This window comes from Ambystoma mexicanum, chromosome 10 (assembly GCF_040938575.1).
Source record: "Ambystoma mexicanum isolate Mex_15411 chromosome 10, UKY_AmexF1_1, whole genome shotgun sequence".
In the NCBI taxonomy this organism is placed as follows: domain Eukaryota; kingdom Metazoa; phylum Chordata; class Amphibia; order Caudata; family Ambystomatidae; genus Ambystoma; species Ambystoma mexicanum.
The window spans coordinates 1,083,592,346-1,083,736,524 of NC_090932.1; positions in this window are offsets into that span (position 1 = coordinate 1,083,592,346).

The following is a 144,179-nucleotide window of genomic DNA, read 5'->3' on the forward strand; positions in this document are numbered from 1 at the left end:
TAAGGTAAGGTCCAGCTGGGGTTACATTGCCGGACGTATCACGCCAAATAGGATGGGTAGAGCATGTACATTAGAGGCAGTAATATACATATTTACATTCAATGAGTTGGGGGTGGGGGCATTCTTGTGCAGCCTGCAAGGCAATGTTTTTGTTTACTGTAGCATGATATTTTTTACTGTTGTCAGGGAGCAAATACAACATGATAAGAGGTCTTAAATGGGGAGTGGGGGATTTGTGTAGCCAGGAAGGGTATGTTTTCTTATTGTGGCATGGCTTTTTTTCACTGGCATTAAGGCAAAGGCAACATGAGTATGTTCTTACATGGGGATACTAGCATGTATTGGTAGAGCCAACATAACATGCTTTGTTATAGTATCGTTACTGGCATTATGGACAAAGCAAACATACGTTTTGTGCTATGCGGGAATAGTGGCACATATAGGTGCACCAGAATGGACATGTGTGAAGACAAGCAATATGAAAATGCTTTTTTTTATTTACACTTGCAGAGTCCTGGAATATAGTGGGCAAAGGCATTGCAAACATGCCTTGGAAAATGCTCCTGTGCGTTGTTGCTGGCTAAAATACTTTTTATGTCTTACCCTTCAAAACCGATTGTAAACTGTGTGGCTTTTTACCGAAGTTATCATAGAAAGTGTACTGTAAATTGACCTAGTATTTAAAAACTTTACTCAAGGGGACAACACCCCCTTCATTGGTTCGCCCTCCCTTACTACTCTCTGTCACTATTGTGCATTTGGCCGGGGGCAGAACAAGTGCCCTTCCTTCTGCGAACTTGTCATAGTGTGGGCCCTACTACAATAGCTCCAGGCCCTACCTGTTACAGAATCATGGAGTGAAAGATGGATCTAATGGGCCAAAGGAAAGCGCAACATCTACTCAACCTCCTGGGCTTGGGGAGGGGGCAGTAAGATGGGGGGGGGAATCAGTAGCACAATAGGTTTAATGTCCCGTCTCACTAACAGTTTTCAAAACTGCCATCCAGCCCCCCAAAATGTTGAGGCTGGCTCCGCCCGTGTTCCTATGGTGACATCATATACAGTAATTTGTCCTCCTTTTGGACGGAAACACGCAAGCGAATCTTGCGAAAAGAGTGCCTCAAGCGCAGCATTAATGAAACCATTTTATTTCTGTCAGGCTCCATACAAAAAAAGTCTCTTACAGTGTAGGCTAGGTGCTGGCCTTGACTTACTCCGGATTCAGCTCTCGCTGCCCGCCATTATGGGTCTCTGAAATGAGGAATGGACTTCTATGTTTATTAGAAAATCTCTGTGGGTGCGAGGCAAGCCAGCTGGGCGATCGGAGCACTGTGTAAAGCCATTGGGCTTTGTTGAGAATTCTGAGACATGCAATAACTTGCCATCAGCTAATCTGGCACAGTGCTGCAGTGCCTGCCCTGCAAACCTTGTGATCGTGGTTCGAGTCCTATGGACGGCACAAATTCATACGTTTAAAAGGAACAGTCGATATTACTCATTTTCCCAGTCGGGGCCCGTTGTTGCAGCTTGTTCTTGGATTGCAATTTCTACTGAAATAACTGCTTCCCAATTAATTTGTAGTTCTTTAAACAACCCACGGCTTCTCAAGTATTGCTACGCTGGCAGGTTGTTACACTCTCTGCCGCTCTGGAGCACATTGGATTGTCTGGGTTCCAAGACCTTACTTCAATAAGGGCCATGATAGGAGTACCAAGTGGGCAATGAGAACAAGCTTTTAGGATGTGACTTTGTTGATGGCCGGGGTGGAACAGCGTTTGGTTGAGTTATTTATTTATGGATATTTATTATGCGCCTATACAGTAACTAGTCTACCATTTAAGCTCCAGTGGTAAATGTAGTGCCTGCACTGGTAAAAAGTGGTTGAGAGCTGCAGAGTATTGGGGGGCAGGTAATGGGAGGAAGGCAGCAATGTATTTGACCTTGAGGAAGAAGTAGAATCAAGTTGGTATTGCATTATGCAGAAATGATTTCCTCAATGCTGTCCTCCCAGGGTGGTTGCTATGCATCATGCCCCCAGGGATAGCTTCCATGGGGGCACGTGAGGGCTGATAGCTGGAAAGGTGTTACATAGCCCGTTAAAATTGGGGCTGACTTAATTGCTGTGTTTCGTTGGTGAGGGAAGCGAATAGACATTGAATGCCCAGTTAATCCCTGGAACAGTGTGACGTGGGTGTCAATAGCATTTAGTAGTGAGGCTGGTCTGGGTGCAGGGTAAAAGGTTGGCCACTGGGCCTTCATGTGTTCGCATCCAGCTCGCGGGCGCATGAGCTGCCACACGAGACCAAAAGGATAAATGAAGGAACAGAGAAAGGTGAAAAGGGGGTGCCAAGGAAGGCATAAACATAAAGGTGCTGCCCATCGTCTGGGGTTTAATAATGCGATTGTGTGAAATGTGTATAAATACACTGTGGCCTTGTTATGCCACAAATGAGGACAACTGGTCTGGCCTCAATTATTTAGCCGAGGGGGGGGGGGCTACAACGTGATGTTATGTGCCTTAACAGGAGGGGGCGAGCAGTACCCGACTGCCCATGTTAATTATCTTTAACTGGGCATTGTACCAAATTTAGGCATTGATACTCCTTTTGGCCCATTGAAAGGGGCTTTGCCAGCAGGGTGGTGCAGCAAGCAGTCGAGCTTTGGTTATGGAGGGCGAACGCTGACCAGTTGCACGGGCACACACAAGGCGTTTTTTTCTTTTTACCTCAGCCTGACCAGAGGATAGTAAACATGGGCCCTCCCGGATGGGAGGCCCGAGCACATAAGCTGGGAGGTGGAGGGTGGGGCGTATGTGATAAGTCCGGCATGTGGGTGTTAGGGCGGGCAGCTGAGTCCCCACAACAATAGGGACTCAGACTGCCTGGCACCCTCCAGGAAAGTGAGGTGCCAGGGGCAGGCGACAACAGGTAGTCCCTGCCCCGGCCCTGTCACCTTGCATCAAAAGTCCCCCCTCCCATCCGGACGGACGTGGAGGGGGGGCCTTTGATGATCAAATATGCCTATATCCATGGAGGGCAGGGTAGCCCCTCTCATTCATTGCCTCTCCCCCTGACAGGCTCCAGCAGGATCACGGACCTGCCTTGCGAGAAAGTACACCGCACGACCCATTAAAGCAGAAAGGGGCTGTGCTGGAATGAAGCAAGATCAGCGGGGGCAAAGACGGTCACTTGCCCAGCCCCTCCGGCCTCATCGCAGCTCCCGGAACGACTGACAGAGCGAGCACGTAGGAAGGCAGCTGTCAGCGAGGCTCCCCCTCGAGGATCAAAAAAACCGCAAACAGCTGTTAAGGGCTGCATGCATCGGTTACATATTGAAATGGCAGAAATATGCGAGCACCTCACCTTCCAGATGCCCCAGCTAATCCTGCGGGACCAACTCCACTGGCCCTGCCAGCTGCAAGAAAGAAGAACGATCGGTGAAAAAAGGGACGGGGTGGAAAGACATCTCTAGGGCTGATTTGCACCCATGCCCACGCGTGAAACACGCACATCAACGGCTAAATAGAAAGCCTAAAATGGTTCTTTGCTCCAGAGATCATGCATGTACTTGGTGCGTCCGTTTTCTGCACGGCTGGGATAGAGTCGGCTGTTTTAGGCTGAGTAGTGTGGGTTCACCTTGCTGCTCTTACCAGAACCCTACCTAATAATAAGTTACAGACAACTTTGTGTGTATGGAAAATTTGTAGGCCGTAGGCATTTTATTTTTCTTACAGAAAATCCATTATAACAAAACATTACATATGCTTTTGGGCACATTGTGTCCAGTTCCGAAGCAGCTCAAGGCTCCTTCTGAGTCTTTGTTATCCCTGAGCCTTCGTTCCTGGGCACATGCCGCCTACGACGTTTCTTGAACCGTGTACCGAAAGAGTACTCAGCGTTCTTTCCTCTTGCTTATTCCTTCTTCTCTTGGACCGTGTACCGAAAGAGTACTCGGCGTTCTTTCTTCCACTTTTCCACCATCTTGTACCGTATACCGAAGGAGTACTCGGCGTCCTGGCTCCTGCCTGCACACCCCCACCTCTTCCGTTTCTTTTTGCAGGGTGGGTTGGGTGGCAACGTTTTTCCTTTCCCTTCTCCAGGTACCAAGAGCCTACCTGAGAGAGGTGAGCTCTTACCTGGTTTGTGCCGCCTCTCCTTTTCCAGGCTTACTTATACCCCCCCGGCCTTTTGTTTCTTCCTGGGGGCGGCCGGGTTACCCCCTGACCTCCTGTTGTTATATTTCGCACCTACCCAGGTGCTGCTTCCTGCCCTTCCTGGGCCTTTGTTTCTTGTGGCGCCATTCGGACGCCCCTCCCTACGCTTCGCGCCGTTTTCCCCCCACCCCGCGCCTAAACTCCCAGACCCTCTATCGTTCCGCATTTCATGCGGCCCGGGGCCTGGGTCATACTCACAAGAACAACAAACAATGTTATGCAGCATTTTATTTTCCAAGCAGAAGGTCCGAGCACATCGCCCACCTGTTTCCATCAAGGCTACGACCAGGCCGCAGACACTGTCCAAGTCGTACACGTTCTGCAGTAAAATACAGAGCATTACACGAACAAGTTCGCAAAGCCCAGCAGACCGGATCCCACGAAAGCAGAGACGGCAGGGCCAGCAGTGCAGGCGCACAACTGCACAAGGAATACCAGTAATTTCTGACGGATACAGGGCAGCTGAGGGACTGACACCGTCACAGCCCCTCCAACACATCGGGATGACCTATGCCAAACCAACGCAATGCAGTTGACCCACCAAAACATTAGGATGGGGAAGGCTAAACAAGGTGAACCAAAGCACCGTGAGAGGTGCGGTCAGGGAAGCACTCACCACCCCAGCCCTCCCAGTGCATCCGCAGGACACCAGAGCTTCCTGCAGTAAAGGAATAGAGTAGCAGGAGAAGAGAACAAACACTGCTACATCGTGGGGCAAAGCATCGTGAGAGGTGTGGCGAAGGAGGCCATCAGTACCCCAGCCTCCCAGCACAGAAGCAAGGCAGCTGAGCTTCCAGCAGCAAAGGAAGCGAGAAGCAGGCGAGGAGAAGTAAATACCGCCCCACCATTAGGCAAAGCATGGGGAGAGGGGCTGTCAGGGAGGCCATCATTAACCCAGCCCTCCCAGCACACCCGCAGGGCAGCGGTGCTTCCCGCAGCCAAGGATGCAAGAAGCGGGAGAAGAGAAGAAAAAACACTGCTTCTCGTGGGCATAGCACCAGGAGAGGTGCTGACAGGTGGGGCCACTAACACCCCAGCTCTCCCAGCACACCCGCAGGGCAGCGGAACTCCTCACAGCGAAAAGAAGCGGCAGCAGCGGGGGCTCTTTTGTCCCAAAAGCGGCACGGGCGAAACAAGGAAAAAGTTGAACGAAAATATCACAGCCCCTGCAGGCAACTGGAGCAGGGCACGCAACTCCAGCAAGCCACACGGCATTCCCTCGGCCCTTCCAGCACATCGGAGGACGGCGGGACTTACCTCAGCTGTTCGCAGGCGCAGGGCACAACGAGAAGGCTCTCATTGGAAGCAGGACAACGTAGAGCAGCTTCTATGACCCATCCCCGGGCCGCATGAAATGCGGGACGATAGAGGGTCTGGGAGTTTAGGCGCGGGGTGGGGGAAAACGGCATGAAAGCGTAGGGAGGGGCGTCCAAACGGCGCCTCAAGAAACAAAAGCCCAGGAAGGGCAGGAAACAGAACCTGGGAAGGTGCGAAATGTAACAGCAGGGGGTCAGGGGGGTAACCTGGCCGCCCCCAAGAAGGAACAAAAGGCCAGGGGTATAAGTAAGCCTGGAAAAGGAGAGGCGGCACAAACCAGGTAAGAGCTCACCTCTCTCGGGTAGGCTCTTAGTGCCTGGATAAGGGGAAGGAAAAACGTTTGCCCCCCAACCCACCCTACAATAATAACGGAAGAAGAAGGGTGCAGGCAGGAGCAGGTACGCCGAGCACTCTCTCGGTACACGGTCCAAGAAAGAAGAAGCAAGCGGAAGTAAGCACGCCGAGTACTCATTCGGTACACGGTCCAAGAAACGAAGGAGCAGGCAGAAGAAGGAACGCCGAGTACTCTTTCGGTACACGGTCCAAGACAAGTCGTAGGCGGCATGTGCCCAGGAACGAAGGCCCAGGGATAACATGGACTCAGGAGGAGCCTTGGGCAACGTCGGGACTGGATACAAGGTGCTCAAAAGCATATGGCAGTGTAATTATTTTGTTGTGTTGTATTTTCTGTAAGAAAATAAAATGCCTACGGCCTACAACTTTTCCATACACATAAGTCGTCTGTGATTTATTGCTTAGGTAGGGATCTGGTAAGAGAAGCAAAGTGAACCCACACTACTCAGCCTAAGAACATTGGGAACATTGCCATTGGCGCTCTCCGGTCGCTTTTTCTACACCCAGCCGGTTCGCCACATGGCAAAACAGCATTGCCATCCACAAGAGAGGGTGCCGTTTGAAGGCACGCATGAACGGCGAGGGACCAAGGAAAAAGAGGTATAACAGGCATATGATCCCGGAAGGGCCAAAGGCCAGACCAAGAAGGGCATGGTCCAAACGAATGAAAGCGGAGCAAAAGCCTCTGAGCAGCAGAAGCAATTAAGATACAATTAGGAGCCAACAAACCACTCCGCCTGTCATCCAGCCAAAGTCGATAAAGGGGAACCACACACAGTGAGTAATAATGACAAGTGCTAAGATGCCTGAGGGTTAGTAGCTCTACATAATTATTAATTAGGCTCGGCCCTAGAATAGGTTAATCATTAACCGTAGAATGGTCATCTCGTGTCTCATCTACCAGCTCATGCGAAGTACGATATCCCAAAAAGAGCAGACATACAGTAGCCAGTATGGTATCGCAATATTAACGATAACTAATACTGTAGTTTGAAAACAAACAGGATAAGTAACGGGACATGGGTTACATATGAACCCGTACAATTTGATAAAGCCATTTAAGCTTCCTGATACATGTATTGCTGTCATCACAGTCTGAAAATCACACAGTAAGATAGCGCATGGCAACAGTCCACCAGCGGGATATCAGCAGAGCGCAGGGTCGAGTCTCCTATGGGGGAGAAAATAAAAACTAAAAGCATTTTTATATAAACAGCACATCTCAGTGTGTATGCGACCCAGGCACCCACACTTTTTAGCTTTCCATTTCATAAAGTTATTGCGCTTATTTAACCACTCCGCTAGAGAAGGGGGATGGCTACTATCCCAGCGTATGGTCAGACCGACTCACACCGCCGGAAGACCAAGTGAGGACCCTATGTAGCCCCCAGTCCTCCCTAGGTTGACGAAGTAGTACGTAACACTGTGGGATTACAATGAAGAGCACACAGGTGCCTGAGGGCTCATAATGCTATACAAATACATATCCATGCATTTCTAGCCCCCTTAGAAGGCCCAGACTGACAAGGTATTTTGGAATAGTCAAACGTCAGAGGTAAAAAGTTTAAACCGGCAGGTTGGCTCAGACACCCAATTTTGTTGAAAGCTGAAGCCCAGTAAATACCTCACTGCAGTTAATTAAATAACCATATCACATGGGCAGATTGCCAAACTTGAGGTACATCATTAAAATTAAAATGGGGGCTTCACCACTGAATGTAGATAAACAATTGATAATGTTGCTAGATTAGCTCGACATAGCAGCAGAAATTGGACCAGAAGAGTCTCCACTGTGTTACCCCGCTTTAAAAAATTTAGTGAATATCATGCATGTACCGGGGGCCTCACTTGCAGTGCTCCCACCCCCCCCGGGCCTCGTGCCCAAAAAAGAATAGGGGGAGTTCAGGATGACCCACGACCTATCCCACCCGCTTGGGAGCTCCTTCAATGAGGGCATCCCTGCCACAGAGGCAGCTGTTTCCTACAGCTGTGTGCAAGATGCAGTTGTTTTTGTCTGTCAGGTAGCCACGCCCCCATGGCAAAAGCCGACATTAAGTCAGCATTTAGGCTGCTGCCCGCACATGAGAGCTCCTACCAGTGGCTGTGTTTTAATTATTGAGAACAAATTCTATTTTGGCAAATGCCTCCCCATGGGCTGCGCCATTGCGGGTGCCCACTTCGAGCAGTTCAGTTCATTTTTACAATGGACACTCCAGCAAGCCATGCCCAGAGCAAGAATGGTGCATTATCTGCACAATTTCTTCTTCACGGGCCCAGCAGGGTCACCTTTATGCAGCTCATCCATCCACAAATTTAGCAAAACCATGCAGGTTTAGGGGGTCCTATTGGCGCCAGAGAAAATGGTATGGCCTACCACCACCCCTTCATTCCTGGGAATAGGGATTGTCTCTTCCAAGGGTGAATGCCGCTTACCCAAAGAAAAATAGAGGGCCTATTGAAAGCAATAAAGTTGATGATAGGCAGGGACAAGGCAACGTTGCGGGAAATGCATCTCTCGCTGGGAAGCTCAATTTGGCTACCCGAATCATGCCCCAGGGCTGGGTCTTTCACAGAAGCCTGGAGCTGAAAAGGGGGGGGGGTAACCAAGCCACACCACCACAGCAGATTGGGCTAAGAGATAGCACAAGACCCAGCCATATCGGAGTCATGCCTTAGCATTTCAATGGCAAGGTGATGCGGCGCAAGAACATAAATGATGCTGGGAAAAGGGCACTGTTCACAAATGCGGCTGCTAGCATAGGCTTTGGGATATCCTTGGGATATGTTTTGATATCAAGTGGTGCGCCGGCCACTGGCCTCCCTGCAGGCACGGATGGGGTTGGACCAGAAACACCGTCCTGTTAGAGATATTCCCCATATGGTTGCCACTCTACTTGTGGGGGGACCTGCTGAGTAATACAGAGCTGGTCACACAACATGGCAGTTGTACAAATATTGAACTGGGGCGCTGCATCTTGCTCTCTGGTTCTGAAAGTGTTAAGAGAAATTACAAAAGTTAGTTTGAAACAAAACATTGTAATATTTGGACAGCACATTGCAGGCAAAGACAACAAAGCTGCTGATGCTATGTCCCGTTTTCAGTTCTCCACTTCAAGGACAGCAGATGCAGGGGGAGGTTGGGCCATCCTGGAACAAAACATGACAGACCCCTTCATCCCTCCAGACAAGACTCCCCCCATGAGAACCCCCCTGCTCTCACCCATCCCCAGGGCAAAATCAAGGGGAGAGGGTTCATATCAAACACAAGGGCCATGAATGGCTTGTAAACCCGTTAAGGGAAAGATAATTCAGTTAATAAAAACCCAGGCTCATAGAACCCACCCCGAGGAGAAAGTAGAGGTCAGTTCTCAAAAAGATCATAATTGCAATAGGATGGAACCCCTCTGAATTTGGGTCCCACTCCTTTAGGATAGGAGCAGCCATTTCAGCCTGGATGGAGGGGTTGCAAGAAAAAACCATAAAGGAGATAGGGGGCTGGAAATCGGCGACTTTTAAGAGATATATTAGGAAAGACTTGATCTAACAGTCTTCTCCCTCCCCTCTTCCCTCCTCCCCCCGGGTGTTCATAGGCAACCTCCCTTCCAAAACGGCATGGATCATCAGCCACTCATTTTTATCACCAGCAGATGGCTGGAGAAAACCCAGGATGGCATGCATTTTAAGGACACCATCACGTACTGGTGGAGCAAAACAGGCATGCGCTGGTGGGACCTCCACTACAAATTGGCAGGCCTACTGGGGGGCATGCTCCCCCCGATTTCCTCATCTCCCACCTCGCGGGCAATGATTTGCCTCGCCTGTGCAGGAAGCTCCTCCTGGCAGAGATCTGCACTTCTCTCAGATACCTGGCTTACATGTTGAGGCTACGAACAGAAGTGATGATGTCCGAGATCATCCCGCGCCAGCATTGGCATAGCGCAGAGTCCAATAAAGACATGTTAATATCCAGGCGCAAACTGAATAAGGCAGTGGCCAATTTTTTGCCTATTTTCAGGCCTCAAATTCACAAAGCATGGGATCTCGGCACACAACTGGGCCATGTTCTGCTGTGAGGGGGTCCACTTGTCCATTAAAGGCATGGACATATACACCAGAAATATCTTCTGGCCCCCTGGCTGCCAGGGGCTGTGTCTAAGTTATGTCACCTATTTTGGGGGGAGCTGGGAGACTCCGGTCAGCACCCCCTCAGGGTGGCGGAGGGGATCAGCCTCAAGCAGGCCCTACATAGGAGTAGGGCCCCCCGCTCACCTGATCCCTCTGTCCCCAAAATATATTCTTGTTATTCTTCATATGATGTTGTTATGGTCGGCTTTCTTTTGCACCATGGCTTGTACTAAAATAAAGCTTGTGGCCAAAGTTTTTCCACCTCACATCCGGTTTGGCCTCCTTATTCCTGACACTGGGCCTCATTACGAGGTTGGAGGTAAGGGGTTAATGGTGCCGGTAAAGGTGCCGGTGCCGTTGACCCTTTACATCCGCATTACGAGGTCCTTTAGCGGATCCCGCTAAGGGCGCCTGGTTTTACCAGGCGCCCTTAGCGGGACCCGCTAAAGGACCAGCATGCTAATAACGGGCCCGTTATTAACAGGCACGTTATTAGCACGCTCCCCATTCCCATTGAGCCCTATGGGGGCTCGAACGGGAATGGGGATGGGTTCCCTGAATGGGGAAATGTCGGGTTCCAAGGTTGGAATGGCCCTGTAATTCCCCATTCAGGGAACCCGGACCCGGTATGCGGTAAGGGGTAGCCATGGTGCTAATAGCTAATAGCACCATGGCTACCGCCAACCTCGTAATGAGGCCCACTGTCATTACTGTCATTACTGTCATTACTGGCTTGTCATACTTGTCACTTGTCACTCATGACACCTGTCACCTGCATGCACCTCCCACACAAAAACACTTCCAGGCTTATAAACATGGGCTCTCCCAGATGGGAGGTCCGAGGACATAAACTGGGAGGTGGGGGCGTGGGGGGTTTGTGATATGTCGGGTAGGGCAGCACCTTCTAGGTTGCATGTGGGTGTTAGGGTGGGCAGCTGAGTCCCCACAACAATGGGGGCTCAGACTGCCTGGCACCCTCCAGAAAAGCGAGGTGCCAGGGGCAGGCGGCAACAGGTAGTACCTGCCCCCTGTCACCTCGCATCAAAAGTCCTCCCTCCCTTCCGGACGGACGTGGAGTGGGGGGCATTTGATGATAAAAGAGGGGCTGCCTTGCAAGGTAGCCCCTCTCATTCATTGCCTCTCCCCCTGACAGGCTCCAGCAGGATCACAGATCTGCTTTCTAAGAAAAATACCTCCCGCCCACCCTGCAAACAGCTTCTACGAATCCCACAAACAGGGACCAGATAGAATCAGCGATGACAACAAAAGCAAAACAATTTTTAATAATTTGAAACACAAAGTAGTATGAGAAAGCCTAAACCGCATGCAGAAATCAAACACAGAAAAAACACAAGTGGATCGGGAGCAGGGAAATATCCTAGTAAGGCTCCAAGAACCCACCACAGCTGGAATATAAGTAAACGAAGGAATAGAGGGAGTCCCATAACACAAGTGGATCAGGAGCAGGGTGAAATCCTAGTAAGGCTCTAGAACCCACCCCCGTTCTTAAGCAATCCAACAAGAGGGCTCTAGGGGGTCAAAACGCAAGTGGATCATGAGCAGGGTAAGTTCCTAGTAAGGCTCTAGAACCCACCCCCGTAGATTAAGGGGGTATCATAACCAAGTGGATCGGTAGCAGGGCAAAATCCTAGTAAGGCTCCAGAACCCATCCCTGTGCATAAGCAATCCAATAGGTGCACCCAAGGGGGTCAAATGCAAGTGGATCACGAGCTGAGTAAGTTCCTAGTAAGGCTCTAGAACCCACACCCGTAGAAAGAATAGTGCAACAAAAGCACTCAAGGGGTGTCATACCCAAGTGGACCGGGAGCAGGGCAAAATCCTAGTAAGCCTCCAGAACCCACCTCCGTGCATAAACAATCCAACAAGAGCGCTCAAAGGGGGTCAAAACACAAGTGGATCAGGAATAGGGTAAGTTCCTAGTAAGGCTCTAGAACCCACCATCACCGTCGAAAAATTAGTTCAACAAAAGCACTTTAGGGGGTATCATAACCAAGTGGATCAGGAGCAGGGGAAGATCCTAGTAAGGCTCCTAGAACCCACAGCGAAGAAACAGCAAGACAACAAAAGAGCTTGGAGGATCATGAAATTAGAAAATGCCAAATTTTGACGCTAAAGTGCTACACACCAAGGCTAAAACAACTACAAAAAACGGCAATCCACAGGTTCACACAACACATTGGCTCAAAGAACTCACCCAGAGGAGTATCAGATGCATGTTTTCGCAGAAGGGGTTTTCAGAGAAAAAGAGGATCATGAGCCAAGAAAACAGTGGATCAGGTTGGATACAAGTGGAAGGCCCAAAAACCACCTCTGAGGTGGGAAAACAATGACACGTCATTAAGCACCTCTCCACCTCACACGGAAAAGACAAGTGAAAGCGGGGAAGACCTACTGTAAAGCCAAGCATGTTAAAAAACAAGACACAGCTCACAAGCTGGGTCCACCAAATGTCACAAGCATGAGTATGAAGGGCGGAGGGGATCAGCCAAGAGAGGGCCCTACATGGGAGTAGATCCCCCCGCTCACCTGATCCCTCTGTCCCCAAAATATATTCTTGTTATTCTTCATATGATGTTGTTATGGTCGGCTTTCTATTGCACCATGGCTTGTACTAAAATAAAGCTTGTGGCCAAAGTTTTTCCACCTCACATCCTGTTTGGCCTCCTTATTCCTGACACTGTCATTACTGTCATTACTGGCATGTCATACTTGTCACTTATCACTCATGACACATGTCACCTGCATGCACCACCTGCACAAAAACACTTCCAGGCTTATAATTACGGTTCAGGGGGAATTATAGCTGACGATAAGTGGCAAATAGTAGCCAGGGAAGCATAGCTTTAGGGCAACGCGTTGTTATTGGAAGCAAGACAACACGGCGTAACAGAGGCATAAATCCATATACCGCGCTTACAAAACAAATGCTGGTTGTAAGCGTGTTATTATTGAACACTTATACAGAGAACACTCATGCAGCTTCGCGCGAGGTATTATTATGTTTTACAACAAGAAATTAAATCTAATACATCCCCCGAAAAGCTCTCAAATCCCAGCATGGGCAATCAGAACGACAAATGGATGGAAGCTAAAGATAAGACCCAAGCAACATTTGAGTCTTGGGCAGGTAGGCTGTAAGGCGCTAAGCAAAGTGCAGTGTGGTCGGGCCAGGCATCCTTTTATTGAGACACAGGCAGCCTGCTACCTAACAACAATGAAAGAAGGGCTTAGGATGGCGCGAGCTGCTTAAAAACAGCCCATGCGGGCGACATTGTGCACACTATAATGTCAGGCTCCGTAGTACGAGCAGTACAATGCTTGTAGTTAGTACCAGGAAACATGGCGGTCTCAGGCCCATGAACGAATGTCACAATTGGAAAATGATTATAATGTATGTTAGCAAGAGTCAGGTCAGTGCTCCTAGCACGCATAGGCTCAGTGAAACACGTCTGAAATACAGTTGGGAACAACGCTTGGGCTACATTAATAATACAGAACCACACTTGGGTAACATTTAACGTTACTTTCTAGGCTAAATTGTGACAAAGATGTGACATTAACATATTACACACAACCTTCCTACCGAGGGACAGTCGAGAGGCCCGTGCTATAAAGCGCTACATGTCAAATTGACAAGTCCAGGCACGAAGATGCGCACACCCTCCAAACCCTCCTTTCATATGCGGGTGAGCACTTTCGTCACCCAGCATCAACATCCAAACTTCACGAGCAATAGGAATACAGTTAAGGTGGTTTCCCCACAAGGCTATTTCTAAATAACATTGAGAAATCAGAGTTTTTAGGTAGGGTTATGTGCCGCGTGCCGACACAACTTGTCACATAGACAGGTTGGCATGTGGACACCCTTCTCCCCAGGCCCCTGCAAGGAAGCAGGAGAGCCCCAGTAGACGGCCGCCGAATAAACACTACTAGCCACATTTCACCCATCATTTTGATTTATGGGGGTGGGGGGTCAATGCCAGTTGCACTAGTTCAAGAATGGGGACGTGAGGGAGTGGGTGGGTCATGCCACCTCAAACTTTAATGTCAGAAGCTTGCATAACACAAGGGAGGACGGAGGTTAATACAACCTAAAGGTATTGGCCAACTCCAGCATCATACCTTCCTTCATAATAGAAATAGACACCAAACCTGGGGAATAGAGGAATCCTAAGGATAAAACCGAAGACCCCAGGGATGCAGTCAGGTCATTAAAACAGAAGGATAAGGGACAGTCGGAGTACAATCGTTCCCAGTAAGATAGCTCAACAGGTTGAGCACCCGTTGCTGTGATCTTTGAGTGACCTGGAGGTCACAGTTTCATAGCCTGGCATCTGCTGATATTCATGTGATCTTCCTTCTCGCTTTACAACTCCATCGAAATTCATTAAAAAACACATTTGTACTAAAAACTCGTCATCACTGACGTGTAACCCTTAAAAGTTGGCATGCAATTGTATTGGTTCAGGAAAGGTAACTTTTCTATCGGTACTATATCTGTATATGGTAACGGGGTAAGGGCATTGGGTAGACACTGTCAGGTGGGGCATCTAAGCCCTACCTTCAAACTGGCTACTGTAGATGTCACTAAAATTACGACGTCCCATTGGTTACTTGGTCCATTGTGATTGGGTTGGCAACAACCCCACTCATACTTTTTCATTTTGCTTAGCAGCACGCAGAATGGTCGGCCAGGTGCAGGGTGCCCTCAGTTCCCCCGGCCTTCCTCCAATTATTGTTACAATCAATCATTACTTTAGGGGCCATGTGTCAATTATTTCACTGTGGTTGGCCTCGAGACTGCATCTCCTGTCTGGAAAAGTTCTGATATCTTCTCCTGGCCTGTTTCTATGCGTAGGTGTGAAGGTCTTACTTCTGCTCGCTCGGCTGGTCACGTGATTCAGACACCATGAATTTGCCTCTTCTTCATCAATTTGTGTATTTGATTTTCGTTTCACCCACCACCTGCCTTCGTCTTCTTATCTTGACCTTTCAGAGGCAGGATGTTCTGTTTTCAGCTTCAACTAATAGTAGCTACTGTTTGTCTATTCCACTGACACAACTTTAGTTGTCCTGGCACGGGTTGCATTTGCTGAGTTTCATTTCTGCCGTTTTATTCTCGATTTTGCTAAATATGAAGCTTTCCTCGTGTGGCCTTTAGTAACCTTTTGGTTGATTCTGCTTCTTGTGCAAAGTGGAACTATACTTATATAACGTGCTTCGTTTGAGGTAGATTGTGTATATTGGCGCTTGCCGCACTATCTTTCTACTAAGCATAGCAAGTTGCACGATTTTCTTAGCTTTCTTGCAGTTCCAAGCATATGCACATGCGTAAACTGGTCGAATATCTTCATCATGCTCATGGCTTAAGCTTCTTACATTTGACATCATCCTTTCACTTTAGGTTCATGATATTCTTTATTCATGGCATTTCGTCTCTTTTTGTCATTCTCAGGTCGTTATATCTTCTATATGTGAGTCTGTCCAGGTTCTTGTGATGTCACCATTCGTCTTCCAGTAAGACCTTTTGGTTTCTTTAGGGACTGTACACAGATGATCCTCATTTCATTTTATTTGTTGATGTGGCTTTCTCAATGGATACTTTACTGTCCATGGTTTCCTTGGTATCGGTACCTCAATGAGTGCTGTTCTTCTGATAGGTACTGGACATAGCCCCACTGTGGCTCTCTGCTGGTTTATTTGCTCCTCGTAAGTCACATATTTCGGCGCGAACGTTCCTGGTACTTCAAAATGGACGGTTCTAGTGTGTGCCGCATTTAGGACCTCCTCTACAGGGTCAGTCATCGCACCAAGTTATGCAAATACACGTATGCTATACCTTGAAATTTAACACGTTTTTACATCAGAGAGATGGAGTAAACATCTGAAGCTCTGCACCCGTTACATAGATGATGTGTTTGGGATATGGCAGGGCTCACAAAGCGAGCTTGAAGAATTCTTTGAAATGATGAATCTCATGCATCCGCAATTTAAATTCGCCACTGAATCTAGTCAAACGAAGGTGAACTTTTTGGATGTAGAGGTATACACTGAAGGTGATTCACTAAAGACCAGGATCTTTACTAAGCAAATGAACAGGAACAGCCTGCTAAATGCAACAAGTTTTTATCCTCAATGGACACTAGATAGAGGACGGTTGAGCCACTTTTTGAGATATCAGAGAAATATCTAATCAGAAACCGAGTATGAGGTCCAAGCAACCAAATTGAAGGGCACATTTTTAGAAAGAAATTATGACATCAAGCTCATTGATGAGGTGGCAAGAAAAGTTGAACAGATTCCCAGAGGTCACCTGCTAAAGTCGAAATCTGACAAAACAAATCCTCCATTAGTGTATGTTACAACCTATTCCACGCAAAGTTGGAATATTAAGCGGATTGCGCAAAAGAACTGGGAAATTCTGAAACTAGATCCTATGGTAAAGAAGCTCTTTCCGGCTCCACCTGTTTTTGATATATAAAGAGCTCAGTTCGTTTGTGAACAAACATGGACAAAATTGTTTAGTTACAGAATGGGCAACATACATGGAGAGTGAACAAGACAATATGTGCTCTGATCTTTATGGCTTGAATATGTTGTTAGAAATTGTAATGGGAACATACATTACAGATTTTGTTTTAATGTCTGTTTGAGAAAAGGACAACGGGTCATAACTTGGGATGTGATGAAAATTGCCGATTGAATTGATGGTTGATTTCACAAAGGAGTTTATAAAATCAGAATTGTTTTTAAAAAACGGTTGTGAGTGAGAGTTTAATTAGTGAAGTGACCATTTTTGATTTTGCTAAAACACCTTTAGGAAGAGGTTATTCTTCCTCGGTTAGATTGCACCAGGGTACCTACCTGTTGGCAACAACAGGCATTTTTATCAGATTGTCTACATTGCTCCTAGGCCGGGGCATTACCCTGGCGAACCAGAAATAGAATTTCATGCTCAACAATGTTAAAATAATTGTTAGGTGAAAAAGGATGAGGAACTAGTTGTGGCCCACCCCCTTTGTGTCATTCTCAGTGTTGACGTGATATAGCTTGAATGTTTAAACCCAAAGACGAGGACAGAAAAGAATTATGGGGCTCTCTGAAAGTTGGTGATGGCCTTTGCTTGGAGACTTATACAAAGGCCCATGCTGTTGGCAATGTTTGAGCGAGTTGCTGCTTTTTACAGACAATACGCTATCAAAGAGTTAGGTAGAGGAAAGGGACTCCTATAGGTGTAGGCTGGAAGTGCTTTTGATTGTGTTGTTAATTTGCACAATAAAATAGAGCTGATTGTTGAAGGTGAGCCAATAGTTTGGTAAATTGTGAGCCGGTCTGGGTGGTCAGCCCATAGATCTTGGCCCATCAAAAAGTAATAGTGTGAGGTTGGTAAGTCCTGTTACCATGAACTTTATCTTTTCACCTTTGAGGCAAAGATATTTCTGTTGCATCCAGTTTTGAATGTGGGTGACGCATTCTCTGATTTGATTGCATTTTTTACAATGGCCTCATAATGTGATCGGCGGGCTCACTTGCATGCATATGATGGCTGCAAGTGTACTATTCAAGAACATTCAACAGCCGTACAAAGTTTAGATTGAAAAGTTGAAAAAGAGGATAGCCTTTGAAGGACTCCATCGGTGGTCTGTGAGAACAAAGGTCAGAGTTAAACATGATCAGTGCCATTTCCTACAAAGCACTGGACCATGTCAAGTAGTTGATGAGTTTTGTGATGTGTGATGTATATGTTTTCACAGAGATTTTGTTTATTTTCCATTTCAAAGGTCTGTATTTGGCAAAGAGCTTTTGAGACATTAGTTTAGATTAGGTTTTTCCTTTCTTGATGGTGAAAAAACATGTTGAGGAGAGCATTGGACTCCTTGATGGCTGGGGTGATGCGTGGAAAGGGGATTCAGCATGGCAACATAGATTCATGGGGCCATGGACCCATCTCAGTTGAGGATGGATTCACCAAATACATTCTAGCCAACTGGGGCATGCTGAGCCCTCTGCATGCCAAATACTGGGCCCTCAAAAGTATGGTCTACTTTCTGTAACCAGTGTTTTTTCCAAACAGAGGCTGGAAGAACATTGAGGTGTGGCCACAATAAGGAGTTAGGAGAGGATTGGGCTGGGGTTAGCGAGGGGTTATTAGCCATGAGGCAGATTGCATGAGAGGGAAGAGGAATGGGGCAGGGCCCACCTTTAGGATGAAAGAGGACATTCGAGAAGGGGAAGCATTGGATTGGGCTAGAGATAGAGAGCAGTGTTGCATATTGAGGCGGGGCGAGTGGAGAAGAGGGTAGGGGGTTTCACCACCCCCATCATTCAGGAGCAGCAGCATTAAGGGACAATAGGTGGATTCAGGGGGAGGGATTTGGCAGGGAATTCCGTGGTAGTTGGTTTCATTGGGTCGGATTCTGTGCTGGGGATTCGACAGGACGTAGATTCAGGGAGATAGGAATCATCATGGCAACATAGATCTGACTGAGTTTGGAGTGTTTTGTAGTTCAGGAAGAAAACATTATTCCAGTGCACAGACATGGCAGTGGGATGATGAACGTTGTCTTTAGATACAGCATTAAACAGTTCCTGGTTTCTTTAATCAGTTTCCAGTTTCCTTGGTCAGAGAGTGCAAGTAGCCCTTTTGCACCTCATGGTAGCTTTTTTCTTGCTTTCTAGGCAAGAAGAAAGTATTCATGGGATTGGCAGAGGAATTATCTTGCAAAGCTGATCTGGGATTTTAACTGACCAGTGCCTAGCCTCTGGGTTTTAAGAGGGCGATGCTGATGACCAATCCGATGCAGAGATCCTACCCATGTCCTAGTTTATGTGTTGGAGCAGAGATTAGCTGAATTGAGCCACGAGACAGCATATCCTCTATCAGCCCTTCTGTGTAGGAGCCATATGGATCTTCTTTTCAAATACTGAAGACTCCTTGGGGTATCACTCGTAACAATATTTATCAATATGATGTTGTGTAAATTCCAGTATTACAGATGGAACCAACATTCTGCCTTTTGTAGGTGGATAATAGATAATAGATATTGGCTCTTTGAAGGAAGAAGTTATGTGTGAAATGATTTGATGAGCAGGTAGTCAAAGGGGTTCATTACGAGGTTGCGGTAAACCACTGGAAGTACCTCGGATGGTGCAGATTTTACCCTGTATTGATGCTACTGCTTGATCTAGGCATGCCTTATGGAGAACTGATTGGATGGGACAAATCCTGGTTCGTGTTAGGGATAACTAAGTGATTGAGCACTGGACTCATCATGACCTTGGAAGGAGTGTCTTAGCAACCCAGAAATCAAGGAACAGCCCTGGCCCATAGTTCCCACCTCAAACAGCTTGCGGGCTACACAGACATCACCTGCCTGCATTAAGCTTGTTCATGTCACATACCATTGCTACTTGGACCACACTGTGGACACCGTTGACCAGCTTGCTAATCTGATGCTGAATCACTGCTTCAGAAAGCTCATAGAAGTCTGACTCAATGCTGTTGATCCTGCAGAACAAGAACTTATGGTATTTGAAGTGATTGTGCCCCCTGTCCTGCCCAAAGGGAACAAGTCCCGGGAGGATGCTCAGCGGCAACGTGCTCACCTTGGAAACAAGATGACACGATAGAACCTCTGGGTATTAAGCGCATTATAAATACGCAACTAAGAGAAACATGTTCCTGTAACAGCGTCTCGATGCCCGCGGGCTGTGTAAGCGCTTTAAAAATGCAAATAAATAAATGACTTGTAAGACTCCACTCTCCACCTTATTAAAGACATTTTCTTTGAACCCGAATATTTGCTGCTCAAATCCTTGCCTTTTAGCTCTTGGTTTCAAACCCAGAATTCCCTTTTCTCCCCAAAGTCATTATTAATCTCTATAACCCTCCACAGCAGTTGTTAGTTTGTCACAGGGGTGCATCTGAATTCCATTATAATTGTCTTAAAAAATTACGTTGATGACAAATCAAAGAGGCTAACCTTTTGCATTCGTTGTGTGCTCCTTACCTACACACCAACAGAACATGATCAATGAAGTACAGCACCTGCTTTGAACATGACTGATTAAACGCAAATTCAAATAAAGTGCTGAATCACACATAAAGGTGCATAGCACCAGGCACCCTTTGTCTTTACTCAGTCTACGGAGAGCTATATGCCTTCGAAACTGAATTCCCAGCCAATACAAATCACCTGCATGCAATAAGCAAACTGCAAATGTTATGTCACATTTCAGCATTTCCGACTCTTTCTCACAATTCCTTACACAACTCCATTACTGTATGCATGCTTGAATATGTAAATGAGCACTCGTCTTGTTAAATGTAATCATTCACTGGCTCTCCTTTCCGGTCAAAACAATTTACATAGCAAGTGGAATTTCTTGGGTACTATACCGAGAAAAGAAATCCTGTCATGCAGGGACACTTCTGAAAATGGACGTGCCATCCAGCCTTTGCCTTTTTCTGTACGTTTCTGGCCACCGTACCCCATGTTCCCACCAGTGGCTTAACACAAACATTGGGGGCCCCTCTGCGAGCCATGCTGCCCCCCCCCCAAACTCGGCAACAAATCACGGGTCACTGGGCCGGCCTAGATTAACACACTTGTGCAATACGCAGGAAGGTGCTGCTGCAGGGTTATGCCACACACTGCGCAAGGAGAAAGATAGAAATATGTGTTTTTAATGCATTGTGCAGCACACTTTCTGAGAAAAATTTGCTAAAACACCAGAGCATTTGCAATTGTTTTATATGGTCACACCAATCCAAAAATCCAATACATGCAAGTCACCAACAGTGCACAGGAACATTAATGCTTTAATTAATATAATGCTTTGCTATTATATATGCCATGCCACAATGAAAACATGTCCAACTTGCTGAACAATGTAGACCAGTCCAGACACGTAATAAAATATTATAGTAAAGCATGCCAGGCCATGTTTAGAGATGCCTAGACTATTGCACCAAAATGCCAGTCTAGTAAGGTAATTACACTTAGCAGGACTGCTTTATCAGAGATGCCCAGTTAAATAAAAGTCAAGGCAAACTAAGAAATGACTAGACTAGCTGCACCAAAATGCCTCTCTAGCCACTAATACCACATATCATGCCTGCCTAGCATGGACATGGATGACCATTGTGATGTATCGCACAACACCCGTCGTACCCCACCCCACCCCCCACAAATCACCTCTCCCTCCCACCCTTCTCACCCCAGAATTATCCACAACATCCCTTTTCCTTGTCCCAGTGCTTACATATGAGGCTCCTTGTCTCACTGGTAAGTACTGAGATGAGGAAGAGTGGCACTAGGATTAATGAAGATTACAGGTAACTAAGCCAAGCATTACCTCCATTTGCTCTAGCTCATCCCAGTACTTTTGTATGAGGCAATACACAAGTACTGGGACGAGGAAGAACAAAACTAACCAAGGGATTAAACACAAGTAGTGGTGCAACACCATTGAGCTGACTAGGCTTTAGCCCGCCCTCCCTGCCCTCCAAACCTGCCTAAAATGTTGGACTATGTTGACTCGACCTGGCTGCCCTACAGAGCCATTGCCGGACAGAACAGGGCACAGATGTTAAATGGCACCTGGGTTTCGCTGTTAACAAAGGTACAGCAATTACTAAAGTAAAGCATTTCACTGGTAGTGCCTGCGTTCAAATGCATAATTCTTTAGGCAATTGAAATCTTGATGTGGGTTTAGTACTTGCATGCCAGGGAAGTGATTGGAAGGGTAGAGAGGGATTAGGAGACCACTTATTCTCGCAGTACTTCATAAGTGGGTGCTTCCAGACTTAAAGGAGAGTTACTGCTTGTAACATTCACGCTGCAATAGAATAGTCTCATTAGATTGCATAAAGAAGGTAGATGCCCCCACACAAATAGGTTTGCCATTCCTCCACACCACCCGTGAAGCTAGCACCTCTCCCAACATTTGAAGGGTTAGCACCCCCCAAAATGTAGGTTTTGTTGCACCCCTGAACACAAGCTCACACACCATTCACCATACAGAAACAAGCACACCCAGCCACCCATACATTTAAGTGTGCGCCTTTTCACCATACAGGCACACCCAGTCAGCCACTTATACATTTAAGTATGCACCCTTCCAACCTACACATAAACAGGCAGCCACCTATACATTTAAGGGTGCACCATTTCACCATACAGGCACACCCAGGCAGCCACCTATACATTTAAGTGTGCACCCTTTCACCATGCAGGCACACCCAGGCAGCCACCCACACATTTAAGTGTGCACCCTTTCACCATACAGGCACACCCAGGCAGCCACATAGACATTTAAGTGTGCACCCTTTCACCATACACTCACACAGACAGCCACCTATACATATAAGTGTTCCCCTTTTATCATTCAGGCACAACCAGGCAGCCACTCATACATTTAAAAAAAAGTGTGTGCCCTTTCCCATACACTTGACATGCACACCCAGCCACCCATACATTTAATTGTGCACCCTTTCACCATACACTCACACAGGCAGCCACCTATACATTTAAGTGGGCACCCTTTCAACATACACTCACACAGGCAGCCACCTATACATTTAAGTGTGCACTATTTCACCATACCCTCACACAGGCAGACACCTACACATTTAAGTGTGCACCCTTTCACCATACAGTCACACACAGGCAGCCACCCATACATGTAAGTGTGCATTCTTTAACCATACATTCGACACAGACACCCATCCATCCATACATTTAATTGTTCACCCTTTCACCATACACTCACACACGTCATGGAGTTGAGGAGAGCCCTACTACTTAAAAACATTTTTTTTTAAGTCACTCTGACTTTTTAAAGAAATGATTTCTGTTAAGGACCGAACCATAATGGAAATAATTTCTTTATGAAGGCACAGTAACTTCAAAAAGAAACGATTTCTTTTTTAAGGCATAGAGCTCCCTCCACTCCATGACACGGAGGCCTCCAGCCCAGATGCGTCAATGTCATGGGATGGGGAGCCCTCGGACTTCAAAAAGAAATAGTTTATTTTTGTAGTCAGTCTGCCTTCATAAAGAACTGATTTCTGTTACGCTGTAACAGAAATCATTTCTTTATGAAGGCAGAATGACTAAATCAAAAAATAAAACTTTTGTTTTTTTAAGTTTAAGGGGCCCCATCTCCTAGGATATGTGGTGGTGGGGCCTCCTGCACCGCCACAGGAACTGAGCTCGCTTTCATCCAGCCTTACCATCAAACTTTGCACTCAAAGTGCCTGCCAGTGTTTTTCATAGCAGTCTTCTGAGAGTTAATGACTTCATTTGAGCTCTAAACCAGCTAATGGTGTAATACAATTGCCTTAACCAGGTCTGCCTTCAGCCACTCAATTTATAAACACTTTGCATGCCCTTGACTGAAATCCTGTTAATTAAGCATTGGCAAAACCAAGAGTGTTGGCTTGTGTACACGAATTAAGCATTTGCCAGGTACTGCTATTAGATATGCAGGCACTCACACCATTTTGCACCAGCCATCATAAATGGGCAGTTAATATATGGCAGTGCCAGGCAAGTGCCTTTCCCAAGCCTACATACAAGCCCAAACTGTTGGCATTGCCAATGCTGGTTTAACTTGTATATGTCCTCTTTGTGTCCGGGCAATGGTTCAACAACACTCCCAGCCTAGCAAACATACTGGGAGTATGCCCTTTTCCCAGTAGATCTTTGATGGCCCCTCCAGTAGCAGGTCCTATGTTACAGCATAGGGGTTCCCCCTTGCTTTGAGTGAGAGATATACGTTTGAGATTGACATTCTTACGTACGCTTAGAAAATGCATCTAAATGTACATCTCTCAAAGTAACAGGCAGCACAGTCCACTTAGGTGCTTTATTTGCACTGGGGTCTGTGATGCCTGCCTCTGAGCAACCGCGTGTCCCTCGCTACATATTTTCTGTTTTATTTTGTAATGCGCTCCTCACAACAATTAGAGCTCAATAATGAGAGGCTGCCGGGGTGTAGGAAGTCTGGCCCTGCCACCTCCCAGTATTGCGTTAACAGCATACTCAGGCTGACTAACAGGAGAGGGTTCCTTTCCTGTCAGTCAGCGTGTGCTGAATAGAAGAGAGGCTGGCCATCCGGCTGGCCATCCGGTCATGTGTGGTGACAGCAGTATACAGAGGGTGCAAGCAGGTAAGTGAAGTATTAATATGTATGTGAGCATTCAATGTGAGTTGTCTGTGTGTGCATGTATAAATGTGTGTATGTGTTTGGGTTTGTTTTTATTCAAGGAGTTGTATGAATGTTGTATGAATGCACAGGGTGAATGAAAGACTATGTTTTATGCATGCATGTGAACGAGAGTGTGTGTGATCCTTCATGTGTGAAGGCAGAGTAGGCCTCCAAATATAGGGTGGTGGCTGCTGGACAAGGTCGACATCAAAGGTAAAGCAAACATAAGTGTTTCTACGTGGAGAGAGCGACTTATATTAGTGGCGCCAGTCTGGCCATATACTTTCTTAATGTAGCATTTTTATTGTAAGGAAAAAGGGTACGCAGGCTGCTAAGCAGCTCAGGAGAGTAAAAAGGGTGTAAAGACTACAATTCCCATGAGCCTTTGCTTCAGTTGGGCCGGAGGAGAGCAGGTGTGTCGGCTCATTCACAATACTTCAGACCCGCCCCGGCCACTGCTGCCTATTGATGATTGTTGGCATGGTAGGCATGGGCTAGGAGAAGCAGGGGTGAGAATGATCGTTGGTAGACTAACAAAGGACCCGGGCCAGGTGGTGAGGCTCGCAAAGGACCCGGGTCAGGTGGTGATTGTACAAGTGCCGGCAGTGCTCTATCCCTCATAAGGGCACAGAGCAAGAAACACACGGCAGGTGTCTGTTTCAGCGCGGGAGAATGCACCGGCAAGGGTCGTGGCGGTGAGACCCCCCAGCCCCCCAGGCCTCAGTTAGTGTTTCTAAGAGTTTGAATGTGATTCTAAGGTACATTTCCTCATTTTCGTGAGTGTGGTTTGCGCCGCATGTAATTCCCGGAAAATTTTCCTTCGCAAACAATCAGAGTTGAAACGTGCCTCAAAGGACTGCACTAGTGTTTCTGTGCAAGGTCTCACAAACTCATGTGGGGCATGCCGCGACAAGCGGAACCAAGAGCGCTCAGAACAATAGAATGTGCGGAAGCATTATTTCATGAGACACAGAGTAACGCTATGCTTGTTTTGTGACTGCTTGCTATTTGTTAGCTTCATGTCTGTAACAAGTAATTTATGTTCAATGCAATATTCTAATTTGGCCTACACTGGCTGATGCGGCAGGAGGGGTGTGAGTTATTTCTAATGGGGATATCACACAGTGCAAGATCCATATTTGTTGCTTGTGCTCATTTTCATATGTTTATATCGCTGCAGTTATCCGTGGCCATCAATAACGATTTATGTGCTTATGTTTGTTGCTGATTAGATGGTGAATAGGAATTACAGGAGCAGGAGGATAGATCCTAATCAAGAAGGGTACTGGCAAGGCAGAGTTAGGTTCTTAGAGGTATTGGCTGCTGAAGTATATGTTGCATATGTTATGTTTTTTTACCCTATGTTCCCTATCCCTATCCAAATACAAGATTCCTAAACCTCTTTCTGATGACCCTAAGACCACTTACCTATCCAAAACCTCGCCCTAACCCTCTTCCCCCAGGAACCCGTACCAACCACGGTGGGAGGGGTCAACTGCATTTGGCTTCCACATTTATACAGGGCATCAAGGGTACATCAAACATGATCAGCGCTATTTCTTGTATAGACTGGCCTACATTGGTGGTGCCAGTCTGGCTATCTTTTCTTACTGTGGCGTGGCATTTTTTACTCTGGATCAAGGGTGAAGCAAACAGGAAACATGTTAATACATGTCTAGAATGGCCTAGTTTTGATATACTTTATTACTGTGGCATGGCATTTATTTAATAGGCATCAAGAATAAAGCAAAAATTATGTGTTCATACATGGCTAGAATGGCCTGCAAATGGCCATTCAGAAAGGCTGGAAGCTGAATGGCAATGTATTTATTTATTATAATACTAATCACCCGTTATCAGGGCTTCACTGGTTGGCAACGGCCTGGGGCCCGAATTATTGCCATGATCAAACCAAGGGCCTCAATGATGGGCCCCCGCACTTTTACCACTTGGTGACACTGCCAGAACGGGTGCTTATTGTTATTAGCACCCCAAAGCTTACCTTCAGGGCGGGAACAGCAACACATTTGTGTGAATCAATAGGTCGCAGCGATCCCACGACCCATTAATTCACACAAAGGCATCCTTACCTACCATGGCCACCCTAAAAAATGAGGGTTGGGGCTCTGAGTGGAGGGTGAGTGGGGACAAGGTGGGGGCTGTGTGCGGGAGAATGGGGAGAGCTGGGAGAGGGAGAAAAGATGATTGGTTTTGGAGCAATCTGATTGGTGGATGTATCCTCACAGGGAGCTAATTCATTTTTTAATTTGTATAGTGCCTACTCTCAAAAGAAGAACCGGTAGTACATTCTAGCAATGTAGCTATTCCTATTTAAGAACAAACATCTTTGATAATTAGAAAACACTAATAAAAAATTGAGGTATTGGGGGTTCCTGTCAGAGGTTATCTCATGCCAAGTCAAGGGCAAGTCGCGGTATTACGCCATGCATTGTGATGTATTACTTAGTGTCCCCACCAGCCGATGGCAGGTGGGGAATACAAGCCTTACAATGATCTTTTGTTCGTTAGCACAAAAGGACCATAGAGATGGGGGTGCTCACAGAAAAGTGCGGGAATGTCAATGGAAGGCATAAGTGTATATGTGGGCAGCAAAGGGCAACGTGGGTGGTAATGGCATGCCTCTATTTTTTGCTTAAAAAAGCATTCAGGTTTAGTAGTTAATAGCCTAGGCAATTATTTTGTTTTGAAGGGAATTGTTTGAGGAGGCGGGTATACGTCAAGGCTCTTTGTGTGTTGTAAGAGTTTGGCTGACCTAAATCTACATCCCTAAGACTGTCAGAATTCAAAGATTTCGCAGGTGCTTTCTGTGTGCAAGGGCTGCCACGCTCCTTGCCTGACAAGAAAGGGTTTTTGGTAAAATGTTGACATGTAGTGTAGTTTAAAGCATATTTGTCAGTAATGTAATGTCAAAGCTGCCAGCTGCTAAGTGGTGTAACTGACCACGCTGGCTCACTTTTACCAAAACACGTTCCCCTTAAAAAAAAAAAAAATCATAAAAAATGGGGCCACAGTTGGGCTGGTCGTTTGGGCATTGCACTTTTGCCATAATTGTCAGTGTTCGACTGGCTTTGCCAAGCGGTGGGGATGCCAGTGTTGAGTTTTTCCATGGGGCATAGGAGAGGGGATAGGGGCGGAGAAGGGCCAGAGTAGGTAAGGGGAGTGGGTGATGGGGCAGCTAGCGGGGCATGCTAGGGTGGGCGCAAACCTGAGAGGTACCACAGGGGTAGTGGGCAGTATGTTGTCAGAGGGCTCAGTACGGCCCCAAGTCTGCCAGTGGGGGGCAGCTAGCGGGGATTCAGGGACAGGTGGGCTAGTTAAGGTATCGGGAATGGGCGTAGGGAGCAGTGTGGGGGGCATGCTAGGCTGTACACCACCCAAGGAGAACCACAGGGTCCCCTTTGGGGGCTATGTCAGAGGGCTCAGTACAGCCCCAGGTTTGTCGACAAGATTGAAGGGAACTGGCGGGACGCCATCATCCCAGTGAGCTGCAGCATGGTGAGAGGCTGAGGTGGTCCCCTCCTACAGCATGAGCAGAAGGGGACAGGACGTTCCGTGGGCTGAATATCATGGTGTGGGGAGATGGCCGGTAGTAGTCGGGAGAGAGTTTGGATGGCTCCCCTGGCAGTGGAGCAGCGGCGATGGGGAGATAGCTTTGATTTGATTTGATTAATTTCTTATAAAGTGCTACATACCCATAGGCCTCAGAGTGCTACACAAAACATAAACTTACAAACAACATAAATATAATAAATACAACAAAATAAATGCAAAGGACCAATCCAAATGAAGCATCACGGTGAATGGATATAAAAGGAAAAACATTTACAAACAGTTAAATATCACACTAAAATCCTAGAGATTTGAGGATCCCATTGGTACAAAACAATTCTGGCACGGCATCCTCCACAGAGTAGTGGGGAGAGAGTTTGGATGCCCCTTTCCCGCATCGGTGCAGCAGTGATGGGGTGTGTGCCCCAGGCTACAACTGAGTGGCGAGCAGGTTCTTCCTTATTTTGTAGCAGTAAGGTGGGACAGAGAAAGATACAGTGACATGGAGCGTCACAGAGGGAATGGTCGGAATGGTGACCCAGTGGGCTATGAGGTGAGCAAAGATTGAACTGAAGGTGCATTGGTGTTTGGGAAAGGAGAATGTTAAGTCTGGTGGCATGAAGGTGATGTTGGAGGGTATTTTGTGTTTAAAGGTTGCAACAAAAAAAAAGAAAATAAGTAAATAATAAATAAATCAAATAAAAAAAGATAATAGGAAAGGGCCGCCGGGGGCGCATGGAGAGGAGTTATGCTCCGAGCCCAACAGAAATAAAGGGGACCTGAGCCCCCTGCCGGAGGGTGAAACGACCAGTTTCCCCAGAGAAAGGAGCATCTTCAGCTCATTCGCTCTAAGGTTGGGGGAAATCCGCCCTCAGACAGCGGAGATAGCCGCAGCTGCAGTGGAGCCTGGAAAGACAGAGGAGCCCGGGCTGTGACAGTGACGGCGAGAGTGGTAATGCGAAGCCTGGAACCTGCAGGCAAGAGGCAGGAGGGACCTCAGGTACCCCCAACAACAACAGCAAAACCTGCCTGCCAGGAACCACAGACATTGTGAGAACGAGCATGCACATTGAGGGCACCATACGAGAGGTGAGTCAGGAGAAGATCCACAAGCTCTGACCCAGCACCAAGGGCAGGCCCAAGCTCGCAGGCCTAAAGCGAAATTGGGGGCCCGAAGACGGAGGCACAGCTAGTGAACTGGTGAGTAGCCTGGCAGAGCGGACAGGCGGTGTAGGCCAGTGTGGGCACCTGATGTGGAGCAAAACAGCAGAGGACTGGGGGCCCCGCAGTAGGGCGAACCAGAGCGGGAGGAAGGAGCCCTGCCACATTGGCTTGAGGAAGAGGCCTTGGGTGAGACGCCACTCCATGTAGTGGTCACCCAGCTCCCAAGGAAGAACGGCCGGCCACACTCCATAAAGGGGCCACAGTTGAGAAGCAGAGATCACTCCTAACCTGAGTTGGAGAGACGGGGGCCTGGATGACCGCCCTCCCCCCTAAGCCATTAGCTTGAGCCAGGCCTGAGGGTCATGCAGCCCCTAGCCAGATTGGAGGAGGAGATTGGAGTCAAACAGCAGGCGAGTTGGTAGGACCTGTGATCCCCCAGAGCCTCAGGTGGTTTAGATCAGAAGCCCAGATTTAGACAAAGGCACCAGATACTCGGGTATGAGAGTCGAACAAACCCAAACCTACTGATCTTACCTAGAGGACTTGGTGGTACACCCGCTGAAGGTGAGGGTCTTCCTATGGGCAGTGAGAGATTACCCCATGCTAGGGGTCCTGTGGGAGCTGTGGGACCTGTTGAAAACAACAGTACAAATAGATCCCATTCCACTTGGCTCTCACCTATAGCGTCGGTGTGGGCCCCCCCTTGACCCGACGAAACAAGGGATGAGTTATGCCAAGCAATGTTCGGATGATGGCCTGGAAAGGGTGGGACAGTTCTTTGGGGAGGCCTGCTTTCGGGACAATGGGGAGGTGCAGGAGGCTTTGGGCCGGGACAGGATCTAAATTTTTGAATACTGGAGGTTGAAACGGTTGCTTACTGATCCGAAGTGGGACAGGAAGCTCAACCAGTTTGAGAGGTAGCTCGATGGGACCACTACCCGGAAGGTGGCTCGCTCTAGTATATACAAGATGCTGGTCCCAACCCCAGAGGTGGGGAGGTATACCTTTAAGAGATATTGGGCAGAATTACAGGGGGTGAAATTACGGATGAGGACTGGGCCAGAATCTTTCGGGTGATGTTCCACTGTGAAATATTCACCTCCATCATTGAACACAATTTCAAGGTGCTTCAAGGGTGGCATAGGGACCCGCTGAAGTTTTCAAAAATGTTTGTGGTGGTGTCCCCCCTGTGCCCTAGAGGTTGTGGGATGGTGGGGTCCCTTGCACACATGTGATGGAATTGCTCCAAGATCCACTTTTTTAGCAGGAGATATTTAGTTGGATTAAGGACCTCGTGGGGATTCAACTGAGCCTCGACCCACTTCAGATACTGCTGGGAATCCCGGCCAAGGACCTGGATGAGTACCGATTTCCCAGGGTCTGTCAGGCGATGCTGCGTGTGGGTCGACTGGCGGTGGCTCAACATTGGAAGACGGGAAGGGTGCCCTCAAGACGGGAGTGGGAATGTTAACTGTGTAATATTATCGTGATGGAGAGATTGACCGCCATTGTAAATGATTATATGGAGTCATGTTTAGAGGAATTGGGCCATTGATGTCCAAGTTGGAGGGCGCAGGGGACTGACGTAGAGACTGAGAGTGTGTGGAAGGGGATCGCAACCATGTCCTGGTCGAGGGCAGCCAATCCAAGACTTTCCGATTTATTTTTCCAGGCTGAGAGAATTGAGCACCCATCCCTGAGTGGTGTTACTGTTGACCAAACTGTTGACCCCTGAATGCACTGATCAAGAATTGGGGGGGTGGGAGGTAGTGGGGGGGTTGGGAGCTAATGTTGTTGAATAAGACTGTAAGAAAGACTTTGTTGTTATTGAGTGTTCAAAATGCAAATAAAAAAATATTAAAATGAAGAGAGGATATACCAGGTAAGAACAGGAGTCGACGGTTAATAATAATAAAAGAAATTACTTTGGGGGGGTCGAGGGCCATGAAGGTGGATGAAAGGAATGATGATGAAGACAAAGAGAGTGAGATGTGCGGGTTTGGAGGGGGGCATATAGTTTTAGGTTCTATTTTAAAGTGAATGCGGGGAGTTGGTGCAAGGGTGATGGGTATGGGAGAGCAGCGTGCAGTAGTTAAGGTAAAACAGGCAGTGGCCTGCTCTAGGGTTCGGGGGAAGGAGGTATTGGGCCCAGGATCAGCATAGAGCAAACAGCAGGGGGGATGTTTTGGTGGTATGGCTTCTTTGGGCCTTGTGGTTTAAGAGCTTGTCAATACGGCAAGCCCGGTTCATGCCTTTTCTGTCCCAGTTAGTGGTCGCCCCACCTGGGACAGGGCAGGGAGGGGGCAGGAGGCAGAGGGCAGCCAGCAATTTTCAGGGGAGTGGTGGCAGCAGGAGGGGTAGTGGTGATCTCTTGGAAGGGGCACCAACAAAGAAAGATAATTGGGGATAGGGACATATCGGGTCAGAGAGTAAGTGCGAGGTATGGACAGCTGAGATCACGCCAAACTGCATTGATGTTCAAAAAGAGAGTCACTTGTTTTGTAGTAAAGAGTAATTTTAAAGTTTATTTAAATATATTTCAAATGCCTTTCAACTTTGGACAGATTTAGGTTCTTTGTTCCCTGGTCCACTTGTTTCACCAGTAGGTAGAGAACTGGCTCATAAGGAGAAAATGGATGGATTATTTAGGATCTCATAGGATCTCTTAGTGCAAATGCAATTCCAAATTTATGAGCATTTTCCAAAGGATCTCAAAAGGTGAACAATTATTTCCTTTCTTCGCATGAATGCGCTTTTGGGTTTTAATTTTAGCCGGTGATAAACCACATGTAAGGACACAATTTATGTTTCTCGTGCGTGTCCTGCTTGTCAGTCTGGACAACCTTAAGAAGGATTTGTATTTGTAGGCAAAATTGCTTCCTAAATCCTCCCATAAGAGGTTAATCAAATCAGAAATGCTTACGGCGTGTTCGCGTGGCATATCGGGTCAGGAAGTTGTTGGGTTTGGATACAGCAACAAATAATACGTTTTGTCGTCTCTATTGCGAGGTTTGTTTGGCTTAAGTGAAAGATTTGGTGGGTGACAGTTAAGGTGGGTGACAGTTAAGTTGGGTGAATACAGGACAACAAAGCATTTTAGATTAATAGGGAATGCGGACGTTGAGGGATGCACAGAATGTCATTTAATTGGGAAAGGATTAATAGGGAGAAGGCAAGGTGAAAGGGAGGGGCTGGGCATTGTAGAGCAGTACCAAAGGGAGGGCATGGTTGAGACAACGAATGAGGGGCGCAGAAGAGCACTCAGTGTTGCAATGAGGGTAGGGGAGTTTCGGTATGGTTGGAGAAGGGGAATAAATAAATGAATGTTTTTAAAACAACTAAAAAACAACAACTAAAAAAACATAGTGAAAGGGTGTCCAATAGGGCACCTTGTGGAGGAGGTTTTGCTAGCACATGGCATGGCGCAGAAGTCATGCTGCAAGGAAAGGTTTGGTAAGGGTGTAGGGATGACACCCAAGAAGGCGGAAGTAAGTGGGGGTCTGGCGTGGGATGTAAAAGAGCATGCAAGTACAGCTAATGAGGGAAAATAGAGCAGGGTTGTGGCAGCGTGGCTGCGTAATAATGAGTTACTTGCGAGTATGAAGGGAAGTGCATGGACAACGGGCATAGGATGGCCCCTGATGCACTGGTGGTGGGGGCAGGGGGTGCAGCGTTTGGTTGGGGTCCGGTGTTGTACATGATGGGGATTAAGGGCAGAATTTGGTGGGGGTCCCTGCACTCACACCTGTCAAAGACGCAGGTATGCATGGAGTTATACATTCTTGACATAGGGAAGAAGATGCTGGCTTAGAAAAAGAGGGGAAAAGGTAAAAGGAAAGGAAAGTGTTTAAGGATCTTTAGTGGGGGATAAGTGGTGGTGTGCAGACAGGGCTATATCAGAGGGTGTGCGCTTTGCTGAAGGGGCGGAAACAGAGTGGCACACCGGATGGATGAGGGGGGCAGTAGTGCTATGTGAAGTAGCAGTGTGTGTGGATTGAACTGCCTGGCCAGAGGGTGCACAGACGGCCACTCGTGCGGAGGGGGAACAGTGATCGCATGGAGCATTTGCAAGGGTGAGCATGGGGGTGAATTGGCTTAGGAGGGGGAATGCTGTGTTACTGTGTGCAGTGTGGAGATAGAAGTAAACTGCAGGGACAGAGGGTGCAGGAATGGCCACTGGTGCAATGGGGGCAGCAGGCTGAGGTGCATGGCAAAGAGCGGGGGAGCACGCATTTACAAGGGTGAACACAGGAGCACATTGGCAAAGGAGGAGGGTGGTGGAGTTACTGCGTGGTGGTGTGGAGAGGGATTAAACTACATGGAAGCTGGGTGCAGGTACAACCACTGGTGCAGTGGGGGAGCAATAACGAGTGGTGTTGCAAGGAGCAGGGGAGCAATTGGTATTGTTGGGGTGAGTACAGGGGAGCACCCATGCAGGAGTACATTGGTTGGTAGACGGCCATGAGATGCTGTTGAATATGCTGGCCCCCAAGCAAATGTGTCTGGGAAGGCCTGGCGTTACAAGGGAATACAGTGATTGGCAATGGAGAGCAGTGGAGGCATGTTATGGTTGGAGTGATGAATATGGGAAAGTACAGAGGATGGTTGCGACAACATTTGTGGGTCATTGAGGGGAGAGCACACCGTCAGTAGAGTAGACCTGGGGATGATATCTTCTATTGTGCTTATTACCTTGACACGACATTACGTTCCAGGGCTCTTAGTTTGTCTAGGTGAAAATTAGTAAGGGAAGCATCGGTGGGGCTTGGGATCATAAGAAGTTTCTTTGGCGACAGCAGAGGGCTGGTGGGCAGGCTGTATAGGGGAAACAGAAGTAAATGAGCGTGTGGAATAAGGACAGGAGGATGCAGCACTAAAACTAAAAAAAATAAAAAGGTAAAGGTTCCAAGGGTTGGCAAGGGCCTGTTACAGCTCAGAGCAAGAGTTTATGCGCGGGAGCGAGTGGGTTAGATGTTGAAAGGAGGGGAGGGGGGTGGAAAAAGGGGGGATTAGCAGGGAAAGGGGAGATGTCATGACGAGGTGGGCTGAATGAGGTCTAGGGTGTAGAGTGCAGGGGCGTTGTGCATCATAAGGGTGCTGGTGCAGGTTTATAATGGTTTAATTCTGGGATGTTTGGGATGGTGAAGGGTGTTAAAAAAACAAAGCAAAACAAAAGGGGAAAAAGAAGGCATTGGTTTTGTAAAGGGGGAAAGGGAGGGGCAGTGTTGTGCCCTGCTATGAAGAAACGCAATGGGCAGACACATAAGACTAGGTGGCGGTTTATCAGGTCAGGGGTGGGGGAAATGAACAACAATGAAATATGGTGGGGGTGGGGTTTATGAGAGCATGAGCGGCACAGGAGCATTTTGTGGGGTTACATTATGGGGGGTTGGGATTGCCAAATAGGGACTTGAGCAGAGAGGAGGAGCAGGGATTGAATTACAGGGAAGGAATGGGGCGAAAGGGAGTGAGAGAATTATGGTGACGAGCGTTAGGTATGGAAGTGGAGGAGCAGCAGAGTGCAGTAAGGTGGGTCTGGCTCATTTCTGTGTGGTGCTTAATTTGTCTTTTCTTTCACAGATGCATCAGGAGGTGGTGTTCAGAAAAAGAGAATAAGGGACCGGTTGCTCTATGGAGGGTGTCTATTGATGTAGTTGTATGAAGGATTTAGTGCAGTTTGGGTACAGTGTTTTCCCAGGTGAATTTTGTTGGTGGGGACGGAAGGGGGTAAGGTCTATTATGATTGTGTATATAGGTAGGGTGGCCATGGCGGTTGGAGGTCAATTGTTAGATATGAAGTTACAGAGGGTTTTTTGTGACGTTAGGGGGGTTGGCCTTCAAGGTTGGGGTTGGGTAGAGACGCTATTAGTGGGTAGAGGTAAGGGCATAAGAACGTTTATACTGGCATTGTGAGTGATTTGAAGGGGTGGGTTGGATTTAAGGGAAGGAGGGGAAAATAACGAGGGATTGGGGAGTAAAAGTACTGCTCTTTCAGTTCAGGCATTTTATGTCAGGGTGTCCGGAAATTTGGTGGAGGAGTGTTTTTAAAAAAACAACAAAAAAGTAGTGAGTGAATAATTAAACAAAGGAGTAAATAGGAAGATAAAAGGGGGGGGGGTGAGCCAGAAAGAACACCTCTGGGGAGGGTTTTTATGAGTGCCAGGGACACGGTTGGTTAAATGATGTGGTTGTTTGAAGCCGAAGGATTATTATCGCAGTAAGGAGGGTAGTCAGTGCTGTTTGGATGGAAAGGCTAGCCCGGGGTTGCAAGAGAGGGGAAGAGGTAGGGAAGGAAGACTCGCAGTGGCTCAGGGAGAGGACATGGATAAAGTTTGGAAAGATGTGGGGGAGATAAAGGGGGAAGGAATAGTTCAAGGGAGGTGATGGGGCAGAGGTGGGTTTGCCCACATGTTTAGCATTTTGTTTAGTCTGTAAGGCTGAGGGGCCAGGTTAGCGTAGTTTGTAAGCCGTGACCTGTCACATTAAAGCAACCGTTTTCACTAATGGCGAGTCTGGGTATTTTGTGCCCTTTAGCCCAAAGGGGTGCCCTGGGGAGAATGTGGTACGTGGTGCTCCCCGGGGAGGTATTGGGTGCTGCATCCCGGCCAGTAAGCCGCGCAGGGGTAAAGTGCCTCCATAATCTATTTATAGGGATGCCAGCGAAGGTTCAGGAACATTTGGCAGTTAACGCTTTTCTGTGTTGTCTGCCCACCCACCCTGATAACTTTGGCTTTAAGGTACTTTTTCCTTTAGGTGGTGTGTGGGGCATGGGAGGTGAATAATAAGGAGAGACAGTCGTTTATTGGTGACAGGTCAGGGCAGCAGGGTGCAAGAAAGCTTTGTATTGTGGTGTTTCTTTGTTGCTGATGTTGCAGGTCAGCCTGGCTTTCATTGAAGAGGAGAGTGGTGGTGAGTTGGGAGTCTGAGGATATTGGAGAGAGTGGGGGTGTTGGAGCGGTAGCCGGGGACACAGTTGGTAAATGATGGTTGGTTGAAGCCAAAGGATTATTATCGCAGTAAGGAGGTTCGTTAGTGCTGTTTGGAGGGACAGGCTAGCACGGGGTTACACGAGAGGGAAAAGGTAGGAAAGAAAGATGTGCAGGTGCTCAGGGAGTGGACATGGATAAAGTTTGGAAAGATGTGGGGGAGTTGAAGGGGGAAGGAATAATTGAAGGGAGGGAATGGGTGGGACAGATGTGGGTTTAACTGCATGTTTAACATTTTGTCTTGTCTGTAAGGCCGAAGGGACCAGGTTAGCATATTTTGTAAGCCGTGGCCTGTCACATTAAAGCAACCTTTTCCAGTAATTGCAAGTCTGGGTATTTTGTGCAGTTTAGCCTAAAAGATTGCTTGGCGGTGTTGACCTTCTAAAACATATATGCTTTTATTGTGCATATGTTCATTAGATTGTAAGCCTTAATGACAGGAAACAAGCTATTAATATGCGACTTCAGTGCAGCACACCCATCATTAGGTGCCATACAGTAAGAGACAATGGGCCTCATTACAAGCTTGGCAGTAAACCGGCTGTAAATCTGCCGATTTGTTGGCAGCACTATTTACCATTAGCTCCACTCTGTCCTGTGGTATGTGAGTGTAAATCTTTTTTTGGGCTTTATAGGATTTATCCTGAGCGGTAGATAATTCTATGAGGTAACTCTGCTGATTTTGGGCCTTAAAGTGGAGGATGTGACTGTATCCTCATGCTGGAGGCAAATCCTCAATTTCTGGGTCAAGCTCGGTTAAGGTTGGAGAATTATGTTACCGCCAAAAAATTGGATTCCCTGACACTTTTTTACTGCACCACCGAACCCAGAATTAGGCCCAATAACTTTACAGACAGCATGATCAAGTTCAGTTGCATTGAAATGGCAGGCATTCTGATTAGTTTAACCCAATTTAATAGACATTAAAAACATACTATTTCCCGTGTTAAGGTGACGTCAAATTTGACGGTAATCGACTGATTGGAAGGAGAACGAGTCTGAACTCGATGTGCCGGCTCTCATTTTATGGATGCCATTTCCGGCAGTTGCCCAACGCATTAGGTCCCTTCTCCACGCCTCGCACGTTGGTGCGGCCGAGCATATAATGAGACGTTTCACCAGGGACGTCATTTCACCAAAATGCCAGGGGTAGCAGAAGTGACATCACGCGGCCCTTGACCCCCTGATGATATCACAAGAAGTGATGTCATTTGACCCCACCCGAAGTGATATCGCGAGAAGCTATGGAACACGACCTTTCACCCGTTGACGATTTTGCATCATTGTACACTCCAAAAAATATAGTTACGATATCAGTATAATGTGATGTACATTTCATACAAGAATGGATCACCATATGTATTGTTAAGATCAGTGTGTATAGGCCCATATTACCAAATTACTGTGAATGCAAGCAGACGTCCATGACCAAATGATAATGTGGCAATAAGCCACGAGGTGGCGGGCCAATACCGCCCCAGGTAATTCCCCCGGGGCGAGTTATAGGCCCGAGCGTAGCGAGGGCCTTAACGGTGCCCTGGGGGCATTACCCCGGGCGGTATTGGCCCACCACCGAGTGGCTTATTGCCATTAGTACCCTGGCCCGTTAGACCGGGGTACTAATTGCTTTTTTTTCTGTTCCAAAACACGTTTCAAAAAAAAAAAAAAAAAGGCAAAAAAATGGCCGCCGCCATGGAAAGGAAAAACGTAGTCTGTTTTCCCTTTCCATGGCAGCCATCGGGAGCAGACGCGCTGGGAACAGAAATGTTCCCAGCACGTTCGCTTCCAAGACCAGAAGAAAAAAGAAGGTAGGTGGGGTCGGGAGGGGATGGGGAGGAAGAAAAAAAAAACGTACCGCTGTCTCCGGCGGGGGACGATGGAAGCCTCCAGCCGTGTGGAGGCTTGGAGCGAGTCTCCACACGGCTGGAGGTTTCCATCGTCCCCGCCGGAGACCGCGGGATAGAAGGTAAGTGGGGTGGGGAGGGAGGAGGGAGGAGGGAAGAGGGAGGGAAGGCTGGGGAAAAAAAAAATCTTACCTGAGTCCCCGGCAGGGGACGAAGGAAGCCTCCAGCCATGGGGAGGCTCGGAGTGGGGATGGCCCCGCTTCGAGCCTCCTCATTGGCTGAGGGGCTGCCACGCCTCCCGCCGAGGACAAGGCGGCTGGAATCCCGGCCGAGAATCCAAGGATTCTCGGCCGGATAATGACCCGGCGAGCCAATCAGAATGCTTGTTGCATTCTGATTGTCTCTCGCCGGGTACCAATGATGTGTTATTATATAGCACTTAGGCTTAAGCACTTTATATAGAAAAAATATACACCCAATATCACCCAAACTGTGTTGGTACTCATTTATCGACCTCAGAAGGATGAAAGGCTGAGTTGAGGTGTTTAAGAACAGACTAAATCAGTGACTCACCCCCTGAAGTACGCCTGAAATAAACATTTAAATGAGTCTAGCAATTATTGTATAGAATTCCAGAAAGACACATTGTTTGGTATTCCTATCCTTTCTTATTTAGGGTCAGTGCTGAAAGTTTTAGACTTGTGGCACTCCTGTTCTTATTTTTCTTCTTATTTTTAAGGGACCTGAACAAGAAAGCTAGCCACTCCAGAAGTAAAGAGCCACATGGTGCTGGCGACAGCCCAGGAGCATGTATTATTATTTTTTTTTTTTTAGAGGTCTCAAGGCAGACCCCAGACGTCACAAGGGAGACCTCAGAGGTCGCAGTTGCGACCTCTGCCGACCCCTAAATGACGTCCCTGCGTTTCACAGGCACCAAGCCCAGAGCAATACATCTAGTAATGAATTTACCGTTTTACTTGAGGGGACACTACCAAGTACACAAAGACTTTGCCGATGCAACCATGGCCCACACTCTTATTTCAGAAATATATTGAGCTACTTGACCCCACAGTGATTGTATGCTCTTGCGCCTCCAAACCATGTGCATGAAATGGGCGCACATCTCGGGCAGGAAGGAGGATGATCTGGATCAAATGTATGAATTAATACAGGCGTTAAATATGCTCCGTGAATACATTTGTACTGAACACGCTTCAATGGAGCATTAGAAGACACTTATTTAATGTGTCGGCAAACACTTTCTTTTTCATGGATTGGTGTGATAATGTCCCTTTCCCAGATACTCCTGATATTAAAATGTGCCGCTGTGTAATCCAGCATATTGGCTCTATATAGAGGAGGGATGTTCCTTCCCTTCCTCTGATAAGGATTTAACTGCCGTCGCAATTTTGTGATAATTTGGTATTTTAGGGAAGATGGGCCAGGTTTTGAGAAAAAAGGCTCTAGTAGCCAAATGAGTTAAAAACAAGCATTGGCAATTTCAACAATTTTGTGTAGGCATAGGAAAAGCACTTGCCTGGCACTGGCGTATTGGTATTAACTGGCCATTGATGGTAGAAGGTGCAAAATGGTGCACATACCTTGTCATCTACTAGCAGTGCCTGGGGAAATGCATAATAGTTATAAACAAGCCATGCCAATCATTGTTTTTAACAGTACTTCTTTGAAGGACATGCAGAGTAGTTATAAATTGAGTGACTGAAGGCAGACCTGGTTAAAACATTTGTATCACACCAGCAAAAAGACTGCTTTGAAAACACACTGGCAGGCTATTGAGTTTGATGGTAAGGCTTGAGTAAAGCAAGCTCAAAGAGTTCCCATGAGGACGTGATTTGAGCTGAAATGGGAAGGAACTGGGTGGGAATGGCCAAAAGGATTAGCAGGCCATGGCAGTCAATGGGTAGGCAGATAACCAAACAGAACCTACAAGCTGTGTGCCTCTCCTCATATCACATTTCTGCTCACCTAATGAAGTCGTTTCAGCTTGTAGGTTTACTTGTTCCAGTTGATGTCTAAACTGCAGTGAAAACTACATATACAAGCGCATGTGTAATGGAACATCCGTACATGACAATATACATTTGCACATGCAAAACGTAAACTACAGTTCATGTGCTTTACAAGCACAGGCGCACTTTACGTACAAAGCACTATGTGTACGTGCATATCATAAGTAAAGTACACCTAATTTGCTATACACACCATGTGCGCATGTATACCGTAATGACGCTCGATCAATACTCATATGTACGCATACGTATTGCAAAGTACACCTATGCTGTGGATCCACACAAATATTTACTTTAAAACTTTCAAAAACATAATGTAAATTAAGCAATAAACTACAAAAATACATGCACACGACATTTGCTTGTCCACTTATCTAATGTTCCATTTTCCAAATAATCATCAACTTCTTTCAAAAACAAATGACTATCTGGAACTTTTTCATTGACATACTCACATACTAACAATTACTAACAGCACATGCGTAATGTAAATTACTTCTATGTTGCTATCGTAATCACGAATTACCCTCCAGAAGCAGTGCTGCAAACTTATCTCACAACACACGCATGTGCCGTTTATACTTTTAACCATGCTCAAAGGCAGAACCTTTCCAACAATGCCTATTAACAGTATTAAACACTTCAATGAAAGAGAGTGACCAGTGTGGATGATATGATATGAGAGTTTATTTACATAGTGCCTATACCCAATGTGTATAGTGTGCAAATAATTACCCTTTACAAGCTTTTCGGATATTTTAATAAAAATCACCACTGGTGTTATAAATAATATTAAACTTGTACAATTTTTAATTTCCTATTTTAAAATAATTAATGTATGCTTATTTTATTTCAGCAAAATTGAAAATGTCATCCCGTCTTTTGGATACTTCTACAGAGCCAGGATTGTAAAATAGTCTTTATAAGATCTACATTTACAAGTTAATGGAACAATTACTTATGTGTCCACATTGTTAAACAATAAAAACCTACTTATTAATGCTATATCGCAATACATATTAACTACAAATACAACTGTATGCAGTAGCGTACTGTGTAGTTAGTCAACAACTTCATACGTTTCATAGGCTTTATAGCTTCAACAGGTGTGCATTGGATGCTGGTGAATCTTTGTTTTGAATGGGAGTAACCATTTCCCATAAAAGTGCGCAAGCGACTGAGTGTCGGACGAGCCCCAATCAATCAAGTTGGTTTCAGGGGTTATTGAGGGGGTGTTCCCCTGTGAAAATAATTAAAATAACAGATTAATATGGCACACTTTCTGTGAAAAATTTGGGTAAAAAGCCACACAGTTTGAAATCTATTTTTTAGGGTAACATGAATAAATCCCACAGATGCCAGGTTATCAACAGCTCACAGGAGCATTTTGCAACATATTTTCATTATATCTTTGCCCCCTTTATATGCCATCGTAAAAGAAAATACTGCACTCAATGCACTAGGAGTGAACTTTAAAAAACTGCAGAATCGACGTCAGACATATTTGCTGTTATGTACTCTGTTAATTGTATTATAGGCACTTACACTGCCTGTGCAGACTTGTATCGTTCAGAAATTCAAGGGCTCTGAATGACTGTTGTTTTTTCCCCTGGTTCCCTTCTCCTTGAGCACTTTGAAACATTTGCCTTGTGTATAGGCACTTTACAAATAAGCATTACCATTACCATATATATGTATGCTTTGCCCATAAGCCCACTAATGGTACTATAAGAAGCCATGTCCATGCTAGCTGTGCCAATATATGCTAATATACCATGTAACAACACACTCCTGGTCAAACAATTCCACTGTGGTTCCTTTTTTAGGCCAGCGTGGAAGAGGACAGAGGAAATCATGATGGCAGAACCAGCAACAATCACAGGTGGTCACTCGCTGCAGGGGACTAGGCTCGATCCCTCCCATCCTTGCTCCCTAATTGTTAACCAGTCCAAACATACTCTCCGCGAGCGGAAGAAGAAATATTACAAAAAGGGCTATCTTTTATCCCCACTACAAGATATGACCCTTTTCAAACTTGGGTAGAGTGTACACAATTGATGCGAAAGATTCGCCTGAGACAATTCTTTGCAGACAAAACCTATGAACAGCAGGATGTGACAGGCCTTCGCCCCGACTCAATTTCTTCCTCTGCTGTGCTCCAACTTGGTTGAATCAAGCACTTTTGAGCAAGCCTTGCTCAAAAAGATAGCTGAATTAGAAAAAAACATTCAATTAATTCATAATAATTGCACTAAAAATCAGTTGACAGCACTCACTGATCTGGCCAGCTACACTGAGGTCACCATAAAACCCGTTGATAAAGTTGGGGCTATTGTGATCCAAGATACCACAGTGTAAGAGGATTCAATTCAACACTACAGCTAAGTCGACGCCTAGTCTATAATACTGAATGAAAACCCTTATTGATATATCTTTATGTCCAGTTCATGCGTTCTGGATGACTACCCCTATATAACACCCCTCTGTTGGAATCCTCCTGACCCCACTGAGCCAAGAAGTAGTTCTGTTTTGCAAGTTAAAAGGTTTATTTGATAACTTAAACAATATATATTATATCACGCTTTGTAATAAATCAATAATTAAATAGCACACTTAATCTGATATGATAAAGATTAACAACGGAGAATCTGGCACTAACACGCTTCTCTATAATCAATAAGGAGTTGACATGAAATGGATAAGGTAGCACACAGGTGAATAGGAACAAAAGAAGAAGGTGGTACAAAATGCTTTATAGAGTTCAATTGGATGCAAGGTTGAATGAATGAAATGCAGTATAGAAATACTCAATATGATTTCAACAAAACAATGTAATCACTTTTCTCTGGCAATCCCCTCCCCCCCTTGATGCAAGGTAAGGAAATGGAATGAAAACCCACAGTTCTCAGAAATGCAATCAAATGTGATTCAGTTCACCCCAGCAAGCTTAGACTACAGAAGTTTGAAAACACAGGCCCAAATTGCTTTGATATGTGCTGGCAATGAATTAAAAAATATGCTAAAATGCTTTTAATTCCCTTTCAGAGGTTCAGGGTGAGTGGTATCTAGTTAATATTAGTCCCGGCTCACACTAGCAATGATGCAGGGATAGTTAGCAGGTTAAACGAATTTCTGGCAAATGGAAGGCAAGCAGCTGATTTTACATGTGGAGGAATTTGCAAATCGCGGTAAAATTCGCGGATGCGTGTTCCGCGATTGCGGTAAAACTATAAAGGAATGTGGTTCTTGATGCGATTCAAAGCTCAGATTCTAAACTTTCAAATGAAAGTTACTGCAAGTCTCTAGCACAAACGGTCGCGGAGATATGAGCGATTAAATAAAGGTCGTTTTTCAGATTTGAAATTTTAAAAGCTCAAAATGACAAGTGCAGCTTGCAACTAGAAAATGACAAGTGACAGCTTTACAAATGACAGGTGACAGTTAGGAGACAGTTCTACTTAGATTAAGCTAGATTGAATTATATTATTTTAACTAGGAGATTGGTTCTGCACAGTTTTCTAGGTACTCACACTATATTCTTGAGTGAAATGGGCCTCGCCATGGATCTGGTCAGGTTTTTAGACTCGCCTCTGGTCTCTGCACTTCACAGTGATCTGGGTCTCTCTCTTTCTGGATCTCTGGTCTGGGTCTCTAGTTCTGGATAGATTGAAGTCTCTAGTTTGGCTCTCTGGAGGTTTGATGGAGGTAAAGTATGGATTTTTCCGGCAGAGCTTCCAGCGGCAGATGGATTTGAAGGTCCCTATCTGTCCTGTCTGTCTGCTTTTATGTGTTTAGAATGTGGGTGTGTTCTAGCATCACTGACCCTACCTCTCTCTCAGCTTCTAATTGGTCAAACTTCCATTTATCATTTGATTGGGGAATGAACTGTGAGTCAGAGGGATGTCATTTTATGGCTTGCAGATAGGACACTCCTCTGTCAGATTGCACACATTCTATATTTGATAATAAAAGACATATTTCACAGTTACACAGTTGCTTGAAATTACATATACATGGTGTGGCTGAATTTAGCCATGTCTCTGTCCAAATCTGCTGTTTCTAAGAGCTTGCATTCAGAAATGGCACATAATTGACTTTTTAACTGATTTTTCAATTTCTGACATTGACCCAACTTTACATACATGTGCGCGGAAAGTATGGACATTAACTGATGAAGTTTCAGATTTTTAACATGCATACATTTAGAGTAATATCCACTTTTCCGCTAAAACCCCCCTGAACATGCCACCGGGTCGAAAAACCTCTTAAAATGTGGGCAGAAAAATCACAAGAATTATGGTATCATTTATAAAATTTTCACATGTCCGTACTATGAGTTATTCATCTTTTTCTAAACAATATTCTGGCTACAAAGGGGTGTGGTTTCCTCTCAGCACAAGGTAGAAATACTGGTTTATCCAGTTCTGCCAAGCCAGCTTGCTCTCACAGGCAGTGCTCCTCCCAGCTTCTGCCAAGAGGAAGCTACATTTTACGACCGCTGTAATAAAACCTTTGCATGAGTCAAGACATGCTTTGTTCAGAGCTCCTGTAGAGCACAGGTAATTCAATTATCAGATAGATGGCATATCCTTAGTGTGAGCAGCAAAAGGGCAGCTAGGCCTGGGAACACAGCTGTGACTCAAGTTTCACTCCTGATGGGGGTAGAGGCCAGGCAGAATTCAGTTCCTTAAGCCAGGTTTCAGATAAAATGTCACTTTTTGTTCCCCAGTTTCTGCATTCAAATAAAACTAAACATTTTCACATATGCAGCTAGAAGGCTGATTCTAAGTGCAAAACTATGGCATTTCAACAGTTACAAAGGCATGTGACACCAAACATAGGTCACTCATTTAATCTAAACATTTTCGATTTTAGTGTCTTTAAATCCAGTGCAACTTAAACTGCTGACTCCATAGCAGTTTTGTTATAAGCATTGTTTTGGGCTCTTCATTTCCCAGATTTTGTAGGCACACAACACTCCATTCTACCAAATGTCTGCTGGTGTCCAGTGAGTTTTTAGATGTGTTGCAATGTTTAAAATAGACAGTTTGAGCCTGCCTTCAGAGAAACACAGGGTGGTTTTAAACTGCCGGCTTTTGGATAGTGGTGAGTACTGGTACTGCACCCATTTTTGGGATTTAAGAAATGAATTCCCCACAATTCTAGGTTGCATTTGGCAATCAGCATTGCCATTCCCAATGGTTTCAGACTACTGTGCGGGTAGTCCAATGGTGGTTTTAGGCAGTGCCCTTCTGTGCCCATAACATCGGCAAAAATGGGTGGCAGCCTATTCTTCATGCACTTCCCTGGGCATTTCCTGGGAAGCTCTGGCCATCATGATGTTTTCAATACTGCACAGTTTTGAGGTACGGCTCGCATGCATGGGTAAATACATCCCACAAGCCCCCCTCTTGCGATGGCCATTCGGTTTCACTGATGGGACTCGCAAGATCTGGGATGTTTCCTCATCTTCTTCCAATAGATGGCACAGTTCAGCATCTTTTCCTCCATCCGGTACTGATCGATCGGTTCTCCTCGCCGGTCCTGATGGGAATATTGGGCGGTACCCCGGGCCCATTGGATCTTCGTTCCCGGTCCCTGGGTCATCCTCCTTGGCCAGTCTCAAGGTCTTCTTTCTCCTAGGACGACAAAGGAAGAGCGGCAATACCTATCCATAGACATTTTTCCACCACTGTTGAGATAGTGGGGCAGCATATGCATTTCATCATGACGAAACATTACATTCTTATTTTGATAAAAAACAGTATAACTAAGAGACAGTTTTATGCAAATCACAATATTTTAGAGACTAGATGTGGTATGTTTTATGATTGGAACAGAATTAGTCTGAGACAGTACCCGCTAGGATTCCAGAGGATTCCTCCAGTTGTTGCAGAGTGTGCCTGGGATGGCAACATTTCAACTGGTTTATGTGGACCCACTTGTCTTCCCCCGCTGCCAAAGGACCTTTGGGGATGTGGATTTTGTAGGCCACAGGAGAGATCTTGTCGATGATCTCAAAGGGTCCCTTCCATGTAGGCAAAAATTTGCGCTGCTTGGCCTGGTTCCTTTGGAAGTTGTATAGATAGACCCGGTCTCCCACCTGATATTCCTTCCTGGAAGTTTTCAGGTCATAATGGGTCTTCATGCTATCAGCCGATCTTTCTAGATTCCGCTGAGCATAAGCAAAAGCATGTTGGAGGTGTTTCCTTAAATTCTCTACATACTCATGAGTAGTGGAGGCATTTATCAGTGTCTGCTCTTGGGTCCTGTAGAGCAAATGCTGAGGAAGCACCATCTTGCGCCCAGTCATCAACTCAAATGGTGACATTTTGGTTGCAGATGAAGGGGTAGATCTGATAGCCATTAGGACCAGAGGTAATCGGATATCCCAACTTGGCCCAGAATCTGCCACAAACTTCTTTAATATGCTCACAATTGTCCGGTTATATCTCTCTACTGCCCCAGAAGAAGCTGGTCTATAAGCAATATGCAGCTTTCTCTTGACCCCCAGTATCTCCCACATCTTTGTCATTACTTCACTGGTGAAGTGGCTACCTCTGTCTGACTCAATCCTTTGAGGTAGACCAAAACGGGAAAAGATGTGGTTAATCATCAAGGCAGCTGCAGTTTCTGCCTTGCAATTTGGGGCTGGGAGACATTCCACCCACTTGGTAAACAAGCATGTCACAGTCAACATGTACTTATTCCCCCTAGCCGAGCGAATCACAGGGCCTACAAAGTCGATTTGTAAATCTGACCATGGGAGTGTCATTCCCCTCTTTTGTAAAGGTGCCCGTGCGTGAGGGAGGATGGCTGAAATTGTGCACACACAAGACACCCCTTCAAGTATTGGTCGAGGTCCTGCCCCATGTGTGGCCAGTATGCAACCTCTCTTAAGATTTCCAATGTTGTGTGAAACCCCCTATGACCGGCAGTGGCCGCATCATGGGCGTGACTTAACATCAGGCTTCGGAATGAGGTAGGAACCACCCACTGATCGTGGCCAGCTTTGGATTTCCTTACCAACAAACCGTCTTGGATCCGGAACATTTTTGGACATTTCATCAACACTCTTAGGTCCTCTTTCCCAATGTAATCGGTATCCGTCAGGGGAAAGTTCTCAGGGTCCTCAAGGTGCTGGTAAAATTTACCAATTATTGGATCCCCCTTCTGAGCTGTAATCAAATCAGCATCAGGGGTCTCCTTACTCCATTGTGCAATTGAAAGGTCGTTGTGAGCATTTGTCTGGGACCTAGTGATAGCAGTGACCTGGATTTCCCCCAACAGGGACTCAATCTCAATTAGATCCCCTTGGATGGCCCCGGTTTTGGCCAGCTGATCAGCTAAGTCATTTCCAGTTTTGTCTGGTCCCTCTACTTTGGAATGACCCTTGATCTTTTTCCAGTAGATGGTCATCCCATTCGATGTGACCAGATCATCAATGTTTTGGATCAACTTCCCATGTTTCAAGGGTTTGTTGTTAGCACATAACATGCCTCTGGTTTTCCAATTAACCAGGTGCTCCACGAACCAGTTCCGTACATAATCCGAATCTGTGATTATGACCAGTTCGTGGAGTTGATGCTGGACAGCAGTGAGGATGGCCTGATGCACAGCCATCAATTCTGCCACCTGACTACTTCGGGGACCAATTTTGTATCCAGCGGAGGGTTCTGGGGACTCATTCACCCATGCATTCCCTACGCCGGCCACCAGTTCTTTCTCCCCGTTGTTGTCAACATGGTAAGAGCATCCATCCACATACACAGTGGGCATTCCCTCACACTTGTCTTCTTCAAAGACTTTGTGTGGGGAATTAAGGTATGCCTCCATGTTGTCCTTGATTTTCAGACTTTCGTCCTCGAGACAGTTTTCTCTGGCACAATCATGCAAGTCAGCCAGACCTTGCGCGAGGGGACTCTTCTTGTTTTGGCCATATCGGACCTCCACAGGAAAGCCTTGCATTGACAGAATCCAGGAAGTAATTCGGGAATTACTCACATTTCCGGCCCGGATTCTGTCACTTTGGAGATATTGCAGAGGCTGGTGTGGAGTCTCCACTATGATGTGTTCCCCCTGGACAAACGGGCGGTAATTCTTCAATGCCCACACCGTTGCCAGGAGTGCCTTCTCACAATCGTTGAATTTTTCCTCCACAGAGGATAAAGTTTTGCTCGCATAGGAGATTACTTTATTGACCTTGTCATGCTTTTGATATAATACTGCCGTCAAGCACGTATTAGAGAACCCTGTCTCCAGGAATAACTCCTTGTTTCTGACCGGGTAAGCTAGGCAAGGCGCTTGTGAGAGGCTTCTTTTGAGTTGTTTTACTGCCTCGGCTTGTTCTGGACCCCATTCCCACTTGACCCCCCCCTTCAGGAGATGAATCAGGGGTCTGGTGATCTCTGCGTAGCCCTCAATGAACTTTCTGCTGTAATTAGTCAGTCCAAGGAGGCTCCTTAGTTCCCGCAGAGTTGTGGGGTCTTTCAGTTTCTGAAGTGCTTCCACTTTCTTTTCCTGGGGACAGAGACCCTGAGGAGTAATCTCATGCCCCAAGAAATTAACACGGGTTCTACACCACTGTGCTTTCTGAAAGGAAAGTTTTGCTCCGGCGGCCCTCAACTGCGTCAGAACATAACGGATCTCCGCTATGTGTTCCTCCACAGATGAACTTTTGATGAGGACATCATCTACATAAGCCAGGTTACCCCTCGCACCCAGGTCGGGCATGGCCTTATGTAGGAAAATTTTGAATTCATTGCCGGAGTTGAGGTATCCGAAGGGAGTCCGGGTCCATGTGTATTGCTGGCCCCCAAAGGTAAAAGCCAGTTTGTATTGGTCCTCCCTGCTGACAGGCACGGTCCAGTATCCATTGGTCAGGTCTATTGCTGTGAATACCTGTGACCCCTGGATCTGGGCCAGCCCTTGGTCAATGTAGGGCAGAGGCCATCGGGAAGTATGGACCCGTTTGTTGAGCTCCCTAAGGTCGGCGCAGAGTCTCCACTGGCCGTTTGGCTTCAATATTCCCAGCACCGGATTATTGAAGGTGCTGTGGATTGGACGGATTATTCCCCGGGACTCAAGGTTCTTAATTATTTCAGTAAGGGACTCCATGGATGCGAGAGGCAAACGATATTGCTTCACAAACACAGGAGTCATGCCAGGGTCCGTGGGGGTTGTTGTTGTGTGGATGTCAGTGCGACCACAGTCATACGAGTCTACCGCAAAGAGATCTTGGAAATCCAAGAAAACTTGTTTCAACTTTTGCTTTTGTTCCAGAGTCACACAGGCATCAGCTAGGTTGACTCTCTCTTCCACCATCTGCCTGAAGCCTGGAAAGACTTCTGGTTTGGCTATTTCAGCGGCCTCCTCCAGCTGGGTGGAGAAGTCCCTGGTCAGAGTGCTGATTTGGACCGGAGGCTTCAGGTGGGCAAGGCAGCCTTCATGAACCTGGAAAATCACCTCATCCCTCCTGAATTCACAAGTCACATCTTCCTTACCATAAGGGCAGGAAGTGTACACCAGGAAGTTCCCCCCATGCCGGGTAAAAATCCTGTCTGGTGTTGTATTGTCCTCACTGTCACTGTCAAAACAGTCCTTGGGGATTGGTCCTAACAGTTCATTTCTAAGATCAATGGAGAAATGTCGGTCATCAACCGCCATTCCAATAATGGTGCCTGCGGCTAGAGTAATACTCTTTAAGTCGCTGTTATCCACCTCTATTGGAATGGTGTCATGTTCTATGTTGACTAATGGTGTTGGGTTTACCCCCAACCCTTGCTGTTGGAGAGAAGCATTTAGATGTATGTAAGCATCAGGGTTTTTCAAATGTTGTCCTCTTTTAACTTTCACTTCCAGAGAGAATTGTCGGGTCCTTTCTGGGATGGTGACTTCCTCTTTAATCTGAATTTCCACTGCATAAGGTAGCAATTGAGCTGACCTAAATGCTTTTTCTGGATCATCAAAGCCCATGGGATTATCCGCTAATCGGGACCAAGCTTTGAAGTTTATTAGGTCCAAACTAATGGCAAAGCGATTGAGAATGTCACTGCCTAAGTAAAAGGCGGCAGGGACGTCTCGCACGACCCAACAATTATGGACAATGCTCTTGTTGCCAATGGAGATTTTGAGCATACACCTGCTTGGCAGGAGATGTTTGGAATTAGGTGCTTCCAGGTCCATTTCCCATTTGTCTATCAGTTTGAAGGTGGGAATGGCTGGATCTTTTGGGAGTTGGCGGAACATGGCTTCGCTGATGAAGCTCTTACCGTTGTCCACACACACTTGAGCGAGAACAGAGTCCTTCCCCTCATTTAACTGAACAGGGATGAACAACTGCTCTCCAATTTGCTGAATCTCAGCCAGGCTCTGAGCTGATTTCACATCTTTCTGGACTATAGGAGTGGGAGTTTCTGATTGTGGATTAGTATAGAATTTCAGAGTGTTTCCTTCCAGCGTGGAATACCACCTTAAACTGGAAGGAAGGTTGATTTTCAGAAACAGAGAGGACCCCCCATCACCAGTCTGTTGTCCTACTGCTATTACTGTCACGTCTGGAATCTGGTTGTTCTGGAAGTGAAATTCTACTTGGTCAGATTTTTGTTCAACCATGTGGCAGGTGCCGTTTAAGCTAACATGGTTGACACTCTGTTTTAATTTTATTGGTCGGCTAGTCTGGGTCCAGAGGACCTTGTTTACGCAATCTATTAGGGGTGACAACCTTCTCAGGAGGTCATTCCCTAGTAAACAAGGGGTGCCCTCTGGGGTCACAACTATGACCGGGTGTTTCAACTTATGTCGCCCAATTTTAATGTCCAAGTCTGCAGTCCCCTCAATGGGAATTTCCTTCCCGTCAAAGTTCTGTAGTTGTCCCGGAAGAGAGGTGAGAGGAATTTGGTGATTCTCTCCCCTTCCTGCATTCAGTTCGTCAAAGGCCCTTCTGGACAGAAGGGTAGCTTGAGATCCAGTGTCCACCAGTGCCGAGATTGTACCCTGCCCCTGTACTTGTACCGGGGCATAATATCTTCCCTCCTTCTCCTCAAGGGGGCACAGGTAATGTACATTTTTGGACAACTGGTGGACTAACTTTCTGGTTTTGGACATCGCAAGAGAAGAAATTTGGGCAGACTTCTGTGGAGAGCCTTGGGAATCTGAAAGAAAAAGTTGGCAACTGGAGATCAGAGCCATTGTGGGTTCCCCTGGCTCCGGTTCCGGGCCGCCCCCCCCTTTTTGGAGGCAGTCACCAGGATGGGTTTGAACCAGGGGATTTTCTTGCTGTTGGTTCTGGGATGAGATGGTGGGCGGCGGTAGCTCAGTCTCCACATCTCCCCAGTCTGGATTTGCATCCCTAGGGACCCATTTTTCTTTGGGAGGAGTTCCCCCCTCTCTGAAGGAGAAGATCCTTTTCCCAGGATCCTCTGAGGATCCCTCTCCCTCAAATTGGAAGATCTGTACCTCCTCCTCAAACTGAGTCTGTTTGGGTCTTTTGTTTCTCCTACCCCCCCTCTGCTCCTTAGGAGGCAGACTTTCAGGGGCAAGAGATTTTGTTTCCGGTTCCTGGGTTTCCAGGGGCTGTTTACAAGTGAGGAAGGGAGCTTCCTCCAAGGCTTTACACCCCCCTTCCCTTTGTGCCTCCTCCCTGGGAACCGGTGAGTTATCGGGGTGCTGCCCCCGTCATTGTTCTGGGGCACCAGGTCCAGAGTTGGGTGCGTTCTGCGCCGGCATGCCGATCTGAGGGTTCTGCTGAGCCCTCAGTATTTGACCCAGATCCCGTGCCATATTTTGGACCTGGCGCTCTAACTGGGAAACCCGCTCAGGCTGATACGGGGCCCTGTTTTCTCCCCTGGGCTGATCCCGGGAAGGGTAGCTGTCCCTCCTCTGGTAATACCCCGGGTTGGGAAGATTTGGGTACCCCTCCACCCTTGGCCTCCCCTCTCCCGGATTCAGTGGTCTGGGCTCAGGGAATTGGGGAAAGAAGGATGGATGATTTTGGGGCTGAAAGTCGGGTGGATATCTGGGGAAAAAGTTCTGCCCAGGGTTTGGTAAATTTCTGCCCTCCTGTGGAAAGTTTGGAGGGAAGTTCCCTGGGTTCGGTGCTCGGTTGGATCCCCCCCTTGGGCTGGGGGAGTCCACACATAACCCAGGATGGGTCGATTTCCCTTGTAACGGGGACTTGCATAATCAGGAGAGCGAGGGACCCCATTTGTGGGGCTGCCTCCTTGGCTCCCGGTCTGTGACTGACCCGAGGACCTCCTGGGCCTAGCATTATTAGGTGCAGGTAGGTTTTTAGGCCCCCCCATCTCCAAATCCAAAACGGGGGTGACCTTTACCTCTGCCACCTTGGCAGCAGCAGGGGTGCTGTTGGCTTTGGGGTTTTTCTGGGCATTACTTTTGCTATCTATCGGTTTCTGCACCTCATAGATCCGGGTAGCCTGTTCAATGACCCAGTCTAAAGATCTTTTCTCGTGAAAATCCCTCACGAGCTGGGTCATGATATATTTGGGCAAGGCATGGAAAAACGTATTAATAAATTCCCTGCTATCCGTGCGCACCCTTCTTGTGGTCTGTGCAAAAGCACGCTTTAACTCCTGCACAAATTCTTGTGGGGCCTGATCCTCCCCACATTGCAAATTGTAGGCTGCCTTGCGAGCCTCTTGAGGATTTCTGTGAACAGAAAAATGTTTCAAGATGGCTGCCTTATAGGTGGACCATCTTAAATGATTTTGGTCCTCCAGCCCCGCAAAGAAACTGGAGTATTCCGGGGAGAAGGTCCACTTTACATATTGAATACAGCTTTGGCTGTCCTTCAAATGGAAAGTCTCCATCATTTGTTCAAACAACTCTAAGTGCTCCCAAACAGAATACTTAGCGTTCTTATGGTAAGGCGTGATGACGCTCCTGATCGCCTTAATCTGCTTTAAGGGGTCCTTAAGCAAGGCCCTTTTTGCCTTATTGGCCTTTTTGGTTCGGGTAACCCTTGTCCATTCATCCTCGGACTCAGAGGCACTGCTCCCAGAGGTTCCCGTCTGTTCTTCCAGGTTTTCCCGGATTCTGCGAGCCTGGGAATGGCTGGCAGAATGTGGGGACCTGGTCTCCTGTGTCCTGCGCAGTTCAGAGGAGTCTTCAGATTCCTCCTTGCTGCCAGGATTTGATGGGTACCCCCTCCACTGACCTAACTGGGCAGAGGTTTTCAGGATGCCCTTAATGGGCCTACTCTCCTGGGGTTCCCCATTGAACTGTACTGTACTTGGGTGCCCATACCCGGATGCCCACCCCTCCATTCCTGAGTGGTACTGGCCTATGAGCCCCATACTCTTAGCTGGATAGTAATCTGCCATCCATGTGGCCCTGTGCTCATGTGCGCCAGGGGACATGGGGGTGGTAGAGTCCAGGGACTGGGGGAGATGAAGGCCCCTGGTGTTAGGGCTCCTGCGGTTATGGTCAGGAATCTCTCTTTCCCAGCGGACCTCATCTCTATCCGCCCCTGCTCCCTGTTGCAATGCAAGAGCCTGCATTTGTGCTTTCAGTTCCTCTGTTAAGGCCTTACTCGACTCTATCAGTTTCTCCTGCATCGCTACCTGTTGCTGGAGCCTCTCATTGTGCTGGCAGAGAGCCTCATTTTCCCTCTGTACTTCCTGGTTGGTCCTGGAGAACTGGGCCAGTCTTTGCTGCAGGAGGGTTACCTCCTGAGCTGTGTCCCTATTGGCCTGCTCCTTTCTTGCTAGAGCATCCTCCACCCTCCTGGTGTGCTCTTGCAAGTTCTGGTGTTCTTTTTGGAGGTCACCCAGTCCCTGTTGGCCAGGTGATTTTCTTCCATTTTTCTTTTTAAATGGCAGACTTCCTGGCCTAAGGTATCCCTTTCCTGACTAAGAGCCTGCATCTGTGCCGCCAGGTCGTCCCTTTGCCTTTGGAAGGCACCAGCATTCTGGCGCTCCTGATCAAACTCTGCCTGGGTATCCAGGTCTTTCAGAATTAGTTTGTTGCTCTCTGCCTTCACTCTATCTAGGTGGCCTTGCAGGGTGACTACCTGCTCAGCACATACCCTGTTGAAGTCCAGTTGTTGCTCCAGCTTTTTCTGGTTTTGCAGTAGGGAGTCCAAACCTTCTTGGTATTCCTTCTGCAAGGCCAGAAATCTGGTATCCTGTTCTACCTTTTCCTGTTGCAGCACATCCATATCCTTCTTTATTTTAATGATGTGCTGCCTACTATCATCTTCTGACTCCTGGCTCCTCTGCAGCCTCTGCTCAGAAGAGACCAGGTCAGATTGGACCTTCTCTAACGCCATCTGTTGCCTATTTGCCAGATTTTGGCTTTCAGCACATCTATCCTGCATGTCTCCCATATATAGGTACAGGTATGCCGCTATCCTGGCAATCTTATTGTGTTCCTCTTTGGCTTTAGGAGCCATATATAGTTCACTCAGGGCCACATGTAAGGGACCCTGATCTCTATATATATCTGACCCTGTTTCAGTGACCTGTTGTGTGATGGCCTGCAACCACACATCCTGGCCCTGTTCGGTCCATTCACCTCTCACAAATAGCTTATGCAAGAGGTGCTCTCTGGCTATTTTCATGTCTACTAAGGTCGTCATTCTAGAGATTGGTCTCTGTCCTGACTTACAGAAGTTTGTATTTTATTTTTGCAGAACAGAACTTTTCTTGGAGTGTCCCTTTTGAGGAATGCTTCACAGCGTAATGCAGCGTGGTGATCCGACCGGATGTATGTATCCCGTCAGTTAGCACACTGTATTAAGCTGCACAAGTGGTAAATCTAACCCAACGTCTCGGCTCGAGCCCCCAATTTGTAAGAGGATTCAATTCAACACTACAGCTAAGTCAACGCCTAGTCTATAATACTGAATGAAAACCCTTATTGATATATCTTTATGTCCAGTTCATGCGTTCTGGATGACTACCCCTATATAACACCCCTCTGTTGGAATCCTCCTGACCCCACTGAGCCAAGAAGTAGTTCTGTTTTGCAAGTTAAAAGGTTTATTTGATAACTTAAACAATATATATTATATCACGCTTTATAATAAATCAATAATTGAATAGCACACTTAATCTGATATGATAAAGATTAACAACGGAGAATCTGGCACTAACACGCTTCTCTATATAATCAATAAGGAGTTGACATGAAATGGATAAGGTAGCACACAGGTGAATAGGAACAAAAGAAGAAGGTGGTACAAAATGCTTTATAGAGTTCAATTGGATGCAAGGTTGAATGAATGAAATGCAGTATAGAAATACTCAATATGATTTCAACAAAACAATGTAATCACTTTTCTCTGGCAATCCCCTCCCCCCCTTGATGCAAGGTAAGGAAATGGAATGAAAACCCACAGTTCTCAGAAATGCAATCAAATGTGATTCAGTTCACCCCAGCAAGCTTAGACTACAGAAGTTTGAAAACACAGGCCCAAATTGCTTTGATATGTGCTGGCAATGAATTAAAAAATATGCTAAATGCTTTTAATTCCCTTTCAGAGGTTCAGGGTGAGTGGTATCTAGTTAATATTAGTCCCGGCTCACACTAGCAATGATGCAGGGATAGTTAGCAGGTTAAACGAATTTCTGGCAAATGGAAGGCAAGCAGCAGCTGATTTTACATGTGGAGAAATTTGCAAATCGCGGTAAAATTCGCGGATGCGTGTTCCGCGATTGCGGTAAAACTATAAGGGGTAGGAATGTGGTTCTTGATGCGATTCAAAGCTCAGATTCTAAGCTTTCAAATGAAAGTTACTGCAAGTCTCTAGCACAAACGGTCGCGGAGATATGAGCGATTAAATAAAGGTCGTTTTTCAGATTTGAAATTTTAAAAGCTCAAAATGACAAGTGCAGCTTGCAACTAGAAAATGACAAGTGACAGCTTTACAAATGACAGGTGACAGTTAGGAGACAGTTCTACTTAGATTAAGCTAGATTGAATTATATTATTTTAACTAGGAGATTGGTTCTGCACAGTTTTCTAGGTACTCACACTATATTCTTGAGTGAAATGGGCCTCGCCATGGATCTGGTCAGGTTTTTAGACTCGCCTCTGGTCTCTGCACTTCACAGTGATCTGGGTCTCTCTCTTTCTGGATCTCTGGTCTGGGTCTCTAGTTCTGGATAGATTGAAGTCTCTAGTTTGGCTCTCTGGAGGTTTGATGGAGGTAAAGTATGGATTTTTCCGGCAGAGCTTCCAGCGGCAGATGGATTTGAAGGTCCCTATCTGTCCTGTCTGTCTGCTTTTATGTGTTTAGAATGTGGGTGTGTTCTAGCATCACTGACCCTACCTCTCTCTCAGCTTCTAATTGGTCAAACTTCCATTTATCATTTGATTGGGGAATGAACTGTGAGTCAGAGGGATGTCATTTTATGGCTTGCAGATAGGACACTCCTCTGTCAGATTGCACACATTCTATATTTGATAATAAAAGACATATTTCACAGTTACACAGTTGCTTGAAATTACATATACATGGTGTGGCTGAATTTAGCCATGTCTCTGTCCAAATCTGCTGTTTCTAAGAGCTTGCATTCAGAAATGGCACATAATTGACTTTTTAACTGATTTTTCAATTTCTGACATTGACCCAACTTTACATACATGTGCGCGGGGAGTATGGACATTAACTGATGAAGTTTCAGATTTCTAACATGCATACATTTAGAGTAATATCCACTTTTCCGCTAAAACCCCCCTGAACATGCCACCGGGTCGAAAAACCTCTTAAAATGTGGGCAGAAAAATCACAAGAATTATGGTATCATTTATAAAATTTTCACATGTCCGTACTATGAGTTATTCATCTTTTTCTAAACAATATTCTGGCTACAAAGGGGTGTGGTTTCCTCTCAGCACAAGGTAGAAATACTGGTTTATCCAGTTCTGCCAAGCCAGCTTGCTCTCACAGGCAGTGCTCCTCCCAGCTTCTGCCAAGAGGAAGCTACATTTTACGACCGCTGTAATAAAACCTTTGCATGAGTCAAGACAGGCTTTGTTCAGAGCTCCTGTAGAGCACAGGTAATTCAATTATCAGATAGATGGCATATCCTTAGTGTGAGCAGCAAAAGGGCAACTAGGCCTGGGAACACAGCTGTGACTCAAGTTTCACTCCTGATGGGGGTAGTTGCCAGGCAGAATTCAGTTCCTTAAGCCAGGTTTCAGATAAAATGTCACTTTTTGTTCCCCAGTTTCTGCATTCAAATAAAACTAAACATTTTCACATATGCAGCTAGAAGGCTGATTCTAAGTGCAAAACTATGGCATTTCTACAGTTACAAAGGCATGTGACACCAAACATAGGTCACTCATTTAATCTAAACATTTTCGATTTTAGTGTCTTTAAATCCAGTGCAACTTAAACTGCTGACTCCATAGCAGTTTTGTTATAAGCATTGTTTTGGGCTCTTCATTTCCCAGATTTTGTAGGCACACAACACTCCATTCTACCAAATGTCTGCTGGTGTCCAGTGAGTTTTTAGATGTGTTGCAATGTTTAAAATAGACAGTTTGAGCCTGCCTTCAGAGAAACACAGGGTGGTTTTAAACTGCCGGCTTTTGGATAGTGGTGAGTACTGGTACTGCACCCATTTTTGGGATTTAAGAAATGAATTCCCCACAATTCTAGGTTGCATTTGGCAATCAGCATTGCCATTCCCAATGGTTTCAGACTACTGTGCGGGTAGTCCAATGGTGGTTTTAGGCAGTGCCCTTCTGTGCCCATAACATCGGCAAAAATGGGTGGCAGCCTATTCTTCATGCACTTCCCTGGGCATTTCCTGGGAAGCTCTGGCCATCATGATGTTTTCAATACTGCACAGTTTTGAGGTAGGGCTTGCATGCATGGGTAAATACATCCCACAACAGAATACAACAAGATGGTAGAAACTTTATTTAGCGACTGCACTAGATATCAAGTCCTCTCCACCGATCCTACACTTGCCTTACAGCTACTCAACGTGTCCATCATTGAGGAAGCAGAGTCCGAAGGGTATATCAGTTCCAGACAAGCTGCTTTTCTAACACCTACACATCCACAGACACCTGTGATGTATGCTTTACCTAAAATACATAAGGGCATTTCGCCTCCCCCGGGCCGCCCTATCGTCTCTGGTATAAGTTCTATTCTTGAACCACTTTCACAATATGTAGACTTTTTTTTATTAAACATGAAATTCCCAAGATGAAGTCCTTTGTCAAAGACTCTACTGTCATGCTTATTCTTTTGAATGGCCTGGCTTTTGATCCTGAAAAAGATTGGCTGGTAACAATAGACATAGAATCTCTCTATACTAAAATTCTGCAGCAAGACACTCTGTGCATGCTGCGTAATTTGTTAGAGTCTGGTATAGACCTCTATGGAGTAGCATCTTCCTTTATAGCCTATTTGGCCGAAATAGCCTTGACCAAGAACTTTTTCTTGTTTATCCAGTCTTTTTATCAACAGGTTTCAGGCACGGCGATGGGTGTGACATTCACACCCAGCCTAGCCAATCTATATGTTGATTTATTTGAGCATACTTTCCTTTACCCACACACCAATCCCTTCCATGGACAACTGCTGACTTGGTGTCGGTATATTGACAACATTTTTGTGATTTTCAGAGGCACAAAAGACGATCTGCTTGCTTTCCATTCATGGCTCAACAACCAGAACCTTAATCTCAAATTTACAATAGAGATGGACAAAAAACACAAACATTTTCTGGATTTAGCCATCTCAGCATCAAATGGCGGACTAATATCCAAGGTCTATAAAAAATAACAGACAGAAACTCACTATTGAGCAACTCAAATTAACACCTGCATGCGTTGAATGACAACCTTCCTTTTGGCTAGTTCCTCAGTTACCAGCGGTTGTGTACCAACACCACTGATCATCGCAGGCCAAAGTACTAAAGGAACAGCTAACGGCATGAGGTTACTCACTCAGGATCGTGAAACAAACATATAAAAGGGCCAGGAACATCCCTAGATCAGTCACTCTTGAGCAGCATAGCAAATCAGAGGATGAGACAGGCTTCACGGCCGTTTTTAGCTACTCACCTTTACTGAACAAAATCAAAAGAGAAATACAAAAACTGTGGCCTATCCTGAACACTGGGAAATGCAGCCTACCAGTACACCGTTTTGCTCTAAAAAGGCAACAAAATGTGAGGGACAAACTGGTCAAAAGCCTTCTTTTAGTGAATCCACCAATTCCAACACAGTCCACACTATGGAATACAAATACACTGACAGGCCATTCACCCTGTGGCCAATGCTCAATGTGCGCCCAAACTATAAGAACTACATCCATCGACATAGGCTGGTATACCACTTGGGTACAGAGGTAGTTCACCAACTGCAACAGCAAAGGTGTCATATATATAATCACTTGTCCGTGTGGATAAAAATATATAGGAATGACAGTTTGACCAGTCAAAACAAGGATGATTGAACATCGGTCCTGTATTAGAACATGGAAAGTAACTGCACCACTGGTTCCACATTTTGTAATGGAGGGACATACAGCAGACACCTTTAAAATGACAATTCTGGAAAAAGTAAGACCCCCTACACGTGGTGGTAATTTCCATGATATCCTGTTCAGGTTAGAACAGAAGTGGAATTTCAAATTGAACACCTGCCGCAAAGGTCTCAATGAATGCATTCAGTGGCAAGAGTTGGCAGTTATGCGATACTGAACCCCTCTGAGGCAGTGGTACAGGATGATCTCCACTCTGGTCCGTTGGCACCACATAACACCTCCACGGTCCCCCCCATCTTCCCCTTCTTTTTTGAACCTACACAGGATCAGCAATACACCGCCAGTAGATCCCTCAGTGCACCTTGCAAGCTGTTTCCCTTTGGTTTGGCACTGGGCGCACCCCCCTTGAGCCTTGCGTGGGGGGTGCGCCCAGGGACACCCGTGGCTGATCTGATAAACAGCTGCATTAGGGGCCACACCCATTTCAGTACACCTTGTTAGTTGCCCCTCCTCCTATCCGGCACCAGATCTTTCATGAGATATGCGACAAACCGTGTTGCCTACTTCTTTTTACCCCCACTTTTTTGGATTTTTTGGGGATTGTTTTGACACTTCACATTCATCTCTCATTTAGCACTGTTTGACCATTCTCATTTACATACACTTGTGTATAGTATTCATACTGTTCTTTATTCCGTTCATTAATGGCACAATTTGCCTCTGCCTCTGCCCCCCTTTCACCAACCCCCCACCCCACCTCCCCCCCACCACACCAATCTCCCCCACACCACGTGCCCTCCGCTTGCACTCTTGAAAATGCGCGGCTACCCTTAGCAGCCCGTTGCATGACGCGACTTTGCTCTTCCGCATTGGTTACTGCATACAGCTCCGCCTACTACGTCACACAACCAGGAAGTGCTTTGCATTTGGTTGACATGCTTGCAGCGGACACTCGCGTTTCTCTTTCCCAACAGATGACTGTGCTTCTGGCTCCTCCAACCCACTTAGAGGTAAGCCTTACCAACAGGAGCAGAGTCATGTGCGCATTTCGTGTTGCCATGCACACCATGCCTCCGGTGCTGGCATCTTCTCGTTTGCTCACTGGGTCCTCTTGCTTTACAGTTGAAGAGACTAACAAGCAAGCTGTCTTCACTTGCTCTCGTGTAAACAACCTCTGATCCTGCATACCATATCGATACAGGTTGGTCCTTTTTGTCACCTTTGGACCCACCATGTTTCAGCATGCATCACTAACAAGGTTTGGAATGCATGCCAGATATTAGAAATATGGGACACTTTCTTTTAAAACGGAGATGCACACAGATCTGTCGACCTGGTTTCACTCCCTTTCTGCCTTTGGAGTGGTAGAACCCGTGCACCACCACACAATCAGTGGCCACTGATATTCGCTACCCCCCTTAATGATTTACTCGATGCACAATAAATGTGTTCCCCCCTCATTTCTCATCTGACTGAGCCTCTTTGCCTGTTGGATTTGAGTGAGTAGCTGGTTTATTGACATCCTGCTTTTGCATTTGTTTCTGTCTCCTCCACAGGAGACGGAGCAGCCAGTCCATCGTTTGCCTCCACATCTAGGCAAGGTTGGAAGATAGACTCACCGCGCTACAGACTAGATGGTGCTGAAGAAGATGGTCTGAATCTCCCTATACCATCGAAACCGGTCGACCCAACTGGTCATGGGTGTTCCCATGACCATAGTTTGATATCCCCAATAATGAGGGGCGATATCCTATAAGAAATGAGATATTTGTTAGATTACTCATATTACGTGGGCCTTTTATAGTGTTCTACCGAAATGGGCATACTTCTTGCCATTTTTAAATTGAAAGACAAAACCACAACTCCAACATGAGGTGGAATTAGATTGCCTTAGTGCAAACAAAATACAGATAGAAAGTCCCATGGTTATTTATAAACCCATGTAAGCTATCTATTCAGCTGTGTTTGACAGTGATCTAATAACCAGTCCTGCTACACCCAAAAGCATAGGAGTTGTGTGTTATTTTGCTGGTTGCTCTCATTGTAAGTTCTCACACTATACGAACAAATAGTACCAATGCAGTTTGGGTTTCCCACATATCTGGTCAGATGAGGGACAGTTCTCTCTTATTCTATCCCTATTAGATAGCTGATGCACCATATGCTGTCTAGGGATAGGCACACATGCCAGTCCAATAGCACAGTGAGTAGAGCACATACTTTGACATCGGTGCAGTGCCTGCTGATGCAGGTTCAAATCCCAGCAGGGCCACACTCAGCCTTTCATCCTTCAGAGGTCGATAAATGAGCACCACACACTGTGGGTAATAATAAGCAGCGCTCAGATACCTGAGGGTTCGCAGTGCTATATACATGCTAAATTATTATTTTATTGTTTAGGGACAGGGTGTTCTTCCAACAGGGTTAGTAAACAACATACTGTTTTTCCCACCTGCATTAACCCAAGCAACTGTTTTATTATATTAGCTTGTATTATTATTGTTTCTTCTACAGAACCGTTTGTGGTGTGATATGATACTGTTGACGTAACCGTACGTAATCATTCCTACCTCTATTATCTCTGAATTACCCTGATGTTGTTATTGTATTCAAAATGCTAAGCCATTCAAAGACAACATGACCATGCTGGCTGCATTATTCTAAGTCCCCCCACCCCAACCATCAGGAATCGCTTCTGGGACTGCATTTTTATTTTGCAATAAAATGAATCAGGGTGTTGTTCTTCAGTTGTTATATTATTTATCTGCTGAACCCATTAAACCTTTGCAATGCTAAATAAACATTTAAAGTCTCACGAAATTGCTGCAGTTAGTGTTTGGCACCCACAATCATGAAAATATAGCAAAACGTGATTATTTAGTAACAGTGGCAATTTGAACTGGTTGACAGTGGACCCTATGGGCGGGGTTGTGTTATATTTCAGACTGTAATCAGGATGCGCTATATATAATAATGGCACGTGGGACTGAAAGTGTGGAAGTTGATCTTGTATAGTCACTGCAAGCAGATGTTAATGTTACTTGAGGTTTCAATTATTGACAATGCTGCTGTGTAGAAGAAGTTGCAGGCAAACGTGTGGGGTCAACAAAACGTGTCTTTTTGAAAAAAAGCCTCATTTTGGAAAAACGCCTCATTACCAAGACACAGCACTCGCCTGCTTTCAGGTAACCTGCTCGTTTCTGAACTCCTATGAAGCTTGAAGCATGACATGCCTCATTATCCCGGTGAGGTGGTAATCTGATTTAATGGAAGGGTTCACAAACACATACAGACTGTCAGGGGAATGTTGTGTGCAGTTAAGATAATCACTAGCCAAACACCTTTACAGTTCATGGATACCAGAGCATGAATTCAAGGAAGCTCAGTACTATGAAGTGACATTTACGGAAGCTTATAGATACAAATATTTCCGTGAGTAACGTAAATAATGTCACTCACTGCTATGTTTTTTCAAGTGTTTAGGCCGGCCCTGTCCTTTGGCAATGCGGCCTCCAAGGCTTATTCATCTAGGTTCCCATTCAACAAGTACAACATTATCTCGTCCTAACTCAGTGCATTCTGCATATGCACGCTATATCACTGGGTCCGCCCACCCCAAAGCATATCATATTTCATTGGCTGTCAATCATCCAATTAAATTTGATTATGCCTCTTGACTGACAGTCTGTGTCAAAAAGCGCCATTTGCACATAAGAACATACAGGCCAGGCCACAGCTCTGGGACCCAACAGTCTCTTAATAGAAACGTGATGTAATGTAAGTCCGTCACGCAGGTAAGTAAAATAAGGTGAAGTGGGAAAATGGAAAAACAGGCTCCCATCTTCCCCCTCTCGTGCCTGGCCTAAAGGTTCACGGCCCAAGCACCCGCCACGAGAAGAGTTTGCCCATCTACCAGACGACCAGATACCCTGGTACAGGAACATAAGGATGTGTCCATCTGCCTGCCCAGCAGCCCGCCCTGCCCATGCCGATGCCTGCGGTATGGATCAACTGGACTAAAACTATACTTTGTTAGAGATGCCATGACGACCTAGCCAACGGATAGCACACCTGTGCCAACATACACACTGGACACTCCCGCACCAATCTACATGAAGAATATACTTAGTGCTATGACGTAGGCGACAGACATACTCACGGACGTGCATCTTCATTATTTTCCACATAGGCTCTCAAAATGCAGAAACGCAAGACGCATCATGAACTCATCTAAAGAGCTTGCTTACGCTTCCTCTAAACCTAGATGCCATAATGAGAATTATAACGAAGACACGATACTGGTCATAAGACAGTATGAGACTATAACCTGAAGCGCCTGGGCACCAAACGGTTCCACCTATACACCAGGCCTAAGTAGGCCGCAAGCAAGAGCTCCCGTGGACTTTAACAGAACAAGAGTCAGGTTGTTGATCCTGCAGAATGAGCCTGGCGAAAGCAGACAGCCAAGGTCGTAATGTTGCAAACCCACATTCCAAAACCAGACCATCAAGGGCACGATGTTGCAATCTCGCACGCCGTGCACCAACATCAAAGTTGCACCTGCAATTAAATCAGGCACACAGTGGAAAAACAATATTAATTGTGCAGAATTCTGCCTCAAAAACGGTCCCACCTCACGTGACCAATCCGAACCTGACGAGATGCCAAGCCCAGGAGGAAAGAGGCGTCTGGATCCCTCGTTACGAGACACAGGCAGATACACTTGAAAGGATCAATAGACATCTGCGACAGTGGGAGTATTCAGCCATCCAGCTCATGAATAAGTCTTCACATTGTCTGCATGTACCCATAGTGAAACATTGTTGCAAATTGCAGGTACACCGAGAGCTGGGAACAGCGATGGTCCCAGGCTGGGAAGCTCACGGGCGCACCAATCAGAACATGGGGCTCTTATCACTGACGACAGTAACATTAACCAATCATTAGGAGTCTTCATGTAACAATTCTCATGTATCTAATTGTAGGGACAACCCAGATATATCACCTGACTAACCCTCGTCCACTCATATTATTCTCTATACGTATGCTATACTAACCCTACCACTCGAGCAACCAATTAAGAGTGGCGATAGGTTTTTTGTTAACTTTCTAGAGTGACGCAAGTAGCGCGTCATACTACAGTAAAAAGGGCCTGCGAGCCCCACGATCTTGTGTGTGTCAGGTCAGACGCGTATGATCCTTGACCCATCCCTGCCGTTTGTGTTTAATAAACAGCAGAGTCACCTTGCTTCTTGTGTGTGTCTCATACTCTATCTCTTTTGGGATATACGGGAGGAGTTGGGGCCTCCCTGCCCGGAGGTCTGCGGACGGCCCGGCCGACCCCGGCAGAATTTCCCCCCTACAAGTTGGAGGCACTGCTGAGATCTGTTTAAGATCGGCATTCTTATTTTTTACTTTTTCCAGGCACTCCAGGTGCGAGGAGGCCCGGCGGCGCGGCCCCCTCTGCCGTCGCCCCCTTTCTGAGGACTACAGGACCGTCGCGGAACTGCGAGAAGACCAGACAGCGCAATCCGGATACTGGCCCTCGGGAGCCGGTTGAGAAGTATCCCGCCCGCGGTTGGCGAGTGTCCAGACGTGGTCCAGACGAGGGGAGGTGGCGAGCCGCTCGGAGGGGTGCACGCAGTCGAGCGGCCCCCCATCAAGAGAACTTGGTGAGCATGCCACGCACAACAAACAATGTGAAATTGTGAGGGAGTGGGGAGGAATTAAATACGGGAGGAGGGAGGTGTTGCACAGGTGAACGGCGAAGGTTTGACAGTTTAGTGTTAGAAATAGAATGAATGATAGCTGAACAAGCGCGAGAGCAGGTGGCCACGTAACGTGAGAGAAGGGGCCGGAGCACGAAAACATCACGTGCGGCCGCTCGTAGACACTGATTAGCCCAGGCCGCGAATACGTGTAAGGGTGTGTGTGTGTGGTTTCCTACGATTTGGCATTTATTGATCAATGAGTAGATGAGGATCCCTATTGTTCGAGCAAGACACTCGATAGGTAGATGACGTTTCCCTGTAGGCGGTAGCTAGTTAGTTGCCTAATACGGAAGATAATTGGCTGGTTAAGCCCTCCTGTCGAGGGGCGTATCACAAGCGAGGCGACGCAGTGTGCGCAGTCCGATTATATTGATTGATTTGATTACCTTGTTCCAGGAGTGACAGGAAGACAGCTGTGGGGTTAACGGGGGTAGATTGCAGGTGTATTTTGGATTTAAAGAGTATATAAAGAACTTACCAGTAGCTCTACGTGATCAGTGACGTCACCAATAGGGTTTTCATAGGATATCGCAAACACGAGGCATCCTCGTTTTGAGAGTGTTGAGGAAGAGAACTGCGGTAAGGGAGTGGAAACGGAGATAAACGGTAAACGAGTGGATAGAGGAAAGGTGAAAGGGGGAACGTGGCTGCGCACGGAGAACGCCGGCCACGACAAGTGTAGAAGGGGGAGGAGCACGTGAAAACAGGACGACTGTAGTAGAACGTAATAAGGGGTACGCGGCCGCAGGGGGCTGCGTACGCCTCGGCCGCAGGGGGCCGTAAGGGTGTTGTATAAAGGAAGAAAGGCAGAGGCAAATATACAAATGTAACATACTATATTTTTATAATTTTACTTAAGCGGACTATCGTAAGTCCCCAAACTTACGGGGCCAGGTAACGATATAAGGCTGTATATTATAAACTACTAGTGGGATAAACTGGTACCAGATTAAGGGAGGGTAGCGAGTGGAGCGCTACTATGTCATACGGAACAGGATCGGGTGGGTGGGGGAACACCCTCACAACGCCACTACAATACATATGCACAACACTGCCACCCCATATGGAGAAACTGATTAAGTATAGCATAGAATGGACACAGGGGACGGATAACAAAATGCTAACACCGTGGCCGCCTAACGGTAGCTTCGATCCACATGCCCAACATTCACTATTAAATCATCTGTACAATACATATAAAGGGAAGAAGTTGGCAAACCACGTGGAGGTGTTTAACTTATGGAGGATGTTCCAGGGGTCCCGACCAGGACCAAATGGAATATTCACTATGGGGGAAATACCAGAAGAAACAGAGATTAAGGAGGAAGGAGAGGATGGGAAACAGGGGTATGAGGATCCAAAGACCACGGGAAACAGAGGTGAGGGAGGAGAAAAGAATAATAAAGCAGATGAAATAAAAAAGGAACCGAGCAATGATATACCCCTAGTAACGGGAGTAAAAACAGAGGGAGGGGGGTTGTACCCTTTAAGAGAATTGGGAGAAATAGAAAGAGGACAGTTAAGGGCGGCTGAGGGATACTCGAACCCGGCCTACAGCCCTCCACCATATGTGGCTCATAGGAAAATGCCAGCAGGGGAGGGGAGGACTGGAGAAGACCAGACTGTGGAAATAGGAAATGATGAATGGGTAGCTGCACAGATATTATTAAAATTACGAGGTTCATTAACAGGAGAAGAGAAGGAGGTAGTAAAGAAAACAGATGAGGATAATGCCAGGGAGAGTGAATTGAGGGGGGAAGACCTGTTAAGACAAAAAGAAGAGATTTTGGAGGAACGATTAGCAAAATTAAGGGATGAACAGAATGAATTAATCAAGCAGCTTGAGAGGGAGGAGAGAGAGAGAGCGAGGAAAAGGAAAGAAGGTAAGAACGAATTGGAAAAAATAAGGGAACGAACTGAGGAGCAAAGGAGAGAAGCTGACAGGGTAAAAGCAGCAGCAGAAAGGGTATCAAGGGTAATACTGCGGGAAAAGAAAAGGGAAGAAGAAGAAAAAGAAAAAGAAATGGCAATATGGAGGAGGAGGTTACTATCAGAATCAACTAAAAAATACGAAGAAGGGAGGGTGATGGAGAGTATAGTAGAAAAAGAAAGGGCGAAATGGGAAAGGAAGAAAGAGGATGAAAGAATATTAGAACAGATGAGAAGTGAAGTGATGGAGGAATCGAAAAGGAAAAGGGAGGAAAATAGTAAGGAGATGGAGGAAAGGTATGAAGGAGAAAGAGGGGATAGGGGAAGGGAGAGTGGAATATGGGGGGATGTATATAATGACACAGAAGTAGCAACAACATCAGCACAAAGGGGAGCGGTTGATAAAGGAGAAAGAAGAGAACTGGACCTAATAGATTTACAAGCAGTAACGATCAAGGGGAAAAAGACAGAGTGGGGGTTGCCGTTTATGAATAGCTTTTGTAGTGAGGAAGAGAGAGTGGAAAGTGAAGGGAGAAACAGTGAAAGGGAAAGCTTAGATAAACTATACATCACCCGGACCAACATAGACTCACCATGGATCAGTAGGAGAAAGGATGAGATGGAGAGAAGTGAGGAGGGAAAGAAAGGAATAGGGAAAAGACAGGCATATGAGGAGGCAACATCCCCATCCCCATCATCCCCATCACGCCCTCCCCTATCGCACCCTAAATGCTCAACCACCTCACGTTCGTTACGCAAAATAAAACTAGCGCCCTTCACCGACGAACGGACACCCTATACATGGCGGCTTAGAGACCTCCCTAGTCGCAGGCAGGAAAGAGGTATACACATGCCCACATTAAATACAGAGAAAGATGGAAGAAGGGGAAAAGATGGAGAAGAAGGAGGTATGAGCTGGGGAAATACAAACGAAAGTGAAAATGTGGAAGAAAGGGAAGAGGAGGAAGGGTGTGAGGATTCAATATTGTGGAACACAAAGGGTGAAACAAGACATAATTTAATGCCACTTTTAGAGAGAGGTGGGGTTAGGCCACAGTATGTTCCTTGGAAGCATACCGATAAAGAAAATATAAAATGTAGGCTCCCATCATTAAGTGGAGGTGCGGGTAAATGGATATATGAAATGGAAAAACACACCGCAGGACAGAAGCTAGCAGTAGGAGATGTAAAGGGCCTTTTAATATCAATATTAGGGGATAGAGCGGATGACATATGGAAAAGAGCGGGATTTCATGGGGTAACAATAACAAATACCTCGCACGATGGGGCACCGTTCGCAAATTGCAGACATGCACTATGGCAGGTATTGAGGGTACAGTACCCAGACACATCAGATATAGGAGCAATTACATCCCGCAAGATGCATGAGAACGAAGATCCTGTTGATTATATCCAGGAAATCCAAGAGAAGTGGCGCATGGAAACTAGAGAACAATGGGATAAAACACCAGCAATATTTTCCCATATACTGGTAGAAGGGCTCCCAGAAGGAGTTCAGAAACAACTAAAGAAAATAGTGGGAATGGAAGCAAAACCATGGCCCGAAATACAACTGACTATAGTGCATCATTGTAGGACATGGCAAGGGAAAATGAAACAAAAGGAAGAGGACAGGAAAACGGAAGAGGCTAAATTAGTACAGAAAAAGCTTACTAAATACACAATGGAAGGGGCACTAATAACTACACCTACAACAATGACCCAAAGCCCCACACAAGTAGTGGCTGCACAAGATTCCTCCCAAACACCACCTTCACAGACTACAACACAACAGGTGCCGCAACTCTATCCATACACGCCAAACATGGGAGGAGGATACCCAATGCAAGGAGCTGGATATTACAATTATAACAGGGGGAGAGGAGGAATTATGAGAGGGAGAGGGAGAGGGTACGGGTATGGTACCCAACTGCAGGTGGGAGGATTTAGAAATTCCTACCCCACAGGGCAACCAGTATACCAGGACAACACAGGGAGCTTTCCATGGCAGAATAGGGAACCACCGGTGTGTTGGAGCTGTGGACTATTGGGGCACATGTCACGCACGTGGAGAGTTAGACCAGGAACACCATCATGGAGTGATCAGGGACAACCACGGCCCGCACCGGTACAGCAGGGCATACCACAACAGCAAATGTTGCCACAAGGAAATGAACAACAACAACCATTAACACAACAACAGCCCCAAACACTGCCACAACAACAGGTAGCGATGACACAACAACCACAAATACCACAAACGCAACTGGGTAGGGTGACGGTTTTGGGACACAACCCTTATACCGGGAATGGCCAGTCGTTGTACCCCCAATAGGACAGCCCACAGACGGCCTTGGTGTGTCCCATCCTGTCAGTAACACCTAATAGTGCGGAGGAACCACGCATAGAGGTAACGATAGGTGACAAAAAATTATCATTCCTTGTTGACACCGGGGCGACCCGGTCCTGCATAAGGGAAGGTAAATTTAAGATGTCAGGCGAGACCATGAACACCCAAGGATTCTCTGGGGCTAGAGGGTTGGTTCCCTTTACTGATAACATTCCCTTATCTATTGGAGATTACGATCTGTCAGTTCCACTTTTATATTATAGTGCCTCACCAGTAAATGTACTGGGGAGAGATATAATGAACAGGTTGAATATGACGATCTCCTTTACTGAAGACGGCATAATTTGCTCTACTCCAGGGATTAACATACTCACAGCACGACAAATTATGCAGGCATACTGTAGACAGACAACGATTAGGGCGGAGCCAGTAGATGATGAACTGTTCCAGTATGGAACGGACATGGCAATTGCATGGATGCCAGGGATAGGAGGGAAAATATGGAGAAGGCCAGCAGCCTATCTGTTTAGACCAGAAACACCCGTTAATGAGCCAGAAGGGAAGGTGGTTTCAATGGATATTGAGAGCATTATTGCAACAGCTGATTATATTGCTGTACATGCCCAAGACAGAGAAGGAAGAGCATGGAGGGCAGTGATAGCGTTAGCAGAAGGATGTAGGCTCACCCAGGTGTCAGATGAGGAGCTGTTTTCAGATGAAAAGGAGGAAGGTGAAATGGTGTTTATGATAAGTGTGGAAATATGGCTAAGAGTGGCCTACAAACAAGTAGCACATAAAATTGCAATGGCACTTGAGGCACCCGCATGCACCCCGGTCCCTTTCTTTAAGGACGATATGTCAAAGGTACCCAAATCATTGTGGACTACCGGCCCCTATGACGTGGGCTGCATAAAAAGTATAGGGGGAGTAAAAATAAAATTGAAAAAAGGTGCAATACTCCCCAGAGTAAAACAGTACCCACTATCAAAAGAGGCAGATGAGGGCATATCTGAAACCATTACGGCCCTTATAAATAATGGTATACTGGTCCCCTCAGAATCACCATGTAATACGGCTGTGTACCCAGTGCGCAAGGCTAAAGGGGGGTCTTGGCGCTTTATACAGGATCTCAGGCCCTTGAATAACATAGTAGAAGCGGAATATCCCGTAGCTGCTAACCCGGCCACAATATTGTGTGGCATTCCAGCAGAAGCATCACGATTTACAGTGATCGACCTTAAAAATGCTTTTTTCTCAATACCATTACACCCAGACTCACAAGATCTGACGAGCTTCACTTACAGAAACGCTAAGTGGAAGCACACCAGATTACCACAAGGGTATTGTGAATCACCTTCAATTTTCAACAGAGTGATACAGATGGATTTGGGAAACATTGAAGTGGAAAGCACGGTGTTGCAGTATGTGGATGACATAATAATTTGCAGCAAAAACGAAATAACATGCAGAGAGGACTCCTTAAAAATGTTGACAATATTGGCTGACAAAGGTTACAAGGTAGACATGGAAAAGATACAGTATTGTCAAGAACAGGTACTTTACATTGGCCAGCTTATATCGCAACATGGAAGAAAGATCGCACCACAAAGAGCACAAGCTATTTCGACCACTCCAATGCCACAAACTGTAAGGGAGCTGCAGCAGTTCCTGGGGCTCTGCAACTACTGTAGAGCTTGGGTATTTGATTACAGTTCATACATAGGACCCCTGCTTGAGGCGTTACGGGAAGCTAATAAAGGGGAGAAAAAACTGGGGTGGACGATGGAAATGAAAGAAGCTTTTGATGAATTAAAAGATGCGATATCAACTGCTCCGGTACTGGCATCCCCAGACTATGAGCGGCAATTTTTTATATTTTCACATTGCGACTCAGCAGTAATGAAAGCAGTGTTGGCTCAAAAAACAAGCATGGGCTACAAACCCGTAGCATTTTACAGTGGCCACTTAGATCCTGTAATGTTAGGCCACTTCCCCTGCGAACAAGGTCTCGCCGCAGCTGCTTTCGCGGTGGAAAAAGCATCAGCAATCACCATGGGGTGCCCGACTACACTATTTGTGGAACATGCACTTTTTGCGATATTAAATAAACCTAAATCCACCCTAACCACGCAAAGAGCATCAGGTTATGAGATCATTCTATCCAGAGCCGAACTATCAATTGTTAGATGTAGCACGGTTAACTCTGCAAGGTTCCTAGCAGAAGTAATTGAGGAGGGAGACTATGCCCATGACTGTACACAAATAATTGAAATGTACTCATGTACTAGAAAAGTTGAGGAAAACGCACTAGAGGGGGGTGAGCTCTTATTTATTGATGGGTCATCAACTATCGATCAGAGGGATGGTGTGAGGAGGACTGGGGCAGCAGTGGTGAGAATGATGGAGGTACCGGTGTGTGTGGCAGTGAAATGTGTACAATTACCACAGCATTACTCCGCTCAAGCAGCTGAACTGGTCGCACTGATCTTGGCGTTGAAGGAAAGCTTTGACAAACGAGTGACCATATATTCCGACAGCGCATATGTTACATCAACTGTCCACTCAGGGTTGTCAAAATGGAGAAGAAGAGGGTTTAGGAGAGCTGATGGCACTCCAGTGCAACATGCCCTCTTATTGGCTGAACTAATTGAAGTAATTAATGACCCCCAAGAATTAGCTTTAGTAAAATGCACCGCACACACCAATGGTGAGGACCACGTCTCAAAGGGTAACGCAGCAGCGGACGCACATGCGAAGTATGCTGCATACTTTGGTGAGATATGGAACCCCCCAGAGTCACAGAGAGGGAAAGGGAGGGGAATAGCTAAGGAGATGCTGATAAGAGAGGGGTACACCCATCTCCCAGCCACACAGATTATGGAGTTACAAGCGGCTGCACCAATGGCCGAAAAAGAAATATGGGTAAAAAGAGGGTGTACAATGTCACCAACCCACGCACTATGGCGCCAGGGTGGCACTGGAAAGGTTGTAATACCATTGGCACTTTTGAACACCGCCCTGAACCAACTACATTATCCAGCCCACACAGGCAAGGAAGTAATTGCAGCACGAATTAGGGAAGACTGGTTCTGCCCCGAGTTAAATTCGCATGTGTCGAATTTTATCAGTAATTGTCTCACATGTCAACAGTTTACGGCCGGCCACACTCTAAAGGTGATAAGAGGTACTATACCCCGGCCAGAGGGACCTTTCCGGCATCTCCATATTGACTATGTTGATATGATCAATATATGTCAAGGAAATAGGTATATGATTGTAGTAGTATGCCCATTCTCTAGGTGGATTGAGGCAGGGCCCTGTTCACACCCATATGCATTTAGAGCAGCCAAGTTCCTAGTGAGGGAGGTCTTCCCCAGGTGGGGAGTGTGCGAGGTGTTAAGGTCAGACAACGGCCCACATTTCGCAAACGAAATGTTTCAGCACATTACATCACTGCTGAACATTCAACATAAATTTGCATGTGCATACCACCCACAGGCCAACGGTGTATGCGAACGCCTGAATGGCCTATTAAAGGAGGCAATTGCAAAGATAGAGCAAACAACAAAATGGAGTTGGTTATATTGTCTTCCATTAGCCTTATTTGAGCTAAGGAATAGGCCAGGGTCCGACCACCACCTCACTCCCCATGAGGTAGTTACCGGACGTCAAATGCGCCTTCCCCTAACGCCAACGTCAAGAGCATTTACTGACCACGAAAGTACTGCAAGTGTTCTGGGTGATGAAATGTACCAATATGTGTCTTCTTTGATTACTAGTGTAGTGTTTGTGTCTCAACAGCTCGAGCGCACACGGGGCGGGTCTAATAGAAGCCAACAAGAAGACGCGGATAAAGAACTGGAAAAGGAAGGACTGTGTAAGGTTGCTAAAGGTGACCACGTACTACTTCGCAACTTCAATAGGAAATGGAATGACCCACGCTTTACGGGTCCCCATCTGGTAGAGGAGGTATCAACAAGAGCAGTAAAGTTACAGGACAAGCGTGCCTGGAACCACCTACACGACGTAAAGATCTACAGACAACAGACCCGCCCCAGCGCCATCGACAGGTCCATTGAGAGAACAGCAACAACATCGATAACGGAAGAAGAAAGTTCTACCACAGCCAGCGGCCCAAGTATTCCCATACCGTGTCACTCCCCAGACTCCCCAGAGACAATAACTGAAGAAGAAAGGGGTGATCCCCATACAGCCCACCCCATGATCACACGCTCAAGAGTAAAAGCCACGCCCACCAGTTGAACCTAAAACCCCCCCCCGCCCACCATCCACTGACCCCTGTCCCCATTACAGTAGTAACTGAACTAAAGGACATTGTCTTGCACAATTACACATGTAAACACGTGAATGCTCTCTTTTCTTTTCTCTCGCACATGCAGGAACCGCGTATTATTGTATTGCTAAAAAAGTAGATAACTAACAAATTCACTGCCCAGGAGTAGATGGTACCCTCAGACGATAATTACCCAGAAGAATTGTCACACCAATTTGTATATGAAATAAAAAGGCCAACGTACCTGAAAAGGAAAAGGGTACGTGTCTACTACACAGCGTTCCTTTTGGCCATAGAATATTCGATGCCCCACCTCCACCCATACTTGCCTGCCCTAAGAGATAGATCGCTTAGAGTAGCGTGGGAACAGCTCTTCGCCTGGGCACTGAATGACTATTTGATAGGGAGAGCTTAAATAACAACAACTAACATTTAATAACCAGCATATTGCGAATTTTCAGGCGGGCAACTATAACGTCGCAAGAATACGCTGCCGGACTGCAGCAAGGTAAGAGCAAAAATGCCGGTGAAGTTAGCATATGTAATAAAAGTAATAGGGATTTTGGTAATCACCGGGTTCGTAGCTGCCTCTGTATGGCAGTACAGCTGTGCTATCAATATTGTTGCTGTACCCAAACCTCACACCCCCATCCCCAGCTGCAACAGGTGTTACGTCAGGTGATATTAGTAAAATTGCGCACAAGCAAAATAGAGTCCAGCGCAGCACATACACAGATAATAAAGGTCTTGACAATTATATACAAGATTCAGCACACGTCTCAAACAACATATGGTATCAACACATGACCCGCATTGGTAAGCAGATAACAGAAGACAGCTGCTACGTTTGCTCCTTAATACCATACGCCATGAGCGCTTCTCGAACATTTGTTGCCACAGAAATAGACGAAAAAACAGCACGATGCATAATATACTTGGCACTGTTCCAAACGAATGGAAGATTTCAAGGGACAGTGGTGCATATGACGTGGAAAACACGAGACTCATACCCATACGAAAACAACTTCCTCAAGACTTATTTGAGTTACCACAAGAGCAGTTTACATGCTGAAGCATTCAGATACATAACAAGTGGTCCTGCAAAAGGAGAAACACAGAAAGTAACACTGCAGTATTTATCATGTGATTGGTACGCCACTGAAGTTCCTGGTAAACTAGGATGCTGGGAGAGGCCACTGGTGACGATTACGGGGAAAGTATACCTGGACAACAAATGGGAGATAGGAGTGGTTGGCAGCAACATGGTAACAAAAGAAACTATTTCAACTATCGATGCACACAATCACAGATGTTGGACGACTTGGATCAAATACGTGCCTATGCTCACATGGATAGAAACGGATGAAGACCCGATAACAATACTGCCGCTGACTGCGCCCAAAGTATGCTATCAACATAAAGGAGAGGTGGATGTAGGATACAACACCAATTGTGGAAGCGTGATGGAGTTACCTGAGGGGGGAGCAGGAACAGCAGTGATAATGGACCATTACTGGGCCTGTGGAGAAAAGGCATATCACACACTGCCCCCTCTGTGGAATGGTGTATGTACGATGGTGCATGTCAATGTACCATCACTAGTGGTACCCCAGAAACATGTGAATGTGGTGAACTTTCCCAAGATGGATGAAGGGGACAAGAGAAATAAGAGATCTGCACCACCTCAGGAGGAGCCAGGGAACAGGACCAGCAGTAATGATACTGTCCTAAATAGACGGAAAAGACAAGGAGAACCTCTGACAGGAAATTACCTATGGGGAAGGTCGGAAACGGCACTGACTTCAATCCCGCCAGAACACAGACTATTCAGCAGAGCAGCAATGTTCTTCTCCTCAATAATCCATCCGGGACTACAGGCTTACGCAAACGCAAAATGGCTCCAGATAACTAGATGGGAACTTATGATGACCATCAATTCTACAGTAAACGGATTCAACGCGATAAAAGAGGAGCTGCGAGCAATAAGGATGGTAGCACTGCAGAACAGATATGTATTAGACCTCCTCACTGCCATGGAAGGAGGAGTTTGCGCAAAGATAGGACAATCATGCTGCACATTCATCCCTGCCAACGATGCTGACAACGGTACACTGACAGAAGCAGTTTCACAATTGGCCCAGTTATACTCCAAAATGGTGGATGAAAGTAAAGGTGTGAAAAAGGATGAGAGCTGGTTTTCGCTATTATGGTCTTGGATGCCATCTTGGCTGTCAGACGGACTGAAAATTATAGTTGGTTGTATTATTTTGGCTGGAGCTACACTGATCTTAATAAGATTTTGGAAAGCCCGGAAAGCCTGCACCACTGACGAGTTGCTCGAAATGGTTGGTATGCACCCACTGATGCCAGCAGACGACGGCCAACACACAGGCATAATAATACAAGAGAGAGAGAAATTGCGCAACCAGATCATCACCAACCACCTGGACCCACCATCGGTGAAGGTCGACAACCCAAGAAACCCTAGGAGTTACATAGGGAAATGGGTATACTGTACTCCTGGAGGAACCTGTGAATATATGTATTGGTCATTTGAAGATCATGTTAACCATTATGGGCACTTAGGAGGAATAACTAAAGTGTGGAGAGTAAGAGGAGATAACGAAAAGGATATGTTTGTGGTCGACAAGTCGACCAGAGGGGGGACTGAAGTGGGAAAATGGAAAAACAGGCTCCCATCTTCCCCCTCTCGTGCCTGGCCTAAAGGTTCACGGCCCAAGCACCCGCCACGAGAAGAGTTTGCCCATCTACCAGACGACCAGATACCCTGGTACAGGAACATAAGGATGTGTCCATCTGCCTGCCCAGCAGCCCGCCCTGCCCATGCCGATGCCTGCGGTATGGATCAACTGGACTAAAACTATACTTCATTAGAGATGCCATGACGACCTAGCCAACGGATAGCACACCTGTGCCAACATACACACTGGACACTCCCGCACCAATCTACATGAAGAATATACTCAGTGCTATGACGTAGGCGACAGACATACTCACGGACGTGCATCTTTATTATTTTCCACATAGGCTCTCAAAATGCAGAAACGCAAGATGCATCATGAACTCATCTAAAGAGCTTGCTTACGCTTCCTCTAAACCTAGATGCCATAATGAGAATTATAACGAAGACACGATACTGGTCATAAGACAGTATGAGACTATAACCTGAAGCGCCTGTGCACCAAACGGTTCCACCTATACACCAGGCCTAAGTAGGCCGCAAGCAAGAGCTTCCGTGGACTTTAACAGAACAAGAGTCAGGTTGCTGACCTGAGCCTGGCGAAAGCAGACAGCCAAGGTCGTAATGTTGCAAACCCACATTCCAAAACCTGACCATCAAGGGCACGATGTTGCAATCTCGCACGCCGTGCACCAACATCAAAGTTGCACCTGAAATTAAATCGGGCACACAGTGGAAAAACAATATTAATTGTTCAGAATTCTGCCTCAAAAACGGTCCCACCTCACGTGACCAAGCCGAACCTGACGAGATGCCAAGCCCAGGAGGAAAGAGGCGTCTGGATCCCTCGTTACGAGACACAGGCAGATACACTTGAAAGGATCAATAGACATCTGCGACGGTGGGAGTATTCAGCCATCCAGCTCATGAATAAGTCTTCACATTGTCTGCAGATACCCTTAGTGAAACATTGTTGCAAATTGCAGGTACACCGAGAGCTGGGAACAGCGATGGTCCCAGGCTGGGAAGCTCATGGGCGCACCAATCAGAACATGGGGCTCTTATCACTGACGACAGTAACATTAACCAATCATTAGGAGTCTTCATGTAACAATTCTCATGTATCTAATTGTAGGGACAACCCAGATATATCACCTGACTAACCCTCGTTCACTCATATTATTCTCTATACGTATGCTATACTAACCCTACCACTCGAGCAACCAATTAAGAGTGGCGATAGGTTTTTTGTTAACTTTCTAGAGTGACGCAAGTAGCGCGTCATACTACAGTAAAAAGGGCCTGCGAGCCCCACGATCTTGTGTGTGTCAGGTCAGACGCGTATGATCCTTGACCCATCCCTGCCGTTTGTGTTTAATAAACAGCAGAGTCACCTTGCTTCTTGTGTGTGTCTCATACTCTATCTCTTTTGGGATATACGGGAGGAGTTGGGGCCTCCCTGCCCGGAGGTCTGCGGACAGCCCGGCCGACCCCGGCAGAATTTCCCCCAGACAAGTGTATGTTTATTTCTTGTTACAGCGCAGTTCCTTATTACATTAGATAGACAGTGAGTGAGTGACACCGGCACATCCCACCCGGCCGCAATAGTTAACCCCAACTGACACAAACAGAACGTAGCGCTCAAGTCATACACTGCACATTCCAATGATCAGCAACCTTCACACGTGTAATATGCATTATGACAAAATGTTTCCGATATTTTCCTAGAGTTGGAAAGCTCTGTGCCCATTGCAAAGAATACTTTCTTAGCATGTGATGCGCAGCTGCGCGCAATGGATTGCCACCACGTAATCACAACATTTTATTTTTAACCCTGGCCAAATGCGTGCTGGGTATGGCTATTGACTCAGTCCCTGCACACTGCTTTAGGGCTGTTTGCTGCACTCTGAAGCCTGCTCTATGTCCCAAGGTGGTCAGTGACTCCCGCCCCAAACAACTAGCCGCCACTGCAGGTGTGTATGCTTAAGAACCAGGTATTATGGACACTTCATTTTTAGCATGTGTCCTGGTAATTCTGTTAACTGCAAATCTGAATGTATGTTAATCTTGTAACATTTCTAATATCCTATTTAAAAATAATGAATGTATGCTTATTTTATTTCAGCAAATTTCAAAATGTAAACCCCTCTTTTGGACGCTTCTACAGAGCCAGGTTAGCAAATAGTCATTATAAAATCTACATTTACCAGTGAATTGAAAAAGTTCTTATATGTAAACTTTGTTAAACAATAAGAACCTACCCTTTCAGTTATTTAATAATGCTATAATGCAATGCATATCTACAAATACAACAGTATGCAGTAGCATACTAACGATTACAAACGCTTCATTTGCTTTATTGCTTCAATGGGTGTGTACGCTTAAAATCCATATATTACGGACACCTAATTTGACAAGTATCCTGGATATTCAGTTCCTTCTTTTGTAATGTTATATGGACAAACTACTAACAGCAAATATGAATTTATGCAATAACGTACTATTTAGTTTATACACTTCATACACGTTATTGCTTCTACCGCTGTGCACGCTAAATACTATCCATTAGGAACACATGATATTTAACAAGTGCCCTTATAATTAAGAAGTAGATTTAGTCGCATCTATTGTAGGTATAACATTCCAAACACACAATAATGTACATTTTCATGACTTGGTTCAATGCTTTAGAGCCAAGTTAGTAAAGTAGAATGTATGCAATATCATACTATTCATAGGTTGAACCACTTTGTAGCTTTATCAAGTATGTGTATGCTAAATAGTACATATAACATTATTAATGGACATTAAACACAAGATTTAACCAAGATTAAACAATGTACAGCTTAAAAAAGTGTACACTTCACTTTATAAGTGTATTCATGGATCCGTTATATAACTTTAAAACGCATCCTTTTTGGGCGCTTCAGCTTCTTAAAGTGTGTCTCGTTTTTATCATGATACATATTTAACAATTACTTATGTACACTTAATGAGATGTTTTTAGCACTGCTTACATTTAATACACTTTACAGCTGAAACAGGTGTTATGCTAAACAGTACGTATAACATTATTAGCATACAATTAACACAGCCTTTTACCTACATTAAACAGAATGTACATCTCATTAAACTGTACGCTTCACACAATAAGCATTTTAATTTCAATATTATACTGTAATGTGCCATTATTATTAATTTAAACACTTAACAATATACTTTTAAATTGTATACCCTTTACATGGAATGCCTTCTAATGTTTTCCATTAAGAACAGTTGATCATGTGTGTACGCATGTAATGACATATGTATTAGTGCATACTTTATTGCGTACTTTTACACATTCTTCATTAAACATTTCAATATTCACAATATACCTAGTGTTAATATATGCTTAATATTACAAAAGTCATATACTTGCTATATACTTGCTAATTTAAAATACTTTTAAATCTCTTTTCCCTAGGTCCACAAATCAACTGTTCTTAGAGTTAACAAAATAACTAGAAAAATGAAACTATGTAAGGTTTAACAAAATTGTTTATTAAAACAATATCTTAACTAAAATATATATGGGGTTTATTTATAAGTGGATTAAGTAAGACTACATTTAAACAGCTCAAACAAAATATTATAAATATAACTTAAGCTATTTTTTGGTGAAAGGTGAGCTTATTAAATCAGCCCATACATATATGTCCCTAATTTATTAAGGAAGATACGTGTCGTTAGTCCAATTTATGCCTATAATGAGTCATAATTTACATGGAGGTAACTTACACAAATTTACTAAAATGACTTACCATAAAAACAGTGAAAGGCCTAAGTCAAGAAAAAGAGCGTATGTCAAAGCAGAATTTCTGCCAAAGCCGAAAGGTACGCTAAGACAAAAATGTGTAAATAACCCCAAGAAGACATAATAATCAAGATCTCTGATAAATAATTACTGAAAAATACACAACAGCCACAATTACTACAAAGTCACCCGAGAGGAGAATGGACACACAAAACCCAACACACATCCCCTGACATACCACAGAACACATCAAACACACATATTGCCAAATCATACATGGAACCAATACAACAAACTCGGAAAGGAGCAACACTCCCATGCCAAACACCCACTGTCAGCAAACAAGGAACACCTGAACCCACACACACAGCTGCGAAACACCCACAAAAACAATGACAAACCAACCCATACAGCGATGATGCACTTAATTACGCAGTTCATGGCACCCTAAGTGCCCACATGAAGGCACACAGCACCACTCCACACCTCCCACCATAGGAGATGTATCCCAGCAACCTATTGATAGAACTCTATGCAACACAATGGGACAATGCTGGTGCAGCTGCTGCACACCAGCCAAGGAGGAGACAGAGGGAGCGGGTCTTTGCACCAGGGTCACCCTCTTTGGCAAGGCCGACAGAGAGGTTTACAGAAGGGATCGCTTTCCTCTGCACATCATCACGGACATGTTGCGGGTGTGGGAGGGTGATTTGCACCCCACCATCACGTGTTCACATGCCATCAGGGCACATGTGAAGCTCCTGGCTAGCCTGCATTTCTTTACCATTGGATCTTTCAAGAGCAGCAGTAGCATCACTGCTGGCATCTCCCAGGCCACTCATTCACGCACCCTACAGCAGGTAGTGGCATGCCTTATAACGTGCAGCTGATGCCGTGTCCACATGCCTTTGACCCACGATGAACAAAGACAGGTGACATGCAGATTCTACATGCACACAGATTCCTCCAGGAACCGCACCCAAGTCGCACTATGCCCCCCTCCAAGCCAGTGCGTACATGTACCAGAACCGGCACTGCTGGCACTCCATCAATGCACAACTGGTTTATGATGCCGGTGGGCTGTTCATGGATATGTATGATGATTTCCCGGGCTCTGTTCATGACAGCCACATATTCTGGGTCTCCAGCTTGTGTGCGCAGTTGAAAGCCAGACACTGCATGGACATGTGACTGATAGGTAAATACCGTTCACACAGGTGCACGGGCACACTACCATTTCAGCATGTGCATGCCATCACTGGGTGAACACAAAGCCAACTAGCACTCATACAACACCACACATGCATGAACACCCAATGCACACTGACAACATTCATGTCCTTCCTGATACAGGTGATGCCGGTTATCCATTGCACCACTACCCCATGACCCCCGTCAGGTGGCCTGCAAGTACGCAACAGGAAAGATACAAGCGGCATCAATGAGTGGCCCATAGGCCTTTTGAGGTGTCCGAAATGTGTGGTGGACAACTTTGTGAAGCTTTTTCAAAAGATGCCATTTCATTAAAAGTTTGGATAAAAGCCTCACTATCGCTACCCGGACGACCATTTCCTTGCCTGAAATAAAACGAAAGGAAACACTCTAACAAATGGTTTCTGGCCCTCACACTTGTACATACACCAACTCAAGTTGGAGCCTGGATTGCTTCATGTCTCTGTGTCTGGTCTTCATACCTCGTGGCTCTGTTTTAGTGTTTATAAGACATGTTTGTGTGATTTTGCTGCTATATGTGTTCAATGTGTGCGTATTATGTATGGCATGACCTGCATCTCTATGTATGCACACACATTATGGTCCAGTGATATATGTGTGTGCCACTTGTGGAATGTGACTGTTGACTGTGTGTTGTCCTGCCTTGCTTGTAGAAATGTTGCTTGTGGTGAACGTGTGCACCGTTGGGTCATGCCTGCATGTGAAATGTACCTTTTTCTGCCTATGTGCATAGTGCAGGTGTGTGCATGCCGGGTGATGGGTAAACTGATGTTGCTACACATGGGGATGGTACTGCAATACAGCTCAGAATTGGATGTTACTGGACTGATGCGTGGATGTGTTGAATGGATGCATGACAACTGCTGTAACAACTGAGGAGTACATGGAGCATTGTTTTTGTTCAGGTCGATGTATGTGATAATGTTTGTGCAAAGTACGTACGTGAATGTGTCAACGTGTTCCCAATTTATCTTGCCCCAGACGTCAACATACACAGTCATTCCAAACATAGGCAGGCCATGTCCCTGCATCTTGCAAGCCACAACAGACAAGTGTTGGTGGTGAACGTTTTCTTTATTTTGTGCTGTATATAAAGATTACATGTGGGAGTGTGTGGTGCTCTACAGGAGGTAGTGGGTGATGTGCAGGGGCGTATGTGATGGTGCCATGCTGGGGGGGTGTTCAATCTTTGGAGGCACGTGTGGCAGGGGGGTTGAGGGTGGAATGTGGAATGTGGGGGGAGGAGGAGAAGGAGACGAATAGGGTGAGTCTGAGGTGGGAGCCTGGGGCTGCTTCCTGGGCCTCCCACGTTGCCTTTTTGCCTGTGGCTAAACCTGGGAGGCCAAGCTGTCCTCACCAATGGCTTTGTAAGTGGTTGGCCTGCATGCAGGTTGTGGTACACATGGAGGGGTGCCAGTGGCCTGCACTGCCATATCCACCATTCTGGGTCACCTCATGGGTGCGCTGTCAACAGCTGATCGAAGCTCTGCGACACTCCCAGGTGTGCCTCAGTCATAGTCTCCATGGCTCTGCCCCACACAAAGTGTATAGGGTTTATTTAACTGCCTGTCTGGTTATTGCCTGTATGGACACGCCTACAAGCTCCCATGTGATTTTGCACCTGACCTTGACCAAGGAGGTGACTATGAGACTCTGCTGCTGCAGGAACTTGCATAGCCACTCAGATTGCTCCACTCTGATGGTCCCACAGGATGAGATGGTGGTGGTACAGCCTGAGGGTGGACTCTGAGGGGAGCAGTGGCTTGGGTCCAGGCACTTGGAAGCGGCATGGGTGAGGCACTGTGTTGGGGGTGATGGTGAGGGGAGGAGTTGAGCATGGAGTCTCCAATGCTGGCCTTCACGTCTTATTCCTCCGCCTGAAAAAGGGGCATGCTGTCCTCTGTAAGCACCTGTGGAAATGTTGCTTCCTCTGCAGGTGGAACAATTCAGAGACCCACGCACATGTGTGATACTGGCAATTCAGCACAGTACTCCTCCTGTGTGGGAGAGATATGGTCCCCCAAGTCGTCCTCCTCCTGGGCCTCCTACGAGGGTATGCTCTGTACAGCCAGGTGTTGTTCTCCCTCCTCACTGCTGTCCGAGCAATCCACAGGGGGCCCTCCCTTCATCATCACGACTGCAAAGTAGGAAAGAAACAGACATGTCAGCCTGTGGCATTGACACAATGGGCCTCATTATAAGTTTGCCAGTTCGGTAGTAACAGTGCCGGTAAGCTACCGGCGCTGTTAAAACCGGACCGGCAAATTACGAGTTGTGCTCGCGGGTGCCTTTTCGCCCGCCAGGTCAGGCCTGGCGGTTGTACCAGCACCCAAGAGCAGAGCATGTGCGATTTACCAGCACGGCTACCGCCAGTATCATAATGAGGCCCAATGTGTGCAAATCTGTGACATTACTGTGGTGACATGTTGCCATATATTTGCATGTGTGTGGCCCTCACACATCTTCCCATTGCACCGTTGACCCACTGTTGTCGCCCATGTATGTATGACCCCTGTGGACAAATTGGTGCTGCCATTGGCAATGAGTGGTGCAGGTGTGGCCAAGGGGATGATGTGTCAGGTGTTTGTGTGCGTCTGTATGGTGGCAGTCTTATTATTTTCATGGCTTTTAATGCTGGTGATGATGTGTTACATGAGGTAGTTGTGTCCCCTCTGTCCATGTGGATTAACATGTAACTGCTGTAGGGGATTTTGGTGCTCATGTAGGGGTGGCGGGGAATATATTGCTAGTTGGTAGTGCACAGGTGGCACATGTTGTGTTTTGGAATGTTCACTTTATTTGTACATGGGGCTTCCATGTAACTGGGGTGTGTTTTCTGTGGAGTCTGCGATGGCTGTGTCAGTGGTTGTCTCGTCTACTGTGTGATATGCTGACTTGTGTGTGTTCTGTGGACATGTGCATCCAGGTATGTCTTTGACATGTCCGCTACAGTGTGTCCTTCGTGCCATCGGCCGATGTGGTGTGCTGGAAATGGGTATGAGTCATGGACTGTGTGCATCCATGTTTTGTCCCCTTTGAGCTAGTTGTATTGATTGTTGAAGTCTGCGTGGGTGTCTGAGCCATGGATGTGGATTTATTTATTTACATTTGTAAAGTGCTTACACAGCCCGGGGGCATCGAGGCGCTGTTACAAGAATGTGTCTCTTAGTTGCGTGTTTATAATGCGCTTAATACCCAAAGTACTCTCTTTTTTTTAAGCACGGACCCGGGGATCAAACCTGTGTTGCTTCATGTCGTCTTGTTTCCAAGGTGAGCACGTTGCCGCTGAGCTATCCTCCCAGGATGCAAAGGTGATATGCATATCACAGAAGTCTATGCCTGTTGCTGTGCCTTATAGGTCAGTGAACACCTTCTTTGGGATCAGGCTCAGTATCTTCTCAGTATCTTCTCTTCCTTGGGTGTCAGTCGTAACCCGGGGATTGGTGGTTCTTCTCCAGAAGCTTGGGCCATGTGGAAGTAGGTGTACTTCATTTTGACCCTATGTTTCTCGTCCAACCACTTATTTCTTTTATTTCACCCCACCTGCGTTGCTCTATTCCCAGGGTGTTGACTTGATAGGTGAGCCTGAGCAAGTGTGTGTGTCGATGGCTGTGAGTGGTGCGATGTCCAGCCATCCGGAGCATGCCTGTCCTGTGGCTGTGGATGAACTACACCATCAGGTCCAATTCACCTTTCACTGGACCTCCTTTGTAGCTTCCATTGTGCTAGACAGCACCATCTCTGCAATGATTCGTCCCACTTGTGTGATGGTATTTAGTGAATGGGCACAGTGTTGGTGGAGCCATTGATTGGGATGTGTGCACCATTACGTTTTGTGGTGTATTCCATGTGTATGGGTGTGTGCGCAGGTGTTGTGACTCGGGTGACCAGGGATGCATCTTTCTCCTAGTATGCACTTTGTTTGCTAATTGGGAAGCCACAAGGTATTGATGGTATCACGTGTTATGAGTTCACTGTGAGAATTTGGAATGTTTGTGTGTTGGTATGTGTTGGAATATATATGAGTTAATATGTGATGCGTTTGTCCTGTGGGTGCTGTGTCTATCTTGCATTGTGCTGGCTATATTGACATAGTTGGAGTGCTCCTGGTATACAAGTGGTATCTGGTGTATGTTCCATCATTACGTGGCGTAATGTCCAAGTCGGGATGTCCGGCAAGTAATGTGTACGTGTCAATGGTGTGCTTTCTGCCTTCATGATCCCTTTTCTGGCCATGTGGTATGGGCGTTCCTGTGGGTGTACCCAGTGAATTGTGGCTTGCTAGTGGGTGTGTGTCTATTTTTGGTGTGTGTGTTGTTGGGAGTGTCCTTTCATTTGTGGGTGTTTTGGTGGATGTGTTTGCGTTTTCTCGGGCATGTCGGGGGTGTAGTGAGGCACAACGGATGTGATGCACAAAAAGTGTAAGTATGAAGGTATTTACTAAGCCAACACAAATCTTTGGAGATATGTCTGGAGTGTTGTACTTTAAACCACTGATGTTGGTGATGTAAGTGTGCTGCGCAATGTAGGTACATTTGTTGAGTTGTACAGTGATGGCAGGGATGTTTTCTGAAAGTGTGTGGGTGCAGAGGAATAACATTTACGGGTGTTATGGGCACATGTTTGACATGTTTAACTTCAGTTTTCCTTGATGCGTTCACTTACGGTGGCGTGTGTTCTGCCGACAGAAGTTATATGGGGTTTATTTGGGCATACATGCTTTTTCTTAGTCAATCAGGTTTGACTTACTGTCGATTTCATGCATGGTGTGTAAGATCCACTAAACTTCTGTGTCTCAGTTAGTAAATTCGCCACTATGTATGTAACTTACATTGCAAGTACAACTAAATGACTTTCATCGTAACTTACACACTAAAAAGTCATTGTTAGTCAATTAGGGCCTTTGGGGCTGATTGACTAAGCTAAAATAAATAGTCCAAGTAAAACTAAATTTACTAAGCTAAAAAAATAAGGTAAGTAAAACTTACAATCAAAAATGGCGTACGTTCTTACTTAAACCATTTATTTAGCTTAGTAAATCATCCTCATATATCCTTTTTTAATAATTGATGAAATTTAACATATTACATTTTTTTACACTAATAAATAAAGGTGCCAATGTTACAATTATTTCATTGTCATTAACATACACATATTTTATCATAATACCATGTCCCATTTTTTACAGGTAAAACATTAAGGCAGGCTGAAAATTCAATTCAACCAACTATTGAGAAAAACATAAAAAAAAAAATATCTTCATAAATCTTGTTTGTATAATTTACGGTAAAAACAAATACTACATTTTCAACTAAAATTTGCAAAGCCAACAAAAGGAAAGCCAAATTGTCGCGATCTGAATGACACCTGGCCTAGTAGGATTGTTGTCTGTCCTCCCTTTGTTCCCCTCCCTTGCCTCGTTGCGCCTTGAAACGCTTGTGTATAGGCGCATTATAAATGCCATATCATATCATATAATTGGTCTGATAAAATTTAAATACAACTGTGTTTTGTTACAACAAAAGTAAGAAATAATTCTCCTTTATGAAAGCATGCCCTTCAGTTTGGACAAAGTTGAAACAAAGTTGTGGTTTATCCCAAAAAACAAAAAAATCTCTGAGCCTCATTACAAGTATGGCGGTCCTGAAACAAGTGTGACAGGTCTGACCCTGCTGGGTGCAGCAGACCCGGCAGGCAGAGTTGTCATGGAAGCACCAGCATCATCAGCAACAGTGCCAGTGCTTCCAAGTCTTTTTTTTAAAAAAAAATGTTTTTATTTATTCAGCTGATATAAATCATCTTTTCAATATAAATTTAACATTTGATCATCCAATAAAATATATTACTATTAAATAAAATGACAAATTGACAAATCTTTCATCAAAATTAAAATCTACAATCAATGCAATACACAAAGTGGCTGATTCCATTTGTTAAACAGGGATTTGCGGGCAGAATGGCGCACAAATCCCCGTTTTTCAGCGCAAAAAATTCCATGAATCAGCCCCAAAATGTCTGCACTTCTTAGGTAAAGAAAAATCAAGAGAAAAAATGATTTGTCTTGAGTGCTATCCAATCAGGCTACTCATCAAGCCCCAGTGCATTCAAAAACCCAACAATTGAAACTTGCATTGAAGTGGAGGCTGATGATAGCAAAACGGACCAGCAATCATATTCTTCTAATGAGCCAAGATAATTACAATGTTTAGCAAAGTGAACTCTCCGTATATTTACAAGAGCAGGGCATAACGAAACCAAATGTTCCAGTGTCTCCCTACATGAGTGATCCAAAAATAAAATGACAAATGTTCTGGCCATTTGATATCATTTTGCAAACTGCCCGGACATCTCTTGTAGGCCTCAAGTTTAAGTTAAAACTTAACATAGCAGATCGATGAGCAAGTGATGGAGCTGTCCTAAGATAGCCTGCCATGGTACAAATTTTCTTAGGCGGAAACCTTAAATTTGGCGACCGTTTATACATTAGGCATTTGTCTCTATTTGTGATCCAGTCATGTTGGTAAATCTTCCTTTTAGGTTTGTCTAGATTCATTATTAGCATATCAATAGACACATCCGCATATGCAAGTATATTAATGACACCCATGATCCACCTTTGAGCAAATTGATGTACAGGTGAGAATAAATAGGTGGCCAAGACTTTCAACACTACATTCACATGAGTAGAAATCAAACACTTTCTAAAAAGATTACATATTCACCACTGGTAGAGAGCATACAGGGAAGTCAGACCTATCTCATATCGCAACCACGAGATAGGTGTTGATTGTGGTAAATATAATACTTGTTTCCAAAATTTAGCTTCCAGTTTGTCTAGCCAAAGTCTCGACAAATGGACTCCTGTATCTAGCCCATATAGTAAGCACGGTGTAACTTTTAGGTTCCAAAATAGAAGAGCAGGAATTAGCGAAAACTTGCCATATCGATGCAAGATAATCTTTGTCTGCGATATGGCTGTGTCTAATTTAGTAACCATGCTCTCTATCTGGCCTTTTGCTTCAATGACACCTTCAAAAACTATTCCTAAATATTTGTATCTAGTAACAATTGCTAGATTTACTTTGTTGATTGACCATGACATCTGAGATTTCTGAGACCTCTTTGGAGAATATATGACTATTTGTGTTTTGTCCGTGTTCACTTTTAATTCTTTGAGCATGATGTATATTTCAAATGCTGTTAATAATTTCTGAAGGTCCATTGGGGTCTTTGAAACTAGCACAAGATCGTCAGCGTAAAGTAAAGCTTTAATAGGCTGATTATTAAATTTTGGTGAATCTGAAGAAACTTCTTGAAATGCTTCTTTGACATCATGAAGAAAATAATAAAGATACCTGAAGCATGTAAACAGCCTTGTTTGAGGCCTCGAAATCCATAGTAAGCCTGATTTATATTGATGTCTTCGAGTGAAAGGTATAGATTATATCACGCAGTGTGTCTGGGCATTTATCTCTATGTAGTTTGGACATTAACAGAAGACGAGAAACTGAATCAAAAGCACAATTTAGATGTACGAAAGCAAAATAAATGGCCTGTTTATTATCCTGACATTGTGCCTTCAAGGCGTTCAAACACATCAAATTTATTGCAGTACCCATGCTAGTAATGAAGCCCGATTGATTGGGGTCTCGATGATTTTCAGACGGAGTCCAGGCATTATAATCTCGTAAAATCAGTTTGGCAAATATTTTGCCTGGAGCGTCTCACAAAGCGATTGGGCGATAGTTTTGAGGTAGAAATCTATCACCCTTTTTAAAAATGGAACAATTAATGATGTTGTCTAAGAGGATGGAATTTCTCGACTGCTAAGTATTTGATGGAATATTTTATACAAAATGGTGGCCCACAACCTTGAATTAGTTTTTAACATACAATTATAAAGCCCATCAGGACCGGTGGCTCACAGATAGCTGGCTTATTTAATTAGTTCCTCCACTATCGAGACAGAACACTCAACTCTACAAGGGCCAGTAGATTTTAGAATATAATTTACATTCCTGAATTCATTGTCTGTATATACATTTGAGAAATATTGAACCCATTCATGTTCATTCACACCATTATTTTGTGCTGCTGCTTGGTTATTATAAGCATTATGATTGAGCAAATTCCAAATTTCAGAAGAATTTTTATTGCTCATTGATTTGAGCATGAGTTCGCTGTCTTGCTGAAATAGGAGTGCCTTATGGCATCAAATCCAGTTTTGATATTTGCACTTGGCTGATCTAAATGCTGCTGTTTTTTCTGCAAATGGTAATTTGTAAATCATTCTTCTTTCCTGTCAATATTCTTTCCGTCTATTTCTCACCTGTTCACCATATACATGGGTATGGCAAAAGGCCCGTGAGCCCATAATGGTGATAGTGTCTTTATATTTAGCCAAAACATGAGTATATTTTGCAGACTTACTAACGTTAACTTCAATTGACTTACTGAGAGCCAATCAATTTGGTTCAGACCAGCGAAAGCGGGTTTTTGCGCAATTAATGATAACATTCTGCCTAGTCCATTGTTTCTCAACTTTCACTTCATCTGTTGTCTACCTCCATTTGAGTACTAAAAGATTGTGATCACTCAGTTCTTGGTTTATAATTTCAAAAGTCACTAATGACAAAAACCATTTAGTATCAACATAGAAGTTATCAATGATAGTAGATGAACAGTTCCTATGCCACGTTTGTTTTGCAGGGATATCAAATGTTATAGCACCATTTACTCTACAAAATCCACGTTCTTGTATCTTATGACCTTTTTTCTTATTAATACAATCCAAGTTTAAATAGTGCCTGTTATATTTGATGTTATCTGTATCAAATCAAGGAGATTGGTTAATTCATGATAAAATACTTCATCTATTACCGCTACTGGATTACGGTAAACATTTATCAATGCAATGTTATAATGTTGCCAAGAGATTTTCACCAGTTGAAGGGAAGAACCAAATGATGCCCATGCAAACACAGAAAATCCAGCACTGATTTGGACCACTACTGGGAGGCCCGAAGATGGACTTCCTCTATCTACAGGTCGGGCTGGCAATAGTGTAATATCCTAGTTATCCCAAATAGGATTGGTAGTGAGCCGTGTCTCCTAAAATGCAAATATATCAAATGTTACAGAGAGTTGGGCTACAGAAGTTTCAAGATTTGAATGTCTGCGAGTATTCCAACTCGCGAGAGAAAAAGAGGTCAAATTTACATCATTTGATGGTTATGTATTTCTTATATAAGAGGAGTCTCTTCGGGCCACTACAACATTATTCGGCACATACTTCACATGGTTGAGTTGTCCTCGCATAGGATCTTGCACAAGTAAAAAGCCAGTTTCAAATAACGTCATTTTAGATTTCCAAATGGTATTTAACACCACACCAGAAGATATCCACAATCTAACTATTGTGAGATCAGTGTCAGATAGAAATTCTACTTGATTAATGTCTCTCGACTCAATATCCTCCAACTCCACCACATCGTTGAAGATATTTAGAACCCTGCTTCTGTTTAAATGATACATTCCAAATGGACTACCTCGACATTTCAGAATCAAGGAGTGACATTTCTTCATCGTAGATTGAGATTTATAAGGTTTATTATTAGTTAGCACCCTCTTATCATTCCGTGTTGGTACCATATGATGCTTGTCTTCAACGTAGATTGATGTACCCGAGTTCAACTGATCATTTGGATCGGCCATCCTTGGCTGTGCCGCATCTGTTGCAGCAGATTGATGTGATAAACTACTTAATAAAGAATTTGGTTGCATTGTTTGCAAAGGTGGATTAAGAATTATTTGTGGCAACCTGTCTTCTAAATGGGCATCAATGGCTTTTTGATATTTTCGATTGCAATGTCGTTGACTGATCTTTGCATGACTTGGACTGTCGTTCTGGCTCTACAACAATGACATTTGTTATGATCTGCATCTTCATCTGCTGACTGTTTAATTATGTCAACCAAATCATTCAAAGGTGGATAATCCATATCACAAGTTACAGTTAAATTTATTTTTGGAACATATTTGATGTTGGTTTAGTCGGTAGAGGTATTACTGCAGTGTTTACCGGGGTCAATGAATCTGAGATAGCTACTATAGGCTCTACAGAAGACATCGAAGTCACTGTTTGCATAAAGTGATTTTTTATTGGAGCCGTCAGAGCACGAAAAAAAGGTAGACAAGCTATTTCTAGGGCTTTTCAAATTGTTGATATTTTTTGCTTTTTTCAGATGTAAAGCGGCGCCCTCAGCTTTCTTTTTAGAAATGCCACCACTCGCTATCTGTACCTTTTTCCACGGATCGTTGTGCATTACCGTCGTCTTTGACTGGTCACATTGGTCCTTTTCTGATGGATCAATACTAGGTCATGACATATTTATTATCTCATCATTGACCACAATAATAGGTTTTTCTACGGAGCAATAATAGGCTCTACCTCCATAGAATCTTGTACTTCTATGGCTTGAGTCCGTATTTCCGCCTTTTGAGCTAAAAAGGTCTACCAATAGTGGTATGTTTTTACATATCGTAGAGTTACCCAACACAAGTTGATCAAGTTGAGACGATTTTGTTGAAACTCTGGTGTCCAAAGATTCAAAAAGTCTAAATAAACTCAACAAACAGGTGTTAATTGCTGCAAGGGTTAATTCAATCAAATTGGAATTTGACTTATGATCTAATTGTATTTCTAGTCAACTTCTTGATCACGGAGTAGGATGTACATAGGATACAGAATTAGAACGAGCTGATAATGAAGAGTGACTAGAGTGGGCAGATTGCAAGTCACTGCGAATCGAAATCGGAGATTCGCATTGATTGCAAAAATAGGCTGCTTGGCTAATTACCAATAGATTTTACATTGCATCAGCTTGCTGATTTAATGGTTGTGATGTCTCATCATTCACAGCAGATTGTAAAATTGTTTGGTCAGATGGCGCATCGTGGACTGGAAAGGAGTTTGCAGAGCAGGATTTACTTCGAACAATTTTTTTCTGCTGCGCAACGCCCTCACCTAACACGGACACCATTTTATGCGGACGAAGTCTCGACATCTAACCATGATTGGCATCTACACATTCCACATGCATACTTGCAGTTGGTCCGAAACAACGTACAGACTTAGTTAAATTGACAAAGGCATGAGTGTTATGGACCTATGGGCTTTGTGAATCTGGCCAGATCCGAGCATAGTGATGGTTTTATTTGGCGGTTCTGGCATAGACGTTTTGAGTGTATAATTGGAATATGACATGAGCTTCACACCCTTTGGCTGTCACTCACCTGGGAAAATGTCAATCCTTATCCAATGTTAACAAAGGTTAAAGAGTCAACCCTGCTGCTCCGTGACTTTGCGGTTAAGTGGACAAGCAATGCTTTCCCAAGATGCTTCCACATGAGTGCATGCTCGTAATAGTAGTACGTTTCCTGGTATAGGCGGGGCCCAGAAGGGTGGTCCTTCACCTATGACAAAAACAATTGTATGTCCAATGTAACGAATACTTAAACAATGATACTTAGACACTTATAATCACGCTGAGATCAAGTCCATTGTAAGAGTCACCTCAAAGAGTTGCTGTTAACGCAACAGCACAGTCACAGATAAATTCACTTCAGCGGAGCAAATCTGATAACAGGTAAGCAGAATCTCCAAGCGGACAAGCAATGCTTTCCCAAGATGCTTCCACACAAGTGCATGCGGTGCTTCCAAGACCCGAGTCCCCATTCCCATGGGGTTCTATAGGACTCCATAGGAATAGGGACTTACATTTTCCAGTGCCTGACTTCCCAGGCCGCCGGGACTTGTAATGTCCCGTTGTCACCGGGAAGCTAGGGGCCAGAAATAGTGTCACGAGGTCGGCAGGCAACCTGCTGGTCGTACTGGTAGGTTACCACCTGCCTCGTAATGAGGCCCACTGTCTATAAAAAAAACTCCAGTAAGAGTCAGACGACATGGGGCTTCATTACGAGTTTAGTGGTATCTGGCCGGTAAATCTGCCCAGATACCACCAAATGGGATTTCCGCTGGATTGCATGTGCAGGTAGGTGGTGTTAGTCACCATTTATTTGAGTCCATTGGACTCAATGGGGGATTTTCGCGGAGTTACAACAGCTAGCCCATATCCCAAGGATCATAACTGATCCAAGTTTGCAAATCGGAATTCCTCATAATACCCGACGGCTGCAAATGTTTTATACACCTTTTGATATGTCCACACCCTTTCTATGTGTACAGGAGCAGCAGGTTGGGGGGTTTCGGGTTGTGGTGTGTTAGGATGGTCACATCTGGATATAATCAACCTGGCCTTTTTTAAATGTAATCTTTTTATTTAAAGTTAAGCAACATACAGAGGGAAGCAAGAAATCAGGCATAATATATTCAGCATTAAAAATCATATGACATGGGCATATTGTCTGCCAATCAAACATTTCAAGCCTGTGGGCATAGACGTGATCCCATCATATTCAACCCGCTCATCAACATGGGTAACACCCTTACCACACTAAAAATTGCCGTCCCCCTCCTCACTTGTGTCACTTGTGGTTCCAATGTGCATTGTTTGAACAGACTGGTATATATATATATATATGATATATATATATATATATATTACATGGCCACGGTAGTGGCCATGTAGTTATGGTTAAGTTGCTGTTTCCATAGGAAGAGCACTTTTTGGGTGGCTTATAACTTCGCTCTCCCTGGACGGATCCTCACCTTTTTTTTTCCCACAGACTGAATGGGAAAAAATTTTTGCTCGCGCCTACAGCCCAAACCGCTGGACGGATTTCCACCAAATTTGGACCAGGAGCAGCGGCTTGGTCCCGAAAGCGTGCTTTTGCAAATTTGGTGAAAATCCGTCCAGTAGTTTTTTTAAAAATGACCAAAAAGTAGGTAAAAAAAAATTAGTGATATCTGTGTTCGGTTCGCGGACACACTTCCCTGTTCGCTCCGCGGACAGTGTCCTGATTGGCCAATCGTCTTGCATGATGTTCGCGGACATGCAACGTGTTCGCTGATTGGACGGCGTGGAGCGTGAAGCGCGTCAGATTTTTCGGTAGCGCATGCCATCTTGGATTCGCAGACGTCCGCGGACAGCGCGGTGAAACTTTGTTCAAAATGTGTATTTTGTAGAGTGTGTTGGTGTGTAGGAGTGTTTGGGGAGGGTGGGAGTGTATGAGATAGGATGAAAGTTGTGTTTTTTATGTGTTAGACGTTCTTTTTGTGTTCGATTTGTTTGCGGACATCACGGGTGTTCTGAAATGTTCTAAATAAACTGACTAGGGCGTGTTCTAAGGACTCAATATGTGTCCGTTTTGTTCGCAAGCAAAGTGAAACTGTTCTAAGAACACTCGCGGTGTCCGGGGAGTGTTCGTAGGGGGTGTCCTGAGGACGCTGTCCGTATTGTTCTCTGTCAAGTTGAATGTGTCCTAAGAACACTCGCCGTGTCCTGAAATGTTCGCAAATAAACAAAATGGGGGTGTTCTGAAGACGCTTCTAAGAACACTCGCGGTGCTGGGGAGTGTTCGTAGGGGGTGTCCTGAGGACGCTGTCCGTATTGTTCTCTGTGAAGTTGAATGTGTCCTAAGAACACTCGCGGTGTCCTGAAATGTTCACAAATAAACAAGATGGTGGTGTTCTGGAGACGCTTCTAAGAACACTCGCGGTGTCCGGGGAGTGTTCGTAGGGGGTGTCCTGAGGACGCTGTCCGTATTGTTCTCTGTCAAGTTGAATGTGTCCTAAGAACACTGGCGGTGTCCTGAAATGTTAGCAAATAAACAAAATGGGGGTGTTCTGAAGACGCTTCTAAGAACACTCGCGGTGTCCGGGGAGTGTTCGTAGGGGGTGTCCTAAGGACGCTGTCTGTATTGTTCTCTGTCAAGTTGAATGTGTCCTAAGAACACTCGCGGTGTCCTGAAATGTTCGCAAATAAACAAGATGGTGGTGTTCTGAAGATGCTTCTAAGAACACTCCCGGTGTCCTGGAATGTTCGTAAGGGGTGTCCTGAGGACGCTGGCCGTATTGTTCTCTGTCAAGTTGAATGTGCCCTAAGAACACTCGCGGTGTCCTGAAATGTTCGCAAATAAACAAGATGGTGGTGTTCTGAAGAAGCTTCTAAGAACACTCCCGGTGTCCTGGAATGTTCGTAGGGGGTGTCCTGAGGACACTGTCCGTATTGTTCTCTTTCAAGTTGAATGTGTCCTAAGAACACTCGCGGTGTCCTGAAATGTTCGCAAATAAACAAGATGGTGGTGTTCTGAAGACGGTTCTAAGAACACTTGCGGTGTCCGGGGAGTGTTCGTAGGGGGTGTCCTGAGGACGCTCTCCGTATTGTTCTCTGTCAAGTTGAATGTGTTCTAAGAACACCCGCGGTGTCCTGAAATGTTCGCAAATAAACAAAATGGGGGTGCTCTGAAGACGTTTTTGAGAACACTCCCGGTGTCCAGGAATCTTCGTAGGGGGTGTCCTTAGGACGCTGTCCGTATTGTTCATTGTTAAGTTGAACGTGTTCTAAGAACTATCGCGTTGTTCTGAAAATATTCGTAGGGGGTATCCTGAAAACGGTGTCCGTATTGTTCGCTGGCAAGTTCAAAGTGTTCTAAGAACACTCACATTGTTCGCGGACATTAAAAGTTTTCCATAGATCATAGTTGAAATGTTTGACTCTATGAATGTGATATGCTGCGGTGGTTGTTGCCAGGGCATAGAGTCTTGGGTGCATGGCCATTTGGCCATGCACCCAAGACTCTATGCCCTGGCAACAACCACCGCAGCATATCACATTCATATTTGCTTATAACTTTGGGTGAAAAACAAATGTATAAGGAACAAAGGTATTAGATACTATGGATGTGATATGCTGCTATGGTTGTCCTTATTATTGTATACTTACTGTTTGGTCTAGTAATGGGAGTCCATGTTTTTCTTCTTCATTTCTGTGATAAAAGAAAATAGCATGTTAGTATTAGTATTTTGTAATGACTTATTACATTGTATAAGCAATATACATTTATTTTTTTTCGACCCTCATATTTAGTAGAGTACAAATCAGAGTACTGTGCAATTTGCTCAGTTTCTGTATTTGTTGCTAAAATCATTGGGTCTGTGCGAGAAATAAAAATCCATGTTGGATTAAAAAAAAAAACTTTTTCTGTTATGATACAGTTTATTTGTTTGTTTGTTTTCAGTGTTCACTTGTTGTTTCTGGCTAATGCTTTATACTTTGCTTTGTTGTTTTTTTTGGAGCAGTAACAGATTCTTCATTTGTTTTGATATTATAAAATTTTGGAGCAGTTAGATACCAATTGGCGTATTCTAACTGTCTATTTTTTTAATATATTTTAGTGGTTTTGATTTATCTATTTGGATATTGTTAAATTTTGGGACAGTTAGATACCAATTGGCGTATTCTAACTGTGTATTTTCTGGCCTAATTTAGTGGTATTCATTTATCTGATTAGTTGTTGTAGAATCTTTGAGCTGTTAGATAGCTTTTGGAGTATTCTAACAGTTTATATTATTTTAACACAAATTTATAATTTTGGGACAGTTAGATACCAATTGGCGTATTCTAACTGTGTATTTTTTGGTCTAATTTAGTGGTATTCATTTATCTGATTAGTTGTTGTAGAATCTTTGAGCAGTTAGATAGCTTTTGGAGTATTCTAACAGTTTATATTTTTTTTAACACAAATTTACTTAAAGGTTTAAATACAGTTTATTTATCAATTTTTGGTTTTAAGAACATCAAATAAGCTTTTGTAAGACTTGCTGGTAATCTCTGCTTTAGAGTAATATTACTACCATTACATTCAATCCATCCACATTTCTTTTTTATATATGCAGTGTAGTGCCCTGAATTGGTTGTGGCTCCTGCGTGGTAGATTATACCTATTGTTGTGAAGGTTTTCTTACCAAGTGATATTTGACCATGTGTGAATCCAGTCAGCTTGCAGTTGTTTTTGGTACCATCTGCATTGTAACGTAGAAGCATTAGTATTACGTATTTACTATGTGTTTGTATTACTAACGTGGAGCGATTATCTGAATTGCAGGTAGAGCATAATCTACCATGGTTTGCATTTTGTACAAGTTGCTGAAATGGAATGGATTCACAATTTGATATTGATATATATATGAAGCGTTCATTGGGGATTTCTTCTTGTGTCACATTGTTGCAGAGAGTGCATGTATGTTTCCACATGTATGAAATCTCAAAGATTTCATCTATAGGTATGCTTTTGTTTTCCAGTACTTGTAGTAAGTACATTAGAAATTCTTGTGGATCTTCCTGTGAGTTTATAGTGAATTTCACCATTCCAGCACAGTAGTCCAATTGTCGTCTTATTCCAAAAACACTATATGTGTTGTCAGGATTGTTTGCTGCATTTCTGTGAAGTACTAACATTTGCAAACAGAATGGGTCTGTACTGTGTAAGTAAATGTTGTCAACAATTGGTGGTAATTGAAATAGAATATTCATTGCTACATTTGCATAGCAACTTACACCAACTATATTTGAGAATTGAAATGGTCTAGGTAGTTCTGTATCTAACTGCTTTTTTTGGAGTTTGTCTTCCTTCTTTAAAGAAGTACCTGGTTTACTTTCTCTAATTGATTCTTTTTTGTTTGTGGTACTTGATGAAGTATTAGTTTCTTTTACTCTCTTTGGAGGATTTGCAGTGACGCCCTGTTGCATTTCTGTTTGATTTAGTTTTCTTTTACAACGTTTTAGTTTTTGTGGAACAGAATATGTGTTTAGATGGGGAGTGTATAGTGAGCGAAGTCTATTATATTCTAAAATGCAAGGAATATCAGCGTTTACTTTACTTGCATCAAAGTTGATTAGAAATAGACCGTCAAGTGTACGTAAGCGTGATAGTGCTACTTAGCTCATGCCTTCTTTAAAGACTGTGTTACCAATATCTATCATTGCTTTGTCTAGGGTAAGACCTTATGATTTATGAATCGTGACTGCGTATGCAAGAGTTAGAGAAAATTGTTCTCTGCGTACATACATATCTTTGAAGAGAAGGAATCTAGCTGTTGAGCGTCCTATGCGTTTTACTTCTGAAAGTTTGTCAAAGAGTATATTGACAAACTGAATTTTGTTGTCACGTGGGTATGTTTGAAAGCCAACAACTGTACCCAGTGCTCCATTAACTAGTCCTTGGTCCACGTCAAGGTTACATTTAAGCATTACTCTGCAATTTAAGGATAATTTTAACATCTTTTCTAAGCCTGCTGTGTTTGAGATTGATTTTTCTAAATTATTTAGTCTTGTTGTGGCTTGGTCACACATGGGTAGTGTCATACCATGTACATCTAGTTTGTCTGTGGCGCTAATTTCCATTATTGGTTGCATTTCTTTACTTAACATTATTTCATTGAATTTGAGACAGCTTGCAAGAGTTGGCATTAAGGCCATACAATTGACATTTTTGTGGGCTAATTGTTCCATAACATCTGTAGCACATGCATTATTGCCATAAAGTGCATTAATGTGCTGGGTTTTCAATGTTGCTTCTGCTTCTTTAGAAAGTATACCAACTCTCAAACTTTTTAAAATGTTGGCATAAGTTAGATCTGCAGATTGGCGCATGTTTTCTGTTAATTCTCTGTATTGGAAATGTTGCCAAAGGTTGACATCCAATGCTGCCAACAGTTTTACGGCAGAGTTTGTGCCCTAATGTTTTAAAAATAGGTTCACATTTTACTGGTGTTAATTGAAGCAGATCTCCAAAAACAATAATGTGTTTTCCTGCAAAGAGCTCTTCATAGTCTGTTTTGAGTACTTCTTGTAATCTGAGGTGAATCAAAGCTAACATCAGGTTGGAGACCATGCTCACTTCATCTATTAGTAGCATTTTCATTTGTTTCAATACTCTGCGTAATTCCATTGCAGCTTCTGCAGAAAGTTTGTAATAGTCTAATTTGTTCTGGTGTTCTACTGGTAATAGTAGTAATCGGTGTAATGTAACACCACCTATGTTGTAGGCAGCTAAACCTGTGGGGGCAGTGACAACAGCTGACAGTTTGTTGTTTGTCAATTGTTGAAGGAACTTACTAATGATTTTGATTAGGAATGTTTTGCCAGAACCAGCTTCACCACTGACGTACAGTAGTATAGGTTTATAATTATGGCAGGAACATTCTTTATTTTCATGTTTTGCACCATGTGCAATTTGTTTTGTTACTTCTTGAAAAATGCTACTTTGCTCATTGTATAGTTTTGATTGTAGTATAGTTAAGTCTTCCTTATCTTCATACTGACACATGGTGTTTTCTACTTCTATCATAGCTAATTCTGCCTCACTTGTTATTAGTGGTTCTCCCAGTGGTTCTTGGCTTCCTGTTACAGAAGGTTGACTACTGTCAGGAGTATCCTTATCTAGTTGGGCTTGGAGTTCTTCTTCATGTTGCTGTTCATTGTGCAACATTGTTTTGTACTGTGTAAAGTTTACATCAGTTATAGTGCTTTCATTTGCTTTGAAAGCATCCTCATATGAGTCATAGTTATCTAGTAATTGTTCTTCTTTTCTCCATGGTTTGAAGAGTTGTAGCAGGGACATGTAATATACTTCTTTATGTGGAGGAGTCTTCAATGACAATTTGATATGATTAATTAAATTTGGTTTAGTGAGTTTAACTAAGCTGCCTTCACAGTCTGTCACTCTATATTTACCTTTTTTTTCATCAGGTTTCATATTATTTTTGTATGTGTAGTTTTGGGTTATTTGGTATAGACACATGTTTTCCAAAGTATTACTTCTGTTTGGGTAGTATGTTTCCAATAAATTGTTTTTTAAAATGTCTTGGCTGTTGGGATCATCTATATCTTCATATGATTTTACAACTCTTTTTCTAGATTTAGCTGGACCAAGACTTAGCCATACTATATTTTCAGATTTACCATACAATGAAGTACCAGTTAAAGGATCAGCTGCTTCATAAGATCCACATTCTCTATGGATGAGCATTTTTATGCCCAAGCTGTATAATTTCTGAGATACTGTTTTATCTGATGACATTTCATTCCAGAGGTCTTGGAGCTCTGTCTTTTCTGCTTTAGTTAAGTATGCTGTGACATATCGTGCAACTGCAGTAGAATTGTCTGCAATGTACTGCACATCTATGTTTGCATTCCATAAGTGGGCAATGATTGCATTATAATCATTGATATATTTTTCTTCTTCTTTTCTTTTTATGTAATATGTATTTTTAGGTGATTTACCTTTAACACTATGTCTAACTGAAGACATGAGGTTGTTTACTTGACCTGTATTTGTAACTGGTCTAGGGAAACCAAATCGGCATTTGGTGTAGTATTTGCCTTTGTTTTTGTATTTGCGACGACAATATTTTCCACATTTGTGTCTTTGAAATTGTAAAATTTGTGCATTAAGATCACTATTTGTGGCTTCTGATGGAATTTCACAAGTGACATATTTTTCAATAAACTGTAAAACAGTGGCATCACTGTCTTGACCAAATTTAGGAGCATCTTTAATCCATAAAAGCATGTGGATATGTGGTGCTCCTCTGGCTTGGTATTCTTTTCTCCAAAAGAAGTGTTGCACTTCTCCAAGGGGAGGAACAGTTTCATTACAAATAAAATGTAGCATAGCAATGAAGCGATGGTGAAAATATCTTGAAACATTAACAGGATCCAAAGAACAAAGTTCTTCAGGTGTTAGAATATCTGTTTGTTTTGTTTTTATTTGATATGCGTAGGAAATCATGTAAATCGTCCCATGCATATTCTGCACAACTTAATGTAACAAACCAAGTGGGTGGGCCAAGGTTTCTGATCATACAACGTACATCTCCATGACGTCGAAACCAGTACTCTTTAGTACCACGCATATTTGCTAATAGATTTGTAATATTTGATTGTAAAACCTCATCCTTTTGTTGCACCTTCTCTAATAATTGTGTAGCTGTCATATTTTGAAAGTGTGATCCTGATTTTAATATGTGTGCAACTCCGTAACATAAAGTTGCTAGTTCACTTTCAAAGAGTAGGTGGAATATGTATTCCACATTTTGTCTAAATCTGGGATCTTCAGAATACATCCGTAATGAGCGGCATTCTGAAGCTGATATTTGAATAGGTCTATCATCATACCTTCCTCCTTTGCCAGTAGGAAAGAGTAGAGGAAAAGCACGTGCTTCTATACTTTTTTCCCATATACTGATTGGCTATCCTTTTGTTTGACGCATTTGGTAAGTTTCCAGTACATCTTGTACGGTGTCATTACAGTGCAAAGGATGAATTGTATAATGGTCTAAAGTATTTGATATTGTAGCAGGATCTAGTAGCTCAAATTGACCAGCTTCTTGTGTTTCCTGAATTATTTCAGTTGTATCTTTCAAGTTTTCTTCAATATTAATTTCTTTGTAATATTCATTATTCTCTTTAAGATATTGGAAGTCTTGTCTAACTTTATATAAATCTATCAGCTTTTGTCGTATTTTTTTGTCTTTTGTAGGTACTCCATTTACTAATATAATTAAAGATTGCTGCATTGGACGTTGCACTCCTAGAGTATGCACATTTTCTTTTAGATTTAATGGTAAATAAACTACTTTTCCACGAATGCCTTTTACCAATTCAGAGGGAGGTAATTTTGCTGTTTTTGGTTGAAGGCGTATTATTGCTTGAAAATGGGTGTACTGTTTGAATTATGAGGCTCTCATATAAATTAAATTGTTGTAGAGGTTTTGGTACTGGGTATAATTCCAAATTATTTGTGATAGAACGTGAAGGAGTTTGGTTGTTGTCAAGTTTTGTAGTGCAATAACTGCAAAGTATTATGGGCTCAGTTATTTCATATTTGCTTTCTGCTACAAGGTAGAGAGCTAATTCAAACCATTTAGAATCAAAATTTAAAAAATTCTACGGCAACATACACATACATGGTTTGGTACTTCAGCTGATGTACTTTTAAATTTTAGTATTTCCTTTTTCTATGTGTTTAGCAAAAGGTTGCCATGTGTAGAATTGTTGCTTAATTGGTTTAAAGCTATTTCATTCTGTAAATGGCTTTCACTTCCAAAATATTTTTTCTGTATATAGTGAATTTCTTCAAGTAGGTCTTTTGCTGTACCATGTAGAAGGATGTTATTTAACTTTGCTAGTGCTAAAGCAGGACTTTTAGCATAGTACAGTTTATAGACTAGATTTCTTATAGTTGAATGATGTGTTGATATCCTTTTGATATCATGGAAAGTGGTTTTACAAGTAGGTCCTGTAATGCAGGCCAATGAATGTCCTTGTAGTCCTGTGTACTTGCGCACTGGACAGGTATCTATATTTTGCAGTAATTTAATTTTGATTTTGTCTTTACTTTTTACATATTTATTGAGGAATTGGCGTAAAGATTTGAAACATTGTTTGGGAATGTTACACATTGACGTGCATGGCCATTTGTACACTAGACGTTCTGATTCAGTTGAATGGAGGGGTAATTCTAAGTTTTCAGGGCATATTTTTTTAAGGAGTACTTCTTGTTCCATCATGGTATTATTCACTTTTTCATAACCTCGACCACTGCTATGTATGGCAATTGCATTTGTTTGCTTTTGTTTGTACGCTTCTTCATTAAAATATGGTTCTGTGCTCGTAGTGTGATTCCATTCACGTCTGCAGATACTTAAGAAGTTCTTTCTGTTGAAATTTCGCTTATTGAGAAGTCTTTTTTGTAATTTAGTTATTAGTTTTGTTAGTGGTTTCATTTTGTTAAACAGTAAAATAAATAAATTTCTTTTGAGAAGAATTGCACTGTCCATCAATGCTTCTAAGATTAATTTCCTAAGCTTTGAACCTGATTTCTAACCTGTTTTTATAAGATTTTGATGGACTTTGTGACGGTATATTTTGGCTAAAATACTTTTCTTGGTATGCTTACTTTGCACTATATTAAAATTTGAAGAAGTAGTTTTATCTGTACTGATAGCTGATTTTCTGTTAATTGTTTTTTGGTTTGTTTTACATTTTGATAGAGGAAGCGAAGTTGTTGTACTTGAAACTTCTTGTGTTTCACTAAATGATTGTATTAGCTGTTTTGTTTCAACTTTTTTTATAAATTCTGCTAGAGATGGATGCTTATGTTGGACACCTTTATTTTCATTTGCTCTACTTTTGCGTTGCTTTCTACGGACCTGACTTTTGGTAGGCATTCTTTAGGGTCTGTTGAAAAAAATAAAGAAGATATGGGTTGGGGTGTTCTGGAATGTATGTGTGCTGTGTGCATGAGTGTTTGAGTAAGATGATAAAGATGTATGTAATGGTGTGTGATTGTGCATTGGGAACTAAAACTAGTAGGGATAGGTATTCTTGAATTTATTTGTTACTAAACTAGGGTTCAGATGACAAAAAAAGTAAGCTAGTGGTGTGGAAAAGTACAAATAGTATATCTAATGTATACAATTAAAACAGTTGTTTGTTCTATAATATGAAAATTGTAGTGGTTCAGTTGGGTAATTTGTGTGTCCAAAAATTTGTGGGCCTTTCTGGCTGTAAATCGCTGTTTAAGACATGGAAATTTTTGGACAAAATGGTACAAAATCTCTATTTTTAGAAACCGAAATAGCTCGTATTAATGTTATAGTATATTTGATTAATAATACAAATATTATGGTGATATTTTACTTACTTTTATTTTAAATTAACAGGTAACTTCTTAGTTTTTCTTTCTTCTTCGAATTCGGCTGCTTCTTTTCAGGAAACCGGTCTTCACTGCAATTGTAAAAGCTTCAAATTAGTAACTTTGTTTGTATATAGCACTATTTTTAATTTAGATATTGATTTTTTTAATTGAAATCCTCAGTGCCTTCTGTAAAACCATTAAACTAATTTATTTACATCAGATACATAGCATCAGTTCAGTACATATGATATGTTCTTAATGAACAAATTGTATTGAATGGCTAACTGTAGCAAAAAAAAAATATCTTTACTATGTCTTGTGAAATTTATAATATATTAGTGAATACCACTATTTCTGTAAGTAAACTGTTCTAGGTAATAGCGCCTCAATGTCATGTCTAATTTAAAGTAATTAAGTAAATAAATAAATAAAAACAAAAAATATGAAATTGTATAAGTATTTTTATAAAGGTTTAAACATAGATTGTGTTTGCATGCAATTTTGTTTGAATATATGTAGTCTATATATTTCATTTAAAAAATGTTAGTTTAACATGATTTGAGTGTGCGTGTATAAAGAAAAAAAAAATTTAAAGGTTTATAAGTGATAGTTGATTTTAGGAAATTGAAAAAAGTACAGTAAATTAATTTTACAGATTTTACAAGGTAAAAGTCTGTTTGAAAATGTGTTCATCTACTGTACAGAAAATATGCATACCTGAAGTTTGTGTTCATGCATAAGGATATGCATGGAGCTGCAAGTAGAAATCTTGAAGACTTGTACAGTATTTCCGGTAGATGCTGCTTGCCAGTGATATGACACTAGTACTCAGAGAGATTCAGAGTACATTTGCAGTGCTGATCTATGATGATGCAGTTAGATGTAGAGGTCTTGAATGTGATTGGTGCATGGTCATGTGATTTTTGAGGTACATCCAATGAGGGAATGGCAGCGAGAGTGTAGTGGAAATGGTAGAAGGGCTGTTCATGTTACGATATGTCCGCGGACATGGCGGTAGTTCACGGACATCGGGAGTTACATCCGAGGATTTTTGGGTTCAGAAGTCATGCAAATGAGAATAAGCACTGAAAGGGATTGGTCAGGAAAGTTTGGTGGGTGTGTTGTGCCAGGAGAGATTTTCTCAGATACTCTTTTTGCTGAGAGAACAAAAGATAGCTATGGCTGTGTGTTTCAGAAAACAGATTGTTTGGATTTTAGGAGATTCGTGGATACATTGGTTGAGGTGCATGCAGAAAGCTGTGGAGTAGCTGTAGATCTTGGATTCCCACATGTGGAAGTACACTGGCATGGAGTACGTGGAATGAAGTGGTTGGACTTGCTACCTCTCTGTGCTACTTTGGAGACAGAGCAACATCCAGACATAATTGTAATTCATTGTGGAGGGAACAGTTTAAGACATGTGACTGGAATTTTTGTGCAAATTGCTATGAAAGAAGGATTTAGGAAGGTTATGGACATGTTTCCTAATTCTCAAGTGATATTTTCACGGATTGCGCAGAGACAGATGTGGCTTCGTTCTTCTTCATTTGGTCCACAAATGGAAAAAGCAAGGCGCAATATTAATAAGGCTGTTTGTGGCTTTCTAAGAGATTTTGGCATGTCTTCTTTTCACAATGAAAATATTATGTTTTATAGTACATACATTTTTCGCATAGATGGAGTCCATCTTACTTATGCTGGCAATCAGATTTTTTTCAGAAATGTACAAAATGCATTGCAACCTTTTTTGGAATTACAACAATGATTTTGAAGTAGATGTTAAGCATTTACAATTTTTGACTTACAAACACCACCCAAAGGCTCTTTTCAGAGCCACCACTTCTTTCCAGAGAAAATTACAATGTTTGTGATGGAGTAGCAACCCAATATTTTTAATGTTCGCAAACTGTCCGCGGACTTCTAAAAAATACAAAGAGCCCTGCTTCATTTATTTTCACTTCTATTTTTTAACCTGGAAAGGTGGCTCTGAAAAGAGCCTTATTTTTTTTTGATTTTTGTAATTTTGTATTTTTTTTGGTTTTTCAGACACGACACACTAGGAGAGGAGGGTAAAGGAGGGTAAAGGGGGGGACACCAACCACAGGGATAAGAAAGGGCGAGCTGAGAGAGGAAGATGTAGAGTGGGTTTTATTTGGGTAGTGAGCAGGTCTTCTCGTGCTCTGAGACAATAGTCTCAAAAGCACTCCGAAGTCGCTCCCCCCTGCAGAGTACTGTGTCACAGTACATACATACAACTGTGACCCTCGAAAGGTAAGGGTCATCAGCATTCTTTATGGCCTGTGAGGCAGCTTGAGGAAGACGCTGTCCCACAGAGGTGGTCCTTGTGGTGACAGGATCAGAAACAGAGGATGAAGTCATGGAAATCAATTTGCTACGTTCATCACACCCAAGACTCACGCCTAGTGCGGGTAGTAGGGATTCCCTCTACCTCATTCTCATCATCCTCTTCTTCCTCCTCTGCATCCTCACTCCTGTTCCCCTCTTCAGGCCCTTGGGGAGGTGGTGGTGGTGGAGGGGGTGGGGGTGGTGCTGAAGCAGGTGCAGCACCAAGTGGCAGTTCAGCAGCCGAGGATGCCATCTCGATGATGGTATAGTCTGCAGGTGGCAGCAAAAATCACTGTGTTCTGAAGAATAGCCAGAAACACAATGCGAATAAGCTCTTGGGCGTGGTCTTTTATAGGGGTGCTTGTGCGCGGTCCGTGGACATGCGCACTGTCCGCGGACAGATCGAACACAAAAAAAGGATCGGAAAGTTTCAAAAGGTATATAGAAACTCAAGATTGCTATGTGGGACTTGTGCCATGGTGAGATTTAATTGAAAAATATTATGGATTAACTGAAAATGTACTTTTAAATTGTTCGGGGACACGAACAGTGTCCGCATTTCAGGACACACGATGAGCATGGGCGCGGTCATATGATCCGTTTGCGAACTAGTCCGCGAAGGAAGCGCCTGTCCGCAGGACACCAAGTGCACAGAGATTGGTTAGCGCATGCGCATTGATGTGCTACGGACAATGTTCGGGTTCTGAAGTAATTAAAAGTGCGTCACACGTGAAACGAACATTTCAGGACACCGCGTGTGTTCTTAGAACAGTTTAAACTTGGTAGCGAACAGTAAGGACAGATATAGTGTTCTTCAGGACACGTGTAATTTAGTTTATGTACGAACATTTCAGGACACCAATTGTGGTCTTAGAACAGTTTCAATTGGGTAGCGAACACTACGAACAGGTATAGTGTTCTTCAGGACACCTCCATTTTCGTTTACGTACGAACATTTCAGGACACCAATAGCATTCTTAGAACAGTTTGAACTTGCTAGCGAACAGTACCGGACAGGTATAGTGTTCTTTAGGACACTTTAATTTTTGTTTGTTTACGAACAATTCAGGACACCGCGTGTGTTCTTAGTACAGTTTCATGTTGCTAGCGAACACTACGAACAGTTGTACTGTTGTTGAGGACACATCATTTTCGTTTATTTATGAACATTTCAGGATACCAATTGTGTTCTTAGGACAGTTTTAAATTGATAGCGAACATTACGGACAGATATAGTGTTCTTTAGAACACTTTAATTTTTGTTTCTTTACGAACATTTCAGGACACCACGTGTGTTCTTAGAACAGTTTCAACTTGCTAGCGAACAGTACGAACAGGTGTGGTGTTCTTCAGGACACCTCCATTTTCGTTTATGTACGAACATTTCAGAACACTCGCACTGTCCGCGGACACTTTTATTGTTTTAAAAAAAAAAACGGAAACTATTCACAATACAATATAAATATTAAACTTTATTTAACATATATTAATAATTTATGACAGAGAAGGTGAGGCAGAAACAGAAACAAAAACAGGAGAATTTGGGGTTTCAACATGATTGGTATTAGGTGAAGAAGGGATGGAAATCTCATCAAAACATTTTGGATTATGGAGAGGGTTTGGGGATAATTGACTGGGATATGGTGAGGAGGGACAAGTACATGTGGGGCAATGGTACGAGGTTTTTGGTTTGAAATGATTTTCTACAAAAGTTTTTAAATTATTAAAATTAGCCAACAATACATCCATTTTTTCTTCTATATTGTGAAGACTGTTATCCATAACAGGGTTTTCTGAAGTTTTTTCTATTCTGGTATGCTCTGTACAAAAAAATAATATATATGTTAAATGTATATAAAAAATAATAAATAAATGGTTTATATTATAAAGTGTTTACCATTAGTTTCACTATCTTGTGACATTTCTTCATGTGGGAAATTGTCCTCTAGCCATTCCAGAATACTAGACATTTCTGTGAGAAAAAAAAAAAAGATAATATATTTTTTAATCTAATACAGAAAGTTTATAAATATATGAGTAAAATGAAGTACACTTACTATTTCTGGTAAGATAAGTCCTATGTATTCAGTGGGTCTGGTCTTGTTCTCAGTTCTGTTGTGTCTGTGAGGTAATTATGTTGGAAGCCAATTTATCTTCTTGTGGTATATTCCATTTCAGAACATATTGTATTTAAATGAATGGTTAGTGTGTTACATTTATGGGTTACATTTCTTATGTATTACTATATATTATGTGTTTGTGTGCTGCTTTTTGAATTTGTTAAATGTTCCTATATTATGATATAACAATCAAACATACCCCCCCCACAGTTTTTAGGTAGTGGTACTGTTCTCCGAACATGTCCGCGAACATTAAATAAGTGTGCGGACATCAAGTTCATAAGAAGAGATCTAGTCAGTTCCATATGACATGTATATAAAGTCAAAGTCATTATTGTTAAGTTGTGCTACTAAAAAACTATGAAATTCAGTGAAAAAACTTTGTTAAAGGGACGTTATGGTTAAGTTGCCCTACTAAAAACCTATGAAATTCAGTGAAAAAAACTTTGTTAAAGGGACGTTATGGTTAAGTTGCGCTACTAAAAACCTATGAAATTCAGTGAAAAAACTTTGTTAAAAGGACGTTATGGTTCCAAGTAAAACCGAAAAACCCTTGAAATTCGCCAGTTATGGTAAGCTAAGCAACCATAACTCGCGCCACCACCGTGCACTGCTAAGACTAACACCAAGGACATCAAAGATGACATCACAAATGTCATGGATGACATCACTGATGACATCACATGTGTATGTACTTCTCATGAAATATGTGTAGAAGGGATACTTATTATGTTGCGAAAAAAGTGTCAAGAATCATTGCAAGAAATATACCCTAATAAGTGCATTGAACGATGCATTGATATAAATAGCATCCTATTATGGGGTTCTATCTAGTATACTAAGCTACTCATACAGAAACATAACATTGTGTGCAGCGTACAAGATGAAGGTATGATATTCGTAATGTTAATATGTTGAATAATGAAATAGATTTTTGTATACTGTGAAATATGTAATAAGTAGCTAATAAAACCCATGTATTACATAATTGCATTACTATAGACAAAACACAAAGACACAAGAACACATACCAATACGGGTATATATAGGGAAAGTGAAGTTAGCAAAAATGCACAAGTAGTAGCAAAAACAATTCATAACTTAACTGATTAGTTTCATGCAAATAAATGATTGCTCTGTTTCAAAGCTGCTATTTACCCTATGTATATGTATCACTTGATGTGATTGGACCCTAAGGAAAGTAGTGTGAGTACAATGTATACCAATATGACCATATACAGGGAAAGTACAGCCATAAAAAAAAACAGAACTATCAGAAAGTGCTCATAAGTCTAGTGATTATCTTTATGCACAAAAAGGATTGCTGTCTTTCAAGCTTGTGTTTTCCCATATGTATATGTTTCATATGATGTGACTGTACTCTAAGGGAATTACTGTAAGAACCTACTAGAAGGATATGTCTACAAATAAAATAAAATTCTTAGTTTCTGACTGTTACAGAAGAAAACCATGTGGCCTAGATATGTCAGCAAAAGAAAAAATAGTGAGCCAGACATGTGATGTCATCAGTGATGTCATCAATGACATTTGTGATGTCATCTTTGATGTCCTGGGTGTTAGTTTTAGGAGTGCACGGTGGTGGCGCGAGTTATGGTTGCTTAGCTTACCATAACTGGCGAATTTCAAGGGTTTTTCGGTTTTACTTGGAACCATAACGTCCCTTTAACAAAGTTTTTTCACTGAATTTCATAGGTTTTTAGTAGCGCAACTTAACCATAACGTCCCTTTAACAAAGTTTTTATTCACTGAATATATATATATGTGTATATATATATATATATATATATATATATATATATATATATATATATATATATATATATATATATATATATAGGTCAGCCTTATCTCAGATGTCTTAATCCATTCACTCTTAGGCATTCAGCCACTGTGGTGTGTGCACAGCTGAGGGGTTCTGACACAAACCTGGTGGTTGTACAAATATGTGAAATTCCCCCTCCATCACGCTACCCCCTGGCGCAAGCCCTCTAGGGTACTGCAGGGTTTGTATACCTACATCACAGTATCCCTTAAGTCGCCAAACCTATCTGAGAGTCGCTGAGACATCACTTTCTTGATATTAGCACATTCCAGATCAGAGATCCTTGCTAGAAGGCCCAGCCCTTTCTGTTTATCCGGTGCCGCATTTGCTTTCCAACCAATCAATATGTCCTTTTCAGCAGCGAATAGAATGATTTGCACAAACTGGCGTGTCAAGGAATCTTTGTGTCAGTCTTTGCTCTAAAGGGCAAAGATCGTTGTCAGTGGTGTTGAGGGAACATTACAGTTGCCAATTTTGGCCAGGCGCTGTAGCACGAGGCCCCAAAAACGTTGTATGATGGGGCATGTCCACAGGATATGCCCGACAGTACCCACCACCCCACAGTTTCTCCAATAGAATAGCGATCGGGAAAGAACCATGGCATATAGCTTAGAGGGTGTGTAATACACTCTGTGTATAATTTTGTACCTCATTTCCCTATGTCCTAAGTTGCAGGATATATTGCTAATCATGTCAAAGGCCACGTACATATCCTCTGCGTAAAGTGGTGTGCCTACGTCTTCAGCCCACCTCTCTGCCAGCCTAATGTTTCTACTGAGGTTTTGTAGCATGTGGTAGTCATAGAAAGTCCAAAGCCCGGGGAACTCAGATGTATCGCACCCAAAACCTGACTCACATGCCTTTGGCTCCTTACCTCTAGATTCCGCTGAAGTGCGTTTAGACACGATCAAGTGTATAGAGATGTACACTAGCCAGTCTGAGGCCGCAATGCATATTATGTCTTTAGCGAGCGGGAACAACAGAATCGCTTGCTCATTGCAAAGATCCCCTGAGGAAGGATAGCTCAGGGGCAACGCATTTGTCCTGGAAGCAAGATAACGCAGTGCACCACAGGTTGAATCCCGATCCCGCGCTTAGAAACCACTCACTGGTATTAAGCGTGTCATAAATGACAATAAAATAAATAAAATAAAATGACCTGTACGACACTCCAGTGAGTCTTCTGTCAGCAGTGCAGTTGCGTTGTAGCCTCAAATGACAGCAAAGCCCTGAGACTAATCCATGGCAGGATTTACCAGATCTGTGACCCAGTAATGGTACGCATGCAGTACCATTGTGCCAGAGTGGGGCCTACAATGTGGTGGTTCTTGAGCCTGTGTGTGAGCTGACCCGGTCGTAAGGCTAGTATTTCTTGTCGTGTAAATAGGCTCATCACTCGCAACTCTGTCTCCCGCCAGTTAGTTGTATCAGCGTCATTGAGCCAGAGTTTGGCCCAAGTAACTTGTGCAGCCAACTATTAAGTATTCCAAGACAAAAGGGCTAAGGCCCCGTTAGCTTTAGAGGCCTGGAGAATTAGCTTATTTAGACGAGCCTTCTTGCCTCACCATTTCCATACCACTTTATCTAGGGAGGCATATAGGTGATGGTTAGGGGGCGCAGGAATCATGATGGCCAAATAAATGAGTTTGGGCATCGAGTTAATTTTTATGGCATTAATCCTGCCAGTAAGCAAGAGCGGAATTGCATGCTCTCCAGGTCAACCTGTATTTTCTGCACTACAGCAGGATAATTAAGGGCACTAAAAGCAGAGTTATGCGGATAACACCCAGCTCATCTTCAGGCTACCCTTGGCCTCCTCCTCTACTTCCCTCATCTCTGACTGTCTGTCTGCTATCCAGGACTGGTGTGCAGCCAATGACCTCTGCCTTAATGCCAGTAAGACTGAGATTCTCCTCATCGGCACACCCGCTCTCTCCTTTCCTGTAGCTCTCTGGCCGGCCTCCCTTAGCCCTCTTCCTGTTCCCACCTGCAAGGCTAAACACCTCAGGGTCACCTTTGACTCTGCACACTCCTTCTCCCCTCAAATCTCTGACGTCTCTAAGAAGTCACACTACCAGCTGCACCTCCTCAGAGGTATTCTTCCTTTCCTCTCCTTCCCCCAGAAGCTCACGGTCTCCAGAGCTCTGGTTCTCTCTAGGCTGCACTACTGCAACAGCCTCTTTCTAGATCTTACTGCTTCTACTCTCCGCCCTCTGCAACTTATCCAGAACAGGACCACGAGACTTGTCCTTGGCCTCAAGCCCAAGGATCATATCTCTCCAGGACTGAAATCTCTGCACTGGCTCCCAGTGGCTGAGAGGATTATGTTCAAAACCCTCTCGATCGTCCACAAGGCCTTCTGGGGCCTGGGGCCTCACTACCTTCAACTCTCCCTAAAAACCTTCCTTCTCGAGCTCTTCACTCATCTACCTCAAACTCCCTCAGGGTCAGTCGCTTCTCCAAGCAACGAGTTGGTGGTAGATCTCTTTCTTTAGCTGGGGCCTCCCTCTGGAACATCCTCCCTGAAACCTGAGGAGAATCATCTTCGGTTCTGGAAGCACCTCAAAACCTTTCTCTTTGCATCTGCTTTTTCTCCTCCTCCCCCTTGCTGACTTCCTGGCTGACACTGAAACTGCACTGGTTACCTGGCCACCCTCTGATCTTGGGCCCAAGTCCCCTCCCCCGCCATTCGCACTCCTGCACTGCCTTCCCGGAAACCCCCGCTCTTGGAGACTGTTTTTCTGTAACCCTACTGTGCCACTACCAGCACTTGACACTCGACATCTGCGCTTACCCTTGCACTTGCCACCTGCTGGCCGCACTTTTACTTATTGTTATTTATTTTCTTATCCCATGTACCACACTGTCCTCTCCGCCTTCCCCCCACACTTCTCCTCCTTCCCCTTCACTTACACTTGCGCGAACTGAATGACACCTTGCCTAGTAGGATCGTTGTCTGTCTTCTCTCTGTTCCCCCTCCCTTGCCTTGTCGCGCCTTGAAACACTTGTGTATAGGCGTGTTATAAATATCATATCATATCATATCAGAGAGGTCTGCACTTACATTAATCCTTAGATATTTAATATACAGGTCCTGCAGCTGAAATGGTGCAATGTCGTTGGGTTCCCAGTGTACGTCAGGCCGCAGTGGCATGACTTCAGACTTGTCCCAATTAACACAGTAGGCTGCCAATGGCCTTTAGTCTAACAGGATAGCCTGAATTCTGGGCACAGTCAGAGCGTGAATAATCACTAATGTATAGCAGGATATCATCTGCATAAAGGGAGACAGTGTTCTACCGCCCCTTTCATGATTTCTGTCCATCCCTCATCTATATGTAGCTTCATAGCTAGAGGCACTATAGCCAGTGCGTATAGCAGGGGAGACAATGGGCAGCCCTGCTGCGTACTGGTATGTAGTGGGAAGGGCTTAGATGTACAGCTGTTGGTGATCAATGTTGCATGAGGTGTATCATAGAGCAACTGTATCATGCGCAAGATCTGCCCCGAAAACTCCAACCCACAGAGAGCTGTACACATATAATCCCATTGCACCATGTCAGTATTTATTTCCGGCATCTAATGACAGTAAAACATCGCTTGGGTCTGATGCACCCTCGATTATGTGCAGTAGGCGTCGTAGGTTATGAGCAGAGTGCCAGTGAAGTATAAAACCAGTCTGATCCTGGTGGATCAGGGTGGGCATAATCCTCTCGGGTGCTGCTCAAGGCATTTTGCAAAAACGTTCGCATCAGCATTTATTAAAGAAATGGGTCTGTATGCGCTGCACTGCAATGGGTTTCGTCCTTTTTTGGGGAAGACGACTATACTGACAGTGAGTAGGGAGGCTGGGAGATGGCCCCTCTCAGCCACCTCTCCAAACATCTGACCCAGTTTAGGGGCTATGACGTCCCCAGATGTTTATATAAATCAATTGGCAGGACATGGCGGTCAAAGCCTTGCCTGTGGGCAAGCCTCCGCCCTCTTGGACAAGCCTACGCTTGCATTAGAAACTTCTTCATCTGTAATTGGCAAATTGAGCATGTCTAGATCTCCCGGGAGGGGCAAAGGTTGTACCAAATCATGTACCCACTCCACATCTCGGACTGGGAGTTAGGCATATAAGTCTCTATAATATACTGTGAAGCGCTTATTAGTAGTTTTATCACCAGACAGCACATTCCCTGCATTACCCCATATGGCATCAGTAACCTGCATGTGCTGTTTTCCCCTCAGGACCAATGCGAGGTGGCGGAGTGGCCTATCCCCCTCTGTATACAGTGTATGGGCCCACTTATTGAATGCTTTTAGTGCTCTCAGCGTAGATAATCATGTTAGTTCCGCTCTACTGTGGGCAATGTGAGCATAGATGGCCGAGTCTCGCGTTACCTTGTGCTACTGCTCATTCAACACTAGAGTTTCGGTAAGCACCTTTTCCTGTGCTTTCCATGTGTGCAGTTTTGGTGCCCAGCATGAGATACATTGTCCCCACAGGTATGCCTTAAATGCATCCTAGCATCTCATTATGGGGAACTCATCCAAGATATTATCCCTTCAGAAGCCCTCTGTGTCCTCCGTCAGGTGCTGGACGAAGTCAGTATGGGTTTGCGTTATTAGGTTGAGGCTCCAAGAGGGAGTGCTCTGCAATTCGTCCATCAGCGTGATGTGTAGGAGGACAGGGGCATTGTCAGTCATAGAGAGGATGGAGCATGTCTCAACCATATGCATGGCATTACAGGGCAGGAGCCAGTAGTCCATTCAGGAATAACTGTGGTGATGGTGTGAAAAATGTGTAAATCCTTTTTTCCAGCAGGTGTCAGTCACAAAACATCGGTCAACCGCAGTTGAATCATGAGTGACCGAAGTGTGCATGCTTTTTTTAGCGGTTGGAGCACAGTGTTTGGTGTAGTCTGTCTGTCTATTGTCGGATCAAGGGTGCCTAAGAAGGGGCACAGACACCTAAAGTGTGAGTAAAGAACCCTGGCAGGTCCGTGGTTGGAGCATAAATGTTCATATTGGTAATGCATTGGCGGTATAGGGTGCCATGAATCATCATGAACCTACCTTCCTGATCTGTCTTGGTATCTAAGATGGCGAGGGGACCCTTTTGTGGACAAGAATGGACAACCCGCGCTTCCCATGGAATGGGGAGTGTGCCACAACCCCCACCCAACCCCTATGCAGTTTAGCTGACTCAGCTGCCTTTAGATGCGTTTCCTGGAGGAACAGGATGTCTCCATTCAGATTCATAACATAGTTGAGAAACCTCCTCCGCTTTATTGATAGTAATACATTTAAGTGATGTCAGCAGTCTAGGACATGTGGCTCAGTGCAACAAGCGTATTCTAAGGCAGTCCCACCGCACCACTACATATCGGCACGAGCAATGGTCTGTATCTGAACCCATACAGACCCCACCCCCATTTTTCTTCGTTTTCTGCACTTATCAAACCTACCCAGTCTGCTGCCTTAAACGCAGCACTTGCACTACCACTGTTTATTGCCTCCATTTTCTATTTATTTGTATTTATCATTATTTATCTGCGCTCCTCTCCTCCGCACTTTCGACTCTCCCCCTTCCATGCACTTTCTCCCTTTTCCCTTTCCCATGCACTTGCGCGTTCTCAATGTCACTGGGCCTAGTAAATCGCTGTTGTGTTCTGCTGTGTTCTCCCCTGTTCCTGTCCCTTGCCTAGTCGCGCTCTGAAACACTTGTGTACGAGCGCAATACAAATAAAATATCATATCATATCATATTATACACAGTTCAGGCAAACAATGCAGAACACAAGCACAGCACATATCCCTCCGCAGGAGCAGTTGTGCCTCATATGAACCTTTAGCACGCTGTGGCAAGCTCCACAATTACTTTGGAGTAGTGTATTGAGAATGGAATGCATGCAGCACCCTGTGTGGGCACATGTTGATCAAACAAACCCCAGGAAACCAAACCCCAAAACATATGCACATGAGAATAAAACTTTAAAAAAACATCCCCGAATGGGCAACATTGGGACCAATAAAGAGGAACCAATATAAAGGTTGGGTGGCGGGCCAGCAAAGCCAGCAGAATCCGGCACTGGCACTGGCACAACGAAACCGGTCCACCCTAAGTGGTATTATACAGGGGAGGAAGACCGGGGTAGAAGGGCATGGCCTGGGTCACACCCTACTATGAGGCGTTCATGAACGTACATTGATGCATTTCGCAAATGTCCCTGGCAGCTAGGATGCGCTTCTCCCAGAGAGTTGTGGTGTCGAGAGTGTTCCGCCCTCAGCAACCAGAACAAAGCAGCAGTATTCCAAGCAACAGGCCAAGTCCATTCATGCCAGCAGAGCCTATGGGCACCCTGAGTATCGACCAGATGTCCTGTAGGTTCTGCTCCCCCAACCAGGGGGCAGCCAAAGATGAATGTCTCTGGCTATTCATGTCTTTATCCGTTCATCGCCACGGGAAGGATCCATAGGCCCATCAAGTCATTTGTCGTTCCAAATTCCTTCCGCTTTGCCCCAGCCCCCTTGGGTGCCTTCCACCCCTCTTTGAGTGAGCACTTGTGGTTTGGGTCTCCAAGGGCTAATGTTTCAATGGTGTGTGATGTCAGCGACAACCAGGTTGTGTACTTTTAAGAATTTCCATGCTTCCTTAAATCATAGAAGAAGTGCCATTGTTTGCCAATTTGAATGGTCCGTGTCGCCGGGAATTTGAGGTAGTGTCGGTGGTCAGTGCCTCCAAGCACTGAGAATATCGGATTAAAGCCTCTGCAGCACCTCTATACTTCCATTCAATAGTCATTGAAGAGGTGCACCGTGATCTTAACAATCTGTATGGTGCCTATAAGTAGACATTCTCTCAATATGGCCACTTTGTGTTGGAAGTTAAGTAGGCGAAATGTGATGACCCAGGTTCTTTCCCTGGCTTGCGGCTTAGGGATAGGAGCACGGTGGGTGCATTCTATAGTGAATGTATACGGGCCAGCGAGCTTCAACCTGTCACTGAAAAGGCCATATAAAAAACCTTCAATGTCCTCACCTTCCAGATTTACAGGAACACTTACCAGTTGTATGTTATTACAGCACAACCTGCTTTCATGGTCTTCCATTCTGGTGCCGAGCAATTTAACCTCTCTGATCAATGCATCCACATCAGTGGGAGTCAATTCATGATTATCCTCAAGCGCACTGATACGCCTATCATTATCTGCTGCCTGTTCAGCCTCTAGGTCAAAGTGGGCGCTAATGTCTTTAAGTTCTCGCATCACTTCCTGTACCTTACCAGGGGTCTCCCGGGTGACTTGTCCGATGATCTTCATCTCAGCCAGGATGGCCTGGAGTTGAACTGGGACGTCCATTTTCTCCTTGCTCCTCGTAGACTTGCGTGTGCAAGCTGATGCGGGGGCACGGTTGGTGCCTAACTTCGTAGTCTGGGTCTCAGAATCAGAGGACCATTGGGACATATCCCAACAGGGCTGTCTCGATTATGACTGCAGTGGTTAATAAATCCAGTGAGTGCCTTGGCTGGTCACTCCCACGGTCAGCTCATGCGATTATTACTCCAACAAGGCATCTACCAAGTAGGATGAAGGTGTATACCTCCACAGTGCCAGCAATCCCTGTCTTTAGTTTCGCCAGATCCTAGCAGGAGCACAAGATCTAGTATACAGCATGTCATGATCCTAGCAGGAGCACAAGATCTAGTATACAGCATGTCATGCCACATCATAACAACTGGCACTTCAGAATGCGTATCTGAGTAGAGATCATATTTGGGTTGCCCTGCAAGCATGAATCACCTCTGCAGTTGAGGAACTGTTGTTGTACAAAGAAGGCACACGCACACTATCTGCCACTCATGATGCTATTTTCTGGACCACATAGATGGTTGTGCTGTGGGATGCTGTTTAAGAGGTTTCCAGGGGTGGGGATCACATTATGCATGGCCCAGCATGCACAGCATGTACCCTAAGTAGATCATAGACAGTTAGGTCTGTATAGCGCAGCACAGCTGCCCATTCATCCATTTGCACCTTCTTACTCGCCGTTGCTCAATGGAGTGTGCAATAGCACCTTGAAGCATCTCATGTGCTCGATGGAATTAGCAATAATGATATCGGACCTAAATAACCAGACAGACTCAAAGAATATGGCAAAGTACTACTTTATGATCAGTTCAATAAAGTAGGGCAATCTGGCGAACAATGAATTGTAGTCCACACACTCACACCTAAGATTCGATTACACAAAGGGTTTATACCTCCATATATACTTTACTTACAACATTATCCTACATGGTAAATTTAATAACCTATTGAAGGGAGGGATTGGCTAAAAGGACATGTGTACCTGTATATCATGTAAGTATTACTAATATTACTGGATGCCCCTTATCTAGTAGGTATGCCTTGAACCACCTCTAAATACTTATAGTACAGATATACTAGAATAACAGCAGTGGATTGGCCTGTGCAACACTGTATAGCATGTTGCTACATAGCCCAATTCCATTCATCCCCCAATGATGGCCATGCAGCCCTGGTTATGGAATAAATTGTACCTTTAAACAGAGTAGAAGAGAGTTTGGATTTAAATCGTGTATGCATTTATTTTTTTATGTTTGTAAAGCACCTAAAACCCTACGGCATCAGGGCGCTGTAATGGCACCAGTTACATGCAGAAACATAGTCATAATAGAAGAGGGGTTACCACACATATTAGGTATTTTGGCAAAGTGTAGATCATAAGCACTCTTGTTACGCCAAGAGCCACATCACGGACGTCATTTGAGGGTTTCCAGGGGTCGCAACTGTGACCCTTGGCGGCCACAGTTGCAACCCCTTGGACTCCCTTGCCTCCCCTACTTTTAAAAAAAAAGATTTTTTTTGTGACAAATGTTTTTTTTTGCCCAACAAAAGAAAATCGGTGCTCCTGGTGTAGCCGGGTCCTCCCGTGGCACGGGGGACCCGCCACACCAGGTCTGTGTGGTCCCGGGCCCAGTCTTCACCCATCAGGGACAAGGCTGCGCCGGTCAGGCAATCAGTAAAGGCTGGATCTGACTGTGACATGTGCCACATGTCACATGCCATGTTCAGCTCCAACCCCTTCTCCCTCGGCTTCCTTGCAGCTCACACACAGGAACCAGGAAGCTCTTGCAGCTCCCGTTTCCTGTGCTTTGAGCAGCACGGAGGAGCCGAGGGGGCCTGGAAGAACAGACCAAAGCTGCAAGAAAAAGGTAAGAAGGCTTTAAAAAAATATATTATGTGTGTTTTGCATGTGTGAAGTGTGTGTCAGATGTATGTATGTATGAGAATGGTGGGTGAATGAGAAGTGAACTGATGTGTGTTTTTGAATGTTCTGGGTGGGTGGTTGTGTACCTGTGCGCAGAGGATGTAATGAGTTGATGTAAGAGAAAGTGTGAGTGTCTGGTGGGTGAATGAGAAGTGATGTGATGTGTGTTTTTGAATGTTCTGGGTGAGTGTGTGCCTGTGTAGACAATGTAATGAGTGGATATAAGAGAAGGTGTGAGTGACTGGTGGGTGAATGAGAAGTGATGTGGTGTGTGTTTTTGAATGTTCTGGGTGGGTGGGTGTGTGCCTGTGTGCAGAGGATGTAATGAGTAGATGTAAGAGAAAGTGTGAGTGACTGGTGGGTGAATGAGAAGTGATGCGATGTGTGTTTTTGAATGTTCTAGGTGGGTGTGTGCCTGTGTAGACAATGTAATGAGTAGATATAAGAAGAAGGTGAATGAGAAGTGATGTGATCTGTGTGTTTGAGTGTTCTAGTTGGGTGGGTGTTTGCCTATGTAGAGAATGTAATGAGTGGATGTAAGAGAAGGTGTGAGTAACTGGTGGGTGAATGAGAAGTGATGTAATGTGTATTTTTGAATGTTCTGGGTGGGTGGGTGTGTGCCTGTGTAGAGAATGTAATGAGTGGATGCAAGAGAAAGTGTGAGTGAGTGTTGGGTGAATGAGAAGTAATGTGATGTGTGTTTGTGAATGTTCTGGCTGGGTGGGTGGGTGTGTACCTGTGTAGAGAATGCAATGAGTCGATGGGTGTGTGCCTGTGTAGAGAATGCAATGAGCAGATTTAAGAGAATGTGTGTGTAAGTGACTGGTCGGTGAATGAGTATGAATGTGATGGTATGTTTTTGAATGTTCTGGGCGGGTGAGTGGTTGTGTGCAGCGCCTATGTAGAAAATGCATTGGGTGGAGGTAAGAAAAGGTGCATGATTGATTAACTGGTGGGTGAATGAGTATGAATGGGATGGCGTGTTTTTGAATGTTCTGGGTGGGTGTGTTCCTGTGTAGAGAATGCAATAAGGGCATGTAAGAGAAGGTGTCGGTGAGTGACTGGAGGGTGAATGAGCGTACATGTGGTAGTGTGTGTTTGAATGTCATGGGTGGGTTTTGGTGTGCGTCTGTGTAGTGAGACCAGTGTAAGCGAGTGCGAGAGGATATGTATGGGTGAGTGACCGGTGGGTGAAAGGAGTTGCATGTGTGTCTAATGCCCTGGGAGACTGGGGATCACTGGAGCAATATTGAAACATCCTTTATTGACTTTGCATGTTTTACTGGTATTTTTGGGAAAATGCAAGTTCATGTGTGCCATTCCATGGCTAGACTGGCATTTTGGTGCAGTAAATCTAGACATTGCTTACTGTGGAATGACATTTATTACTCTGCATCTTTAAAAAAGCAAGCATGATAAGTAGTGTTACCTCGCTAGATTGATGTTTTTACATAGTAGCCTATATATTCTTCACTGTAGCATGACTTTGTATTAACTGAGCAACTATGAGGAATCAAGCAAGATAAGTGTTCTTATGGGTCTAGAGTGACTTACATTGGAACCAGTTTGGACAGGTTTTCCTATTGTGACATGTCACTTTTAATGGCCAAACCAACAGGAGTATGTACGTACATAGGAGTACTGGCATATATTGGTAGAGCCAGTTTTGTGCCCATTGCCAGTAATGATACTATGGAAAAACATCTTAAAGGATCATAAGTATGGTCTTATATGGGAATACTAGCATATGTTGGTGGAGCCAGCATGGAAATGTATGGGCACAGCCAGCATACAAATGTTTTTAAACTGGCATATATTGCAGGGACAGGCATGGTAATGCATTGGCAAATGCCCTGTGCACTTTTGGTTACTTGCATCTATTGTACTTTTTTCATGATTTACCCTACACCCTACAAAAACTATTGTTGACCTGTTACCCACATTTTCCCATAAAGCGTGCTTTGTAATGCACCATTGTAACTCATTATTCAAAACATTTACTGTGGGGAGGGAGAAAAATCCCCCTGCTCCCCTCTCCCCCAACCCATTTTCATTAGTTCAGGCTCCCTCGCTATGCTCAGTCACAATCACATGCTTGTGACAAATATTTACACCCTCCAAAAAACCACTGGTGGCTGGTATATTTGTGGACCAAGCACCGCCCCTTCTCTCTATGTTACCTTAAAGATTTAAGCTTTGACTGAAAAACCTATTTACTTCTTTCACTTGCAGTAGTGCATGCCCCTACAGCGTCATAATCATCATGGACATTCCGCACACGTGGTGGTCTGGACTGGCCCAGGGTCTGGAGTGCCCTATGCTTTGTAAAGGAGCTTGGACGGGGGCCCCCACAGCAAGGCTTGCAGGGGAGCTGCCAAATTCAGTGCCATGCCACTGGGCACCACTGGGCCTGACAAAGGGGTAGTGTGCAGCGCGCACCTTGAAGTCTGCCAGTGTGTCCCCAAGTGAGAAGCAACTAGTAGGTGTTTTTAATTTTAAATAACTGTGTGGTGCTATGAATTTATGTGTGCAGCAATGGTATTACATTAAATGGTATTTTTTAAAAATAAATCTCTGGCACCCAGTATTTGTCATACGTATCCCTCGCATGCCCTCTTGGCAGCTATGGAGCGCTTGGAAACTCTGCCGCCATTAGAATGTTCCACTTTCTGTCTTTCCACTTCCTGGTGCCTCGCTCTAGTTTTCTCTGTGTCCTTTCTCTCTTTTGGTACTCAGCCCCTCCCCTTTGCACGGCTCGGTGCGTTGCAACCTTTTGTTTTTGCTTTTGGGTGAATACGCTAGTTTTTCCACTCTACTGTCTTCCGCTCCCCTTCTTCCCACTCCGCTCTCCCTTGTGCAGAGTTTTCTTGTTTTTCTTTTATTTTTTGGGTCACGATCTGGTTCCCTTTCCTGGTTCATCTCTCTCCTCGGATTTTCTGTCTCTCGCTTCTCCGTTGTTTTTTGCCTTTGCCTTCCTTCCTTGTGGTTTTTTCCGCTTCCTTCCTGGCCTCCTCTTGGATTCCCTTTGCCCCTGGCTTACCTGAGTCTTTACTCTACCTTTCTGCTCCAGTGTTTTTTTTCCGCGGCAGAATCACCAGTCTTCCGGTCCTGCTATACCGCCACGTTGCGGTCTCTATACCAGACATACTTGGTATTACAGAAGTACGTCCTTTCAGTGGGATTTGTGCCTTACCTTTGGAGAAGCCTTTGCAAGAATAACCGCCAAGATCTTCAGAAGTAATCCAGAGTATTTCTGTCTACTGCACCTGCAGCGTAGGCGTCGAACCATCTAAGAGGTTTTTTTGTGCCGCTGGCTTTTTTCCTCTTACTGGTGCTTGCGGAAGGGGGTCCTCTGCTGGACCTGCTTGTACAGGCGGCAGAGTGGCTTTCGTCGGTGGGAGGCCGTACCTCTACAAAAAAAGAAATCCTGACAAAGGGAAGAAGAAACGCCAGAAGTCATTAACAACTAACAAAGGTGAGGAGTGGGGTGGTGAAGAATTAAGTGAAATTGAAGAAGAAGATTCCGTATTTGACAGTTTGTAACGCCAAGACTCCCCTACCATGGCAACAGCTGAACAAGTACAGGAGCTGGTGAATGCCGTACTGGCCCTATCCCAGGAACTTCAGGCTATTAAGACAGATAATGCCAACCTGCGACAGTTAGTGACCAACAGAGAACCACCCCGGATTGAACTTCCTCCTATGCCCTTAGCCTCGGGGAAAGTACGACGGTTCACCCCGTCGGTTCAAGGAGTTTATGGAAGCCTGTATTGTGTACTTCACATTCCGACCCCAGACTTATGCTTCAGACCAAGCTCGTATTGGTTTTCTCATTTCCAATCTTATGAGAAATGCACTGGCCTGGGCTACCCCACTGGTGACTGCTAGTCCATTGCTACAGGATTATGGCAACTTTACTGCTCAGTTCAAGGAGACTTTAGAAAGAAGAGAAACTGCACAAGTCGCAAGCGAGGAACTGCTAGATATCCGACAAGGAACAACAGATCTTCAGACATACATTTCCACGTTTAAGCGGGTGGCTGCAAAATCTGGCTGGGCAGAGAATGCCCAGTACACCGTATTTCGCAGGGGTCTGCGGGAAGACCTGAAAGACGAGTTAGCCGGATGTCTCAGCCTCCCACACTTTCAGACCTCATTTCTACAGTCCAGCAAATAGACTTTCGATTGCTAGAGAGAAGGTCCGAGTGGAGGAAAGGCTGCAGAACATATTTCTCGTCAGAGAACACACTACATACTCCCTCCTCACCTAAACCATCTAAAGAAGAACCAATGCAAATAGGCCTCACTTGAGGTTCTCTATCTACCGAAGAACGCAAGAGATGCAGAGTGCATATTCTGTGTATGTATTGTGCATCCGACAAGCATCTTTTGAGAGACTGTCCCGAAGTACCATCACGTCGGCCGGTAAACGCTCACCCTTGGAATAAATAGGGACACATTACAGAGCGAATTTACCCATTCCCTATGTATCCATGTCTGTGACTTCAGTTAAACCTTCCGAAGACAACCGTCTAATGGTGGTGTCAATACAACTAGAGATCAAGCAAAAGTCTGTCAACGTGTTGGCCCTCATCGACTGTGGGGCAGCTGGGTGTTTCATGGACATCATCTGGGCCAACAAAACAGGCATAGAACGGATTGGAAAAGGAAGAGGATCAGAAGGTGGAAGGGGTTGATGGCAAACCTTTAAGCTCTGGTCTCATAACTCACACTTCCACCAAACTTGTTATGACAATCATGCAACATTCAGAGTCTAGTTTGACCTAATCAGGGCAGCTCACTTTCCCGTAATCTTAGGTATTTCTTGGCTTGGCAAGCACAATCCAACTATAGACTGGAGAAACAACCATCTTTCCTTTGGCTCTGATCATTGTCTTCAGTCCTGTCTTCCGGATATCCAGTATCCCACCGTTACGACCACTACTGCACCCACCACAAGGCCTTTGACGAGAGAAGTACATTTCCTTCCCCCTCAGTTATGTGAGTTTAATGAAGTGTTTCTGGAGAAAGAACCTCTTGAGCTACCTCCACATCGACCTGAGGACGGCGCTATAGAACTGGAATCCGATGCCCTCATACCATTTGGTCGCATGTTTTCTCTCTCACTCAAGGAGAAAGAGATTCTTAGACAATACCTGGATGACAACCTTCATAATGGGCTGATCCAACCATCACGCTCACCAGCAGGGGCATCTTTGTTCTTTGTCCCCAAGAGTGATACATAGAGCTTAGACCTTGTATCGATTATCGCGGTCTCAACCGCGTCACCATACGAGATCGGTACCCTATGCCTCTCATCAAGGACATGCTTGAGGCTGTTCGTGGAGCAGTAATATTTTCCAAACTTGACCTGCGGAGAGTCTATCACCTTCTCCGAGTCCTTCCGGAAGACGAATGGAAGACCGCATTTCCTACCCCATTCGGGCATTATGAGTATTGTGTGATGCCGTTCGGGTTGGTTAATGATCCTTCAATTTTAAAACGATTTATGGACCAATTGTTCTCCGATCTCCTGTTCCATCACACCATTGTTTACTTGGATAGCATTCTGGTTTTCTCTTCATCCCGATCCCTACACGATACTCATCTACGACAAGTCCTGCAGCGGTTGAAAGATAATAACCTCTTGGTCAATCCGGAGAAATTTGTTTTTTACGCCACTTCTGTGCCTTATTTGGATTTTGTCCTGGCAGGTGCAGGTATAGAGATGGACCCTCGCAAGGTCGAAGCCATTCTTAAATGGCCTAGTCCTAATTCTGTCAAAGAAATCCAATGTTTTCTGGGCCTGACCAATTTCTACCCTAAATTCATCTCTGGGTTCTCTACCACCGTTCTGCCCATAACAGCGCTGTTAAAGAAGACCGACACTCAGTTCTCATGGACTGTAGAGGCAGAAAGGGCCTTTAATCGACTGAAGGAATTGTTCTCTAGCGCCCCTATTTCACGTCAGCCCGATCAAGAACAACCATTTATCGTGGAGGCAGATGCTTCTGCTGCAGCATTGGATGCGGTCTTATTACAGGAATACGAAGGTATAGAACACCCTGTGACTTACGTTTCTAAGACCCTTACTCCTAGTCAAATCGATTATTCTGTGATTGAAAAGGAATTATTAGCTATGAAAACTGCTTGTGAGGAATGGCATCATCTCCTTCAGGGCGCAGCTCATCTTTTTCTGCTTTGCACCGACCATAAGAATCTGCAGGTCATACAGCGGATGGAGTGCATCAACTCTCATCAATCCCGATGGGCACATTTTTTCTCCCAGTATGATTTCATTCTATCCTACTTGCCGGGTACCAAGAATATTTTGGCGGACGCTCCATCCAGAATACCAGTTTTTGGTGCCAACTTGGAGAACAGACCGGAATCTATGTTTCCTCATCAAAGGATTATTGGTCAGTTATCTTCTTTTCTAAAGAGAGTTAAACTTGCCACCAGTGAACATCCCTCTCAACCCAAGGGAAGGTTGCAGGATATCAAGATAAAGAAGGACAGATTATGGTACATCAACCAGAGACTCTTCCTACCAGACTTGGGGTCCAGACAAACCGCTCTTAAGTGGTGTCATGACAACCCAGTGGCTGGTCATCGGGGCTCCAACAACACTCTTGAGCACATCCGACGATAGTTTTGGTGGCCCATCTTTCTAAGGATGTCATAAAGTATGTACGCACCTGTCCAATTGTTGTACTGCTAAGTACAATTTACAGCGTCCAGTGGGGTTGCTCCATCAAGATCCTTCACCTACCAGGCCATGGTGTATACTTACCACAGATTTCATCCTTGAACTTCCTCCCTCTGATGGCTGTACCTGCATAATGGTAACTATGGATACCTTTACAAAGATGGCTCATTTCTCCCCCCTTTCCAGATTGCCTACTTCGGCCAAAATGGCCTCAGTATTCACCAGCGATATCTTTCATCTGCATGGGTTACCTGACAAGATAATTTCTGATTGCGGAAGTCAGTATACTTCCTGTTTCTGGAAAGAACTATGTAAGGGTCTTGGTATCGAACGAGCCATGTCCTCGGGCTATCAACCTCAAACTAACGGTCAGACTGAATGTCTGAACGCTTCCCTGGAACAGTATTTACATTGTTACATAAACCATCAGCAGGACAACTGGGTCACCCTATTACCCACGGCTGAGTTCGCCTACAATAACGCACAGCACAGTGCGACGAACCTGAGTCCTTTTTACTGTTCTTATGGATTTCATCCACGGTTCTTGTCCACTCAGCTATCCTCCTCTTCCCAGGTTCCGTTGGTGGATGAAGTTATTGCCAACATTACTGAGGCCCATCGGATTGCCAAGGAAGGGCTTCTGGACAGTCAACGTAGATATAGTCTCCGGGCTAATCTAAATCATCTTCGATCTCCCCCTTGGAGTAAGGGCACGAGCGTCTGGCATTCTACTAAGTATCTGCCTCACTGGGTTCGGCCCTCAAAGTTGTCTCCAAGATTTCTTGGGCTGTTTCCCATTCTGGAGCAGATAAATCCTGTTGCCTACCGGCTTCAACTACCCCATCATTTGAGGCGGATTAATCCAGTCTTTCATTCTTCCTTGGTCAAGGAGTACAAGAAGGATCAGTATAACAGATCCGTGCCTACCAGCCCTCCCATATTGGACAGATCTGCCAATGAGTACGAAGTAGCAGCTATCCTGGATTCCCGTTATCGTAAAGGTCGATTAGAGTACCTGGTTCACTGGAAGGGTTATGGTAATTCGGAAGACTCTTGGGAGCCTGTTGTTCATCTTCATGCCCCCAAATTGGTTTGCCGTTTTCATCACCTATGTCTGGATAAGCCTGGTGGTCCGGTCTTGAGAAGGGGGCATACTGTCATGCGTATCCCTCGCATGCCCTCTTGGCGGCTATGGAGCGCTTGCAAATTCCGCCGCCACTAGAATGTTCCACTTTCTGTCTTTCCACTTCCTGGTGCCTCGCTCTAGTTTTCTCTGTGTCCTTTCTCACTTTTGGTACTTAGCCCCTCCCCTTTGCAGGGCTTCGTGCGTTGCAACCTTTTGCTTTAGCTTTTGGGTCAATACGCTATAGTTTTTCCGCTCTACTGTCTTCCGCTCCCCTTCTTCCCACTCCGCTCTCCCTTGTGCAGGGTTTTCTTGTTTTACTTTTGTTTTTTGGGTCACGATCCGGTTCCCTTTCCGGGTTCGTCTCTCTCCTTGGATTTTCTGTCTCTTGCTTCTCCGCTGTTTTTTGCCTTTGCCTTCCTTCCTTGTGGTTTTTTCCGCTTCCGTCCTGACCTCCGCTTGGATTCCCTTTGTCCCCGGCTTACCTGAGTGTTTCCTCTACCTTTCTGCTCCAGTGTTTTTTTCCACGGCAGAATCACCAGTCTTCCGGTCCTGCTATACCGCCCGTTGCATTTTCTATACCGGACACACTTGGTATTACGAGTGTATGTCCTTTCAGTGGGATTTGTGCCTTACCTTTGGAGAAGCCTTTGCAAGAATAACCACCAAGATCTTCAGAAGTAATCCAGAGTATTTCTGTCTACTGCACCTGCAGCGTAGGCGTCGAACCATCTAAAAGTTTTTTTTGTGCCGCTGGCTTTTTTCCTCTTATTGGCACTCGAGGAAGTGGGTCCTCTGCTGGACCTGCTTGTACAGGCGGCAGAGGGGCTTCTGTCCGTGGGAGGCCGTACCTCTACAAAAAAAGAAATCCTGACAAAGGGAAGAAGAAACGCCAGAAGTCTTTAACAACAAACAAAGGTGAGGAGTGGAGTGGTGAAGAATTAAGTGAAATTGAAGAAGAAGATTCTGTATTTGACAGTATTATGCTTAGATAATAAAACTATGGGGGGTTCTTGGGTATATTGAAAGACACTTTACCAGGTATTATACTCCAGCAAAGATAACATTATCACGCGCACTCCCCTCTGCACGCAGACCAGTTTAATAGGTTTCTTCTATGATAGTGGTAGCTGAATCATATATACATTTATAACCAGGGAATTATGTTGATACTAAATCCGGGTCAATGATTTAATTTTCAGGTCTTGCTCTGCAGCATTTTTCTCCTGGTTAAACAACAGTGCACGCTTCCCCAAGTGAGTGCTTTTTTGGCTTGTTTAACACAGCAATGCCACAGATAACACGTACTTCTGTGCCAATTGATCTATAGATGTTTCATACACTGGCTGTAGCCTGTATTACAGATTTCAGTTACCCTGTTAGAAATACTGCATTATGTATGTTTTACATATAGACCCCACATCAAACTGGAAAATGGCATTCCCCAAATGTGTAACTGTGGACAAATCCTGCCTCCCTCTGTGCCTCGATTCTTATATCTGGCTGAAATGAGAGCACCTGGAAACATGGGTGCTAGATGCAGCTAAAAAATCTGAAGGTCATTTGCCATCACTTCCTGTGATGTCACTTGGGGTGGTGTCAAATTTCATGACTTCCGGTGGTGTCATCGGGGGGCTAAGGGTCGTGTGATGTCACTTCCACTACCCCTCACATTTCTTGTGAAATTACATTCCTGGGCCACATCCTTAGTGCCTTACAGAAAGGTCAGTAAGATTCTTCGCCCCTTAAGGCAGGAAGGAAAGTGTTTCAGTGTTGCACTGCCTTTGTAGGGAAGCTCGAGCCTCCTCCTTTGATTTCCTTGAAAGTTGGTGGCACAAGGCGGTTTGAGTGGAGGGCTCTAACCGGTCTGGTGGATTTGTATTGCATGCATTTTTGCGACAAGTATTCTGGAGCCACGTTTGCTCTCAACATATTTATAAAACTGTTGTTTTTTAAAAGTTTGAAATAACTCTAGACTAATAACATAAGGCCTGGCATCTGGCTATTTTAAGGAACATTATCTTACCCATTATTATAATAGGGCTGCCCAGTAGAGATCTGTTGCGAAATACATAAAAATAGCTGTAAGCTGTTCTATCAAGTCTGCGTAAGTATGTATAACATCCTAAACATGGTAGCGGGCGATCACATAGCTAATTATTACCACAAAATGCAACAGACACTAACAATAGCACTAATTATATGTGTGATTTTTTATTTTATTGTTTAATATCAAACTATAGGGGTGCTATCAATGTTGTATTTTTGATATCAAATTCATTGGGATGCTTAACAAATTTATATCCAATTTATATAAATGTGTATCAAATGTATATCACATTTTTTGGGGGTCATCAAATTTATTAGGGTTCAATTAAATCAATATCACATTTTTAGATAAGATTCATTAGGATTCTTATCAAATTTATATTGGATTTAAATAAAATGTATATAATAATAATTTATCATTTATATAGCGCTATGAACCCTCAGGCATCTGAGCGCTGCTTATTATTACCCACGGTGTGTGGTGCTCATTTATCAACCTCGGAAGGATGAAAGCCCGAGTTTGGCCCTGCCAGGATTCAAACCTACATCAGCAGGCTCTGCACAGATGTCAAAGCGAGCGCTCTACTCGCTGTGCTATCGGACCGGGTTTATTTATTTAATATAGAATTTATTGGAGGGGTAATCATTTTATTGGAGTTCAATTAAATTTATAAGGGTTCAATTAAATCTATAGCAAATTGTTTATATAACACTCATTGGGATTCTTATAAATTTATATTGAATACAATAAAATATATTGGGGTCATCACATTTATTGGTGTTTAATTACATTTATAGATGTTCAATTAAATCTATTTCACATTTTAATGTCAAATTAATTGTGATTCTTATCAAATGTCTATTGGATTGATATGAAATGTATTGGGGTAATGGGGTTCAATTAAATGTATAGGGTTCAGTTAAATCTATATCAAACTGTATATACACTACAGCAGGGGTTCTTATCAAATTCATATTGAATTTATATAAAATGTCTATAACATTTTTTGAGATTATCAAATTTACTAGGGTTCATTCAAATGTATAGGTATTCGAGGCATGATAAACGGGCAAGGCCACCTGTCACTAGTAATGCATGATGAAAGGTATCCCATTCTACTACTCATGTCCTTAAATGCACTTTGTTTAACGTAATCTCATAGTACCCGACAGCACTATAAGTTATGCTAGCATGCTTATATACCGCAAATCACCACTGCAGTAGTTTCAAAGCACCTATCCATATCTGTAATTGTTAGAAAGGCACTTGCCTCACTCAGCACTGATGCTGAGGGATACATGTGCCAGAAGACATACTCCTTCATTTAGCACTATGGGCCAGTTATTGTGTACATACCCAGAATGCACCCTTTGTCACTCTGTGCTGTGGCCTCTACAAGACACAAGTTTGTATTCCACAGAATGTGCTTTTCCTCCATCAGTAGTGAAGTGGGAGAGTGGAAAAACAGACTCCCGTCCCTGCCCTCTCGCGCCACGCCTAAAGGATCACGGCCCAGGCACCCACCACGAGAAGAGTTTGCCCATCTACCAGACGACCAAATACCCTTGTACAGGAACATACGGATGTGCCCATCTGCCTGCCCGACAGCACGACCTGCCCATGCTGACACCTGCGGCACGGATCAACTAGACTAAAGCCAACACGTCGTTAGAGATGCCATGACGACCTAGTCAACGATCAGCGCACCTGTGCAAATATACACGCTGGACACTCCCGCACCAATCTACACGAAGAATATACTCAGTGCTATGACGTAGGCGACAGACATACTCACGGACGTGCATCTTTATTATTTTTCATATAGGCTTTTAAAATGCAGAAACGCAAGACGCATCATGAACTCATCTAAAGAGCTTGCTTACGCTTTTCCTAAACCCAGATGCCATAATGAGAAATATAACGAAGACATGATACTGGTCATAAAACAATATGTTACTATAACCTAAAGCGCCTGTGCACCAAATGGTTCTACCAATACACCAGGCATAAGTAGGCCGCAAGCAAGAGCTCCCATGAACGTGAAAAGAACAAGAGTCGAGTTGCTGATCCTGCAAAATGAGCACGGCGAGAGCAGACAGCCAAGGTCGTAATGTTGCAAACCCACATTCCGAAAGCAGACCATCAAGGGCACGATGTTGCAACCTCGCATGCCGCACACCAACGTTAAAGGCACACCTGCAAAATTAAACCAAGAGCACAGTGGAAAAACAATATTAATGGTGAAAAGTCTGCCTCAAACACGGTCCCACCTCACGTGACCAAGCCGAACCTGACAGGATGCCAAGTCCAGGAGAAAGAAGGCGTCTGGATCCCTCAGTACGAGACACAGGCAGATACACTTGAAAGGCTCAATGGGCATCTGCGACAGTGGGAGTAGTCGGCCTTCCAGCTCATGAATAAGTCTTCACATTGTCTACACATACTCATAGTGAAACATTGTTGCCAATGACAGGTGCACCGCGAGCTGGGAACAGCGATGGTCCCAGACTGGGAGGCTCGCGAACGCACCAATCAGAACATGGGGCTCTTATCACTGACGCCATTAACATTGACCAATCATTAGTAGTCTTCATGTAACAATTCTCATGTATCTAATTGTAGGAACAACCCAGATATATCACCTGACTCACCTCACCCACTAATATTGTTCTCTATACGTATGCTATACTAACCCTACCACTCGAGCGACCAATCCAGAGTGGAGATAGGTTTTTGCTAAACTTTTGGGATGACGCGAGTAGCGCGTCACACTAAAGTAAAAAGGGCCTGCGAGCCCACGATTGTGTGTGTGTCAGGACGGACGCGTACGCTCCTTGACCCATCCCTGCCGTTTTTGTTTAATAAACAGCAGAGTCACCTTGCTTCTTGTGTGTGTCGCATACTCTATCTCGTTTGGGATATACGGGAGGAGTTGGGGCCTCCCTGCCCGGAGGTCTGCGGACAGCCCGGCCGACCCCGGCAGAATTTCCCCCTGACAAGTTGGAGGCACTGCTGAGATCTGTTTAAGATCCGCCTTTTTATTTTTTACTTTTTCCAGGCACTCCGGTTGCGAGGAGGCCCGGCGGCGCGGCCCCCTCTGCCGTTGCCCCCTTCTGAGGACTACAGGACCATCGCGGAGCTGCGAGAAGACCGGACAGCGCAATCCGGATATTGGCCCTCGGGAGCCGGTTGAGAAGTATCCCGCCCGCGGTTGGCGAGTGTCCAGACGTGGTCCAGACGAGGGGAGGTGGCGAGCCGCTTGGAGGGGTGCACGCAGTCGAGCGGTCCCGCATCAAGAGAACTTGGTGAGCATGCCACGCACAACAAGAAATGTGAAATTGTGAGGGAGGGGGGAGGAGTTAAATAAGGGAGGCGGGAGGTGTTACACAGGTGTGTGGCGAAGGTTTGAGAATTTAGTGTTGAAAATGGAATGAATGGTAGCCGAACAAGTGCGAGAGCAGACGGCTACGTTACGCGAAGGGAGGAGGCGGAGCACGAAAACATCACGTGCGGCCGCTCGTAGACACTGATTGGCCTAGGTCGCGACTACGTGTAAGGGTGTGGGTGTGCGTGGTTTCCTACGATTTGGCATTTATTGATCAATGAGTAGATGAGGATCCCTATTGTTTGAGCAAGAAACTCGATAGGTAGATGACGTTTCCCTGTAGGCGGTAGCTAGGTAGTTGCCTAATACGGAAGATAATTGGCTGGTTAAGCCCTCCTGTCGAGGGGCGTATCACACGCGAGGCGACGCAGCGTGCGCAGTCCGATTATATAATTGATTTGATTACCGTGTTCCAGGAGTGACAGGAAGACAGCTGTATGGTTAACGGGGGTAGAATGGAAGTGTATTTTGAATTTAAAGAATATATGAAGAACTTATCTGTAGCTCGAAGAAATCGGTGACGTCACCGGTAATGTTTTCATAGGATATCCCGAGCACAAGGCACATTCAATCCTGAGGTTGGTGGGGGAGAGAATTGTGGTAAGGAAGTGGAAACGGGGATAAAAGGAAATAAGTCGATCGGGCAAGGGTGAACAGGGGGAACGTGGCTGCGCATGGAGAACGCCGGCCACGGCCAGTGTAGAAGGGGGAGGAGCACGTGGAAATAGGACGACTGTATAAGAACGTCATAAGGGGTACGCAGCCGCAGGGGGCTACGTGCGCCTCGGCCGCAGGGGGCCATAAGGGTGACAGAAGGAAATATATAAATGTAATATACTGTATTTTCTGTAATTTTTCTTAGCGGACTATCGTAAATCCCCAAACTTACGGGGCCAGGTAAGCGATATAAGGCTGTATATTGTAATATACTAGTGAGATAAACTGCTACCAGATAGGGGAAGGGTAACAAGTGGAGCGCTACTATGCCATACGGGGCAGGATCGGGAGAGTGGGGGAACACACTCATTACCCCACTACAACACATCTGCGCAACACTGCTACCCCATAGGGAGAAACTGATTAAATATAGCATAGAATGGACCCAGGGGACGGATAACAAGATGCTAACACCGTGGCCGCCTAATGGCAGCTTCGATCGATATGTCCAACATTCATTATTAAACCATCTGCACAATACATATAAAGGGAAGAAGTTGGCAAACCATGTGGAGGTGTTTAACTTATGGAGGATGTTCCAGGGGTCCAGACCAGGATCAAATGGAATGTTCACCATGGGGGAAATACCGGAAGAAAAAGAGATTAAGGAGGAAGGAAAGGATGGGAAAAAGGGGAGTGAGGACCCAAAGAACACGGGGAACCGAAGAGAGGAAGGAGAAGAGAATAATAAAACAGATGAGATAAAAAAGGAACAGAGCAACGAGATACCCATAGCAAAGGGGGAAAAAACAGAGGTAGGGGGGGTTGTACCCTTTAAGAGAACTAGGAGAAATAGAAAGAGGACAGTTAAGGGCGGCTGAGGGATACTCGAACCCGGCATACAGCCCTCCACCATATGTGGCTCATAGGAAGATGCCAGCGGGGGAAGGGGGAACTGGAGACAACCAGACTGTGGAAACAGGAAACGATGAGTGGGTGGCTGCACAGATATTATTAAAACTACGGGGTTCATTAACAGGAGAAGAGAGGGAGGTAGTAAAGAAAACAGATGAGGTTAATGCTAGGGATAGTGAAATGAGGGGAGAAGAGCTGTTACGACAACAGGAAGAGATTTTGGAGGAACGACTAGCAAAATTAAGGGATGAGCAGAATGAATTGATTAAGCAGCTTGAAAGGGAGGAGAAAGAGAGAGCGAGGAAAAGAAAAGAAGGTAAGGACGAATTGGATAAAATATGGGAACGAACGGAGGAGCAAAAGAGAGAAGCTGAAAGGGTAAAAGCAGCAGCTGAAAGGGTGTCAAGAGTAGTACTGCGAGAAAAGAGAAGGGAAGAGGAAGAAAAAGAAAAAGAAATGGCAATGTGGAAGAGGAGAGTACTATCAGAAACTAGTAAGAAATACGAAGAAGGGAGAGTGATAGAGAGTATAGTAGAAAGAGAAAAGATGAAATGGGAAAGGAAGAAGGAGGATGAAAGAATATTAGAAAAGATGAGAAGTGAAGTAATGGAGGAGTTAAAAAGGAAAAGGGAGGAAAATAGTAGGGAGATGGAGGAAAGAGATGAAGGAGAAAGAGTAGATAGGAGTAGGGAGAGTGGAGAATGGGGGAATGTATATAGAAACACAGACGTAGCCACAACATCAGCACAAAGGGGAGTGGTTGATAAAGGAGAAACAAGAGAATTGGATCTAATAGATTTAGAAACAGTAACGATAAAGGGGAAAAAGACAGAGTGGGGGTTACCGTTTATGACTGACTTTTGCAGTGGGGGAGAAGAAGGAGTGGAGAAAGAAGGAAGTAGCAGTGGAAGGGAAAGTCTAGATAAACTATACATCACCCGAACCAACGTAGACTCACCATGGATAAGTAGGAGAATGGATGAACTGGGAAGAAGTGGGGAGGGAGAGCGAAGAATAGTGGAAAGACAAACACATGAAGAAGCACCATCCCCACCACCATCACACACTGCCCAATTGCACCCTGCATGCTCAACCACCTCACGCTCGTTACGCAAAATAAAACTCGCACCATTCACAGAAGAATTGACACCCTATGCATATCGGCTTAGAAACCTCCCTAGTCGCAGGCAAGAAAGTAGAATAAACATGCCCACATTAAACGCAGGAAAAAATGTAGAAGAAAAAGTTGAGAGCAGGGGAAATATGGACGAAATTGAAGATGTAAAAGAAAGGGAGGAGGAGGAAGGGTGTGAGGACTCGGTATTATGGAACACAATGGGTGAAACAAGACATAACTTGATGCCACTTTTAGAGAGAGGAGGGGTTAGACCACAGTACGTCCCTTGGAAGCATACTGATAAAGAAAATATAAAATGCAGGCTCCCATCATTGAGTGGAGGTGCGGGTAAGTGGATATATGAAATGGAAAAACACACCGCAGGACAGAAACTAGCAGTAGGAGACGTAAAGGGCCTGTTAATATCAATATTAGGGGATAGAGCGGATGACATTTGGAAGAGAGCGGGATTCCACGGGGTAACAATAACAAACACATCGCACGATGGGGCACCATTCGCAAACTGCAGACACGCACTATGGCAGGCACTGAGGGTACAGTACCCAGACACATCAGACATAGGTGCAATTACCTCTCGTAAGATGCGTGAAAATGAAGATCCTGTTGATTATATCCAGGAGATTCAAGAGAAGTGGCGTATGGAAACGAGGGAACAATGGGATAAAACACCAGCAATATTCTATCATATACTAGTACAAGGGCTCCCAGAAGGAGTTCAGAAACAACTAAAGAAAGTAGTGGGAATGGAAGCAAAACCATGGCCAGAAATACAACTTACTATAGTGCATCATTGCAGAACATGGCAAGGTAAAATGAAACAAAAGGAAGAGGACAGGAAAACAGAAGAGGCTAAACTAGTACAGAAAAAACTTACCAAGTATACGATGGAAGGGGCACTAATAACTACGCCCACAACAATGACCCAAAGCCCCACACAAGTAGTGGCTGCACAAGATTGTGCACAAATACCACCTTCACAGACTGTAACACAACAGGCACCGCAAATAAAACCATACATGACCAGCATGGGAGGTGGACAAACGATGGCAGGAGCTGGTTATTATAATTATAACAGGGGGAGGGGAGGATTTATGAGAGGGAGAGGATACGGATATAACACCCAACAACAGGTGGGAGGATTTAGAAACCCCTACCCCATAGGGCAACCAGTATACCAGGACAACACAGGGAGCTTTCCATGGCAAAGTAGGGAACCGCCGGTGTGTTGGAGTTGTGGACTATTAGGACACATGTCCCGCATGTGTAGAGTTAGACCTGGTATACCATCATGGAGTGAACAAGGACAGCAAAGGCCCTCACAGGAACAGCAGGGCATACAGCAACAGCAGACGTTGCAACAGGGAAGTGAACAACAACCACAACTGACACAACAACAGCCACAGACGTGTTCGCTGCCACAACAACAGGTAGCGATGACACAGCAACCCCAAGCACAACAAACACAACTGGGCAGGGTGACGGTCTTGGGACACAACCCTTACACAGGAAATGGCCAATCATTATACCCTCAATAGGACAGCCCACAGACGGCCTTGGTGTGTCCCATCCTGTCAGTAACACCTAATAGTGCGGAGGAGCCACGCATAGAGGTAACGATAGGTGACAAAAAATTATCATTCCTTGTTGACACCGGGGCAACCCGGTCTTGCATAAGGGAAGGTAAGTTTAAGATGTCAGGCGAAGCCATGAACACCCAAGGATTTTCTGGGGCTAGAGGGTTGGTTCCCTTTACTGATAACATTCCCTTATCTATTGGAGATTATGATCTGTCAGTTCCACTTTTATATTATAGTGCCTCACCAGTAAATATATTGGGGAGAGACATAATGAACAGACTGAATATGACGATCTCCTTTACTGAGGACGGCATAATTTGCTCTACTCCAGGGATTAACATGCTCACAGCACGACAAATTATGCAAGCATACTGCGGACAGACAGCGATTAGGGCGGAGCCAATAGATGGCGAACTATTCCAGTATGGAACAGACATGGCAATTGCATGGATGCCAGGAATAGAAGGGAAAATATGGAGGAGGCCAGCAACCTATCTGTTCCGACCAGAAACACCTGCTAATGAACCAGAAGGGAAGGTGTTCTTAATGGACATTGAGAGTATTATTGCAACTACATTGATGTACATGCCCAAGACAAAGAAGGAAGAGCATGGAGGGCCGTGATAGCATTAGCAGAAGGATGTAGGCTCACCCAGGTGTCAGATGAGGAACAGTTCTCAGATGAAAAGGAAGAAGGTGAAATGGTGTTCATGATGAGTGTGTAAATATGGCTAAGAGTGGCGTACAAACAAGTAGCACAGAAAATTGCAATGGCACTTGAGGCACCCGCATGCACCCCAGTCCCCTTCTTTAAGGAGGATATGTCAAAAGTACCCAAGTCATTGTGGACTACCGGCCCCTATGACGTGGGGTGTATAAAAAGTATAGGGGGAGTAATGATAAAATTGAAAAAAGGTGCAATACTTCCCAGAGTTAAACAGTACCCACTATCAAAAGAGGCAGATGAGGGTATATATGAAACCATAACGGCCCTTGTAAATAATGGCATATTGGTCCCCTTGGAATCACCTTGCAACACGGCTGTGTACCCAGTGCGCAAGGCTAAAGAGGGGTCTTGGCGCTTCATACAGGACCTCAGGCCCTTGAACAACATAGTAGAAGCAGAATATCCCGTAGCAGCAAACCCGGCCACGATATTGTGTGGCATTCCAGCAGAGGCATCACGATTTACAGTGATCGACCTTAAAAATGCTTTTTTCTCAATACCATTGCACCCCGACTCACAAGATCTGACGAGCTTCACTTACAGAAACACAAAGTGGAAACACACTAGATTGCCACAAGGGTATTGCGAATCACCCTCAATTTTCAATAGAGTGATACAGATGGATTTGGGTAATATTGAAGTGGAAAGCACGGTGTTGCAGTATGTGGATGACATAATAATATGCAGCACGAAATAGAGAACATGCAGAGAAGACTCTTTAAAGATGCTGACAATATTGGCTAAAAAAGGTTACAAGGTAGACATGGAAAAAATACAGTACTGTCAGGAACAGGTTCTTTACATTGGCCAACTCATATCCCAATATGGAAGAAAGATTGCACCACAAAGAGCACAAGCCATTTCAAACACTCCACTGCCACAAACTGTGAGGGAACTGCAGCAGTTTCTGGGGCTGTGCAACTATTGTAGAGCATGGGTGTTTGATTACAGCTCGTACATAGGACCCCTGCTTGAGGCGTTGAGGGAAGCTAATAAAGGGGAGAAAAAGCTGGGGTGGACAATGGAGATCAAAGAGGCTTTTGGTGAATTGAAAGATGCGATATCTACTGCTCCAGTACTGGCATCCCCAGATTGTGAGAGGCGATTTTTTATATTTTCACACTGCGACTCAGCAGTAATGAAAGCAGTGTTGGCTCAAAAAACAAGCATGGGCTACAAACCAGTAGCATTTTACAGCGGCCACTTAGATCCTGTAATGTTGGGTCACTTCCCTTGCGAACAAGGTCTCGCCGCAGCTGCTTTTGCAGTGGAAAAGGCATCAGCAATCACCATGGGATGTCCAACTACCTTGTTTGTGGAGCATGCACTATTTGCGATATTGAATAAACCTAAGTCCACCCTAACCACGCAGAGAGCATCAGGTTATGAGATCATTTGAACTATCAATTGTTAGATGTAGCACGGTCAACCCTGCAAGGTTCATAGCAGAAGTAATTGAGGAGGGAGATTATGCCCATGACTGTACGGAAATAACTGAAATATACTCATGTAGTAGAAAGGTTGAAGAAAACGCACTGGAGGGTGGTGAGCTCTTATTCATTGATGGGTCATCTACTATCGATCAAGGGGATGGTATTAGGAGAACTGGGGCAGCAGTGGTAAAAATGATGGAGGCACCGGTGTGTGTAGCAATAAAATGTGTACAATTACCACAGCATTACTCCGCTCAAGCAGCTGAGCTGGTTGCACTGATCTTGGCGTTGAAGGAAAGCCTTCACAAACGAGTAACCATATACTCCGACAGCGCATATGTTACATCTACTGTCCACTCAGGGCTGTCAAAATGGAGAAGGAGAGGATTTAGAAGAGCTGATGGCACTCCAGTGCAACATGCTCTGTTATTGGCTGAACTAATTGAAGTAATAAATGACCCCCAAGAATTAGCTTTAGTAAAATGCACAGCACACACCAATGGTGAAGATCACGTCTCAAAGGGGAATGCAGCAGCAGACGCACATGCAAAGTATGCTGCATACTTTGGTGAGATATGGAACCCCCCAGAGTCACAGAGAGGGAGAGGGAGGGGAATAGCTAAGGAGATGTTGATAAGAGAAGGGTACTCCCATCTCCCAGCCACGCAGATTATGGAGCTACAAGCGGCCGCACCAATGGCCGAAAAAGAAATATGGGTAAAAAGAGGATGCATAATGTCACCAACTGACGTACTATGGCGCCAGGGTGGCACTGGAAAAGTTGTAATACCATTGGCACTTTTGGACACTGCCCTAAGCCAACTACATCATCCAGCCCACACAGGCAAAGAAGTAATTGCAGCACGAATTAGGGAAGACTGGTTCTGCCCCGAGCTAAATTCTCATGTGTCTAAGTTTATCAGTAATTGTCTCACATGTCAACAGTTTACGGCCGGCCATACTCTAAAGGTGGTAAGAGGTACTATACCCCGGCCAGAGGGACCTTTCCGGCATCTTCATATTGATTATGTTGATATGATCAATATATGTCAAGGAAATAGGTATATGATCGTAGTAGTGTGCCCATTCTCTAGGTGGATTGAAGCAGGGCCCTGTTCACACCCAGATGCATTTAGAGCAGCTAAATTCCTAGTGAGGGAGGTCTTCCCAAGATGGGGAGTGTGCGAGGTGTTAAGGTCAGACAATGGCCCACATTTCGCAAACGAAATGTTCCAGCACATTACATCCTTGCTGAACATAAAACATAAATTTGCATGTGCATACCACCCACAGGCCAACGGTATATGTGAACGCCTGAATGGCCTATTAAAGGAGGCAATAGCAAAGATAAAGCAAGCAACTAACAAGAGTTGGTTATATTGTCTTCCATTAGCCCTATTCGAGCTAAGGAATAGGCCAGGGTCCGACCACCACCTCACCCCACACGAGGTGGTTACCAGACGTCAGATGCGCCTTCCCCTAACGCCAACATCAAGAGCATTTACAGATAATGAAAGTACAGCAGATGTATTTGGTGATGAAATGTACGAATATGTGTCTTCTTTGATTACTAGTGTGGTGTTTGTGTCTCAACAGCTCGAGCGCACACGGGGCGGGTCTAACAGCAATCAACAAGAAGAGGCGGATAAAGAATTGGACAAAGAAAGACTGTGTAAAGTTACTTAAGGTGACGACGTACTGCTTCGCAATTTCAATAGAAAATGGAATGATCCACGGTTTACTGGCCCACATCTAGTAGAGGAGGTATCAACGAGAGCAGTAAAGCTACAGGATAAGCGCGCCTGGAATCACCTACACGATGTAAAGATCTACAGACCCCAGACCCGCCCCAGCGCCACCGACAGGTCTGTTGGAAGAACAACAACAACATCGCCAACGGAAGAAGAGAGTTCTATCACAGCCAACAACCCAAGTGTTCCCATACCCTGTCACTCCCCAGATTGCCCAGAGACAATAACTGAAGAAGAAAAGGGTAATACCCATACTGCCCACCCCATGGTCACACGCTCAAAGAGTAAAACTACTTCCGCCAATTGAACACAAACCCCCTGCCCATTGACCCCTACCCCCACTACGAGTAATAACTGTACTAAAGGACATTGTACTGCACAAATACACATGTAAACACGTGAATGCTTTCTCTTTTCTCTCGCACATGCAGGAACTGCGTATTACTGTACTGCACAAATACACATGTAAACACGTGAATGCTGTCTCTTCTTTTCTCTCGCACATGCAGGAACTGCGTATTACTGTACTGTTAAGGAAATAGATAACTAACAAATTCATTGCCCAGGAGTAGATGGTACCCCCAGGCGATTACTACCCAGAAGAATTGTCGCACCAATTTGTATATGAAATAAAAAGGCCAACGTACCTGAAAAAGAGAAGGGTACGTGTGTACTACACAGCATTCCTCTTGGCCATAGAACACTCAATGCCCCACCTTCACCCATACCTGCCTGCCCTAAGAGATAGGTCGCTTAGATTGGCGTGGGAACAACTCTTCGCCTGGGCACTGAATGACTACCTAATAGGGAGAGCTTAATTAACAACAACTAATATTTAATAATAAGCATATTGAGAATTTTCAGGCGGGCAACTTTAACGTCGCAAGAATACGCTGCCGGACCGCAGCAAAGGTAAGAGCAAAAATGCTGGTGAAATTAGCATATGTAATAAAAATAATAGGGATTTTGATGATCACCGGGTTGTTCTTGGCTGCCTCTGTATGGCAGTACAGCTGTGCTATGAATATTACTGCTGTACCCAAACCTAATATATCCCCATCCCCAGCTGCAACAGGTGTTACGTCAGGTGATACTAGTAAAACTATACACAAACAAAATAGAGTTAAACGCAGCACATACTCAGATAATAAAGGTATTGATAATTATATCCAAGATTCAGCACATGTCTCAAACAACATATGGTATCAACACATGACCCGCATTGGTAAGCAGACAACAGAAGACAGCTGCTACGTTTGCTCATTAATACCATACGCCATGAGCGCGTCCCGAACATTTGTGGCCACAGAAATAGATGAAAAGACAGAACGATGCATTATATACTTGGCACTGTTCCAAACGAAAGGAAGGTTTCAAGGGACAGTGGTGCACATGGTGTGGAAAACACGAGATTCATACCCATACGAAAACAACTTCCTCAAGACCTATTTGAGTTACCACAAGAGCAGTTTACATGCTGAAGCATTCAGATACATAACAAGTGGTCCTGCAAAAGGGGAAACAAAGAAAGTGACATTGCAGTATTTGCCATGTGATTGGTATGCAACTGAAGTTCCTGGTAAACTAGGATGCTGGGAGAGGCCACTGGTGACGATAACGGGGAAGGTGTACTTGGATAACAATTGGGAGATAGGAGTGATTGGAAGCAACATGGTGACAAAGGAAACTATCTCAACTATCGAGGCACACAACCATAGATGTTGGACGACTTGGATCAAGTACGTACCAATGCTCACATGGGTAGAGACGGATGAAGACCCAATAACAATTCTGCCGCTGACTGCGCCTAAGGTATGCTACCAACATAAAGGGGAAGTGGACGTAGGATACAACACCAATTGTGCAAGCGTGATGGAGTTGCCTGAGGGGGGAGCAGGAACAGCAGTAATAATGGACCATTACTGGGCCTGCGGAGAAAAAGCATACCACACACTGCCCCCCCTGTGGAATGGTGTATGCACGATGGTACACGTCAATGTACCGTCACTAGTGGTACCCAAGAAGCATGTGAATGTGGCAAGCTTTCCCAAAATGGATGAAGGGGACAAGAGAAAGAAGAGATCCGCACCACCTCAGGAGGAGCAAGGGAACAGGACCAACGGTAACAATACCGTCCTGAATAGAAGGAAAAGACAAGGAGAACCTCTGACTGGAAATTACCTATGGGGAAGGTCGGAAACAGCCCTCACTTCAATTCCGCCAGAACACAGACTATTCAGCAGAGCAGCAATGTTCTTCTCCTCAATAATACATCCAGGACTGCAGGCTTACGCAAACGCAAAATGGCTCCAGATAACTAGATGGGAATTAATGATGACCATCAATTCTACAGTAAATGGATTCAACGCAATAAAAGAGGAGTTGCGAGCTGTAAGGATGGTAGCACTCCAGAACAGATATGTATTGGACCTCCTCACAGCCATGGAAGGAGGAGTATGCGCAAAGATAGGACAATCATGCTGCACGTTCATTCCTGCCAACGATGCTGACAACAGCACACTGACTGAAGCAGTTTCACAATTGGCCCAGATGCACTCCAAAATGATGGATGAAAGCAACGGTGTAAAAAAGGATGAGAGCTGGTTTTCACTATTATGGTCATGGATGCCATCTTGGCTGTCAGATGGACTGAAAATTATAGTTGGTTGTACTATTTTGGCTGGAGCTACACTGATCATAATAAGATTTTGGAAGGCCCGGAAGGCACGCACCACTGACGAGTTGCTTGAAATGGTTGGTATGCACCCCTTGATGCCAGCAGATGACAGCCAACACGCAGGCATAATAATACAGAAAGGGAGAAGCTGCGAAACCAGATCATCACTAACCATCTGGACCCACCCTCAGTGAAGATCGAAAACCCAAGAAACCCCAGGAGCTACATAGGGAAATGGGTATACTGTACTCCTGGAGGAACCTGTGAATATATGTACTGGTCGTTTGAAGATCATGTTAACCATTATGGACATCTAGGAGGGATAACTAAAATATGGAGAGTGAGAGGTGATAACGAAAAGGATATGTTTGTGGTCGACAAGTCGACCAGAGGGGGGA